Below are 144,179 nucleotides of genomic sequence, written 5' to 3' on the forward strand. Positions count from 1 at the left end.
AGATTACCCTCAAAAAAAAATGAACAAAAGGAGATTAAAGCAGAATAGGATAAGAGTAAGTATGCCCTTTTTTGTCCTATAGTAGGGAGACTCCTAATACCGGATGAGCGCTACCTATCTGGATAGTTCTATCTTATAAGGTAGTTTACTACGGCTTTCAGCTATTGTGATAGTTTAGCTCAGGATCTAATTTTTCTAAAAGCCACAGGTTCCCAAATTGCCCCTACTGTAAACAGTAGAGCCCCATTCTACCCCCATGATATTGTCGGGAAAATTCCACGGGTATCACGGTGAATAGAGCGAGTTTCAATTTGAGCAGAAGCCTTCACGGATACTAACAGGGTAAAACCCACGGGTACCGCTACATGACCCCCTCCTATTTTCCTAAAAGGGTAAGAAAGCCCGGGTTAGGACCAAAGTGTGTGAGGACAATGTGTGAGTGCTCGGTGTGTGAAGGGACACCTTTACCTCTTCCCAATTCAGGGGGATTTATTTTTCCATTTTTCCTTTTTCTTCCTCTTTTTTTTGAAATGAAGAGCACTGTAGGGAAATAGAACAGGCAAAATAAACAAAATAGTTAGTAGCAATAATTATTGACGTATAAAACATCGCCGAATGAGCCCATCTAACTATAATTTGATCTGACAAAATTAAATCTACTTTTGGACCACTAGACCGGGGTTAAGTCAGTCTTCTATCAGAAGCGTCCCCAGCAGAGTCGCCAAGCTGTCGCAAGGGATTTTGCGGTCGCCTGGACGACCACTCACCGAAGTGGGTAAGGAGTGAGGAGTCGCCACCTTAGTTTTGAGGGAAACTAAAGAAAACCATTTGGAGGAAAAATGAAACCACTTCAAGACAGAGATTCTAGGTTCGGGGTCCGTAAACGGGTGGGGAAGGTGTTAGGCACCCCACCTCGTCCCTTAATAAGGGTAAGTAGATTTAATTTTGGCGTTCTTTATAAATTGGTTAGGAGGGCTTGAATAGGAATGTTAGTCCTTTTAGTAAAAGGAATATTTGATCTTTCACTAAATTCGGATTACCCAGATACATAAGTAAATGAGACAACCTTAGTGAGTTGGTGTCGCGAATCATCTTGGTTTTGGGATTATTTTACGTACAGGTTAAGATTTGATGTGAGAATCGGATAAGAACTCTCCTCCGATCTCTTTTAAGTTATTTATTAAAATTTTGGAGGGAGATCGGATAAGAACCCTCCTCCGATCTCCTCTAGACGTTTATTAAAATTTTTGAGTTGAGACCGGATAAGAACTCTCCTCCGATCTCCTCTAGACGTTTATTAAAATTTTGAGTTGAGACCGGGTAAGAACTCTCCTCCGATCTCTTTTTAATGTTTATTAAAATTTTTGAGTTGAGACCGGATAAGAACTCTCCTCCGATCTCTTTTTAACGTTTATTAAAATTTTGAGGGGAGATCGGATAAGAACTCTCCTCCGATCTCTTCGAAATTTGATCGCAGCTGTATATCTTAAAAGCCTAAGTTTAAGGGTTCTGGTATTTAAAGGTGCCAAAGGTCGAAATAAGACTTCTTTTAACTCGTTGGCATTTTTAGACTAAATAAGGAGCGTCATGCGGGATTTTGCTGATCTCCCCTAAGGTCACTTTATCAGTATCCTATCTGTACCCTTTTACTTACCTGAGTTTTGATTTTTATTCCGCCTTATGGCATTATGCCGGATCGCCTTCTACGTCAGCCTAATGATTCAAACACAGTTACCTACATTTTGTCTAGCTGTTTCTGCGTAACTCGGGACTAGATGACTTACGTTCAGAAATAATAAAGATTAACGGAAGTGTGGGTTAACCAGCACGGGAGTAAACTAGAACATATTTTTGCCCTTTTTTTTAGCGTGACATAAACTTAAAGAAAACAACAGGCATAAGAAAGAGAACAAAGGAAATACGTGAAACGAGAGCTAGACTTAATAAAATGGCGATATTAACACTGACCTGTAGGGAGTCGAGTCTATTGAACTAACTACAGAATCGTAAAAAATAACGAGATTGCAGGTTGGCAGCCGGAGGACTGTGGTTTGCCTCGAAATGAAGTATTCTTTGTTAAAATGTAAACAGGCCAAAATAACCAAGCTTGAGTGGAGTCGAGCTTAGATAATATGAATGGAAATAGAGGATAACAGAGACAGAAAGTGGGAGTGCCACAGGATAATGAACGAACTGAAAATAAAAAGTTTCAGTATTCCAGAATCCCTTTTGCAAGAAAACACTTCAGAAAACTAGTTCCAAAAGTTTTTCTTTAAAACTCAAAATAGCAGAGTAACAAACTGAATTAAGTTTCAGAGTTATTCCACTATAGTCACTGCCTTTTGCCTATATTTTTTCGTCCTTTGAACAGTTTTTCATGCAGGTATTTATAGGAATCGGGTGCTCCCTATGAAGGGTCAGGATTCATTTTGAGGGAGATGGAGGGTCTGAATTTTGAAGGACATGATCGGATGTTCAGGAACTAAAGAGAATCAAAATGAATGGCTGAGATCTCTCTTCAGAATATTTGTCCTTTTCTTCTTGCGATCTAACGGTCCCAAATCTTCTTGTCCGGAACGATCTGAGGGCTAAGAGCGAAAGGCGATGGTATTGTCATCTTCTCTCTTGATCCAAGGGTTCCGGGTTTGTCCTTACAAGTGAGATCAACGGTGGAGATTGGGGTGTACAGGACTGTCATGACATACCACCGCACTGTCAGCATTGTGGGCGATTCTTAGGCGTGCGGTGGAGATCTCGTCTGCCACGCTTTAACTACCTCGGCTCTGATTCTGACGACGGTTATTGGGATTTGTCTTATTCTTTTTGCCTTCCAATCCCTCCTCTTTCTGATTTCTTTCACATGCTCTTTTCCGATCTTTCATGCTGGTCTCCTATCTTTCGATCTATTATTCCGATCTTTCCCTTCCTCAGGTCCGGTCTGGTCAAAGCATTAATTGCCCCTCGATTCCCGAAGCGTTAAGCCGTTTTACGCTCAAAGAATAAATGCTCATTTTCCCTATATATACCCCGTCGATGCAGAGACATTTCCTTCATCCGATTTTCCTCTCTTCCTTCTTACTTTCCTATTCTAATGCTCGTGGAAGTTCGCTACAATCGTGGCTTTGATCTTTTCCGATAGACTTCATTACTCACCGATTGAAAATTTACGATCCCGGTGATCGAATGACCTTAACTGACGATGGTGAGAGAACTGGATTTGACCGATCTGTATTGCGGACCTCGGTTGTACCGATCTCGAGTCGCTCAACTGAGTTCATTCGGCTTCTCATCACATTGGATGTTTCGACAGCGGTTTGTTCCTACATTGGGTGTTCCGACAGCGGATGAAGCATCCAGTCGGTAATATCCTTGGGATCAATTATAAACTGATCCTTAGATCAGCCTTTTGATATAATCAGATCTCTAGTGTATTCCGATCCTTAGAGATCGCCCAAATGATGTAATCCTTCAATGTAATCGGATCTCTAGGGATCGCCCAAATGACGTAGTTAGACCTTTATTGTAATCCGATCCCTAGAGATCGCCCTAATGATGTAATCCGATCTTTTGGAAATAAAAATCTTGTTTCTCCAATTATTATCTTATTGATTATTTTTCGATCTCAGATATATTTGTCCGATCTGGTTCCTAACAAAATGACTCTTAACTGATCCTTTATTCAAAATATTCAACTTATTATGCCGATCTCCAATTAACCGATCTCGGAATGTTCGAGAGACGTGTCAGAACAGCTGGCGAATCCCGTTAACCGATGCACTGCCTGGAACCTCGTGAGCATTAAATGCTCGGACTAGTATAAATAGGGGTGAAGGGTTAGCCAGTTGTTCTTTCATTCCATTTTCAGTCTCTTGCTCGCAACTCCGAAGTTCTCTCATTTTCTCAAGTTTCTTCCGACGCCGATCAGACTCCGGTAAGGGCTCTGATCTTCTTTTTAGTTTAAGTTCTTTATTTCTTTTGAAAATGAGCGGCGCCGAAGGTCAAAGAGCGGCAAGTCCTCCCTCGATTCAGTTCTCGTGGTCGTCTGACGAAGAAGAAGTGGTCGGGCCGAGCGCGCAAACAGAACCTCCTAGGGTCTCCGTTCCAGGTCGGGGGCGGGTCATACCATCAAGGCGTGCACCTCCTTCAGGGAGACTCTCCTATAGGCGAGCTACCGTCGGTTCTTGAGAATCCGATCTACAATCGTTTGGCGAGAGTACGATGTGCGTCACGATTCATATGAACTTATTCGATGTCACGGCTATCACCGAGCCGATTACTTTTTTGAGGAGAATGACAGAGTTATGGTGTACGAGGAACAGTTAAAGGCCGGTCTTCGGTTCCCTCTAGATGACTTCTACAAGGAGGTCCTAAAACTTCACCGAGTGTGCATTGCTCAAGTTCACCCTAACTCGTGGAGGATCTTAGTAGCCTTCCGAGGCCTGTGCCGAGCTAAGGGAATCAGACCTACGGCTAAGGTGTTCGCCGAACTGCACAGGCTAACTCGCCGAAAGAATGACGAACACTGGTTCTTTCAGGCGAAGCCTCATTGCGAGCTCTTTTCAGATCTGCCCTCGTCCCTTAAGAATTGGAAGAACCGTTTCTTCATTCTGAGGAGCAAAGATCCGAGCTGCTTTGAGGACTTCCACCGTAGCTGGTGGCACCAGGGGCCCTTGCTTCCGAAGCGCCTTACCCTAAACCAGGAGGATAGCTTAATAGTGATGGATCTGAAGAGTCAGGCTGCCACTCAAAAGTATTCTTGTTTGGATGCGGTGACTGCCGAGCTGCACCATTGGACTATTCAACTGCTCACCGGCCAAGACCGCGAACTTTTGCTCTCTAGCCTCGGCATTGGTATTTTCTATATCTCAGATCTCAGGACCTTAGCGATCTCACTGACCTTTTCTTTGTGCAGGTATGGCGGGCGGTGAGGGTTCTAGGAAGTGGAAGAAGGACAAAGAGATCTCCCAGAAAATAAAGGAGATGAAGCATTCGGAAATGCTTCGAACGCCTGGTCATGAACCTGGGGAAGTACAAGGGGACCTGCCTCAACCCTCGGGCCCGCCGACCGCAGAAGCTGTCCGATCTCCTCCTAGATCGGAAGAGCAGCCTCCACCTCCTCCGATTGTTTCTAGTGCGGAAGGGGTCCTTCCCAATCTTCGTGAGGGCCTCTTCTCGTGGCGCTGAGAATCGTCGATTCCACAAGAATAACCGGATGTTGGAGAACCCGGTTTTGCCAAAGTCTTGGGGTCTTCTATCTTCCTTCAGAGGATCGGGACAGCTATCCCGAACAGCCTTGATGATATCTTGACTCAATCCATGAGCCTGAACGTGGAGTGCCTGGTGAATCAGGCCATGGTTCGGGAAAAGGTTCAGCGTCTGGGTAAGGAGATCGGGAAGAAAAATCAGGAAGTGGCTTCCCTCCGATCCCAACTCTCATCCGCTCAAGATTATATATCTCAAGTTGAGGGGCGGGCGAAGTTTTATGAGGACAGGCTGGCCGAACTGAATCTTGTTCTGGCTGAAAGGAATCGGGTTCTCGGAGAAGTCCAGGCGCTACAGGCCAACGAAGCTGCTCAGGTCGCTCAACTCATCGAGGAGCTTAAGGAGAAAGACGAGGAGCTTAAGGAGAAAGATGAAGAGATGGTGACGGGAATAGCCGGAGCCTATGTGAATGCTCACAAGGACCTTTTGGTCGAACTCCAGAAGCGTTACCCAGAGGAGGACTTCTCTTGGATGGCCGACCTGGCTCCTGGGGGCGACGATGAGGACAGTGAGGAGGAAGCCGAGGGTGAGAGAGAGAGTGAGCAAAATGTAACTCGGGCTGGGGGTGATCCTCCAGCTGAATAACTTGTACAAAAAATGAAATGAAATGGAATGTCTCTTTTGTTCAATGAATGGATGTGATTGGAAAATCTCTGAATTGCCTAAGTATTTGATTGTATGAGCATAGTGAAATAAGAACTAAACGCAATTATTAATCTAAGTATAAGAGATCAAAAAGCACAATAAGCATGAGATCGGTGGGGAAGAAATGCTGAATGGGACTTGATTAAAACTGAAAATTTAACTCGAACACTTAATATCGGAATCCTCATTAAACCGAACCAAAACCTTAGCTCTTAAACTTTCGAAAGAGAGATCGGCAATAAAACTGGTAAGAAAAGATCTAGTGCCAGTTCATTTCGTTTATCAGGAATATACTTGACGGGTCCTGAGTTTCGACAATGGGTTTGAGAGATCGATGAGCGATAGACTGGTAAAGCTTTGACTGATGCTAGAACTTAACAATTTGATTTAATTCTTTGTGAGGAGAGATCGGAATTGTGACTGCCTATCGAAGAGGGATCGGAAATGTGATTAGCTGTCCAAAGGAGACTTAGTACCGGGGATCGGTTTCAAAGTTTTATTGATTTTGGGGATCGGCCAAAATATGGTGTCGACAGGGAAGTCAGGGCTTTATCTCGCTATTTGGTAAATCTACGTTAAGTATTTAATAAGATATAATTGTATTTCTTTTATCTATGATCGAATCAATACATTGGAATGTGAATTACCTTGGACTGAAGTCTGTTTAATTTGAGAGTTTCATTTTTAATTTTAGTTCTTAATTTCTGATTTTTTATTTCTGATTTCTGATTTCTTCTTTGAACTGTGAATTACCCCCCCCCCCCCCAAACCTTTGTTTTTACACAAGTGCACGAAATTTTAGTAATTCAGTCTCTAGAGTTTGACCTGGATTTACCACTTATTACAGAAAATATTTCACAATTGATAATTTCAGTTAATTTAATTTTTGGTAGAATCGACAACCATCATCTCTACACATGATAATCTCGTAGATATGATGACCAAGGCAAACCTAGTTAGCAAGTTTAGGCATTGCCTAGACTTGGTTGGTGTTTGTAATGCTAAGTAGTGCCTTCATGAGGGCATTTGGCAAGATAGAGTGTTGAGGTGATTTTGTTGATGATGAAGGAAATTCAAGCTAAGGGGAAGAATTATCATTTATATGGCTTAAATTTTAGATATGTTTTCATGGACCTGATTTGTGACCCAATTCAAAAGTTTCACGTTGTGACCCAATTAGAATATTTTGAGGTCAATGCCTCTCATGGTATGAACCCGTATAAATATTGTATTTTTTGCCATTTGCGATAGTATTATTAGAAATTCAGGAAACACACTAGGGGGTTAGGGTTTGAAAGTTCTAAGTGATTTATTTACTTTTTTTCATCATAGTATAACTTTTTCTCTCGTCTTACCTGTGGACGTAGACTTTACGGTAAAATCACGTCAATCTTGTGTCCATTCTTCTTCTCTTTCTATATTATGTGATTATGCGATTATGTGTGTGCACCTTAGATTTACATGCATGTTTTTAAAAAAAAAATGCTTTGAATGTCCATATTTCTTTTAGAAATTGTCTTTAGCATATAAACATGGAAATATTCAAATATGTGGAGGTGATAAATCTTTTATTCAATATGAACTCCTTAGTCTCAAAAATAAAATAAAGAGTATTATTTACTCATGGCATTAATGTAAAAATTAGCTATGGAATAAGATGAGGAAACATGGCATTTGGATTATTTTTGAAAAAAAATAAAATTAATTAGAAGTTATATGTTTGTTAAGCATACAACAATAATCATCAAAGATATCAGTTAAGCTCTCACCAATTATCACACTACAAAATAAAGTTTTAGTTTTAGTCATCAAAATTTTAATGCTAGATCAATTGTTACAACATTATTGTATTATTAATAATAGAAAGTTACCATTTCTATTTTAGAGGATATTCTAAGATTTATAATTCTAGAGTTTAATCAAACTATAAAAGGAACACATTTTTAATAAAAATATTCTCATAATATATATGTATTTCAAACTTCACGAATGTGTTGCATTTTTTACTTGTGTTGGTAGTTCATGGATGACTCATTAGTTCCCATTGAGAGATTGAGAGAGAATGATTATAGCAGGCAAGTAATATGAGCTCAGACTATGTTTAGTAAAACATAATTTAATAAAATATAATCAATTATATAATAGAATCAAAGTTATAATGAGTTGTAATGTAATGCAATATATTAAGCATTACATTACTTTGCTCTCTGTGTGTGTGTGTGTGTGTATCAAATTAGTAATATCATTTTAATATTAAACATTATATTATTAAATACTACTTTAATTTGAAATTATTAATATTTTTACAATTACCATTACTGTCTCCACCACCACCACCACTATTTGGTGGCAACAGTAGCTAAGAGGTGGCGATGGTGGCGGTGGCGACCATGTGGTTGTGGCAATGGCAATGGTGGTAATAGAGTGGTTTTGACCCCTAATTTTTGTTAATTTAAAAAACATATACATCAGAGGCAGTGAGAAGCTCAATGATGAAAGCTGCAAAAAGCCTTAAGGATGCTGAAAATGCTGAAAGAATGAAATATGATGCTTTATATAATTAAAATAAAAAAATATAAAAATTAAATAGGTTTATAGAGGAAAAATTAAAAAAAAATAGAGATTATAAAATAGGTTAGAAGGTCTTATAGGGTCTGTAAGCAAAGGCATGGACCTCCTGTGTTTCAGTTAGATCCAACCCAGTGCTGCACTAAACCAGAGCAAGCCTAAGGAGTGCCACTAGAGCAAGGCCCAATAAGCTATTTCTACAAGCCCATTGGCATCCCACAAAGAGAGAGAGAGAGAGAGAGAGAGAGAGAGTGAATCTAGTTTTCCTTTAGAAAAATTAGGCCAAAAAAAGGAAGAAAATGAGGGAGAATATTTAAATAATAAAATAAAAATAACAAAATAGGCAGCCAATCTCTAGGTTGGTCGAAAATCAAAGAGAAAACGGAAAGGCATCTCCTCTCTTCAACTAAATAGGAAGAAAGCTACAGCAAAATCAATAATCTTCCTAAATAAACCTAGGTCAAATCTTCCTATATAGTGATATGCCTTTATATACACATCTTATTCTCTTAAAAAAGGACCCATTCAGACTGCCCGTGATTCATTCAGACCTTGGGCATCCTCTTTCTCCTAAACCTAGCAGTCACACGCTACTCACTCCCCTTTCTTGCTTTCTCACACGCTTAGCCTCCCTTTTTCTCTTCTTCTACCTTTATTTAGTTTAGGTTATTTTCACAATGGTAAGATATGATTTAATCATTAGAACATTAATATAACATCTTTTTCATGCATGTGTAAGTAATCTTGAGTATCTTTTCATGTTTTGAATGAAATTATTACAAGGGCAAACCATAAACTTTATACATGTTCTTTAGGACATACTGCTACTTCCTTACTTATAAGTCATAGCTAGGCAATTTTTATGGTCCTAAACTTATTTTTCTAGATTTTACTTTCAAAACCGTGCAACTTTCACGTGTAACTCGTTTTAATTTGATTTGTAGAATTTAAGATATGATTTTTTAAATTTTTGTACCTGATTTTATGTGTTTCTACATGACCTTGAAATTTGAAAGGGCATAACTCAATGATGCTCTCACCTTTTTGAGTGATTCTTAAGCTTAAATTGGACTTTAGAATATCCTTTAGAGCTTTTATGTTTTGAGTTTTCTTTAATTCTATATAAATTTGAATGTAAACTCATTGTAAAAAGTTACATTAGAATTTGGCTACATGTAAACAACATTGATTTTGAAATTTGAATTTGATTTTTCTATTATTCTTTTTTGTTGTTTCTTTTTTCTAAGTTCTTTATTGATATCTTATGAAAATTACCATAAAATTTCATCCACTTCCATGAATTTCTTATATTTTTTATGCATTTTTTATTGATGTTGCCACATAATAGAAAAGGTGAATTTTTAATTTTAATTTTGTCAATTTGGTTTATTTTGTTATTTGATCTTTACTAACCAATTTTGCTTGTTTATTTTCTATTTTTGGGACCTTGAAAACACCTGTGGACCAAAGAAGGAGGTGGCTAGGGTTGCTACACAACCCTAATCGAATGGGATGATGAGCTAATAAACGAAGTTTCTTTGTTTCTTTTTTGTAATTTCCTTATTTGATTGCTTATTTACTTATTTGAATTTTTTAATTTTGGTAAGGTTTTGCAAATATGGTAAGTGGCTAATATGATAAGTTTTGTAATCATGGAAAGTGGACAAAAAAAGGCAAATACCCAAATAAGGAAGGTGATCTCTTCAAATGAGGTAAGCGTACCCAAAAAGGAAACCATAAGGAGCACTAAAAAGGGGACTTCAAGTCCCTTGAATGGGAAAATAGGCCAATGTGCCTTGTAATAAAATTAGATTTTTACTTTTAAAGTTTTAAACTTGTAACTCTTTTCTCTTCCATCCTTTCTTTAGTTTTAGGTTTATTTTAAAAGGTTTTGTAATCTTTTCTCCTCCCCCCTTTCCTTGTATGGTTTATTTACTTGCTCTCACTCGCTAAATAGGATGTAAATTACTTAGTAAACTAACTTAGGCAAAGATGGTAAAGTAAAATAAAGAATTGCATGATAGAAACATCGGAAGCATACTAAAGGGTTGTTTATATTCTTAATTATCTTCAATGTGTGCAAATTAATCTAAAGGCATGAAATAAATTAGAAACATCTTAATAGGGCAAGAAGATAAATATGGTAATAATCTCTACTATAGAAACCAAGAATAATATAAGGCTACTTATATGCAAATGTAATGGTTGTAATGTGTTTGAATGAATAAAGTGTACATGTTAAATTTAGAAAATGCATTTGAATAAACAAAAACTTTAATAAAGAAACACAAGTGGAGGCTAGCCCTTATTCTAAGGTAAGCCCAGTCAGAGAGGGTACATAACACCTTTTCTCTTTCATACCCACTATCCCAAACCTAGGCCATTGGGGTAAGAGAAAGATAATGGACCTTTGCAAGGGGTAAAATCGTCACCCATGTCTCTTCTGAAGTATTTGTCCTAGTTATCATCTGAGTGGCAACTGCAATCAATCCTCTAACTCTCGAGGCATTTATATCTAAACTCCATGGAAGTGTTATGGGCAGCTGGTCCTAAACCAACTATGGAGAAGAACCTCACCACCCACAAGTGGTGGTGGTGGTAGGGTAGGGGTGGTGGCTAACTGGTGGTGGGGTGGTAATAATGGTAGTGGCGAAAAGAGTGGTCAAGTTGTAGTGGTGGTTGTGGTGGTAGTGATGCTAGTAACAAAGTAATGGTGGTGGTAGTGGCAGTGGTAGTGGTGGTAATGGTGGTGGCAAGGTAATAGTGGAGGTGGCCGAGTGGTAGTGGTGTTAGTGGTGATGATGATGGTAATGGCGACAATAGTAGTGATAGAGGGGTGGGGGGGCAATGGTGGTGGTTGTGGTAGGGTGGGGGTGACAGTTGTTCTAGTGGTAGTGGCGATGGCTGAGTGGTGGCAATAAATAAAAAAAATAAAAACAAATAATCACGATTACAACCATTTTTTTATATGTATTGATGATTATGTTACTTAAAGTATAATTGATTGCTTTATATAATTGCCATTCCATTACATCAAATTTTTTTATGTTACCAAACAAAATAATCAAATATGCAATGTAATCACAATTACATTACATTTTTTATTACGTCGTACCAAACATGGCCCAATGTGTTTAATGTAATGAGATGTCTAGGTAAGGTAATCTTATGTCTCTGACATCCACAATGACATGTGACGATATGATAAAGTCCTAATGAGCTCCTACGAAGGGTTGGGCATGTTGAAATAAAGGAAAGGAATGATAGGGGGGGGCCTGTGGTGAAATGGCTACCTTATTTGAATTGTTTGTTCTATGAAAATTCATTTGAATGTTGCATTTTCATGTGCTAAAAGCTTTATTTATAAATTTATTTATTCTCCCTAGTAGTTTATTTACTCACCGAATTATACACTCACTCCCTTTCTCCTTTTTATCCCTTTCAAGGACAAAAGTAAATGATGCAGTCAACAGATTTTAGAATAAGTAAGCTTCAAGGTTCAACATGGCATTTTGTATATTTTATTATATTTCTTTTGTGGATCTTTCTTGAGATACATATAATTTTGGTTATTTTTTGTACTATGCTTTCTATTGTTAAGTTTTGTATTAATATAATATTTCTAGAGCTATGCCCACTTTATAAAATATTGCATTTTAAGTCAATGATTGTATTAATATACAGAAAGACACTGTTTACCTAGATTAAACTTACAGATAAAAGAATATGAATGTTTATGATGCCATGATTGTAATGGCCCATTCCAAGGCCGCTATTGGTGTTAGGGAATGGGTGGGCAAGGAGCCACCAAAACCCCTAGCAAGCCTAAACATTACTTGATCATTAGTGGGCCCATTTTCATCATAAAATACATTTTAACATATAAAAAAATTTATATATCATAAAACATTTGACTACAAGAACAATAAACCTTTATACGATTACTGCATAAAGGAGTTCTCTGAACTTTATACATTCTTTTTTGAGAAACATAATGAGGTAATAGGCCTCTGGAACTCATAGCCTGCATGTGCTAAACTGTATCTTCTACTCTTATCCCTAAGAAAGGAGATAGAGAAAAGGGTGAGCTTTGAAGCTCAGTGAGTAAAAACCCAGTTCAGAGGAAAACATGCATTAAGACATTTACATACATACATGCTTATGCAATGCAACTGCGATATGGGGTTTAGAGTACAAATAAGTCACATCAAGGTGATTCATGTCACAAGTGTTTCTCTAACCATATCATAAACATAATATAAATCTATTGTGCCTAGCCCATTAAAAGAGTTCTTCAGAACTTTCTCTTAATATATGTTAATGGATACTAGGGACAAGGAATTCATATCTTACTTGGAGGATGTTTCTGGTGCCCTAGTATCTGGATGTTAGAGATACAAAATTGCCTTACTCAAAATCCCCTTTCTTTCTTCCACATGTGAGCTCATAATGCATACATGCCATAACCTTTCCTTTACTTTTACTTTCCTTATGGGAACCAGTAGGTTATCCATGAATTACCAACACAACACAAGTAATTATTCAGCATCTTTGTGAACATGAATATACATTTATATAGATAATCCTAGAGATGCAAAATAGCTAATAAAATATATCATGATGCATGGATGCATATGTATGCATTAAGAAAAAATTTAATTAAAAGAGTTTTAGTAGGCTCTACTCACCTTGGGTTGTTAGACTTTATTACCTTATATACTATTATTGGCTTGCTTTATCTTCACGTCTATAAGGGATTTAGAGGTTCTTAGTTTAGGACATAATCATAGCTGATTATATTTGGAATTCTCAGTCAAGACATGTTTGGTTGCCAAAGTCTTAAACTTAGGTTAGAACAGAGCACTTAGTTCAAACTAAATTGAACAGCCAAAACTGAATTTATAAATATTACAAACCAAATCAAATTACGAGAAAAACCAAATTGAATCGAATTGAACCAATTCTATTCAGTTCAATTTGATTCATCGGTTATGGTTGAGTTGTTTTAAAGTATTTTTAACATTCAAATTACCTAGTATAGAACTAAAAATAGATATTTTATTTGAAGCAAAATCAAAATCCCAATTCTCAACTATTTTAGACATAAAAATCTAGAAGCAAAATCAACCATTTTATAAAGGGAAACAAAATCAACAATCAATTTAATCATCATCCACCAAACTAGAAGACAAATTGATACACCAATGATAAAACAAAATACCCAATCATAAAAAATCAAAACAAATAATTGATAAAAAAAAAGTTGAGAAAGAGAAGAATGTTACAAATCTTATAATACTCAGCACTAGAAGTGCTACGATGTTGGCTTGAGGTTGTGAACTGAAGATGGTCTGAGGCAGATACTGGTCACCGAAAGTGCATCGAAGAGCAAAAGCATATTGTCTAGGTGTCTAGTCGTCTGGTCCTCAAAAAACTAAAAGTGACTCATCAGTGGTCCAAAATGTGAGATACACACAAAAATAAAAAAGAGAAGAGAGAAAAAAATTAAAAAAAAAAAAAAAGAAAAGGAAGAGATAAGGAAGGCAACTAGTAAAGAGAAGGAAGGTTTCAGAAAGTTATGATTATATAATTAGCACTTAGTTTTGAGATTTAAGAAAAAGAAGAAAAAAGTAGCTAGGGTAAACTGAGAAGAAGAAGAAGAAGAAGATATATATGGACTATTTTGAATGGTTGAGATCATTACTTTAAATGAAATGGCCAAGATCAAAGGTTAAAAAAAATATAAATTGTAACCCGAATCAATTAAATCGAAAAATCTAAAAATAAAAACCAAATAAATTACAAATTAGGGCTATTTGGTTCAATTTATTCGATTCAAACTAAATAGTGCTCTCCCCTAATTAGGTGGCTGAAATTGGCCATGCATTGTTTACATGATTATTCAAATGAATTGATTGCTGAACATTGATGGTTCGGCCGTCGAACCTAAGCTTTCCCAAAATTCATTCATGGTGAAAAAAAAAAAAAAAAAAAACTAGGCTTTCAACCCTCTAATCCTAATATCAAATCCTAAATTCTCATACTAGGGCCAATACATCATTTTATACTTTTAAACAACCATAACATTCTCTATTTACCTTAAATCTCTTCATTTTAACTTGAACTTCATAATTTTACATTAAAACCCAAAACCCACTTCACATCAAACTAAACTAACTCTTTGATAATAATACTGCCCTAAAGCCTTTAAATAACTAAAAGGGAGAAGAAGGAGACTTACCTTTCTTTGCTAAGGTTTCCATTGGGAGGAGTTTCTCCTGCTTCTTCTTCATTTCACTTAAAAGAGGAAAGGAAATGGTACTCTTTACCCTTTAGAGAGCTTTTAGGTGATATTACTTCATAAAAAAGCTAGGGTGGAGAGTTTTAAGGCTAAGGTTACAGGAAATAGCAGGAAAAGGAAGAAAAGGGAGAGAAGTGGAGAAAATGAGGGAGAGGACTAGTGGAACACCCAACACTTTGATTTATATAGTTGTCTTAGACCAACTTTGGTAGTCGAGCTTAAGATTTGGCAGCCAAACTTGCTTTAACAAGCTTATTAACTTTAATCCCTCTTTTCTTGCTTTTTTCCAAACACTCTACCTCTTTTGAACTTTCTCTCCTTTAGGACTTCGTGGGACTTCCCTTTTCCAAACATGGATTTCAGTTACCCTCGGTGTGGGGTATTACAATGATGGCTCTAGTCCTATGTGATGTGTACATTTGAAAAGAGAAATGGAATCGGATTGTAAATTGGGAGTGTTTAATGAAATCAACTCTGATGGTGAACTATGACACCATGTGTGTGTGTGTGTGTGTGTGTGTATAAAAGAAAGAAGGCCAAGATTCAGGCTAGCTATAGTCTCAATGGCCTTATACCCACCTATTCCTTAGCACTAGTAATAGTCCCAGAATTGGGTCATTATAAAAACAGACAATTGAATTGGGATGAGCACTTAACTCATAAAGTGTGATATTGAATATATCGTATACATCTATAATTAGCCTTATATATAATGAAATCTTAGTAATTGAATGTGCACATACCACATCATAACATATATTTAAAAATTGCAAAAAGAACAATCTAGAAGCACTCACTCGAATCCATCACTAATATAGTATAAGAGCTAACCCTTATATGTCGCAAATCCAAATCTTGTCAACAAACCTTTACGGGTAAATTTTAAAAACCATCTTTAAACTTATATAGTTGTAATACTACAGTCATTCATTTTAAAAATATAACATAAAACCCCCTCAACTTTTAAATTTTGCATAGTAAAATTCCTCCAACCTCTAATCACCAGTTTTTCAGTTAGACATTAACCTAGATAGTTCTAGCGTAATGCTTAGTCATCATTTTTCTTTCCTCTCTCAAGCCATGTGTAAATTGAATTCTTCTACTCTCTATAGAGAAAATAATTTTTTATGTGCAGAGAGAATAATTTTACACTTTGCATAAGAAATGAAAGAAAAATGTTGACTAAGCGCCACGCTGGATCTAGGGGTGGCCACGGTCTGGTTTCGAACCGAAACCAAATCAAAATCGGTTCGGTCAAAATCGGACCGAAACCAGTCAAAATCGGAACCGACTTCGAACCGGACCGAAATCGTCCTTCTACGGTTTGGTTTAGGTTCATATTTTTTAGAAATCGTGAACCGGCAGTTCCGAACAGGATTGAACCGATGGTTTCGAACTGGATTGAGCCGATGGTTTCGAACCGGACCAAACCAGCGATTTAAATACAAAAAAAAATTCAATAAATACCTCACTCCACTCCTAATTCATATATATATATATATATATATATATATATATATATATATATATATATATATATATATATATATTATTAATTCTCTACACAATTATTCTCTACACTCTCTTTAATTCTTAATACTCTTTCAATTTCTCTCAAATTTTCTAAATAATTATTTTTTACACTCCTTTTAATTCTCAATACTTTCATAATTCCCCAACTTTATTATTTTATATGCTCACTGAAATTTTTAATACTATCTCAATTACTCTATTATTATTTTATATCTTCAATAAAATTTTCAATACCCTCTATTTTGATTTTTTTTTCTTTTATATTTTTTTAATTATCAATTATCATATAATTTTTTTAAAAATGGCAAGTAATACTCAACTCAACTAAGTTTTTATCCCAAAAATTTATTGAGGTCGCTATATGGATTCTCTTTCTCCACTCTAAATGATTTTGGGTTAAATCCTCAGAAATGTGTAATGCTTCTAGGTCATGTTGTACTATTCTCCTCCAAGTCAGTTTAGGTCTACCTATTCTTTTCTTTCTATCCTCTAACCCAATGTGCTCTACTTGTCTAACTGGAGCTTTCCTATGTCTACGCTTCACATGACCAAACCACCTCAATCTCCATTCTCTCAACTTATAACTGAAAATTTTGATTCCTCTAAATCCTAAAGGAATACATAGGTAAAATTAAGTTCATGCACCTTTTTCTAATTTTTTTTAAAAAAAAATTAATTTCATCTCTAGTTTTTTAATAAGTTCAAGTCTTCGCTTATTAAATTTTTCTTAAAAATAAGTTATTTTTATTTTTTTTCTTATTTATTTTGATTAAAAGATTTCTAAGAAAAATTAAAATATTTTTACAAATATAACTTTAATTATAAATCAATAAAATTTTCCTCTAATTTTTTCCTTTAAGTCACTCTTAAACCACCCCTAAACCACTTCCAAACTGTTCTCCAAACCGTCTTGAACTATCATTTTTCAAACCGTCCTTTAAACCGTTTTAAACCGGAGCTCAAACCGGAACCAGCGGTTCAGGAACCGTCTTCCAAACCGTCCCATGATGGTTTGGTTCAGGTTCATGATTTCATTGAACCTAAATCGGGGGTTCAGGAACCGTAACCGGTAGTTCCTGAACCATGGCCACCCCTAGCTAGATCTATTCACGTAAGCATCTAACTGGAAAATTAGTAATTGGAAGTTAGAGGGATTTTATTGTGCAAAATTTGAAAGTTAAGGGGGTTTTATGTTATATTTTAAAGTTGAAGGACTATAATATTACAACCATATAAGTTCAGGGATAGTTATTAAAATTTATCCAAACCTTTACTCATGTTGGACCTACCCTGCCCATATTTATGCATATATATATTAAGTGCTAATATACCTTAACTTAAGCCAATTCTATTCCACCTACACACCCACACACACACACACACACACACACAATGAAGTACCCTAAGGTTCTTAGAGTTTGTCATTATTTGTTATTTCATCCCTTAATTTTGACAATTACAATGAAAAGTCCTCATTCTATTCAACTTTCAACCAATTTTAAAAATTTTAGCCATTAAACCATTATGAAAAATACCAAATTATCCTTTTCAAATTCTCTTTTTCTCATTGTCCCTTTACCCTTTCCCTCCTGCCTACTTCAATTTATCTTCTCCATCTCTCTTTTCTATTATCTCTCTCTCTCTCACTCTCTCTCCATTTCTCTCTCCTTTGCTGTTGCTCTTTCCTTGCCCATATGTAAAAATCTGCCATGTAATAAATTTGCAAGAACTTTATATTTATCACCAAATTCCAAGTTATCCATTGCACAGGCATTAGGGAAGATGTGGATGAGCTTATTAGCAAAAGTTTCATCTTTTTCTACACCATAATCATTCAAACTACAACAGATGAAACATTGTTACATACAAAACCAAACTCAAGTGAAAAAAATCACCATATACATGCACAAGGGTGCATCAAAAATCAATATGATAGATTTGGAAATAAGGATCTTAATAATGTAAAAACAAGTGGTCAATAAATGTGAAGTAAAAATGTTAATATTCTATTGAATAGTATCAAAGCATTATTTTCAATCCTTATACGATGTATAACAAAGTGATTTAACAATTTAACTGCGATGAATTGAAACAAACTATCATATGCTTAGTCCATAAAAAATAAAAAAATCCATTAAAATGATTGATAAAAGATAAAGTCTTACCAAATCAAATTGCTCATTTAGAATATGACGAATCCATGGCTTCTCAATAACAAAATCATTTCCTACTTCTTTCTCTACACTACCTTTATTCACTTGCAATCTCTTGATTCCCAAAAGCCACATAATCATTAGAACCATAGGGTACTTCAAGATTAGTGTTCATCATAACTAATGGTGATATGTCAATGTACTTAAATTCGAGACCATTCACTAACTCCTTGATTAATTCAATTGCTTCAATTAAACTCCAACTACATAAAATTGCAAAAACTTCAAAAATCAAAAAGAAAATCCCAAATCACAATTATTTTATGCATTAAAAAAATGCATAAAAAATCTAACTCACAAATGTAGGAGAACTTAAACATATATAATAGTGAAAAAAAAGTCCAAAACCCCTGAAATTTCTATCAAAGATCAAAAAACCCCAAATCAGAACTTTTGAAATAAGCCCATAAGTATCCATTTAAGGCCAGATTTGTCTAGCTCCTAATAAACATGAGGCATTTATGTTGCTTACATGAAAAAAGAATTAAAAAATTGCTAACTATTACCTTTAACATTATAGTAATAAAAAAAACAAAGAATATTATTATATAAAAGGAATATTATTATATAAACTTATTTCTCCAGAAGAAGCTAACCTAAACTTTCAAGAGATCTTTGGTTTTTTTTTCTTAGCTACCCCTTATCCATACCACCTTCATCACCCAGTTGTTCATTTTCCTCTAAGATGTTCATTAACATGGATATTTGGTCTTATAGCGTAGCTTTCTCTCTCTCTACCTTGCACGTTTACTTCTTCTTCCAGAAGCTAGAGTTGCAAGTGTTCTAAACACTTTGTATCTCATTTAGCCTATTGAATTCTTTGTCCTACCAAAAAAAAAAAATCCATTTATTGTATATATATACTTTTAGAGTCCAAGTCCAATTGAAATTAGGAAGTATAATTAGTTTAGGAAGTTTAGTAGAATCTAAATTATAAAGTTTAATAATTAGAGTCCTAAAAGGACTAATTTTTAGTGGCATATATATATATATATGTAGTTGATTAGCTATTATATTGTATTATAGAGAGCTCAAGAAGTGGAGAGATATGTTGAATTTCATGAGTTTTGTTTGAGTAATTTTGAAGGTAAGAAAAATAATTAATGTGTGTAATTATTTTTTCTTGAGAATGAATTTGTTTGGCGGAGTAGGCTTATGCCGAACCACATTAAATTTTGTACTCTTTAATTTGTGTATGTGTGGTTTTCACAATAAGTTGCATCAGAGCCGTAGTTCAACATGACAAAGATGGCAAGCATAAAATTTGAGGTGGAGCCATTCAATGAAAAAAAATAATTTTAGTTTGTGGAAAAGTAGCATAAAGGATGTCCTTATGCAATAAGAATTAATCAAAGCATTAAACGAGAAGCAACAGGTGACCATGAAAGATGATGATTGGTAAGGGTTTCAATAAAGGGATGTGAGTATGATTAGACTGATTTTAGCCCCAGATATGAAGTACAATATCATAGAGGAGACTTCACCAGTTGTTTTGTGGAAGAAATTAGAGAGATTGTACATGTCAAAATCACTCACAAATCGCTTGTCGTTAAAGAAGGAGCTATATCAGCTCAGAATGGAGGAAGGTACCGATGTGAGGGATCTCCTTAATATTTTTAATAAATTAATTACCTAATTGGCTAGTTTCGGTGTGAAGGTTGATGAAAAAAATAAAACCCTCTTACTTTTAACTTCTCTCCTACTATCTTATAAATGCTTATTGACAGCCCTAACAGTTGGAAAGGAGACTTTGAAGGTGGAAGAGGTTACCAAAGTTATCTTAGATGATAAGAAGTTCAAGAAGATAGGTAATAGCAATAAAGGTTAAGCTTTTGTTGCTGGTTCTAGTCGTGGCAGAAGCAATCCATGTGAAAATAATTAGAGAATGAATAGTAAATCAAGCTCGAGACTAGGAGTAGACCTTAAAGATAGAAAATGCTACTACTGTCATGAGAAGGGTCACATTCAATGCCATTGTATGAAGATGAAGGAAGATCTTGCAGAGTTTAAACAATTCAAGAAGAGTCATAGAAAAGAAAAAGAAGGAATTGCTACAATTGCAATGGATGATGATATTGATGGTGAATGTTTGAAAATGGATGATGATAAGAAAAAGGCAAAAGATTCACTACAAGATGAGTAGTTAATGGGTTCTACTTGCCCATTCCATATTTGCTCAAAGAAGGAGTGGTTTGATATGATTGAAGAAAAGGAATGAGAGAAAGTGAAGTTAGCCAATGGGAACAAAACGGAGGTTGAAGGTGTTAAAAGAATGAAGATCAAACTTCATGGAGATCGTGTGAAATTGTTTGATGAACTGAGGCATGTTCCTAAATTCGAAAGAAACTTAATTTCTTTGGGTAAGCTAGATTATTTGGGTTATGGGTGTTCAATTTATAGTGTAGTCATAAGAGTTAGCTGAGGTGCTTTTTTGATCATGAAGGGTGAAAAAATTAGTGCAAAGAATCTGTACAAATTAGAAGGAAGCACATTGATTAGAAGAATGCAAATTGAGGTAAGAGACAATATCAATAATCAAGAGTGCAAGGAAGTACCTAAGAGAAAATTGACTTTTGTAAAAATTATAAAGACTAATTCCATTTGACTTGGAGATGGAGATTGTTAGAGTCCAAGTCCAATTGGAATTAGAAAAGTATAATTAGTTTAGGAAGTTTAGTAGAATTTAAATTATGAAGTTTAATAATTAGAGTCCTAAAAAAAACTAATTTTTAATGGCCTATTTGCATGTATAGTTGGTTGGCTATTATATTGTATTGTAGAGGGCTCACGAAGTGGAGAGGCATATTGAATTCCGTGAGTTTTGTTTGAATAATTTTGAGAGAGATAAAAATAATTAATGTGTGCAATTATTTTTTTTTAATAGTGAATTTATTTGATAGAGTAGGCTTACGCTGAACTACATTAAATTTTATGCTCTTTAATTTATGTGGGTGTAGTTTTCACAACATATACAATCTATAAGTGAGATAGGTTAGGCGTATAAAAGCAATACCTTTCTGTTCATTTGCTAAATAGGAATCCTCCTCAACCTTTCAACAACATCTACATTAACAAACTTCTTTTTTTTCTTTATTATTTTTCTATCTTTTCTTCATGAATTAATCTAAAGTTGTGTTGGTACAAGATGGCCAGCATAAGAACTCTACATGGTCATGGTGGTTATCATCAGCATGGCAGAGAATATCACAAGAAATTACTCTGTTATGGTAGGAAAAAACATAGCCAAAGATAAGAGGATTGTAAGGAAGCATTGACTCCCTGTTTCTTTTTTATTATAAAGAAATTATCACACTTTGTCTCTCTTTTATAAATAGAAAAGCTTACACCATTTGAACATTAAATGGATATGTGGGATGCACAAATGTTTTATCCATCATCGAACTTGCCAGCACATATCATATATCAAAGTAACAGCTACAAGATTCAGACCAAAAACAACAGTCCAACAGCTCAGGAGAATTGCATTACTCGACTACTTTGTATCATTTCGGTGTCAATCTACTGGTTAATCTACTATCTTCCCCTGTATTCAAAAACATGGGCATACGAAGTAGTCTTCCATTGCCGTGGTATTTTCAGGAAAGTAGTTCTAACATAAATAATATTCTACTTCATCCTGAAGATTTTGCATTCTACTGGAGGTTATCAGATTCTACATACAAAGTGATTGTACAAGAATGTGCACAGTGTCCACCATGAATATGCCGCCCCATTTGGATTGACATCTGAATATCAATATGCTCACCCTGCTGAGATACTGTTCCTTGGATTTGCTAATATTATTGGTCCTACCATCATTGGTCCCCTTTTGATGACTTTGTGGTTATGTATGGTGCTAAGAGTTTTGGAGTCAGTTGAAGCACACTGAGGTTACCATTCCCATGGAACCTTTCGAACTCATACCAATTTATTTCCATGATTATTGTACTAAATATGGAAACTACTAACCTACTTTTGTCCATATGGACTAGATATTTGGCACCGATAAAGGTTATAGAAAGTTGAAGGTGCTAAAGAGTATTGGAGTGGATTGTAGAGGCAAGTAAATTCAATGTTAGAGAAGATTTTGTTTATATATTAGCTTGACATCAGAAAAAATGCGTTATTGACATAGAAGCACCTTTGAAAAGTCGTTTTGTCCCTGCCTTTTCTTATGTGCAATCCGGCTTTTGTGTTTAATTGATGTTCATGTTACAGCGTGAGGTATTGTGGATTAGTGGAAAGATTTCTTTGGACATTCAGTGTCCTATAGTGGTCCATGCATGAATAAAGTTGTTGTCTTCAAAAGGAAAATACCAACTAAAAAAATGATAAAGATGCTCACAATTGTATCTCACTTCTACCGTTGATAGATATCAAGATCCATCCTTGCTTTTTCCTCGAAGCTTGGATCAACTCCAACTAGGACAATGTGATGGGTGTCGATTCCACTAAAAATTAAATTAACTGAAATTACCAGCTATAAAATATTTTCTGCAGCAAGTGGTAAATCCAGGTCGAACCCTAGAGATTGAATTATTAAATTTCGTGCACTTGTGTAATGGAAAAAGAAATAAAGGTTGGGGGGTATTAATTCACAATCCAAAGAAGAAATCGAAAATCCAAAATTAAGATCTGAAAATAAGAAACTCTCCAATTAAACAAACTTTAGTCCAAGGTAATTCGCATTCCAATGCATTGATTTGATCATAGACAAAAGAAATACAATTATATCTTATTGAATACTTAACGTAGATTTACCAAACAGTGAGGTAAACCCCTGACTTCCCTCTACTCATAAATTCAAGCCCAGCACTCTTATTGACTCTAATTATTAACTGAGTTGGTATTAAGCAATCCTCATCAAATTAATAACTTCTTTAAGAAAAGGAAGTAGTTAAGCTGAATAATAATTTATAAAGCATAAATCATTTAATCCACCTATTATTTCCTTAGATTATTATCGAAAACTTAGATCATAATCAATAAAATCTAATTGCTACTCATGTTCAATCTTACACAACAATTACGGATTATGAAGATGAACTAGCAATTGATCAAATCAAACAATTAACTAATAGGCCTTTTTAGCAAATCATTCAACAGATCAAAAACAATTAAATCAGAAAACAATAGATATTCAAAAAGACATAAATTAAATTAAGAACCTGATCTCACAAATCACACATAGGAACTTGAATACCTTGAACTGAATTAAAAACTTAGCCACTCATGTTCATGGCTTACAGAAAAATAAAGAAGAAATCTAAAAAGAGAATGGAGAATGAAAGCCTTCAAATGGAGAACAAAGGTCTGAATTGGGATGCTCTTAGCTGCTGCCCAAAGACGTATTTATACTAAAAAAACCTAATCCCAAAGATAGGAACCAAACCAAACTAGGAAAGGTTTTGAAATTCAAAATGCAGATTTTCAGCCTGCATTCACGTTTCTAGAATCAAGGCAAATTTTTAGCTACTTTCTTTCCGAATCTGCCTCTGCCCTCTTCAGGAAAGTTGTAGCCCTATTTCTTAGCTTTCCAATAGGTACTCATAGACCCAAATCTGAGGTCTACAGCCTAAGTTATGGCCCAAAAACAGGAACTAGTTCAGTTAGACGGTCCAACCCATTGTGATGGCTTCATTGCCATTTTTGACAATTAAAATGGCCTCATCTCTTATCCAACCCTTCATACAAGTTGTAGAGCTGGCTCTTAAGGTTCAATTGAGCTTAGCCTTGCTTCATTTGGACGTCTGAAACTCTAGATACAAAATAAATACTGAAACTAGTCGTGACCCATCGAGTCTGAGCTTTTGCAATAGATCCATAGCTCATTTTGTCAACCTTGGAGACTGATTTGGGCTTTGGTCCCTCTTTATCATTTCAAGTGCTCTATCTTAGCTTTTCAATGGATTAAACAGCAATCAATTTGGAGACCACAACTTTAGAAACACCTAAAAAATATAGCAAATGTCAAATGCTGAAAATTTCTCCATTTAACACAATTATTCCAACAACTATCTAAAAATGTGCATAAATGATAAATATATTTTAACTAGCTGAATTAAACATAAAAACATACTAGAAATACTAAATGTAATGGGAGTAAAATTAATAAATTATGCACTTATCAAATTTCCCCACACTTATTCCATGCTTGTCCTCAAGCGTGACTTAAACTCTTAATCCATTCCACTTAGAAGTTCCTTAACTTCACCCTATCACAACATTCTCTAACAAAAGATTAAAAATTTGAAAGAAGAGGCAAGTAAGGTAATAACCATCACAACAAATTCCATCAACACCCTACCAATATATTAACAATTTTCCAACACAAAACAAAAGGCTTGAAATCAATTAAGCTCACACAATTAAAGTTCTATAAAAATTTTAAGTCAATATACACCAAAAAACAAGGTTAATTTATCAAGGCACAATAATTATAGCTCTTTGTAAATCTTAGGGGAGATAGAAATGCCCTCCTTTTTTATTTTTTTCTTTTTTTTTTTTTTGAAATTGGTACTTCTCTCCTATCACAGTTACTTTTTTTTTATTTCAACTATCACCTTTAGAAAAGTATCTTGCTCATATCCCAGCTAGCTTTTGGCCTGAGAATCGACATGGGGTTCATGAAGACCCCTGGTTAGTTTGCTTAACTAAAATAGCGGAGCAATTTTTAAGTTCAACCTTTTATTTCCCCCAATTTATGCATCTACATATTATAAAGTGCCCTGATAGATTAAACAAAGTTCTGAAATATACATGATACTAGTTTAAAGCACACATAACTAATCATTTCACCATTAAATCAAGCCTAAAAAATTAATGCAGGAAAAAAATTGCTCTACGATATGGAGAAGAGGGAAAAATCCATCATTAAAGTTACTATTACCTTGCCTAAAATTTCAAAAATTCAATCTAAAATAGAAAAGTCATTTCAAAGACAAAGCACTTCTCTCCGAGAGTTAATAAAGAATCATGAATCAAGCTTATGAGAACAAATTTTATTTTATTTTTATTTTTATTTTTTATTTATTTTTTATTTTTATTTTTATTTTTATTTTTATTTTTAGCAATTAAAAAGATTGCAGTAACAAATTTCTCCTCTCCCACACTTAAAACTTACATTGTCCCTAATGTAAAGCCCAAATGTAAAAGAAAAGAAAAAGAAAAAAGAAAAAAAATGATAGAAAAAAAAAATCAACTAAGGGAAAGAAAACAAATCTGATTATGGCTAACAAGCCACCCATGGGTTGCCTCCCATGAAGCGCTTTTGTTTATCATCGTTAGCTCGACATGACAAAGCTCCTTAATTCACATAAATTGGGTTACTCAATTTGAGCTCCTCCACTGTGTGCCCCTGAAACCCTTCATAAAATGGCTTGAGTCTATGACCATTGACCTTGAATACCTTATTAGTTCCTAAACTTTGAATTTTAACTGCACCATAAGGAGACACATTAGTAACAACAAAGGATCCAATCCAACGAGAATGCAACTTACTAGGCATCAGCTTCAATCTGAAATTATACAATAAAACTTTTTATCCAACCACGAACTGCTTTCTTAGAATTAGTTTATCATGGAATGCCTTTGTCTTTTCTTTATAGATCTTAGAGTTCTCATAAGCCTCAAGTCGAATTTCCTCTAATTCCTGCAATTGTAATTTTTTTTCCACACCAGCAATATCCAAATCCAAATTACATTATTTAACAGCCCAATAAGCCTTATGTTCAAACTTAACAGGAAGGTGACACAACTTACCAAATACCAATCTGTAGGGGGACATACCTATGGGTGTCTTATAAGCAGTCCTGTAAGCCCACAAAGCATCATCAAGTCTAAGGTCCAATATTTTCTATTTGGCTTTACTGTTTTTTCCAAAATAGATTTGATCTCTCTATTAGACACCTCTGCTTGTCCACTTGTTTGAGGGTGATAAGCTGTAGATATTCTATGGAAAACACCATATCTCCTCAACAATGCCTCAACAGTTCTATTACAAAAATGTGTGCCCCGGTCACTGATTAAAGCTCTAGGAACTCCAAACCTGCTAAAAATGTTTGACTTGATAAACCTACAACAGCTTTAGAATCATCAGTCCTGGTGGCTTTGTCTTCCACCCATTTCGAAACATAATCAACAGCAAGTAATATATAACAAAGCCAAAAGAAGAAGGAAATGGACCCATAAAATCAATACCCCACACATCAAAAATCTCACAAACAAGTATTGGCTTCTGAATCATCTCATTTCTACGGGTTAAACTTCCTATTCCTTAACATTGTTCATAATTTTTGCAAATCAAATATGAATCACGAAATATAGTGGGCCAGTAAAAAACAACAATCTAATATTTTTCTACCTGTTCTCTTAGGTCCAAAATGACCTCCACATGCATAGGCATGACAAAAAGCAAAAATATATTGAATCTCATTATCAGGAACACATCTCCTAATAATTTGATCTGAACAAAATTTCCACAAATATGGGTCATCCCACACATAATACTTAGCCTCACTTTTCAATTTCTCTTTCATAGCTCTACTCAAATCAAAAGGCACAACCTTAGTAACTAAATAATTCACCAAATCAGTATACCAAGGGATCATACCTTGCAATTTAAATAACTGCTCATTAGGAAAAAGTTCCTGTAAAGGAAGTGGATCTTCTTGTGTCACTAACCTACTCAAATGATCTGCTACCAGGTTCTCAACTCCTTTTCTTATCCTTGATTTGAAGATCAAATTCTTGCAGCAGAAGGATCCATCTAATCAACCTTGGTTTTGCTTCCTTCTTTGCCAAGAGATACTTCAACGCTACATGATCAAAGAAGATAATTATTTTAGAACCAAGCAAATATGACCGAAATTTATCTAAAGCAAAAATTATAGCCAAAAACTCTTTTTCGGTCGTAGAATAATTGCGCTGAGCTGAATTGAGTGTTCTGGATGCATAATAAATCACATGAAAGAGCTTCCCAACATGCTGCCCCAAAACTGCTTCCACTGCATAATTAATTGCTTCACACATAATTTCAAACGGTATTGTGCAATCAGGAGCCTGGATGATTTTGGGTGATGTCAATGTAGATTATAATTTGTCAAAAGCCTCCTTGCACTCTTCACTGGACTCAAAAGAAACATCTTTTTGCAAGAGTCTAGACAAAAGCAATGCTATCTTAAAGAAATCCTTAATGAACCTGCGGTAGAAACCTGCATGACCAAGAAAAGAGCGTACTTCCCTCACAGTTGTGGGGTAGGGTAAGTTCACAATTAAATCAATTTTAGATTTATCCACCTCAATACCCCTATTAGATACAACATGACCCAAAACAATCCCCTGTTCCACCATAAAATGACACTTTTCAAAGTTCAAAACAAGATTTTTCTCAATGCATCTCTCAAGAATAGAAGTTAAATGATGTAAACATGCATCAAATGAATCACCATACACAGTAAATTCATCCATGAACACCTCAATGCAAATATCAATGTAATCTGAAAAAATGCTCATCATGCATCTCTGAAATGTGGCAGGTGCATTACAAAGCCCGAAAGGGCATCCTTCTAAAAGCAAAAGTTCCAAAAGGGTAGTAAAGGTAGTCTTCTCATGATCCTCTGGTGCAATCACAATTTGATTATATCCAGAGAAACCATCAAGAAAGCAGAAATAAGACTTACCTGTTAACCTCTCAAGCATTTGATCAATGAATGGCAGTGGGAAGTGGTCCTTCCTTGTTGCTGAATTCAGCTTGCGGTAGTCTAGGCACATTCGCCATCCATTCTGAATCCTTATTTGAACAAGTTCATTATCTTGATTTGCTACCATAGTGACTCCTCATTTTTTTGGCACTACTTAGACTGGACTTACCCATTTGCTGTCAGAAATTGGGTAAATAACTCCTGTATCCAGTAGCTTTAAAATCTCCTTCTTCACAACCTCCATCATCTGTGGGTTCAATCTCCTTTGAGCTTCTCTACTTGGTTTTGCCTCATCCTCCAGTAAAATCCTGTGCATGCACTCTGATGGACTTATACCTTTGATGTCAACTATCATGCACACTGATGGACTTATACCTTTGATGTCAGCTATTGTCCATCCAATTGCTTCCTTGTGTACTCTCAAAACCCTAATCAATCTGTCTTCTTGAATCTGTGTTAAATACTTGAGATGATAACTGGAAGTGTCTCATTGTTTCCCAAGTAAACATACTTCAAATGCTCAAGTAAAGGCTTGAGTTCAAGGACTGGTGCCTGCACAACAGAAGGTAATAATTTTGTGTGAGATACAGGTAAGTTGATCTTTGGTACTCCATACCTTTTTTGAACAGGAGGTAATGACTGCATTGCCATTACTGCCTCTTGAACCTCTACACTTAATGGTGGATTGGTACTGATTTCTTGAATTCCTTGACTAATCACCACTTCTAACTCATCCTCCATGCTTAACTCAAAGACATCCTGCACAATTGTATCAACAACATCAATAAAAAAGACAGAATCATCATCAGCAGGATAATTCATGGCATCAATGATATTAAATTTGACAGTCTCTCCATCAAACTCTATAGTTAAGGTACCATCATCCACATCAATTTTTATCTTGACAGTTTTTAGGAAAGGTCTTCCAAACAAAATCAAAGCTGACTTTGATGTGAGAACACTATCCTCCATATCCAGAATGTAAAAATCTGCAGAAAAAATCAATTCTCCAACTTATACCAACACATCCTCAACTACTCCCAATGGATAAGCATTAGAACGATCAACTAACTGAATAATGACACTGGTTTCTTTCAAAGGACCCAAATTTAAAGTTTGAAAAACTGAATTTGACATAACATTAATAGATGCTCCTAAATCTGCCATTGCACGTTCAAATTTAGAGTCACCTATTCTGCAGGGAATAGAAAATGAACCTGGATCCTTACACTTAGGGGGTAATTTTTGCTGAATTAATGCCGACACATTTTCCCCCACACTGATCTTCTCATTATTCCTCAACTTGCGCTTTGTAATGCATAGTTCCTTAAGGAATTTAGCATACATGGGAACTTGTTTGATTGCATCAAGTAAGGGTATATTCACCTCCACCTTTCTGAAAGTCTCCAAATTTTCTTTCTCTTGTTCTTCTTTCTTATTTTTAGCCAACCTACATGGGAATGGAGGAAGAACAGAATTATTAACCTTATTCAAGTTAGGTTCAGTATTTACCTCAACTTCAGGAACTTTAGACTCTTTTTCTCCTTGCTTCTTCTTTTTTATTGGCTCATGTGGAGTCTGATTATCAACTTCTTTCCCACTCAGCAACAGTATCGCACTTGCATTTTCTCTAGGATTCATGACTGTTTGTGATGGGAGCTTTCCAGAACCTTGAGCTTCAAGTTTATTCACAGATGAGGCCAACTGACCAATCTGCCTCTCTATGTTTTGAATGCTATTTCTGGTCTCCTGTTGAAACTGTTGTGTATTGTTAGCCAAAGCCTTAACAATTTCATCAAGTGATATACCTTGATTTGAGGGAGGCGGAGGTGGAGTTGGAGGTGGAGGCGGTTGATTCACTTGTGGTCTCTGCTGATGGTATCAATTTTGCACCGATTAATTCCCATAACTCATATTAGGATGATCTCGCCATCATGGATTATAAGTATTCGAATAGGGATCATACCTGTATTGTGGCTGTCCATAATGTCCTACTGCATTGGCATGTTGCATTGATTCATCCTCTTGTAACGCAGGAAACATATCAGTAGCATGACCCGAACCCGAACAAATTCCACATGCCTTAACAGGTTACATGTTCCCTACAGCCAACTGCCTCACCAAAGAAGTTAAATAAAAAATTTGTTTCTCAAGGTTAGATGTACTTACCTCATTAACCTTCATAGGTGTGTGATCCATTCTCATTCCAAACTATTGAGAATTTGCTGCCATGTTAGCAATTAGCCTCCTTGCCTCTTCTAGTGTCTTGTCAACCAAAGCTCCTCCATTAGCAGCATTTATCATACTGTGGTCCATTGGTAGAAGTCCCTCATAGAAATACTGAATCAAAAGTTGCTCACTTATTTGATGATGGGGACAGCTTGCATACAGCTTCTTAAATCTCTCCCAATACTCATACAAGCTCTCTCCATTGTACTGCCGAATGTCACAAATTTCTTTTCTTATGTTGGTAGTACGGGAAGCAGGAAAATACTTCTCCAAAAATATATGCTTCATCCCATTCCATGAGTTGACAGATCCAGAAGAAAGGTAATACAACCAATCCTTAGCTGAACCCTCCAGTGAGAAAGGGAAAGCTTGAAGCTTGATCTAATCCTCTGAAACTCCTTGAGGTTTCATGCTGGAACACACAACATGAAATTCCTTTAGATGCTTATGTGGATCCTCACCTGCAAGACCATGAAACTTAGGCAACAAATGGATTAGTCCATATTTTAATTCAAAAGCAATATTTAAAGCAGAGTATTGGATACACAAAGGCTGTTGGTTTAGATCAGGAGCAGCCAACTCTTTCAAAGTCCTAGCAGCAGCCATGGTCTCGTTTTCGAAACTTAACTCTGAATCCGAATCCGAACTTAGCTCCTTTGGAGATTGGACTCCTTCAAATGTACTTGAAATCTGCCTAGCTTGCTTAGCCAATTTTCTCAACCGTTTAGCTGTTTTTTCTACTTCTGGATCAAAGATCAACTCACCAGATTGAGAAATTCTTGTCATAAACAAAAAAAAATCAAAGTAAAAACAGAAAAATGCCTTAAAACACTAGAAAATAATCAAATTTGGCCTCAAGAGGGTGGGCCAAGGAATCCTATGGATTCGTTGGTCTTGATCAGAGCGTCGTTTCCTTCAAAATAGGTATGAGCCGCCCTCCAAATTCAACCAAAATCCTTAATGAACAGTAACACCGTAATTATTTTTTTTTTTTTTTGAAACCTGAAAATAGCAACACTTCACAAATAAAATTAATAACAAAATATCCTAACACCAAAAACACGAATTCCAATAAATTTCAGTTCCTGGCAACGGCGCCTGTGACACCCCTTACCCGTGTATAGTATACCCGAGTAAGTAATGCCACACGGTGTACTGGCACACTCTAATATACCTTACTTAATTTGTGTCATGCTTTTGAAGCTAATTTATGAAATATGATTTATTTAAGCCATTTATCGAAATTATTATTTATTTGGGGTTCCGAAAATTTTAAAGGAAATCCGGCGGAGTACCGGCTAAAAATGGAGAAAATAGTTCTTCGGAACCTGTGAAAAACACTTCCAAAATCATTTCCAAACAATCCCAACTCCATTTTATCAACAAAGTCTCAATATGATTTTCAACAACCTTTCCATTACTCAAACATTCGTTTCTCATGATACTCATATACAAGCAATAAATAAATACTCAAATTTTACATTCATAACCACAATTTTCATTATTTACATGAACATCAAAATACATTACATAAGTTCAATTACATATGAGAAAATAAAAATTAGTTACAAAATACCAAAATGAAACCTAGTGTCCTACCAATGCACTGAAGATGGTGAGGTGACACGGACACTATGCAGAGCTGCAGGACGGTCTCACCCAGTCTGCGGTCTACTGGGCTCTCGATCAGTATCTCCAGAAGCTACGCGTGGCAAAAGCAACGCGCTAAGGAATGCAATCTCAGTTGTATTCCTGGGAGGCTTCCATTCCATCACTGCTTCTATTTTCTTGGGATCCACCCTAATCCCATCAGCTGACACTATGTGTCCAAGGAATGCAATCTCATTCAGCCAAAAGTCACACTTGGACAACTTAGCATACAGCTTCTTTTCTCTCAGGGTTTGCAGAACAATCCTCAAATGCTCATCATGTTCTTCCCTGGTCTTGGAATACACCAAAATATCATCAATAAAGACCACTACGAACCGATCTAGGTATGGATGGAAGATACGGTTCATAAGGTCCATGAATGCCGCTGGTGCATTTGTCAGGCCAAAGGGCATCACTAGGAACTCATAATGTCCATATCGGGTCCTGAATGCAGTCTTGGGCACATCTACATTCTTTACCCTCAGCTGATGATACCCTGATCTAAGATCAATTTTGGAAAATACTCCTGCTCCCTTCAATTGATCAAACAGATCATCAATTCTAGGCAACGGATATTTGTTCTTCACAGTCACTTTATTCAACTGCCGGTAATCAATGCAAAGCCTCAAAGTCCCATCCTTCTTTTTCACAAACAGCACTGGAGCTCCCCATGGTGACACACTGGGGCGTATGAACCCCTTATCAAGCAACTCTTGCAACTGAGTTTTCAACTCCCTCAATTCAGTGGGTGCCATCCTATAAGGAGCAATGGAAATGGGTGTCAGACTGCAGTTGTCTCAATAGCAAATTTGACTTCCTTTCTCGTGGCAAACTGTGCAACTCTTCAGAAATACCTGGGAAGTCTCTCACTGTGGGTATGTCACTGTGTTTGGCTTAGCCTGCCTAGTATCCACCACATGTGCTAGGTAGGCTTCACAGCCTTTTCTCATCATTCTTCTTGCAACTGTGGCTGAGATGACATTGGACAAGAAATCTGTCCTTTCACCCACAACAGTGATCTCATTACCCTCAGGGGTTTTCAAAGTAATTCTCTTCAATTTGCAATCAACTATTGCCTGATGACGTGACAATCAATCCATTCCCAAAATCACGTCAAACTCATGGAAAGGCAACTCAATCAGGTCGGCCAAGAATTCATACCCCTGAATCCTTAACGGGCAACCCTTGTATACTTTGTTCACCACTACACTGTGACCCAATGGATTAGTGACTAGAATGTCTTGGTCACTCTCCCCTACTAGTATCCCCCTTTCTACGGGTAAGTTGATGCAAATGTAGGAATGAGTGGATCCTGGATCCACCAATGCATGCACAGGTGTAGTGTAGAGGGAGAACGCACTCGATGACGCCCGGCATCTTGCTCCTCCGAGCTCTCGTGGCATAATTTCGGCGGTGATCTGTTATCCGGCCTTCTCACGGCTCGATGCAGCCTCGAGATGGTCCCACAGCTTCGGATTTACCAGACCTTATACCCCTTGGTGGTGCAGAGCGGTGCATGCGCTTGTGTTGGAGCAGCTGTAGTAGTTCTGCGTGGACAGTTTCTCAACTGATGCTCTGTCGACCCACATCTCAAGCAGGCACCAGTTACTCTCCAACACTCCCCCTTGTGCCATTTAAGGCAGTGTGGACATGCAGAAGATGTTGGGGCTGGTCCCCTGAACCCCATCCCTGGAGAGCTGCCCACTGATGGTGTGGACTGACCTCTCCTAGGGGTGAACTGTGGCCTGGGCCCCTGAGACTGACCCTGACCCTGTGGCTGAGCTGAACTCTGTGCAGGAGGACCCTTGAACTTCTTCCCAAATGCAGGAGATGAGCTGGACTGACCCGGTCCCCTCTTCTGCTGTCTTTCCCTTCTGGTTTGCTCACTGATTCTTACTTTTTCCACCTTTATTGCAGCTTCCACTAACTTGGTAAATTCTGTGATTCCCAAGGCAGTGAGCTGGATCTTGATGTTGTCATTTAGTCCCTCTTCAAATCTCTTACATCTTTTAGCTTTATTAGGGACTATCTCCCTTCCGTAGCTGCTTAATCGAACAAATTCCTTCTCATATACGGCCACTGATAGCTGTCTCTGCCTCAGATTAATGAACTCTCTTCTTCTCTCTTCCAGGTATACACTACCCACATATTTCTTCTTGAATTCTGAGAGAAAGAAGTCCCAAGTTACTATTTCTGGCTGTACTTCACTGGACACAGTATCCCACCATTCATATGCATCATCTTGCAACAAAGATATGGCAGCTTCTAAATTTTGCTCTGGAGTACAGTGGAGTTGTTTTAAAACTCTGCCTGCCTGCTCAACCAATTTTCTACGCAATGAGTCATCTTCTCTCTTGCCATAGAAGTCCACAGCTCCAAACTTTCTTAGTCTTTCCAGGTGTGATTTCTGCTGTGGAGCTGGTGGTGGTGGTGGTGGTGGTGGTGCTGGCATTACCCCAGCCATTTGTCTAAAGAAGTCGGCCATTTGCTGAAACATGGCCTGTGGAGGTCAAGGTGCTCGCTTGAGTCAAGTGAGCGCATTCTCTCATGCCCCAGCCTCACCGCCGCAGTGGAGCATGACTCTCCACTTCCTCCTCAACGGCTCTCTGAGATGAAGGGTCCATATCCTATTCAAAATAAGAAAGATAAACAGATCTGCGTTAGTGTCACCTCGACTCTTACAAATGCAATGCATGGTATGGACTCAATCTCGGCCCGAACGCCTAAACCGTGCTCGATACCACTAAATGTGACACCCTTACACGTGTATAGAATACCCGAGTAAGTAATGCAACACTGTACTTCGCACACTCTAATATACCTTACTTAATTTGTGTCATGCTTTTGAAGCTAATTTATGAAATATGATTTATTTAAGCCATTTATCGAAATTATTATTTATTTGGGGTTCCGAAAATTTTATAGAAAATCCGGCGGAGTACCGGCTAAAAATGGAGAAAATAGTTCTTCGGAACCTGTGAAAAACACTTCCAAAATCATTTCCAAACAATCCCAACTCCATTTTATCAATAAAGTCTCAATATGATTTTCAACAACCTTTCCATTACTCAAACATTCGTTTCTCATGATACTCATATACAAGCAATAAATAAATACTCAAATTTTACATTCATAACCACAATTTTCATTATTTACATGAACATCAAAATACATTACATAAGTTCAATTACATATGAGAAAATAAAAATTAGTTACAAAATACCAAAATGAAACCTAGTGTCCTACCAATGCACTGAAGATGGTGAGGTGACACGGACACTATGCAGAGCTGCAGGACGGTCTCACCCAGTCTGCGGTCTACTGGGCTCTCGATCAGTATCTCCAGAAGCTACGCGTGGCAAAAGCAAAGCGCTAAGCAATAATGCTTAGTGGTGCGATAATAAAATAAAAGGAAATAGCAGAAAATAAATATGTATTGAATGTATCGATGTTTTACTGGTTTTGTACTTGTTATAATCATTTATTTCGTTAACTTTATCCACTTTCATTCTTTTGGTTGCCCAAGTAACCTATACTGGATGACTGGACTGGATAAACGGGTAAACTGGCACTGGGTATCTAGTACCTCGGGCCGTCACACCATCGGTCACATGTGCATCTCCGGCAGTGTAATGAGCGACTAACAAGTCAGAATAATATTAGGCACGAGGCCAAGTCTCAACACAATGTCAAAATGGCTAAAAGCCATAAAATCACAGAATGGCATAATGTCATGCGCAGTACTGCTAACTGAACCCTATTGGCATGCCAAACTATCCAAACCAATCTTGTTAGGTATACTAGGGCATTTGATACTTTTGAATTCTTCAATTTTTGAATTTCAAGTTTTGGTGTCACTATTCACTTCATTAGTCAACAAAAATGTTGACTTTTGGATAGAAAATAGGTACATTGGTTTTAACACTCCCAACATACCACATTTTGCATTCAAAACTTGTTGGCATTAATCACCAATACCATTTCTAAGCTTAAACTAAGGGAGCAGAATTTTTCAGTTTTCATACCTAAACTTTACTGTTCTATTAGTGACTATTACAGTGGGAATTTGAGAAAATGATAAACATGAAAGTTGTTCCTTATTTTGTCTAGTTAAATTTCCTTTTTTGAATCACTCCATTTGGAGTTTTGTAGCTCCAGTTATGGTCCAAAAACCACAGCTGGCCGGATTGAAAAATTGCAGAATTTATTATATTTACAGTGCAGTGAACAGTGACTGCTACTGCCTTGTTGGATATGTTTTGGTCATAATTTAGGGTAGGTTTCTTCATGAAATTTGTTTGTCTATATCTTAACTTGTTTCTGTAAAAATTTCAGGTCAATTGGGCCATTCTACAATGAGTTATGGCCAAATGAACAATTATGAACAATTACTGTTCATTTGGTCATTCTGCAGAATCTGGTTGCAGGGTATCCGGATTGGGGCCAGTTTTTGGTCCACTTGCTTTGGTCTTTTGGGAATGGTTTCTTCAGCAAAATTGTGCCATTATGTGTCTAGTTTCATGTCCAATTGGCCAAATACCAATTGGACTAACACAGCCCAAGTTATGGCAGTGCAAATGGACTGAATTTTCAGTCCCTATGCTGCTGTCCTAGGGCAGCCTGCAACCTCACTTTGCAACCTCATTTTTCAGTCCATTTGTTAGTCAAATTACCTAAAATGGTCACTAATTGACCATTAAAAGGTTCTTTAACAATTTCATAGGCCAAGTTCACATTTTACTCCAAAAACCCTAGTTCAAAGTCATGATTTCTACACTTTACCTTAGTTAGCTATTAATTCACCATTCTTATGTTTATAAACTTCAAACATGGTTTCTAATTCACTTTAAGCTCATCAAAAACACTTCCTCCTATTCCATAGCTAGGGCTGCCGAAATTCACAAGCTCAAACACATAGGTTTATGTTCATTTAAACCACAATTCTCACTAAGTTTCAAGTCCCAAACCATGAAAATAAAGAGTTTAATGGATATAAGTGCACTAACCTCAAGTGGCAGAATTTTCCAAGCCCTTAAACCTCACTTTCTTTCTCCTTCTTGGCTGCCAAAAGCTTTAGCAAGGTGCTAGGGCAAATTTTAGTGAAGGGTTTCTAGGGTTTTAGGGTGAATTGAAGAGGAAATTGAAGGTTTGGAGTGAACATCAATGGAGGGAGGAGTTGAGGAAGTTTCGGCTGGTTTTCTTGAAAGGGAGATGGCTGCTGCATTTTATCAATTTGGTCTTCTCTTATCTCTTTTAATAGTTAGTCAAATAATGGCTTAATTTTGATTGGTCATTGTTTTCTTAATGACATCACCATGATGTCATAAATACCTCTTTTCCTCATTTTCTTTTCTTTCCTCCACTACTCATTTTCAATTTAATTTCTAGTAATGTTTATTCATATTTTATGTTATATTAATTATTTACTCATCTGGACAAGTCGGCCAAAAATCACCTCGGAAGGCGAAATGACCAAAATGCCCTCCGTTTGGCTTAACGGGTCAAAATTGTCTGTACCGATTGAAAAATTTTTCTAGGTATTTTCTTGGCATTCTAATGCCATGGGAACCTCAATAACCCTTCTCTGGAGTCCCAAAAATTATTTTATAATTTTTCCCCCGGGTCTAAGGCTCCTCGTTGTGAGAACCGCAACTTCCCTCTGGTTACCCATCGCTAGGGCACCGGCTCGTTTAACTTGGTTGTATTTTATTTTTAAAATTTTTACTAAATTTTTCTTATTAATATTTGAGTTAATTTTGGTTCCTGACTTTAGTTTAAATATTTTTCCGAACGTTCTAGCTGTCCGGACCGACACCGGTCACCGGAACAGTAGAATGTACGGAGTTGGTACAGGGAGGGTGTTACAGCGCCAAAATTCTTGATAGGTGTCGATTCCACCAGAAATTAAATTAACTGAAATTACCAGCTATAAAATATTTTCTGCAGCAAGTGGTAAATCCAAGTTGAACCCTAGAGACTGAATTATTAAATTTCGTGCACTTGTGTAATGGAAAAAGAAACAAAGGTTAGGGGGGTGTTAATTCACAATCCAAAGAAGAAATCAAAAATTCAAAATTAAGATCTAAAAATAAGAAACTCTCCAATTAAACAAAATTCAGTTCAAGGTAATTCGCATTCCAATGCATTGATTTGATCATAGACAAAAGAAATACAATTATATCTTATTGAATACTTAACGTAGATTTACCAAACAGCGAGGTAAATCCCTGACTTCCCTATACTCATCAATTCGAGTCTAGCACTCTTATTGACTCTAATTATTAACTAAGTTAGTATTAAGCAATCCTCATCAAATTAATAACTTCTTTAAGAAAATAAAGTAGTTAAGTTGAGCAACAATTTATGAAGCATAAATCATTTAATCTACCCTATTATTTCTTTAGGTTATTATCGAAAACTTACATCATAATCAATAAAACCTAATTGCTACTCATGTTCATTCTTACACAACAATTACAGATTATGAAGATGAACTAGCAATTGATCAAATCAAACAATTAACTAATAGGCCTTTTTAGCAAATCATTCAACAGATAAAAAACAATTAAATCAAAAAATAATAGATATTCAAAAAGACATAAATTAAATTAAGAATCTGATCTCACAAATCACACATAGGAATTGAATCCCTTGAACTGAATTAAAAACTTAGCCACTCATGTTCATGGCTTACAGAAAAATAAAGAAAAATAAAGAAGAAATCTAAAAAGAGAATGGAGAATGAAAGCCTTCAAATGGAGAATGAAGGTCTGAATTGGGATGCTCTTAGCAACTGCCCAAAGACGTATTTATACTAAAAAAACCTAATCCCAAAGATAGGAACCAAACCAAACTAGGAAAGGTTTTGAAATTCATGATGCAGATTTTCAGCCTGCATTCACGTTTCTGGAATTAAGACAGATTTTCAGTGACTTTCTTTCCGAATTTGCCTCTACCCTCTTTAGAAAAGTTATAGCCCTATTTCTTAGCTTTCTAACAGGTACTCATGGACCCAAATCCGAGGTCTATAGCCTAAGTTATGGCCCAAAAACTGGGACTGGTTCAGTCAGACGGTCCAGCCCATTGTGACGACTTCATTACCGTTTTTGACAATTAAAATAGCATCATCTCTCATCCAGCCCTTCATACAAGTTGTAGAGGTGGCTCTTAAGGTTCAATTGGGCTTGGCCTTGCTTCATTTGGATATCTGAAACTCCAAATATAAAATAAATACTGAAACTGGTCGTGACCCATTGAGTACGGGCTTTTGCAATAGATCCATAGCTCATTTTGTCAACCTTGGAGACTGATTTGGGATTTGGTCCCTCTTTATCATTTGAAGTGCCCTATCTTAGCTTTTCAATGGATTAAACAGCAATTAATTTGGAGACCCACAACTTTAGAAACACCTGAAAAATACAGCAAATGTCAAATACTGAAAATTTCTCCATTTAACACAATTATTCCACAACTATCTAAAAATATGCCTAAATGATAAATATATTTTAACCAGTTGAATTAAACATAAAAACATACTAAAAACACTAAATATAATAGGAATAAAATTAATAAATTGTGCACTTATCACAATGTTACTTGAGAATTCTTCTTGAGCCTCATCACTTCCCATTTTCAAGAAATAGCTATGCCATCGAGGATCTACTGTTAGTTCAAGATGGAAGGCAGTTCATAGCAAATTCCCATGCTTTACAGGTACGACAACTTTTTTTTCAGGTACAACATTTTCCTCATTGATTTGAACAGCAAAACTTGAATACAAAAAATTGGTATATGAGACTGGATACTCAACCAGCACCTCAACTCCAAGTCCAACTTCAAGTACTACTGGAGCATGGATGAATACTCCAAAAAGTATTTCAGTCCCACCTTCCTTGGGTACAAGTTATGGAATCAAAAGCTCGGCCTCAAAGCTTTTGAATTTGACTGCCAAAGTAATTTCTATGTACAATCTAAGTATTATGAAATTAATATAATATTACACTCACTGTCTTAACCAAGGCATGTTAAACAAACGCCTCATATTTGTCAGACTTTGGATGGATCTGAGCTTAAATGGATAGTTTAGAATTTATTTGAGCCAAAAGTTCAATTTTGGCTCATTTCATTGGAAAGTTCAGGGCTCATTTGGACTTTTTTTTTTTCCTGTAACAGTATAGAGAAAGAGAAAGGGAAGGGGTGTTAGGTGCTATCATGAATGGGATCTTAGTTACAGGAGGCTATACGAAGAGAGTGGTGAAGTAAAGGAAGCAAAAGCATTGGCGAGGGTATGGGAGGTTCGGAGCTTAGATGAGTCGGGTTGGAGGACGAACTCACTCTGAGATTGAATAGTCCACAATAATATATTTTTAATACATTCACTTCTCACATATTTATACTGCTTACTTACAAAAGAAAACACTAGTAAAAAGGATGCCGATTTTGCCAATATTAAAATTAGGGTTTAAGGTTTGTCAACATGAAATTCGATTTTGCGATTGTGATCAGAACATCTTAAATTATAAGCGACACTAATCTTGCAATGAATACCTTCGTAATACCCAAGAGCCATTGGTTAGTTATAGAAATGAAGTCCATTTTCTTAAATACTCTTTTCTTGATTCGAAATCGGCCTAAAAAATCTAGACCATCTATGGGCTTTTACAATTGCTTGGTGATGAAAGCGCGCAGTATTTGGAGCCAAATGAAAGCTAAGATCAAAGAGAATCCAATGATAAACTCAGATTGCTGGTTGGATTAGTTGTTGATCAGAACCAAGCCAAAAAACACTATAGGCCAATTTTTCCTTCTCCTCGATATCCAGACCGATTTTAAAACAAGAAAATTAAATAAATTTCAATAAGTTATATATTTATGTGTATCGGACTACTGTTGAGCTATTTAAGCTTTTATGATTAAAATATTATCAATTTAAAAAAAAAAATTTACATTTAATGGAGACCAATGATATATTATCCCTTCTCATCACAAAAAATATGAATTATCTTATAATAATAAAATGAGAGACTCGAAAAAGACCAACCAGACAATCCTTGATTAACTTCAAAAATAAATTTTAATATTCTCTAATTATCATATTCAAGCTAAAACTATTACAAATCCTAACGCAAAGAATAAACCATAGTCTATGCAAACACAAGAAAGTTCAAAAGAGACAAAATTTAGAAGGCCAAAATACATGGCTATTCAACCTAATAATTCTAGATGCCACACTACAGCTAAGCTAAAAACAAACTCTCTGTCTCTTGATTCAAGAATGTACATGGTGCCTTATTGCAGACAAGTTGATTAATGAGCTAATGCGGAAAGGTATCAAACTAGTTCACCCGATGGTCCAAAAAACTTGCTGTCAATGGAGCCAAAACACGGGCTACCCTCGGTAGTGTTGGGTAAGTAAGTGTGCCAAGTATGAACCAGTTGAAGCTTAGGAGAGCAACTGCATCAGAAGCAGGTTTGTTCCTTATGGTAGAGAAAAACTGAACCACACTTTTCAATGACATGCCAACAACAGCAAAAAGAGCTACAACAAGGGGCATGCAGGGGTCTTCAGCTTCCCAGATAATGATTCCGACCAAAAGGGATAATACTGCACTGAATAGGGACTGTGAAAGTGCAACATCCCTTCTCTGGCCCACACCCTCATTCATGTCTAAGCTCCTTGAGATGATGCAGTGTGAAAATGAATGGATGGACCCTCTTGCTTTGCACTCATTTTTCCAGAAATTGAATAATTCTGCTTCCCTCTTGCCCTCACCTTCCCAGGCCTCTTTATGCATCATCAGGTCTTCAAATATGATTCCACTTCCTTTATCACATGATTGGCTCTTATCTGAAATGCCATGCTTTTCAGTATTGTCAATACCAATATTCTGTACATTGTCTGCGCTATCACTTCCTTTAATGCTCCAACGATCTTGACCCAGAATTTCTTTCAGCTGAAGATTTTCAACTTTCAGATCCTGCAACTATTGCAAGGCATAAAATCATTTCATTATCAAAGCACAGAACTAACACATGCATGGACTAACTTCTTCAAACTTCAACGTCAACTGCATGGAAAAATAAGGAGAAATTGATGGAAACTAATAGACATGAATCCAAAATCAAAAGCTTGGCTGAAGCAACTTCTTTTGGCATTACCTGTCTACGGTTATGCCCTATCTTAAATTTTTAGCATCACAGATAACAAAATGAAATGAAATATGGTAATATCAGAAGGATTCTTTGAACTGAACAAATAGGTATACCAATCTTCTATTATAGGAAGGAAAAGAAAAAAAAAAAAAAAGAAAGAAAAGGAAATATAATAAAAAAATAACATTGTACCTCCTCATAGGAGAAGATTGATTGTGGCTAGGGGTGACCGAATTAAATTATAAAAATCGAACCGTAAATTTTAGAAATCAAACCGAACTGAAATGGGTGAAAAACCGAATCGAACCGAACCGTTCTATTTCGGTTCGGTTCGGTTTAAACCGATCGGTTTGATTTTTTAATTTAGACTTGATTTTCAAGTTATTTGGTCTAATTTTAACTTTGGTTTGAACCTAATAACCATTAATCAATGAAATTAAACAATTAATATATATAAAATTAAATATAATTCATAAATTTTTCATAAAAATAAATCAATTCAAAAATCAATTTGGTTTGATTTAGTTTGATTTGACTATATAAATTACTATTCGGCTCGGTTCGGTTTAATCGATTTTTTTCTCTTCAAAACCGAACCGAACCGAAATAACCGAAATTTTTATAATGTAAAACCGAACCAAACCGATTTAATTTTAAAACCGAACCGATTGAACCGAATTGACTCGGTTCGGTTCGGTTTTTGAACCGAATTCTGCTCAGCCCTAATTGTGGCTCAAACCGGATCATGAGGGGTCCAATTTGCTTGTCTTATTCTTCTTTTAAACATCTTAGGAACAAAAAGTTTAATATGTAAATTTGCATGTTACTTTTCTAGGATGGATATGGTTTTAAATCAAGTATGCATCAGAGCCAATGCTTACTGCTGCCTTCAATTGTTGACATTCTACAGTATCATCAGAAAAATCAAAATTGTCAAGGATTTGCATTTTTATTTTTTATTTTTCTTGAGCAAACAAGACCAAATTAATTCCCATTTGCAGATTCAAGCTAAATCGTGTGTGAAATGATATAATTTATTCATATTAAGTTGTTGCAATTGTATCTCAATATAAGGGATCTCCATTGAAGTTGCATTCAACTACCTAATGAGCCGTTGCTGTCCAAATTCTAGAGCAAGAAATCCCTCAGACTTCTGGTTTGCACACATTTTTTTCTGCCAATCTCCTTTCCACTTCCTTCTTAAACCCTGGATGAATTTTGTATCAATTTCTCACAGCCCCCTCCCTCATTATTTTTGATGAATTTCATCTTCATCTCTCGGTTACATTACTATTGTTGCGCATTGGATATGTCATTTGAACACTGGATTGCAATTGACAGCTATAAGTCCTCACTTATGTCATCACTCTCGTCAATTTTGGTGCCAATTCTTCCACGTGGGGTTTCCAGAACTTTCAGGATATATTGTTCAACTATACATTGACTTGGGTTTGGTGCACTGGTACAACTTACTCTTGACTGATTAACTTACCTTAAGTAAGAGTGGCTTAATTCTGTTGCTGGTTAGCTGAGACATCAAACTCTTACAAAGGATATTGCAACCCAGGTAAGGGAGGAATTGGAGGATAGGAGGGGGAAAATTATTCTTCTATTTAGAAAGAAAGAGTAACAGAGGGGGTAAAAAAAGAGACTTGACAAGTAAGATGCTCAAGTCTTGTTCAATGGTCTGAATTTCTGATTTGATTGTGGTATTGGATATGTCAAAAGAGTTCCATCACAATTTACACAAAAATGTTCAACATCAAAGGTGCATTGCTTCACAACTGCAATGCATAGCTACCTCCCCAGGTTCATTCTTCCTAAGACTATGAGGCCAAAATCAGTCCAAAATTCAGCCAGAAATAAATATCTGAAGATGATCATAATCAGTTCAATGGAATTTGTTTCATTTAAAAAAAAAATCTATGATCTTTAAATTATGGAGAATCCGAAAGAAAGTATGGTTATTAATTTACTTGAAGGATTACCGACAACGGTAGAATTTAGCACAAGCCAACTACATCAATAATTGATTCCTCTCTCTCCTAGTGTAAAAAGGATGGGCATGCCTTAAATTCCACAAATTCATTCTTCAGTGCAACTTTTCAGGTGGAATAGAGGTATTTGTAGAGACTAAAGAAGAGAATGGAAAGACAGAAAATCATGCAGAGATTGGGACCAAATCAATGACAAAGATTGGGACCAAATCAATGACAGCCAAGACAAATCAGGATCCTCAGATATTAGTTTCCATATAGACACGTTCTCAAAAGGAAGCCAATAATTCTTCCTGACGGCATAATTTGCTCCCTACCATCTGTACTCAACTGTATATATATGAATACTGACGTACTCTTTAAAATACATAATAAGATGACACACAGAACTCTACCGTGGATGTCGGCTTGAATTGCTGAATCACATAAAATCCTGAGTGTTATTCTTCCCTTTCTCTTTTCTTCTATATGGTATCAGAGCGAGCAGCTCTAACGAGCATTAATCGATCCATATTCCTCCAGTTATCATTGCTGACAGCTCGTCCACTTGACATGACTCAAACATCAAAAAATCAACAGATAATTCGCCAACCACAGCAGGTGGTACTCCTACATTTGTCCTTAGCCATGGCTCGGTAATACAACCCAGTCACTTAGCTTCCTTCAATCTCTCATCCCAGCTTCCATTAAAGCTCACTGGTAGTATGAATTATGCAACATGGTCTGTACAAGTAATCACCTTGTTTTTGGGATATGAACTTCTGTCGTATATTGAAGAATCAGACTTTCGTTCGTCAAAGCTTCTTCCTGATCAGACGATCAATCCAGACTATAAACTCTGGGTTCGTCAGAATGGCTTGGTCCGCAATGCCATTATGGCCTCAGTTGATTAAACTATTGGTCCTCTTATTGCCCGTTGCAGGACAGCACAACATTCTTGGGAGGTTTTGCATACTACTTATGCGAACAAGTCTCAAGCTCGTATTTTCAACTTGCGAGACACACTGTCTAATCTTCGACGAGGAGATAAATCTATTACAAATTATATGAGGGAGATTAAAATGATAGCTGATGATCTCTCCTCCAGTGGTTCACCCGTGAATAATGAAGAACTTGTTATCAAGGTCTTAAGCAGCCTTGGTTCTGATTTCAAGGAGTTTTCGGCAGCTATACGCGTTAGGGATACACCTATCACTTTTGCAGAACTATATGACAAACTCCTTGCTCAGGAACTTTTTTTTGCAGCAAATTGAACCAAAGAAGGAGGTTCCTATCATAATAGCTCAATTTAATCAGTGAGGATCCAACAACTTTTGCTCACCCAACACTGGTAATCGCCAAACTCAACAGAAAATTAGTGTCTTTAGCATGTCAAATCAGCAACGCCAAGGACAATTTCAGCAGTGACATAGAGGAGGACAACAAGTTCAGTGCCAACTTTGTGACAGGTTTGGCCATCTGGCTAAGGTATGTCGATCTAAAGGACATGATTCGTAGGAAGCGAGAGCAAACTATGCTGCCCATCATGCCAACACTAATAACTCCTGGATTCTTGATTCGGGCACATCTCATCATATGACAGACGATCCCAATAACTTGGTATCCACATCAGATTTTTCAGGCAATGATGAAATTATTCTTGGAGATGGTAATGGTATACCTATCACTCATGTTGGTCACGCTACTCTTCCTTCTCACTTATCACCTACTTCTTTTACCTTAAAAAATGTCCTGTGCTTCCCAAATATGAGCCGTAATCTCATTTCAATAGCACAATTTTGTCATCAAAATAATACATCTGTTGAATTTTTTCCTTTGTACTATCTTGTGAAGGATTTAACCACGGGGGCACTTCTTCACCGGAGACAAAACAAGGGAGACCTCTATGAGTGGCCATATCCTGAAGCTGTTGTACATCCCTTCACCAACCAGCTTACATCACATTTTGCTGCTCCACTGAAGCCTACTTGTCATCTTTGGCATTCTCGCTTTGGTCATCCTCAATTAAAAATAACCAAAGCGTTAGTTTCCTCTTTTCAGTTGCCAGTTGTAATTGACAGCACCTTTACTTTTTGCAATTCATGCTTGTGTAATGAGAGCCACCGTTTACCTTTTGGTGCCACATCCATTACTAGTACAAGGCCTTTGGAATTAATTTACCATGCTCATCTTGCTTCATCATGCCTCTGTCCCTCTTAAATTTTGGTCTTTAGCTTGCCAAAACAGCGCATACCTCATTAATTGACTGCCCACAATAAGACTTCAAAATAATTTGAAACTTTGTTTCATCACAAACACAATCCTGATAAACTTAAAGTTTTTGGATGTCTCTGCTAGCCCTGGCTCCAACCTTACACTGCACACAAACTGCAAGCAAAATCTCATCCTTGTGTTTTCATGGGATACTCCTCCGCCACCAACTGCCATGTCTGTTATGACATTTCAAGCACTAACATTTTTATTTCTTGCCACGTTGTCTTTTTGAGGATTGCTTTCCCTTTGGAGAAAACTAATACCACGTGTTTCTTCTACCTCTTTGACTTCTTGGTTCACCCCCTCCAAACCTACATCACCATCAGCTCCTGAATCAGCATCTCTACCTAACTTTATCATTGCTCCCATATCACTGGCAACTCATAGTGGTCATTCTTACTTGCCACCAACAGAAGTCCTTCCTTGCCCTCCTCAAGTACGTTCTTCAACTACTTCAGTCACTTCTTCTGCTAATGATGTCTCACCCTTGTTGTCTAACAATATAGCACCACCATCCCCTATTAGACCCATAGTTCAGTCATCCTCTTTGACTACATCTTCTCCTGAAGACTCTAATAAAACCGAGTCCACATTACCCTGCACTCCCCCACCTCCTCGCATTATCACCAGATCATAAAATAATATCTACAAACCCAAACAAATCTTTGATTGCCTAGCTCTCAAATCCACATCTCAGATACCTTTAGCCCCTGCTACTTATCGTCAACCTGCCAAGTATCTTGAGGTGCCAAGCCATGCATGAAGAGTATGATGCTTTGTGCAGAAACGCTACATGGGACTTAGTTCCACCTTTCCCTGCTCAAAACGTGATCTCATGTAAATGGGTGTACAAGGTAAAACATAAGCCTGACGGGACAATTGAGCGTTACAAAGCCCCATCAGTAGCAAAAGGTTATTTACAGCAGTCCAGTCATCAAACACACGACAATCAGGCTCATTCTCTCTTTGGCTGTGACATATAAATGGCCATTGTGCCAATTGGATGTAATTAACGCTTTCTTGCAGGGAACTCTTACTAAGTTTACATGCACCAACCGAAGGGGTTTAAAGACGAACACAAGCCTCATTATGTTTGTAAATTGAAGAAATCCATCTATGATCTTGATAAGCTCCCCGAGCTTGGTACAATGAGCTTCGTCAGTTCTTGCTCTCTTGCGGGTTTCAATGAGCATACTCAGACAATTCTCTTTTCATCTCTTGTTCAACTAATAAAGTTATATTTGTCTTGGTTTATGTAGATGACATCGTGGTGACTTGCAACTCTATTACTTCCATCAATTTCGTCATTAAACGGCTGTCCCAACGGTTCTCAGTAAACGATTTAGGCATGCTCCATTATTTTCTGGGAGTCAAAGTCACACCTATCTCCAATGGTTTAATGCTTACACAACACAAATTTATTTTCAATCTCCTGGAACAATTCTCTATGCTAGGTGCCAAAGGGGTCTCCACACCCATGTCTCTTACTGAGTCTTTATCTCTCAATGATGGTGTGCCTCACACAAACATCAAAGAGTACCAACAGATAGGAGCACTTCAGTATCTTCAGTTGACCAGACTAGATCTTTCTTTCACCATTAATAAGCTAGCTCAATTTATGCATCGCCCATCCATCAATCATTTCAAGCTGCAAAGGGGTATTACGGTATCACAAAGACACAATCACTCACGGTCTGCTGATCATTCCAAATCATGATCATTCCCTACGGGTTTATTCCAATGCTGACTGGGTAGGAAATTTGGATGACAAAACATCTACATCCGCCTACCTTGTTTTTCATGGTAAAAATGCTATAAGCTAGTCTTCCAAAAAAACAGAGAACCGTCACACGTTCATCCACAGAAGTGGAGTATAGGGCAATTTCTACAACTGTGGCCGAGGTCAATTGGATAGTGAATTTACTTCATGAGTTACAACCTCCATTAAAGAAGCCTCCAGTAGTTTATTGTGACAATATTAGCGCAACTTGTCTCTGCAAGAATCCTGTGTTTCACAGTCGAATGAAGCATGTGGCTATTGATTTTCATTTTGTCCATGACCAAGTTGAAAAGAAGCAAATTGTTGTTCAATACGTGCACTTTGGTGATTAGTTGGCAGATGCTCTTACAAAGGTGCTACCAAAGCGACAATTCTTATTTTGTGTTTCCAAGATCAGTGTTAGGCTAGTACCACCGATCTTGCGGGGGCATAAAGAAGAGAATGGAAAGACAGGAAATCACGCAGAGATTGGGACCAAATCAATGATAGAGATTGGGACCAAATCAATGACAGCCAAGACAAATCAGGATCGTCAAAGATTAGTTTCCATACAAACACATTCTCAAAAGGAAGCCAATAATTCTTCCTAACCACAAGGCATAATTTGCTCCTTACCATCTATGCTCAACTGTATATATGAATACTAATGTACTCTTTAAAATACATAATAAGAAGACACAGAACTCCACCGTGGACGTAGGCTTGAATTGCCAAACCACGTAGAATCCTGAGTGTTATTCTTCCCTTTCTCTTTTCTTCTATAGAGACTAGATCATAGTCACACAGATTGAAATTAACACAATGAGTTAGGATGGACAAGATTAACTACAAAGACGATGGCATTTGGACAAATTTTATGGCCAGCCAACCAAGATTTCTAAAATTGTATAGACAAAATTGATCAAAAGACAATGGCATTTCAGTACTACAATTGTGGATAGAAAGCAGATAATAGCAGGCATTATCTTAAGAAGCAAAACATAACTAAAGTCCAGACTATAGCATAGGTGAAAGGTGTTGATGACTAACCTCTTAAGAATCACATTGTTGAACTCATTGAATTCTCAAGATTCATAGAAGATGAATAATGGGGCCTTGCACATGTGATCTCCATTATTCTTCCTGACATTTATCTAGCTGTTCCATCACTCCTAAGTCAATTTCTCTCTCGAAATTCAACTTTGAACTGTTCAGATTTCAGTAAGAGAGGGAGAATGATCAAGTGTACCTGCCTCCCTATAGGGGAGCTTGAACTCTAATTGCAACCCAATCCTTTCATGTGGTAAGGACCCATCCACAAGATGTTGTGGGCATCTTAGGAAAAAGAGTTTAAGTAATTTTTTAATTTTATATTCCAAAAGGCTATTTTAACAACATTATAAATCTTTTCTCTATATAAAGATGTAGGCATAACCATTTTTTATTATTAAGGTTATTCGGGGTCAAGAACCTAAGGTAGCGATCACAGTAATATTAACATGCGAATCATAAATGTTTATAAACAAAACTATCCACCATAAGGTTATTATGCATCTAAGTTGAAATTATTGTTCATTACCAGCTTGTGAACTTGTAGTAAAAAAATGCAATTAGGATTATAATATCGTAATCTCACAGGAAACTTCATCACTAAATAATATATTGCGAAATTTTTGCAATGTTCAAGTTTCTGTTCTTTAGGTATCTGTTTAGGAATAAACAGCATATCACATTCTCATTAACAATTAAATAATAATCAGTCTATTGGTTGATTCAAGCTAATTGAAATTGAATGTTGAAATAACATTCAAAAAGAAACAATTGTACCCTATTTTCTGCCTTGGTTTAACAACTGAAGCAATTGTACAGACAAATTATTATGTACATATGCAAAGAAAAAAAAATGCACAAATTTACTTTACAATCATTGTAAATGCCAACCATCAATATGCGACATAAATATGCAATCGTAATAATTTTCTACCATCTAAGGGATTTAGCAAGCTAATATGCACACTTTTATCTTTTTTTTTTTTCTTGCTATATCTTTGCTTTTCTAAATTGTCTCATACAAATTTATGTGAAAAGGAGGGTGGAGCCACTCTAAAAGAATTGTACATGGCTCTGCAACCGATCAAGCAATTTTCTACATAAAACTTCATTTTAGAACTTAATTTTTATATGATCTTTCGTAATGAAGAAGCTAATTCCCCTTGATTCAATGAAATCAAACTCTAGTTTTACCACTTCATAAGTTTTTCTTATCGATCAAAGTTAATAATAATAATAATAATAATAATAATAATAATAATAATAATCTTTTAAATGGGTAATATTATGAATAAAATTTTAACCTGAAAAGCAAAAGAAAACATTTTTAGCAGAAATCTCTACCAATATTACTTCAGAAATCATGGGAATATAAATATAATTGTTCTTCTCTGTTCAGACAAGGCTTGGGAAGACAAAATCATTACCTCACGCTCTAGCAATTCAATTCTGGAAATAACGGCACAGTTTTCCTCTTCAACTTCTGCTAGCATTGATTCCAAAATTCTACATTCTTTACTAGCTGTGCGGAGTTGGTGTTGAAGTTCTTTCCTATCCCACACCAGGCTATCCAACTCAATCCGCATCTCATGCAAATGCTCTTGTAGCTAAAAATCATAGCAACAAACCCACTAAAAGAACAGTTGATAAAAAGCAAAACTTACCTTAAAATAATATAAATCTAAGGCTACACCCTAAGCCAGTTAACAAAGCAAACTTCATAATTCTCAAAAGTCTAGGTCCTACAAAATTATAGAGCATCGCAAGTACCCTTGGAAAAACTACTACATACACTATTCATATATGAAATCATGAAGCAGCAGCAATAATAATAATAATAATAATAATAAAATATCATGAAACTTCCACTCTTAGCTACTTGTCAACTTCAAATTTTGAGAGGAGCAGTGGCACTGAAGCCAAACAAGCTAAATATTTTTAAGTTCTTCCAAAAGATGCATTTTTATTGCATATAAACATTCTGATGCAATGATCAGAGGATAATGCTCAATAGGCCAATCTTGAACTGAACATATGCGTACAATGTTATCTTAATAATTCCATGGTTATCTACTGTCAGAGAGAGAGAGAGAGAGAGAGAGAGAAGAATTAAGCACTAACCAGCCGTTCCCTCTGCAAGGCCGTCAAAACTTGCTCAGGAAGAGAAATAAGAGCAATCATCCATATCATAGCCTTGCGGAACATATTCAGATGGAAACTGATAGACGATACCAGCAACTCCACCCAAGTGTGAATCACAATGAACATGGTTTTCAGAGCAAATATAAATACCCATTTGCAGATAGAGAAAGGTTTAGCGAGCCAGATCATAAGGATAGCCATTAGCTGAGCAAAGAAAGCTATTGGATCTACCGTTGTTACTCATCAACTCTTCCACATAAAAAACATAGCAGAATCCACAGAAGAGGACCCAGAGAGAGAGAAAGAGAGGAGGTGGCAACTGGCAACATGAGTGTTGCCATGGCTGACACCTGGAGTGAAGAATTCAACATGGATATTACTATAAAGATTTGGATAACACCCGCGAATTTTTTGCAAAGCTTGAGAAATTTGGATAATATCATAAAATATTGTTTTAAATCATTTATATCAATAATTAAAAATATAAATAACTCTAATTATTATTATTAATTAAAATAATATCTTATTATATTAATTTTAAAATATTACATATGTTTTTATTCTGAAAAGTATCATTTTTATTAATTTAATTTAATTTTCATAAAATAATTATTTAAAAAAAGTATCACTACTCAGTGATATTTTCAAAAGCATGTAGTCATATATTTATAAAAATACCACTCTCGCTGATATTTTTAGAAATACATAATCATATATTTTAAAAACGCTATTTTTTATAGCATTTTTTAAAGCACGTGAAATAAAAAATAAAATTATTTAAAAGTATGTAATTATTATTTTTTATTGTGTTTTTTTTTATTTTCATTCAATCATTGTTTTTTTATTTTTATTCAATTATTTTCTTTTTAAAAGTATACAATAAATATATATTTTCAAATTATTTGAATAAAATGATTTTTACAATTTTAGAATTACTTAAAACTAAAATCAAATAAAAAAATAAAACGACTCTACTTAATGGGCAAATTGGAAATTTTCTTTTATTTTTAATGCGTTCTTTTTTTAAGGTTAAACTCCAATATAATCTTTGAAGTTTAATAAAATTAATAATTTAATTCCTATATTTTAAAAATAAATAAATTAATTTATCACTTTTTATTTTATTAATAAATTGATTTATTTACTCAATTTCTATCTAATTAACCATTAATTATAATAAAAATCACCAAAAGGCTCCTAATTCTATTTTCAATATAAAACAATTAAGTTTTTGATATTTTATAGTAATATCTTGATCTAAACTTCATATTCAATTAGCTGACAAATTTTATATTTAAATAATATATATATATATATATATATATATATATCATTAGAGGAAAAATATTGAATAAAAAAACACAAATAAAAAAAATAATTGTACACTTTTAAATAATTCTATTTTTTATTTCATGTGCTTTTGAAAAAGCTACTAGAATGATGCTTTTCAAAAAAATATAGCTATATGTTTCTGAAAATGCAATTGGAAGTGGTCTTTTCAAAAGTATATAACTAAATGCTTCGAAAATATCATTAAGAGTGATGTTTTTAAAAGTATATAACTACATACATCTGAAAATGACGTTAGGAGTGGCATTTTCAAAAGAATATAACTGTATTTTCTAATAAAAAATTATTGATTTGATATGTTGAGAAAACTCTTTTCTCAGCAATATTTTTTGAACAAACATTATTTTTTGTAAATAGTTTCAAATCCACGTTAGACTTGTAAATAGTTATTATTTTTTATATTTTTTTAATAATTAATCCTTTGATTTGGGTTGTCTTTAATTTACGGGCACTAATGTTGAGGTTGAAGATGGTCGTTCTTCCTTGATGGTTTTTTAGGGTGATGCATATAGCTTATCGTCGTCCTGTGAGAAGTTCTTTTTTTTTTTTTTTTTTTGAAAATGCCATTTTGCATTAAAAAGCCCGCAAGGACCAACATTACAATATGGGTTTTAAACACTATAGAGAAAAAGGAGACCCACACTGAGATAGCAACCAGCCCAAATACAATAAATCAAACCAAGAATCCATACCCATAACAGGATAACCCAGCCCCACCTAGAAACTCTAAGAGAACAAGGAAAACAAGGTTGCCGACCACTGCCACAATTGTTATCACTAACATCAATGAGCAGATTGTGTTTGCAAAAGCCAACATCACAAGGAGCAATAAATCTTTTATCTGCTCACGTCACCTTATCAAAACAACATACCTATCTTCCTCAACAGGGACTTGAAGCTCTGCTAAACAACAATGAGAGGGCACCGCGACAGAGCTCTGGCATACAAGCCAAAAGGATTGCCTTCCCAGCCGTGGTGTAGAAGCAAATCTCAGAGATACAAGACAGCCAACGCAAATGAACCCTCTCACCATGCACAGCAACCCATCAAGGCTAAAAAGATGGTAAAGACTCTTCAACAGGAGCAAACTCGTCCTCTAGGAGACCATCTACCATCATCTTCTTGTCCATCACAAACCAATTGAACCCAACACTCCAAGTTTCAAATGATGCCTTCTCATTGAAGAACAAACCTGCATGCAAAGACCCACAAACACCAACAACAAAACCCATTTACAAACTAACTCAATTAGGGGAGGGCTTTCCCACAACATTAAGCTAGAAACTAAAACCAAAAGCTTACGAAGGAAAACAAGAAGAGATGGACAAAGCTAGGGGAACCCTTGAGAAATGACAAACTATATATTTCTGAATTTTAAAGAAAAAGAAAATGCACGCCTCTTGTCCTGTGAGAAGTTTATGGTAGCTAGTGAAGCAGTGTTATTAAATTTAGCTTTGGGAAGGAACTATACTGATTTTATATATATATATATATACTGATTTTATATATATATATATATATATATATATATTGTAACAACTCAATTTTTCTAATAAATATTTTTATTATTTTTTTATTGAGCTAATAATTTATTTATATTTTATTCATGAATTTAAATTAATATTTTTACAATGGGTAATTTTTGTTAAATGGGTATTATTTTTATATGTATTATTATTTTTATCATTATCATTATTATTATATTTATTTTTATCATTATTATTTATTTATATGACTAGTTTTAAACATCCATATTAAATGTTTAATAAAATATTATTTTATATTATTAGCAATTGATTTAGTGGTCATTAATTTCATTATTATTATTACTATTATTATTATTATTATTATTAACATTGTTATTATTATCAATTTAAATGTATTAAAGAAAGATTAGGGACCTATGTGAACAAACAGAAAAAGTTTAGGGATTTTAATAAAATTAAAAATTAAAAAAAAAAGAGCAGAGTTTAAAAAAAAAATTTGCAAACAGCCCCCTCCCGTCTCTCTCTCTCTTCCTCCTGTCTCTCTCCCTCTCCCTCTTCGTTCACTGTGTCTCCGGTCGACCTAGTGGAGGGCGACGGTCTGCAAAGGTCCGGCGAGCTTCCAGCGATCCCCAGCGGCACCGGCAACCCCTATGGACAGCGAACAGCAACGAAAGGAGGCCTCAACGTGCCCAGCAGCCACGTCCTTTTAGGCACGATTCCGGCCATTTTCGGTGGCATTCCTGCCAGTGGAGGGTGGCGCTCGCCTCTTGGGACCACGGGCTTCCCATCCCCACCAATGCTGCTCCATTCTATGGAGGTTTCCGGCGAGTTTCAAAGAGAGAGAAAATTGGACAATGGGCTTTCCGGCAAGTTTTCAATCGATCCGACAATCGGATCAGAAATCCGAGGCCACCGATGGACAGGACAATGAAATCTTCGAGATAGGACCGGTCCTGCTCCGATCAGACACCGTTTAAAAAAGACAATAATCGGACGGTCCAAATCGCTTAGTGAGATTTTTGAACTTTTTCGATTTCCAAAATTTAAAAATAATTTTATGATAATTATTAATAAAATTTGGACTTAATTTAGGTGCAATCAGATCGAGGATAGGTCATCAGCGCCGGGACCACATTTTTAGCCAGATCCGGCTGTCTGGCGGCCCGTCTCAGAACGTGGTCGATATTATAGTCAATCCTAGCATTCTCAGATGTTCCGGACTCGTTTCAGGTGTCAGATTTGGCATAGGTAAATCCGAACTCCAAGTTGCTTATTTTCAGCTAATACCAATTTAGAATAAAAATTCATAAAATATTCGTGGGTGATTATAAAATTATAATTCTTTTTGTAATAGTCTTATAACCCTATTAAGGACCGCGAGGCAGCATTTTCGAATTTTTAGAGCTCATTTGGGTAGTTTTTACAAAAGGGTTAGTTATAGGGACTAAATTATAATTTTTCAAATTGTGGTTGTTGACTGTTTGGATGGGTCCAGGAGGGGCCATATGATATAATTGAGCTGCGATTGTGTGATTTGTGAATATATAAGTATATTTTGAACTCTTTTGTAGGTTGCGTAGGTCTTAGGTATAAGGGGGACTCTACCGGATTTTCAGCACAACTTAGGGTGTCTTTGGTTTTTTTAAATTTGTATTGAGTCAACTATATTAAATACTTGTAATGAAATTGTCAAGTGAGCTAGGACAGCCTTCTTCATCCGCCCAGCCGCAACAGTGACCTCGGTTCAAGTATGTGAGTAAAATATTAATTTTAATTATAATTTTAATATTATTATACGTTCAGGTATGCGCATGCATCACTTATAAATATGTATCTATGTAGTTAAACACTAGGCACATTTTATATTACATTCTTAATTGATGAAGTGCCATGGATATTGTTTATGGTAATTTGGAGCAATGTGCGTGCATGTGGTGTGTGGTATTGGATATGAATAGGACAGGTAGACGCGGCTTTAGAGACACTCACTGGGACCCGATGTTAGTAGTATGCCCTAGAGCATATCATTTAGTAAGTATCTTATACATATTTTATTAATAAAAGGCATTTTCACTTTTCCATTTATACAATATATTTATGTGTAATAGAAAAGGTCCATTGATATTTTGTTTGAAATTCTATTCTTAAGTTGTTAAGAATATGAGTGACAGTATTTCTAGCACAAAGTATCATAAATTGGTTTACAATCGAGGGTACTTCACAATAAGGACATGACTTATTGTGACACCCCTTACCCGACTACAGTGTAGCCGAGCAAGTTATGCCACTCAGTGTGCCGAGCACTCTATTTTATCTTAATTCATTTTTATTCTTCCTTTTGAATATAACTTGTGAAATATAATTTATTTAAGTTATTTATCGAAATTATAATTTATTTGAGGTTCCGAGAATTTTATAGAAAATCCGGCAGAGTACCGGCTAAAAATAGAGAAAACAGTTCTTCGGAACCTGTGAAAAACACTTCCTATTATCATATTCAATCATCTCATCACTCTCAAACTTCAATATCAAAATCTCAACATTTTTCACCATTCATTTCTCAATCATTTATCTCATGTGATAATCATGTACAAGTCACAGTTATGTATTCACTTTTCCTTTCACAAACACAATTTTGCATTATTTACATGAAAATCAAAATACATTACATAAGTTTCATTTACACAAAGGAAAATAAAAATCAATTACAAAATACCAAAATGAAGCCTAGTGTCCTACCAATGCACTGTAGACGGTGAGGTGACACGGATACTATGCAGAACTGTGAACTGCCTTACCGAATCTGTGGTCTACTAGGCCCTCTGTCCAAATCTTCAGTACCTACGCGTTGCAAAAGCGACGCGCTAAGCATAAAGCTTAGTGGTGCCAATAATACAAGAAAATATAATATGCAAATAAAAATAATAATTTCCTTGCTATTGTGTTCATAAGAAATGAATAATTACTAACTTATTGTTTAGTCGAGGGCTAATCATGTTTTATGATATTAACTTCTTCATGCATTTCGTTAATTATTTTCTTCATGATCTTGAGCTTCTTTGTATTTTTGTAATAATTCCTGATACTTAATTTTCGTGTTTTCTTTAATAATCAGTTCAATCACAGTTATACTTTTCCATGCCCAAGTAACCTATCTTTGGAAGATCGATCGATAACGGGTCGTTGGCACCGACACCGCGGTGCCTCGGGCGTCATACCATGGGACGCAGCGCCAACCATGTATGCGATCGATATGGCTAAAAAGCCATGATATCACATAATCGGGCATAAAAGCCATGCATACGGGCATAAAAGCCATGAATACGGGCATAAAGCCATGAATAAAGGCATAAAGCCTTTCGCAGTACTGCTAAAACAATACCCTATTGGCATGCCAAACTATCCAAACCAATCTTGTTAGGTATACTAGGGCACATAATATCATTAAATGTTCATAAGTTTTATTATTTCATTTTATGTTCCAATTATCGTTCATAGTATTTTAATTTTATTTATAGTAAAAGCATAAATCTTCAAATCTCATTTTTATATAATTTATGCATTCATCATACCATTCACGTTAATTGCAATTTACATCAATCGATTTTCATGTACCATTTGTACATCGAAATATTTCCATTTCTCTCATGATGAGAGCAATTAATCCCATTCACACATCCATGTGATTCATCTAATCGTTACAATATTTATATGAATTAGTATTCACATTATTACCTCTCATGTACCAATTTTTGTACAAGGTATTATAATCCTATTTGAAACAAAGACGTAAATCCTAATGATAACTTTATCTCATTTATACTCTAAACAATCCATTTGTGTTAATTACATTTTATATTTCAAGTTGTATTACTTATGTAATATGTGTCATTTTGTTTACTATTCACCTTACTAGTCAACCAAAATGTTAACCTTTTTATACTTAATGGATATATTAATTCTAATTACACCAAGATCCCACATTTTGAGTTTTACATTTACTAGTATTAATTGCCAATTGCAATTTAAAGTCTCCTAGATGCATTTCTAATTTCAAATTTTGAATTTCAAGTTTTGGTGTCACTATTCACCCCATTGGTCAACAAAAATGTTGACTTTTGCATAGACAATAGGTACATTGGTTTTAACACTCCCGATGTACCACATTTTGCATTTAAAACTTGTTGGAATCAATTACCAAATCCATTTCCAAGCTTATTTCAAGTTTTCATGTCACTATTCACTTCATTAGTCAACTAAAATGTTGACTTTTGCATAGAAAATATGTACATTGATTTTGGCACTTCAAACATACTACATTTTTCATTTAAAACTTGTTGGTTTTGGTCACTTTCTCAAAGCTTAGGTCATTTTGGCAAAATTGCCAATTTTTGGTTTTGGTGCTCCGAAGTTGCACTGTTTCATTGGTCGATTTACTGTTGGAATTTGACAAAACTTCCTTCATAGAAAATGTTCCTTATTTTGTCTAGTTGAATTTCTTTTTTTGAATCACTCCATTTGGAGTTTTGTAGCTCAAGTTATGGCCAAAATAAATTTACTGTTCACGTATACTGTTCCTGCTGAAATTTTGGGTTTTGGCAGATTTTGGTCCAACTTTGGTCAGTAATTTGACTAAGTTAAGTTCATAATTTGGTCTAACTTTCTTCATATGAAATGTTCTACCATGTCTTAGGTTTCCATCGGTTCAAGAATCGCCTAAATCTGAGTTTTCTAGAGAGAGTTATAGCCATCCAAACATTACTGCTCAAATGAAAATTCTGGAAATCTCAGTACAGTAAACTTCACTTTGCTCAATGATTTGATTAGGTTCTGGTCATAATTTGGGGTAGGTTTCTTCATGAAAGTTGTTTGTCTATGTCTTAACTTATTGCTGTAAAAATTTTAGATCAATTTGACCATTCTACAGTGAGTTATGGCCAAATGAACAATTACTGTTCATTTGGTCATTCTGCAGGGGCTGTTTACAGGGTATCCGGATTGGGGCCAATTTTTGGTCCTCTTGCTTTGGTCTTTTGGGCATGGTTTCTTCAGCAAAAATGTGCCATTATAAGCCTAGTTTCATGTCCAATTGGCCAAACACCAATTGAACCTACACAGCCAAAGTTATGGCAGTCCAATTGGACTGAAATCTCAGCCACCATGCTGCTGTCTTTAGGCAGCCTACCATTCCACTTTGCCATGCCATTTTTCAGTCCAATTTATGGTCAACATACCTCAAATGGTCACTAAGTGACCATTAGAATGTTCTTTAACCATTTCATAAGCCAAGTCAAATTTTCATTCCTAACCCCTAGCTAAATTTCAAAGTTTTTCACAATTTCCCTAATTTACTCTTTCATTCTCTCTATATATATATGTATACACTTTAAACCTAAGCTCTAGTTCACTCTAAGTCCATCAAACACTCCATTTCTATTCCTTCAATAGGGCTGCCGAAATTCAAAGAGTACATGTACATAAATTTCATTCATTTAATTCACAATTCCTTACTTATTTTAAGTCCTTAATATGGAATAAAAGAAGTATAAGTATAAATAGGCACTAACCTTTTTGAAACCAACCTTGAGCTTGTTATTCTTCAAGATTTCCCCTAGAATCATAATAATCATAATCAATTATAACTTCACTTTCCTAAATTAAATATCCAATAAAAATTCAACAGCATTTCCCCTTAAATTGGACTAAACTCCTATCATAAATCTTAAATCCACAACCACCCATTAATACCCAATCTGGCAGCTTGTGCATTCAAATTTATATATAATGATCTAACCGTTAGATAAATCCCAAATTTTAACCATATATTCAAGACATCCCTATACAATATCAGTAAAAATTTTAGTATCAAATAATCTCTATATCATGAGATATCAAAACATTCATTCAACCCTTCAAAATCTAAATTGTTGCAGAAATCAGTCTTACTCAGACAGCTCATGCAAAACAATTTATATCTCATAAACCACAAGTCTAAAATTCACCAAATTTTAACCCAGCAGCCTCAACATCCCAAATATCATTTGTACCAAATTTCATAATTTTATAAGCATCCTAACTTTTATTTTTCTCAAATTTCAGTAGCCAAAATTCAGAATTCAACCTATAGACAGCCTGTGTTCAACAATATATTTCTCCAAATCCAACCGTTGAACAATCACCAAATTTTAACCATAACTTCCACACATAAATACCTCAAACATATCCAAAAATCAGCCATAGATGTTGAGCCAAACTCACCTGGACGGAAGAGAAACATGCTGCCTTGCTGAACCCCTTTTTCTGCTACTATTCATCTCCTTCTCCTTCTTCCTTTCTTTCTTTCTTTTCCTTTTCTCTCTCTTTCTCTCTTATTCCAGCCCGTATGAAGAAGGAAACTGCTGGATTCCTTTGTTTTTTTTATCTCATTTTAAGTCATTTTTATCTCTTTTTATTGGTTTGTCAAATGGTGATTGGAGGGGGCTTTTAAATGACATCATCATATGTCATAATTAAGCATTTTCCTTCATTTTCTTTTCTTCTTTTCTCTACTCATTTTCAATTCAATTTTTAGCAATATTTATTCATATTTTAGATCATTATAATTATTTACTTAACTGGACAAGTCGGCCAAAAATCACCTCTGAAGGCGAAATGACCAAAATGCCCTTCGTTTGGCTTAACGGGTCAAAATTGTCTGTACCGATTGAAAAATTTTCCTAATTATTTTCTTGGCATTCTAATGCCATAGGAACCTCAATGACCCTTCTCTGGAGTCCTAAAAATTATTTTATGAATTTTTCCCCGGGTCTAGGGCTCCTCGTTGCGAGAACCGCAACTTACCTCTGGTTACCCATCGCTTGGGCACCGGCTCATTTGACTTGGTTGTATTTTATTTCTAAAATTTTTACTAAATTTTTCTTATTGATATTTGAGTTAATTTTGGTTCTTGACTTTAGTTTAAATATTTTTCCGGACGTTCTAGGTCATCGGGATGACCTCAAATCAAGACGATGGTATGCGGAGACTTGGTTGTATTTTATTTCTAAAATTTTTACTAAATTTTTCTTATTAATATTTGAGTTAATTTTGGTTCTTGACTTTAGTTTAAATATTTTTCCAGACGTTCTAGCTGTCCAGACCGACACCGGTCACCGGAAAAGTAGACTGTACGGAGTTGCTACCAGGAGGGTGTTACACTTATCCAGAAAGATTGTAATCACATTTGTTCCCAAGTTATTTATATGAGATGTAAATAAGATGGAATGGTGAGTCTCATGCCATATAACAAACATGATAGGCACTTATGCATGATGATTAGGCCGAACCAGTGACATTTTTTACAAGCACATGGAGTTTACTCTTGTCAATGCATTGTCATAAATTATATCAGTGCATATAATCTTTAGACCTGAAATTGCACAGTTATCTTGTATATAGGTGGTTTGAGTTTGATACTGCTTTCATACTTGTATTGTGTATGGGTATATGGGCATGTGTTAGCTCCTACTAGTTATATATGGAGATAGGGGTTGATCAAGATGGAATCTGTTACTCTAAGTAAATAGAGATAAAATCATGTGTTCATTTAATTGTTCTTCATGTTTCAAGTTCCTGGCTAGGATAGATAGATTTAATCAGAAAAGAGTTTCTGATGAGAAAATCTTTTTAATCAATAACTAGAATTAAAAGAGAACATAATATTCATAGCAAATGAGGTTTGACATAAACCATGACTCCAACTTGAATTGGGATTTTGTAACAGAGAGATTCTAGTGCATGGTAATATATAATTATAGGTTCATTTAAGGTAAACCTTATTACTGATTGGGTGGTTGTGGCATGCTATTCTAGGTGTTAACCATAGTCTATAAGCTGCCTAAAATGATTTAGAGAAATCATTTATGGTAAGAAAGAGTTTTGATGATATTAAGAGTTGATATCATATCTCATTGCCAATTAGTGATGAGCCTAGTGAGTCACACACATACACAAGTAATCACCAAGTTAAATATGATTTAATTAATTAGTTACAGAGTTTAATTGATTAATTAAATAGGTTTGGTTTGCAATAAGATTGCAAAGTCCCTAACATGACTTGAAACCAAATCTAGGTTATTGGATGTATAGTATAAGTTAAATTTATATTTAAAGTGTTTAAATAAAAATTTAATTATGAGAAATTAATTAATAGAGGTTAATTAATTAATTAATTTATATTTGATATAGATTGATTAGAAGAAGAGAAATAATTATTTTGGGTTGAAAACTCAAAATTAAGACACAAGGGTAATTTGGTCATTTCACAGGGTGATATGTGGCACCATGAAATGGTGACATATGACACTACACATAAGCTTGCCATTTGTCTTTCAATCATGTAAGATGATCAAAATAAAGATTAATTCTAGTTTTGACACTTGGCATAATACAATTGGGTCAATTAAAATTCTGAGCCAATCAGAAGATGACATGTGGCAAGGGTTTTAAGTGGTGACCTAGCTATATAAGGGAAAGGATGAAAGAACAAAATAAGCAATCTAATTTTCTCAAAGAGGTGCCGCCACCCTTGTTTTCTTCTTCCTCTATTTTTCTTCATCTCTCATCAATGCAAAGAGAATTGCCAACATTCTCTTGAATTAAAATTGCTAGAAATCGTTTCTAGTGTCCAATATACATCTGCAACCTTTCTAAAAGGCAAAACCTCAATTTCTAATTGATTGGAAAGGCTTGAAAAGCTGTTCAAGGGGATGTCATTGGTGATCTTGGTGTGGACAAGCTAGAGGGACAATATCTGGTGTCCTAGGTGCTTTCCAAAGGTACCAAACACATCAACAGTGCATCAAAAGGTTAGTGCACATGTTCTTGTATTAATCTAGGGTCTTAATGAATTGATCTATTAATTCTAAAATCTTAAATGGCAAATGTAGATCCAAAAACATATTAAAAGTGTTTTAATATACTGTTGAATATTGAAATCAATTAGGTAAATAATGAATCTTGCATGATGCATAAGACCCTAGAAGAAAATTGTTGAATTCAAAGTTCTAAACTAATAATTTTCATCCTTTAGTTCCTACACCCGGTCCTTTATGAATAAGTCGGGATAGGCACGACTCGAGATGATCTCACTGGCCCCCACATTTATTTTATTAAGCGAAAGTTCGGCTTGAGAGAACTCGCTGGCAGAGGTTGGATTAAGAGAGCTGTATAGGGGATCAGCTCCCATATATGTATTGTTTGAACATTATTGGGTGTGTGAGTGCTCCAAATTGCCTTTTTGCTATTTATGATGTGATTTGTGTATGAAAACTATGAAGGTGTTGCAATTCACTCTTTAGGATACATTAGTTTTAGATAGCTATAGAAATTGTATTTAAAATCGGTATTTTACTCTCTGAGTCGAATGCTCACTCCTGTTCACTTATTTTTTTCCAGGACACAGGAGGTCCTTTATTGAGTTCTAACCTGCCTCTCTTCTTCGCAAGTTGTTTAGTAATGTCTGTTATGTTTTATATAATTTTATTAAATTATAGAACTCCGCATGTTTTAGAAGTATTTTATTTAATTTGGGTCTGTAATATAATGCCATGTTGGATCTGTAAATCTATTAAATATATGTATGATTAGATTGGATGAGAGAGTTGAGCTCGCATTTGATTTTATGACATGATGAATATGTGGAGGGTGAGTTGAGCTTCCCAAATTATTATATATTGTGCTTACAGGTCGAGTGAGTAAAAAACTCCCGGTTTGATGATCTATGTTATGGTCGAATTTTGTCTGATTGATTTCTTGAAATTGGGCTCAATATGGGCCATAGGATTAGGTTAAGGAATAATTAGGCTTACTATGGGCCTTAGAGACTTTAAGTTGGCCTAGGTCCAAGTGCCGGTCCAGCCCATATGTTGGGTAGTGATATATATATATAATTATAAAAATAAATTAATAAATATTATTTAATTAAATTTTAATTATTTCAAATTAAAATTTTGACATTTATTAAATTACACTTACATAAATGTTAATAGTTTTAACTCATATAAAAATTGTTTGTTTAATATAATATATATAAAAAAAAACTTTATAAATGTGTAATTATCTTTTTAATATTTACAAAATATTAAGTATATATTAAAAAATAAATATATTATTTTATAAAATTTATTATATTATTATAAAATAAGACACACATTATTTAAAACAAACACATACACACACACACATATATATATATATATATATTGAAATAATAAACATAAAATTAGCTCAATTTTTTTATTTGAAAACTTTTTACAAGGTTTCAAATTTATTTACCCTACCAACACTTAAAATTTTTTTTATTCGTATTGACTAATCGAATCTCCAGCGCTAATTGAGTTACACTAATTTATTGATTCGACCATCAAATTAATTAATTCATGTCAGATTTTTTTTAACTAATTTAATTATAAACTCAAACTGATATAGAGTAAATTCCTTAATCTGATTGACCTATTTAGTCTGAATTTAATAAACTATGCCCCTTACATTGCCAGAATCTAGATGGTTATGATCAAGATGGTCTTGGTGCCAAAATCAAGGTTTGTGATTTTCTATTTTTCATGTTTATTGTTTCTGGATTTGTGAGTTTTAACCTTGGAATTGTGGTTGGTTAATTTTCTATTTGTGGATTAAGGATTTGTGTTGTTTTTGTTTGTGGATTTTGACATTTGTTGGTTTCGTGCAATGAAAATGAAAGGATAGTATAAAGAAAAAGAAAATATGTAATGTATGGTTACCCTCTCTTTATAAACATAGATCTCACATTTCTATAAATAAGGAAAAAATGTTTTATTGTATTTAAAGGAATATTATTTTTTAGTGCTCTTAGTGTATCAAATAATCAACCTATGTTTAGAAATAAAGAAAACTGTAATAAAAAGAATTGCAAGAGAGTCATATGATTATGTGTATTTTTTTAATTTATAAATATTAATTATTATTAAGCATATGAAAATATTAATTATAACTATAATATTTTGAAAACGTAAATAATATTTTGTACATAAAATTTCACAATACATTTATAATATAGATATATAAAATAATCAATATAAAGCGGAAATCATCATATGTGAAATTTAACTACAAATGCAAATAATGTAATATAATTTATCATTCAATATAATAAAAATCAAAAATATTTAATCATTAACTAATTATTATTATTACTCATTTCACAATATTCAAACTTTTATAATTAAAATAATATCTAAAAGATACAAAAATATCTTTGCAAATATTATTATCTTCATATTAAAAAATAAATTAAAATAAATTATTAATAATGTACACCCGCGCAATGCAAGAGCGTTATATTAATATTATTTTTTAAATTTAAAAATATAATAATTAATTGATCCAATAAAAAGAATTGTAAAAAAAATAAATAAAAATATTAAATAAAGAGAGAGTTACATTCTCTCTATTATATAATATATCTAGTCGTATTTCTGCATTATGCGAGAATTAATATAAAAATTAGTTGAATTCTCGCACAAGTGTGGATGATTATTGCAATTATATTTAAAAATTGGATAATTATATCTTAGTAAGGAAATGATTTTTTTTTTATACATATATATTATTAAAGTTAAACTGCAAGCGAAATTAGATATAAAAAATATTTGATACTCAATAATAAGTAAATCGATATGTCAGTGCGATTGAAATTTATACTCAGTTTTAAAGATATCGTAATTCTGCTTTATAGAAATTAAAGTATGTCAAAAAACGTTTTAAAAATTTAAAATATCATAAAATTTGAGTGTAAAATAGTATATTTAGTTAACTTAATTTCATAATTATTGATAATTTATAAAGAAATTTAAAATGGTAAAACATATCTATTTTTTGCAATTTTTTTTTATGAATTTCAGCTGTTATTACCTCTCTCAATATTTCAAAGTAGCTTCACATGTACTTGCAGTGATTTGGAAGATTACTGAGAGGCGGTGGGAGTGACTCATTAAGGCGTTTATGGTTGTCCACCGCAACACAAATATCATCTTCAATTCCCAATATATGTTTTCTGTCAAATGGCAATGCAAAAATGTAACACCTATACCTATCACCTAATCATAATATTAGAATAATATCTAAATAATATATATGCTCTTAGAATAAATAATCATCCGTGATGATCAAAGTTTTTATGTTTAATAATACTACTTGTTAGTGGCGCTCGATTTCAGTTCAGTTCAGAATTTATTTAAGAATTAAAATCAAATTAAAATTTCAGTATGATTTTAATTCGATTCATTGTTTCAGTTTTGGTTCGTTACGGTGTTCGGTTCTTCGGTTTCGGTTTGGTTTTCGATTTGTAAAATAATTTTATGTAATTATTTTCTTAAAAAATCATATTTGAATTAACATTTAAATTTTAAATTTAATTATTAATACAAATAGATCATATAATATGTCTTTTAGTTAGGCCTAAATTATATAATTTTTAACTATAAAGTACATATAAAATTTAGGATAAAATAAATATAATATAATAATATAAATATATCATATAATATATATTTTAATTATTATTATTCATATAATATTTAACTATAAGATATAAATATAATTAAGAATTAATATATATATATATATATAAAATAATATATTTATCATTAAGAACTATATGATAATTTAATATATTTATAACTAAAATTATTCAGAAAATATAAAAAATAAAATATAATATTAGGTTGTATTTAATTCATAATTATATATATATAATTATATTGAAAGTATATAATATATCTAAAAAAATATAAAAAAATATATGTATAAATTCGATTCTCAATTTGATTTTGGTACGATTCAATTTTTAGTAAAAAAATTAGAACCAACCAAAATATCAAAATAAATTTGATTCGATATAGCTTTTCGGTTCGATTCTGTTATAAAAAACCGTGCACAACTCTACTTCTCGTAACCCTGTTTTTTTGTTCTTAATAAAACCTTAACAAGATGTTCAATTTTTTGTTCCCCTTTTTCTTTCAAATAAAAAAAATTATTAAATATTTTTCATGAATATGCCAATGCAATATGAAGGTCCATGTCTCCTTGCCTTCTTTTTTATTTATTTACATTTTTAACTAATAAGTGCCATTTTATGAAGAGAAGGACTAATTATTAAATTAAAAACTCAAAATAGAAAAAACTATATAATTTTGTGTCATGTAATTCAACATTTTATCATTTAAAGGATAAAAAAAAAATTCAATTTCCATCAAAATAGTATCATAGACTATTCTTATTTAAAGTGGTTAATAGTTTAATGGCAAAATTAATTCATTCCCAGTTAATTTTAAAAATAATTTTAAAAATAATGTAAAAAAAAAAAAATGGAGGATTCATATGTACTTGAATTGAATTGTCTTCCTTGAGTCTCATTGTACTCCAACCCACGGTAGAAACGCTGATAGTGTTCCTTTCCACAGGATCAATTATATTAATTTTTTTTTTTTAATCATTCTTGGGGTCAAATTTCTCTACTCCCTTAGCAATAGTAAAGAAATTAAACCCATGCAAATGAATTGGATGGCTCTCCAGTCCTATTATTTTATTGCCGTATAATAAAATGTCTGGACTATAGAACTGTAAAATTGAAAAATGAGCTCCTTTATGATAACACGAATAAGATGTCCTACTTATATATATATATATATATATATATATATTCAACTATCTTAAAATATCAAAAGAAATAAGAGATTTTGTTTCATATACACCATCTATCATTAAAATGAAAGAAATTAAATAAAAACAATGAGATTATATATGGGATGTAGGTGTAGAATACTCGAATACATATGAGAATTAACTTAGCTATTATAAAATTAAATATTTATATTTAAATTTGTATATTTATTATATATTTTTTAATTAATTTTATATAAATATTAATAATATTTAATTTAATAATTATTAAATTTATTTCTATATTAGACCGAATTTATATTAAATGTAACTTTATATTTATCTACTAAATTAAATATATGTCTCCTCTAATTTTTAAATGGTAGACCACTAAAGTCTTACTTAAAGCAATACATAAGCAATAAAACTTTAAAAAATTTTTAAAAGCTCAAAATTATGTAAAAAAAAAATATGAAAAATTATATTGTTTGAAGTAATTAAAAATTTAACTAAATATATTTACTATTTTGTTTTTATTTATAAAAATTGATTATTTTAATGAGAAATATTTTAAATTTTTTATTAGTAATCATTTTTATTTCTTTTTTCTAATTTTTGGTAAGGTTAAAAATTCAATTGAAATCTTACAATTTTTTTGAGGGAATTTATAGCGGGAGACATAATTCTTTGCATTATTTTTACCATCGGGGATCCAAATCCTCGTTTCCCTTATCATTTTGCTGCATCACCTCCCCAAGAACGTCGAGTAAGGCTCTCTTCCATGACTATTTTGTTTGCACATAAGAAATTTCATCACATTCACGCTCAATAGCATTTGTCATTAACCAAAATTTAAAAATTTTCATATGGGTTTCTGTGATTGCCATTGAATAGCAGTTTTGATTTATTTCTTTGCAGATTTGCATCCAAAAATGGGTTTGCCAAGATTTATTCGGCCTAACGGAGTGGATGAGCAGCTAAGCCCTAATCTTTATGTAGCCAATTGCGGACCATCCGTTGGACTTTCATATGAGATAATTAAATCAGTTTTTAGCAAATTTGGACAAGTGAAAGGAGTGTATGCTGCTGATGAGAGTGGTGCTCGTGTTATTGTTTCTTATGTTGATGTGGGTTCTGCCCAAGCTGCCTTGAAAGCTTTAGATGGACATTCTTGCCCTGATCTGGGAGGACGCTCTTTGCACATTCGTTTTTCTGTTCTTCAACCAACTTCTGAGGTATTCACTGTTTTTATAATTTTTCTAAGCTAAGCTTTGTTGGGTTTTCATCTTCTTTGTCATTGCAATGATCAATATAAAGAACCATGTTCTAATCAAGTTCACAGTTGCTGTTATGTAATTGAATGTAATGAATTGTAATCGAACAAGATTTCAATAGAAAACCGAGCTAAAAATTCATTAAATTACATTACTTTCAGTTATGGTGTACCAAACATTTTTTCTGAATAAAAGTCTCAAATCATATTTATGTTTTCATATTTTGTGCTGGCTCCGAACTTGCATTTTTCTATTTTAATTTTGCTTTGGTAGTTTGTTTAGTTTATTCCATCTAGATCATCAAGCATGCCTTTGTTAATTAAGAAATGTTAAGTCTTTTTGTATCCTTTTTTTTTTTTTTTTTTTACCATCTTTGTTGTTTTCAATGTAATCCTTGTGATGATAGTCCATTCATTCAATTCTGTGTAGAGGTAGTGTAAGAAGAATGACCTATTGTCTCTTCCTTGGCCCTCTTTCCTCATCACATCTTGTTTATGTGTTTATTGAGTTTGAATGTGTTATTGTTTTGATTCTTAATGCTAGAAAATGCCTCACTTAAATGTGTAAATGTGCTTGTCATTGATAGTATTCTGATAATTATACATTGCAATCAGGGAAAATCTTGCAATTATGGCTTTAACTCTTTTTCCTTCTCTGCTTTTCTTTTTTCCTTTTGTGGATAGCTGTCTCCTAATTGTCACCTAAGTGCCCTACAGTAACATGAGCAATAAATATGCTAATAATACGACTGATATGTTAACCGTTTGTGATACATGCATTGCATTTGCTAGTCAACCTATTTGGTTGTTGCCTGTTAATAGCTTGCACTTGTACTAGGGTCAGGTGAATGATTCCATCCCAGTGTCGCTGGTGGCTTCAGAACTAAGCATCCCTGGCCTTTACTTGTGGCATGACTTTATTAATGCTAAAGAAGAACAGGTTAGAGTCTCCATGTTCTGTAGAGATATCTTTCAGTATTTATAGTTATCACATATGCTGCAGTTAACAGTTTGCTATTTTGTTATATTGAGCTTCTCAAATAAATTCTTTTTCTTTCTTCAGGAATTGCTTACAGCTGTTGATGATAGGCCTTGGAACAACCTTTCCAAAAGAAGGGTTCAGCATTATGGATATGAATTTTGTTATGAGGTAATTATACTGCAGAACAAGCTCCTGCCACTTTTTAATAAGTTTGGGATGAATCTACCACCAATGTTACTTCCATATTTTTTTGTGGATACAACACATGAACGTATTTCTTAACTAGAAATATAAAACATTGTGCTTGTTTCAAAAACACAACATGTTTCATTACTTGAAAATTTTCTGTGGTGTAAGTAGAAATGACTACTGGAGCTGGAAGTATAACTGTCTTGTCAGTTGTAAACTCTAAGGGAAGTGCTCCTGTACTCATAGTACTTTAGTTCTTTTGGCATATCCTAGACTTCGTGCTCCTAGGAGTCTGACCTTTTCCATTCAAACACTTTTTGTCCTTACTATCAGTAATCTCTCAATGAAACTTTATAATGTTACTTGCACTAAAAACTAACTCATGCAACTTACAGTCTCACACACAAATCAGAATAAAAAAAAATGCAACAAGACAAGGAATTTTACATGGTTTGGCAATATGCTGACATCCACAGAAAACCACTTGTGAATTTTTCACTATGAAAGAAAATGTTACAAAAGAGTATATACGTACCTGAAGAGTTTTCCATTTACAAAAAGGTGTAGTAGGAGAAACACAAAATTGCATAAAATATCCTTATAAGTAGAACCAACATTGGCTGACCGAAGTGTGTCGTATTGGAAGGGTTTCTTCCCTCACAAACCCAACTATTTAATTATGGTTGAGAATAAACTCAAAATGGAGTTTTAAAACCCTTATTCCCAAAACTCCCTTTTTCCTTGGAGCTTTTAGTGTAGAGTTTCTTCTCTAAAAATGTGCCATTTATCTCTACTGCTTGAATTCTAACATCAGTTGTCTTTTGTTCTCTGAGGTTGTGTCACTATAAGGCTTAGTTTTATATTCTGGCTGCCTGCAATGCTTTGGAGTTTTGAAAGATTGAAGAAATATAATATGCAGGCTGTGCTTGTGTCTCAAATTTTTGGCATTATTTAACAATAGAAGGAACGTTGGGTGATAAAAGTTTGTTAGTGGTTCAAAACTGTTATTTATGTTTTCTTAGCTTCTATGTTCTTTTTTTTTTTTATTTTTAATTTGGAATTTGCATTGTTGGCAAGAACTATAAGTTGCATGTGAAACTCAAGGACTTTGGGACTGTATATGTTTTGGGAAGCATCCTAAAGTGAGCTATTGTACTTTATAGATAATAAAAGTACTGCTTGGCAACAAAATAGAAGATTGCTCTGCTATAAAATGAACAATATGTTTTTACTTGGCATTGACATGTTGGCCCTCTTGTGTATTTGATACTCTTTGTCAGTAATGAATTTGATCATCACCCATGCTATGATTGAAAATGTATTTGCAACTCTGTTCTGTGATTTCTTTGATGCAGTTGGGTTCTGATCATGCATATTGTGTTAGTATATGGCGTCTTTGGCATCTCATTGACATAATTCTGTTTTATATCCTTTAGCAATAGTAGAGACAACTGATTGGTTCTAGATAATAGATATTTTTTGGTTATTATAAGAATCTACAAAGCTTATTAATTTTCTCTATTTCTCGTATAGACAAGGAATGTCAATACGAAAGAACAGTTGGGTGAGCTTCCATCATTTGTTTCTTCCATTCTTGAAAGGATTTCATCGTTGCCAGACCTAGGAGATTCTGCAAGTTTAGTCTTGGACCAACTTACTGTATGTAGTAATCTCTTCCTGTCTTTCATGTACTTTTGTAGTGTTTATCTGTAATTCAACTCTCCTGGCATTGTCATGCTATTCCTCCTGTGATGAAATAGGGGAGGCTACATAAATAAATACTATATGTGGAACTAAACTTTGAGTGGTGAAAATATGATGGTTGTTTATGTTTTGCATTTAAGGCTGAAATTCATGATTATATTGCAGGTTAATGAGTACCCTCGAGGGGTGGGCCTGTCCCCACACATTGACACCCATTCAGCATTTGAGGGTTTAATTTTTAGCCTTTCATTAGCAGGGCCTTGCATAATGGAGTTCCGGAGATATTTAGATGGTTCATGGCTTCCTAAAACTGCATCAAGTAATGATATGAAAGTTAAAAATCTTGAAAATGGCTCAAATTTAATAAGGAGGGCTATCCACCTTCCTCCTCGTTCTATGCTTCTATTATCTGGGGAAGCACGTTATGCTTGGCATCATTACATCCCACACCATAAGGTATATTTTGTTGTTCATTGGCTTTCTGTTGGTTCCATATGATGCTATTTTCTTTTATGAGTTTCAAGCCTTTCCATTTAGAATCAAATAGTGAATAATTCTTTTAAGTACAAATGATAAGCATCTGTTGAAGAAAAATATCGTTCACATGATGAGAGAGAAGTTGGTTTAATGTTTAGAATGTTGAGTGGAAAACTAATTGATTGAAATTATGCTTAGAATTTGGCAGGATTCACTAGAATTCAGAGAATAAATGTAGAACTTATTTATTAGTGAAATTTGCAAAGAGGTTAGAACTAGTAGCCTAACATTGGTAGGCTTGAGGTCTCACCCCTTTGACGGAAGCCTCAAAACTTTTAGGGTGAGGTTGAAGCACACAATTCTGTTGTAGACTCACATTAACTTCCTCTTCTTTCATAAGAATATCCGGATCAGGGGTTTATTATAAGAGAAACTGGTCCTCCAAAAGTCAAGCCAAAAGGTTGAGGCATGCTGGAGAAATTTTTAGGTCCATGGAGTTTAACTGAAGTAGGATCCTTAAACCAACCAGAAACATTTTAAAACTTGCTAAAATTCAAAGAAAGATCAAATTGCATTTGATTTGTCTGGATGTCTAATATGACATATCAAAGATGTGGTTTTCCTGATCTACCAATAATCCTCGGTTAAAGAAAATATGAAAGTCCTTACTAGGGAACCTTGACTTGGTGAAGCGCAACTAGGAATCTTGGTTTTAAATCATTGTTCTTTCTTAGAAACATGCAATGAGCAATTAAAAAGAAAAGATCAAACAAAACAAAAAAGAGAGAAAGATAACTACCTTGAGAAATTTTTGTTTCTTCTCAAATTTTTAGGAAGAATGGGAAGTGCTATTCTTAAGATCAGCGAGATCTACCAGATTGGTGGGAAAAACATCATCCTCAATTTTTATATGGCTGGCCAGGCCATATCATAAGCATCCATATCTTGAGAAATGACTGTGTTTTATGCTGGCTGTCAATCTACCGCAACCCTCCTCTTTTTTCCGGGCTTGGAACCGGCTTTGTTTTGCTAAGCTTATATGGGTGGAGTTTTTAATTGATCATAAGGCCATGAGCAATTAAAATTAGTTGAACAAGAAATAAAATGACAAATGATATCTGGACTATTGCCAATAAATAAACTCGGAGGGATCTTTGTTAATATTAAGAAATTTTTATTTCTTTCCCCTTTAATTGATTGGTCATACTTCTCATCCTCATATATGAATGTTTGTTAATGCATGTTACAGATTGACATGGTAAATGACAATGTGATTAGAAGGGGCTCAAGAAGAGTATCTTTTACATTTCGTAAGGTGTGTAGACTTGATTTCCTGGTTTTTTCCATCTTGCCTTTGTTGAGTTTTAATATATGAGTTTTTGGGTCTTTTTTGTTGGATACGCGAGGCATTGACATGTTTTGTGATCGCATATTCCAAATCTAGTACTTGTCTTTTACATTTTATTTAGATTTCTGTTGTATGATCATAACCGCTGTACTTAAATTCACTGTTTTGGACCACTCAAAATGTTACAATAGATTATGTATATAATAAGTTATAGATCCTGCATCACATGTTCTCTTTTTTCTGGTTTATTTATCTGGGTCATTTTACTTTTGAAGCCTTCATTAATATAATTGATAACAAAAGGCCTAAATACAGCAAAAATCTTAAGCATTTTTTCTGATTCTATCGGGGAGTTCAAATTTTATCAATTCAGCATTTAAACTTTTCAAAATTTGCAATTCTATCTTCAGGCGTAATTCCAGTGAATCTCATGCTTAGAATACTGGCTTGGCAGGTTAGGTCTTAATTTCATTTTCCACGTCAGATAAAATAAAATAAAACAAAATAAAGAATGAAAAAAAAGTTGACATGGAAAATGAAATTGGAACCTTGTCTGTCACTTCAACATTCCAGGCACCAGATTCACTGAAATCAAGATAGAATTGCAAAAATTAAAAAGTTTAAATGCCGAATTCATAAAATTAAAACTCTCTGATAGAATCGCAAAAAAGCTTAAATTCAAGATTTTTTGTGGTATTTAGGCCATAAAAATATCCATCCATTATGCACTGCATTCATCCAAATGGTGATGAGGTTGAATGGCTAGAATAAATGAAAAAGGTTTTATCCAAAATTCCTTGCATCCATGTGTGTGAGCAGGATCACATAACAGTAATAGGATCACAAATGACTTTTGAAACACCAAAAATAATTGTATTGGCATAGATGATATAGTTCAAAGCTGGCATGTGAGATCAAGTGATCTTCGAAATTGAGGTAACTATTGCTTATGTTTATATTGTCTTAAATGACTCTTTAGATCCATTTCTTGAATGAGAGAAGGTTGTTTCTGGCCTTCTGCTAAACTCAGCTCTTCCTCTTTGTATTTATATTTTTATTTTTCGTAATGGATTGGCTAGTGAACTATTTTTCTACTACTTACTGATGTTTTTGCTTAATTCTAATTGCTGGTTACAACAAATTTTCATATACGTTTCTATATAGAAATGGGATGGAAACATTAATTAAAACAGAGTGGGATGTTTAAAAATGTTTCCGTAATTTGTAACTCTCTGATATAGTTCATGAATACTCAAATACTGAGGTGTCTGAATCAGTGCTTTGAATTAATCTAAGTTGTTAATTCATGTGAAGAATCATTCTGATTTTCACCTTGCAGGTACGAAAGGGTCCTTGCCAATGTGAATTTCCCCAGTATTGTGATTCTCAAAGATAATAGAAAATTCTTACGGTGCTGTCTGAGGATTCATTTGAAAGCCCTGCATTCTGATTATGACAATGACTAGGGTGACTGTCTGTAAGAGAACACAATCATGAGATGGACAGTCTCATGGTCTGCAAATAGATGAGGTGATTCTTCTTGGAAGGAACGGTTAGTTCGAGAACAGAGATGAACGGCTTCCAGGATCACAAATCGATTGGGTATTTTTTTTTTTTTTTATTTGAAGTAAAAGAGGACAAAGGTGATCCATCTTGCTAACAGAGCGGGTCCCATTTTGAGATTGAGGTTGGGAAGCCTGAAAAAGCACTTTTTAAAAAAATATCATTTTAATTAACATATTTAAAGAGATTTTTTTAGGAACAATGTCAAACAGGCTAATTGCCAGAAGTGTGATGTGAAGATGGGTGAGGATGATGTTGTTGAGCAATTTTTGAAGTTGTATCTGCAAATAACATGGCTGAGTTTGCAGCAGTTTATCATTTCACATTGAACCATTTTATGGCCAAATTTTACCATAGTTGTAACCTATGTATAAATGACATTAATTGCTAACAAAAAGCCGTATATGTTGTCCTAAAATTTTAATGTATTCATCATTATTTGATACTAGGTAGATCTATTCACTAGCATTTTTTATTATTTTGTATTAGTAACAAGAAGTTTCATTGCCCGCGAGTATAATTTTTTAATTAAATTTATTATATTATTAATATATAAAATTATATGTACATTAGGGGTGAATAGATTTTAGTTTAAACTAAAAAATTGAATCGAATTAATTTGATTCAATGAGTTTGGTTCGGTTTTATATTATAAAGATTTCGATTATTTCGGTTTGATTCAATTTTGAAGAGAAAAAAATCGGTTAAATCGAATTGAACTGAATAGTAATTTTATATACTGAAATCGAACTAAATTGAACTGAATCGATTTTTGAATTAATTTATTTTTATGAGAAATTTATGAATTATATTTAATTATATATATATATATATATATATATATATAAATTGTTTAATTTCATTAATTAATGGTTATTAGGTTCAAATCAAAGTCAAAATTAAATCAAATAATTTGAAAATCAAGTTTAAATTAAAAAATAATAAAAAATCAAAACCAATCGGCTTGAACGGAACTGAACATAAATAGAGTGATTCTGTTTGATTTGATTTTTCATCCATTTCAGTTCGATTTGATTTTTAAAATATATAATTCGATTTTTATAATTTAATTCGGTTCGATTCGAACCAAATACTCAACCCTAATGTACATATATTAAAAAAAATTATTGTTTATAATTTCTTATAAAAATAGTGAATTTATTAAATTTGTGACTCAAAATCATAATAGATTTGAAGACTTTTTCCCAATTTGAATGAGAAATATTTTTTATATAAAAAATTTTACTCTGTATAAAAAAAAAAAAGAAGACCCAATCGATTTGTGATCCTGGAAGCCGTTCATCTCTGTTCTCGAACAAACCGTTCCTTCCAAGAAGAATCACCTCATCTATTTGCAGACCATGAGACTGTCCATCTCATGATTGTGTTCTCTTACAGACAGGATCACAAAAATTTTACTCAATAAGATTGAGGTATATTTTTTATATAGAGTAAAATTTTTATTTTAGTGTTATTCTTAAATCGAGTGAAATTCCTAATTAGATTAGGACTGAGAAAATTAATAATATAAATAGAAAAATGTTGAAAAGGTTATTTCATAGAATAGAACTGTTGCCCATTGTAGAGAAACACTTTGTCAATTGCAGAGGATTTAGCTTTGCCTATTGATAAGGGGCTCTCGCCTATTGCAGTTCAATGGAGGGAGAGAGATTTCGACCTAAAGTGAAAAATGATATAGTCTAAGGGGAAATGGCTATTGTCCATTATAATTAAAGACACCATTTTGTAGTGATGTAATTAAATTAGTAAACATATTGAGTTATATCTAAAGAAGATTGAGAAGACTAACTAATGCATTTATTATGAGTAATTATGTAAGGGTTCTCATAGATGTAATTGGATTAATGTGTAATATAACTTTGAACTTATAACGAATGATTTATCATCGATGATACTAGAAGATGATATGCCCATGAATATAATTCTATATGAATAGGGTAAACTACATTAAATATTTACTTTATTTTTTTATAACTTACATATTTTCATGGTACACAACAAAATTATTTTCATCTCTCACATATGAATATTCATAAATAATTGATTGGAAAAATTATAATGTCACGATTTTATAAATTAATAGCCTAATAAAAGTTTTATAGTAATGTTGTTGAAATAGTAACTCAAAAGTTGAGTTTGGATATACAAGTAAGGACACTTGTATGATGCTATATTTTCTTGATATGTGAGATTAATTCTGTAATATTTTAATTTACATTATTTTTTTTAATGTCAATAGTATATATTATTTTTATTTTATTTTGAATTAAGAGATTGTATTTTCTGAATTTATATTGCTGAAGTGTTTATTTATGAGAAAAATATAAAAATATCTTTTACATTCAATTGAAAATAAAATTTAATTAAATTTTTTTTTATTTTTTTATAAAAAATTGGGAGAGTGGATATTTTAACCTTACAAGAGAGTAATATGCTTTTAATAATTGAATCAAAAATTTAATTAGATTTTATTTATATAAAAATATTTAAATGATACTAAATTTTTATTGAATAAGTTTTAATAATAAGGTATTTTAATAATTTGAAATAAAAATTGATGAGATTTATCTAGATTATATGAAAGATGTTCTTAAAATCGTATGATTTCAAAATTAATTCTAATTAGAGTCAAATAAATTAAAGAAAAATTAAAATAAAAAATTTAAAATTAAAATCAATGTTAAATTATTTTCATATATTAAACCATATTAGATAAATTATTGTTATGGTTCAATAATTTAATATTAAAAAAAATATAAAAGTTAAAAAAATGATATAGCAATAGTATTGTAGTCAACTGTTAAGTTTATAATAAAATTAAAATGATTGAATAGCTTTTCTAATATTCTATTTGGATAAATTATCGGGGAGGAAAGAAAATAAAAAAAGAAAAATTTTTTTTATTTTTTATCGCTTATTTTTTTTTGAATAAGTAAAAAATAAAGAATGAAAAATAAAAAATAAGTTATTTTGATTCTTTAATTTTTTATTTTCTCTCAAATTAAAAAAAAATAACTAAAGAAAAATGCGATAAATTTTACTCTCCCTCTTTATTTCCCTTTTTCTATCCAAATAAGAAAAAAATTATCTTTTTAACCCTATTTTTCTCTTATTATTTTTTTTTCTCTCGGTTTTTCACCGATCAAAGCGGCTTAAATTTTGAAATAAAAAGAAAGTATCGCATTGTTAGAGAAAAACAGTATGGCAGCACTGCTATAGGAACGATGTCAGCTCTTTCCGTTTTAGTATATATAACCCTTTCAATTCAATGATGATAAAGACTTTACATGGTCGAACTGAATCAAAAGATTCAAAACTGGATTGAAATGAAATGAAGGAATATAATTAAAAATAAAAATGAATAAGATTAAAATATTTTTAATTAAAAAATATTAAATTAAAATTTAATATATCTTATGTAAGATTTTTTTTTTGGGTAAAATAGTTAATTATAAAAATATTATTAATTTAATAAAAAATTATAATTTTCTCTAATAAAAAAACATATATAATATTTTTAATAATATGAAAAAATATTAATTATAGATACCACCAAATAATACATTGTACCACCAAATAATACATTGTAACTTAAAAAAAAAAGTTAATTCATGCAAAAAAAAAAAAAAACACATTAAATATTATATGTATTTTTTTTACATGAAGAAATTTTACCTTTTCCATTAGGTTAATAAATTTTTAGTAATTAAGTATTTTATAAAAAAATATTAATTTATAAAAATTTTATAAGATGAATTATAAATTTTTTATTAAATTATTTTATTTTTAGTAATAAAGTAATATTATTTTATAATAAAATGAAATAATGATAAAATATACCGCATACTTTTAAAATAATTTGTAAATAGAATTCAACAGTCGAAGGATTTTTTAAAATTGAGATTGTTAAAATTAATTGTGATTTTCAATAAATTTTTGTTATATATATTTTTTTAAATTTCAAGGAATTCAAAAATAAATAAGAAAAAAAAAAAGACAAAAATGTGTAAAATGTTGAAACATTCAAACATTTGACCCTCCATCACTTCTTTTACGGGCAGTGGAGCTAGTAATTTTTGACACGACTCGATTACACGACACGACTCGACACGTGATTAAACGGGTTTGGGTTTAGCATAAACAAGTCGTGCTAAAAATAAGAGTTTAATCAGATTGACCTGTTTATTCCGATAAGATACGCAATAATCCGTTTATTTAATCAGGTTAACAGGTTAATCTGTTTTATTTAATCTATTTAAATCTATTATGACCCTTTTATTTATAATTAAAATATAATTTTACTTAATATTTTATAATTTATATTTTTTTATTACTTTTATGAAACATTTGATATTAAAAGAAAATTTAAATTCTTGATTAATATCATTTACATTAAACAAATTACATAGCGAACAAAAGGAAAAAATTTAGACTCAAACATTAAAATTGATTTCATTATATATATAAAAAATATCATATACAAAATTAAAGTATAGTGCAGTCGGTTATTAATTATATGAGTATTAGATAGACACAGGTTCAAATTCTATCCTCCCACTTGCAATCATTTCAAATTTTTTAAGTAAACAAGTAATATGGGTCATTAAACGGGTTTATGAGTCATGTCGTATAATCTATTTAGATGACTTATTTGATAAATAGGTCATTAAACGAGTTATACGGGTCATGTCTTGTGACCTGCTTAGGTGACCTATTTATTAAACAGGTTACACAAATCGTATTGTGTGACCTGTTTAATAAATGAGTCGTATTTGGGTTGAGAGTTTATGATACAATTAATAATCGTGTTATGTTTGGGTCAAGTATAATCGTATCGTGTCAAACTGAGACACGATCCGTTTAGACACGACACGACATAAATTGTCACCTTTAATACGCAGCTTAATATAATGGGTATAAACAAAAAAAAAAAATCAAAACAAAAATCTGTCAAATAAATAAAAAGTGGGTTCCCAAATCAGTATTCATGGGAACGTGCAAAGAGAGGTTCTCACCGGTCTATCGACTTTATAAATTAAATACTTAACAATCTATGGAGTGTGGTGTCCTTTCACCACTATATCATATTTACTTGAAATTATTTTTTAATATATAAATATATAATTAGTCATGGTAAAATTAAAGTAATTATTTTATAAAACTCTATTTAAGCAATGCTTGCTAGAGTGACTAAACTATAGCCAATCAATTTGACATAAGACTGATAGGGATGGCAAAGGGTGACATTGGCCAAAATATTAACAAAGTGAAGTTAATAAGAATTAGGATATAGTGATTAATGGGTACTCTTACCCCTAGATATGCAACAAAGCATTAAAAAAAAAAAAAAAGGAACTACTCCGTAATTTATATTACTATCTTCATTCTGGTGCATAAATAGATACAACTTCTCAAGATATTAGATCACTAGATATATGCCTTGCAAAGATTAAAGCAGCAATGAACAATACCTAGGAATGAATAACTAAAACAAATAATACAAAATGCACAAGGTGATTTTAAGGTTTCCCCCTCTCTTCAATCGTGATTATCATTAAATGCTGCATCTGGAAATCACCATAAAACACCAGTCCTTGCCTAGCATTGTCTAAGTCAGGTTGTTCATTAATACTCTTTTTCTCACTGACACTTGAGATGAAAAGCTTTTAGAGTAAACCATTGTCATTTCATCTAACTCTGGACAAGAAAATACAAATATAGAAAAGGTGGTGTGAGATTGTTGTTGAGACACAGAAAGAAGAGCAGATTGTCGATACAGTTAGGCACCCTAGAATTAGCAATCCTTTTGCGCATGATCCTTTTTAAATCAACTTATTTGAATTTATCGGATCAAATACTATTTATTTGATAATAAAATATTGGTTTCTCTATTTTTAATATTATTTATTAATTTTAATTAATTAAAAAAAAGAATATCAAGAACTACATGAACATCTCAGACAATAAGCAGTTTGATCAACCATGAATATCAACCTAGTTTGATTTGAACATCAATATCAACCACAACTTAGATTTCAACTCATGAACATCAACCCATATTGATTGAACATCAAGAACTCCAATATCAACAGCAACCCAGATTTCAATCCATATTTAAACCATTTTGAGATGCAAATGCATCATAATTAAACCTAAATTGATTTAAAGCTAGAATAGCAAACCTAGATATTTGATGTCTTGTGGACATCCTTATAGGATGCAATGCTATATTTTTTCAACACCACTACGCTGTCATTTTTCATCGACACTAGAGCCTGAGCCCTTATCGTTTTTCACACTCTTGTGTTGAAAATTTAACTAAACACAATTTATTTTTAGAGTGCTTTACTTTGGTGAATTCCTTGTAATAAAACCATGCACCACGAAAACGTACAGTAAAAGATCTTACCTCTGCAATTTGATCCACTTCGAAAGGAAGGTTATGCTCATCATGATGTTCCATCAAGATATGTAGCTCTTTCTAAATCAAGGTATTCATCATTTGTGGGGATTTGTGGGGTTGATGGTGATCGAGATAATCCTATTTAGTTAAGAAATCCGTTATAGCAGCTATATAGCTATTGTATAGCTGTGTATTCCTATTTAGAATAGGACTTCTTTCCTAAACAGATGTATGTATTCTTGTATATAAGCATTGTCCATCAGTAATATTATTTACGGCTTTCATTGATCACATGGTATCAGAGCTCAAAAAGGGTTTCAAAACCTTCTTTCCCCTTCCTCCAGTGTTATCATTGTAATCACCATAATAGATCAGCAAGATATTGTTCCCATAACTGCTACATTGGCCCCTATCATTCATACTCCTGTTATTCCCATGACTAGTACACCACCAGCCCCTGTTATTCCTACTTCTGCTATTCCTGCTCTGCATCGGTAACCCATAAAACTCAATTCATCAAATTTTCTGCTGTGGAAAATGTAGATCCTTCCCATTCTGCATGGATCATGTCTGAACAGCCATGTTGATGGCTCTGAATCACCACCATCACAATTTCCATCTAACAACAGTCCCAATCCTGCCTAGAAAACCTGGGTACAAGGTGATCAGATTTTCCTTAGTTGGATTATAGCCCCAATCAATGGAAGTGTCTTGCCACAAATTGTTGGTGCAAAAATCGCTCTCGCCGCTTGGACTAAGCTTCATACTGCTTATTCTTCTGGACCTCGATCTCAGATTTCTCAATTAAAATCTCAACTTCATAGCCTGCATCGTAATGATGATGTTATTTCCTTATTTGTTCAAAAAGCCAAAACTTTAGCCAATTAGTTGGCAGCCCTACAAAATCTGATAAAGGAAGATGATCTTGTAGAGTGTCTCTTGGATGGCTTGGGACCAACTTATCATCCCTTTGTGCATGCTTTGGAAGCGTGTCTTGAATTTGTCTCTTTCGATGACTTGTATAGGCTTCTCTTGACTGAAGAATGCCAACTCAAATGTGAAGAAAGTCATACTGTTATGGCTCTTTCTGCATAATACTCACAGTTTTCTATCCCTACGCATGGTCGTGGTCATGGGCGTAATGGCCGTGGTAGAGGCCGAAGTTCACTTGCTCCCTCTTGTCAATCACAGAATTATGGTTTGCATACCATGGGTAATTCTATGAACTCTTATTCGACTAATAACTTCCTAGTTGTTTCAGGTGGCAATTCAAACATTGTATGCTACAATTTCCATGGTAAATGTTTCAAGGGTATGTCCCTCTCCACAGTCAAACTCAGGGAGCCTTGATATCAATCGTCCTTTAGCTAATCTCGCTAGCACCTCTGCTCATACTAAAAAATTGTGGCTTGTAGACTTTGGAACTGCGCATCACTTATCTTATGATCTTGAAAATCTGACCTCCCATTCAGAATATTAAGGACCCAAAGAGGTCACCATAGGTAATGGGTCTTCACTTCCTATCTCTAAAATTGGTCGATCTTCCATTATTCTTGATGATAAGTGTTTTAATCTTTCTAATATTTTACATATTCTTAGTGCTATGAAGAACTTGTTATCGGTCAGTTCATTTACTGCTTCTAATCATGTATCTATTGAATTTTTCCCACTTATTTTTTCATCAAGGATCTGGACACAAAGGAGGTGCTCTACTAAGGCCAGAGTGACAATAGCCTCTACTCCATTCCTTTTTATAAGCTGCCAAAAATCCAAGCAAATATTGCCCTTTTGTCTACATGGCATGAGCATCTAGGCCATGCATCTATGTCAACTGTTAGGCAAATCTTTCCTTCAAGTAGTCGTAGTTTGAATAAAATGAGTCTCTGTGATACTTGTTCAGTTTGGAAGATTCATAAACTCCATTTTAATAACTCTCATTTCGTTGCTGAAGGTCCTTTAGATCTCGTTTGTTCAGATTTATGGGGTCCATCCCCTTTTAAATCTTTTGATGTTCGATATTATATTATGTTCTTTGATCATTTTAATAAATACTCGTGGATATGTTTTGTTAAAAAGAAATCCGATGTGTTAGATGTATTTTTTAAATTTCATGGTTTAGTTGAAAAATTCTTTGGCAGGTCAATTAAGCAATTTCGAGCAGATTGGGGTGGGGAGTTTCAAGCTTTAACTACCTATTTGTGTGATCATGGGATCACTCAGCGGATCTCTTGTCCCCATACCTTAGAGAAAAACGAATGTGCGGAGCAAAAACACCATCACATCATTGAAACTAGATGAGCTCTCCTTCATCATTCTCGTGTTCCACATCATTTCTGGAGTAGTGCTTTCGAAACAGTGGTTTTTATTATTAATCACTTACCTACTCACACAATTAGTAACCTTACTGCTTACTGTAAATTATTTAATGATCATCTTGACTATAATTTTTTGTGTACCTTTGGTTGTAAATGTTACCCTTGGCTTCGGCACAAAGCTAACCATAAACTTGATCCTCGTTCTATTCCTTGTGTTTTTCTAGGGTATAGCAAAGTTCATAAAGGGTACAAATGCTATGATTTAGCAATTGGCAAATTTCATATCTCATGCCATGTTTTGTTCGATGAACATGTTTTCCCTTTCATGGATTCAAGTGATGCATCTTCTAACTCTACTCAATCCATGCATTCAACCTCTGTTCCACTTATAATAACAAATGCTCCTCTTTTCTAGCATCCCACAAATGTCACCATTAATTCTATAACCTCTTCTAACTTGCCTTCTCTAGCATTGACCTTTTCCACATGCTCACCAAACTGTCCTATACTTGAGTTTGACAAAGGGACTGATATACCTATCAATTCTACTCCATCTACTTTGGCACTTTCATCTTCACAATTATTTGTTGATGTGCAGTCCTTTGAACCTTTGCCAAAGGTTAAAATGTCTTTTACTAATGCTACTTCTACTGCGCCACCACCTCAAAAAACACTTAGTGTGGTGACACCTTCTCAAACTGGGAACCTAAAACCCAAGGTTTATTTGGCTGCTACTTATGAACCTGCTAATCCTACATGCTTTGCTCAAGATAATAAGAGTCCCCATTAGCGGAGAGCAATGTCGGAGGAGTACAATACGCTTCTTGTAAATGGGACTTGGGAACTGGTACCTTCATCACATGCCAAGAATGTCATTGGCTGCAAATGGTTCTTTAAAATGAAAAGGAGACCAAATGAGGATATAGAATGCTGTAAAGTTTGATTAGTAGCAAAGGGATTCCACCAGCATCCTGGTGTTGATTATGGAAATACCTATAGTCTTGTCATCAAACCTGCGATGGTGCGATTGCTATTATCAATTGTGGTATCTAATAATTGGCCCATCCAATAGTTACATGTGTCCAATGCTTTTCTGCATCAATGAGGAAGTCTTCATAGTGCAACCTCCTGGTTTTGTGAACCCACAATTACCAAATCATGTTTGCAGTTTGTACAAGTCCCTTTATGATTTGAAACAAGCCCCTAGAAAATGGAATGAGTGTCTCACTGACTTTCTTCGAAGTTATGGGTTTCAAGGATCCAAAACTGATACTTCACTGTATTATCTTACTACGTCCACTGATCATGTATTTTGTCTTATATATGTACATGACATCTTGGTATTGGGCCCTAATTCGGTTTTGATACATGCTCTAATCGCAAAAATGCAGCGACGATTTGCTATCAACACCTTGTTCACTTGAATTATTTTCTGGGTGTTGAGGCTCATTGGCGACAGAATCGTCTTCTCCTTAATCAGGCCCATTATGCACAAGAATTACTAGCCAAAGCTAAAATGTCATCATGCAACAGCATCTCAACCCCAATGCATTCAACTGATAAGTTGAGTGCTCGGTGTGGTTCTTCGTTTTCTGATCCTACACTTTATCAGAGTATAGTGGGTGGACTTTCAATATTTATTTTTCACTAGACCTGATTTGGCATTTGCAGTTAATTGGGTTTCTCAGTTTATGCATGACCCTGGTGAAGAGCAATGGATAGCTATGAAGCGTATACTTTAGTATTTGCAGTAGAATATAAATCATGGGCTTTTTATTTTTAAGACGTCTCCTTTGCATTAACATGGTTATTCTGACGCTGACTGGGCAGGATCCTTTGATCACAAATCCACAACTAGGTTTGCTATTTATCTTGGCCATAATCTAATCTCATGGTCTTCACGAAAGCAACGATCTGGGTCTCGGTCATCTACGGAAGCCGAGTATAGGGCTCTTGCTGCTGCCACATCAGGGCTTACTTATTTAGAAAATCTTCTAGCTGAAATTTAATATCCACTTTCCATGACCCTATTTTATGGTGTGATAATTTAAGTGCGACCTATCTTAGAGTAAACCCAATTTTTCACTCTCGTACAAAACATCTTGAGATCGATTTTCATTTTGTTCGAGAACATGCTAAAGACAAGTCCTTGCAGGTTCAGTATATCAACTCTTATGATCAGATAGTTGACATATTAACAAAGCCTTTGCCACGAGTTTGATTTGATGAACTCTGCTCCCAGTTGACTGTGTTTGCTAGCCTAGTTTAACAAGCCTTCGCCACGAGTTTGATTTGACGAACTCTGTTCCGAGTTGACTGTGTTTGCTACCCCAGTTCAACTTAAGGGGGGATTATAGAGATAATCCTATTTAGTTAAGAAATTTGTTATAGCAACTATATAGCTATTGTATAGCTGTGTATTCCTATTTAGAATAGGACTTCATTTCTAAACAAATATATGTATTCTTGTATATAAACATCGTCTATCAATAATATTATTTACGGCTTTCATTTATCATTGATGGGTTATTTGAAGAAGAAGAAGAATGAGGTTCAAGATTTGGCTCATTTGCGTTTGGTGATTTGTGGGGTTGTTGGGATATGTTTTAATTATTTTGTATTTTAATTGAAAATATTATTTGCCAAAAAAGATGAAATTGGATTTATTTGAACTTTGATGTAAAATTTAGGGGCATATTTGAACTTTTTTCCAATAAAAAATTATCAACAAATTTAATGGGAAAGCATAAAAATAATTTAAGTGATACATACCTTGTCTATGTAAGTATCCAATGAAAGAAGGTCATTGATTGTTTTTATAGTTGCATTCTTTTCAACTTTAAGATACATAAGTGTTCTCCATTGGGTTGGGTTGTTTTATTTTTATTTTTTGTGACATTTTCTAAAAGGTTACAATAAGAAAATGTGAAATTTAATTGCTTGAAGTCAAATGAGTTGTTGCATTTTAACACACCTCATTATGAAGTCGATACCTTCTAGAATTTAAGGATTGACATGGATTTTAGTCATGAATGAACTGTTCACGTTTATAGCATATGCAAATGAGCAAAAGTTACATGAGGTAAAAAAAATGAAATACAATGTTATTCCCATCAATATATTAAAAAAGATTATTATTAATACCTCTAAAAAATTTAACTAGCATTCCAATAAACGCCACAATAGCTGGACCATTTTCTTCTTCTCTCAAAATTTCAGCTTCAAGGAATTAAACTGTAATTTTTTCCCATAATATGATGTTTAACTCCTCAAGTCTACATTTATGATTCACATGTTAATGATAATGCCTGTTAATTTAGTGAAAATGACATTTTTATTAATGATTTTGTTCTGTATTTTGATGTCTCTTTTTCTTTTAATTCTAGTATCCGTCTGAATAGTCTTGATATGTCTTATAGAGATAATTTGACTAAGTACATCTACAAAAAGAGGAAAATTTATTATATTTATAATATATTAAGAATCTTATTATCAAAATTTTATTTTATTTTATTTCTACCTATAAGAAATGTATCAATGCCACATAGCAAACTGATGTCATTGAATTCCATAAAAGAGAAGCGATCAAATGGAATAATTTCATCAATAGAATCTAGTTTCTTTATGAATAAATTGCTAGGCAATTTGATTCAATAGGGATGATGGCTTAATTCATAATTTACTTACGCAAAAAATACAATGAATCTAGATATATAATAAATTTCTCCTTCCAATAATAACAATAGGAAAATGTCAACATCTTGTTTTTTAATAAATCTTTGCATTGTGTCTCCCTATAAAAATATTAAAAATTACACAATATGCATGCGCAATTGAAAAAAATATTGATTATGTACCTTTTCATCTATTATTGAACAATCAAAATTAAATAGCTCATTTGGGTTGTATGGGCTATAAAAGTCCCATGTGCATGCGATCCTCACTTTAATTATAATATTTTGGTTGTTTTGATTGATCTCAGACAAAAATGCAAATGACATCGTTCTATTAATAGAAAAAATAAGACAGAAAAAATACTAAAAAAGGTTCAGAATAAAATATAAAATATACAAGAAAAAAAACTTAAAATTTCATAGGTCCAGTTAATTCTTTAAAAATTTCATTATATATTACATTTTAACTATAAGACATTTGATCAAAATTTGTTTGGTTATTATTTTTTGTTATGACTATTTTTATTCCTTTTTTCTAAGTAACTCTAGACAATACAATATATAATTGCCCATGACAAAATAGCATTACCAACTTGTTTTAGAGTTTGACCTTGGCTTTTATTAATAGTCATGCATTAACAAATTTTAATTGGAAATTGCCTCCTCTTCAATATAAAAGTTTTTTTTTTTTTCAGTTATTGACAAAATAATTCTAGGAATATAAACTTTTTTTCTTATAAAAAAAAACCTATAATTATTTTAGCATCAATTACTCGTTCTCTTAAATATGTTAGTATTAATTTAGTACTATTACAAAGATCTAAGGCAGGGTTTAAATTTCTTAGTAACATTGTAGGAGCATTTATTTTTAGATTCAGTTCATGCTGTGGAAAATTAAATTCTAAAGTGTTCCGAAATTCAACTGGGTATAAAACTTCAAGATATCAGCATTATTGGAGTTTTTACAAATTGAATCAAAACTAAAATATGTTTCATGATCACTTTGTGACACCCTTTACCCATCTATAGTGTAGCCGAGCAAGGCATGTCACACTCAGTGCTGGAGCGCCTTAACTTATCTTATTATATTTCCTATTATTCACATTATATTTTATTAATTTGGGGTTAATTTATTAATAGAAGAAACTGACGGAGTTTCCCCTAATTTATTAATATTTTGACAAGTTCCCACTTAGTTGAAAAGCAATTTTCTAAATATTCTCATTCTCATATTTTCATTCAAATCATCAATTAAATCTCACTTATATGAATACATATGAAATTCCAAATCATTTCCATACATACACAATTCAAATATGAAATTTCAAACTTTATTAATTTACATCATGTGCACATTTAATGTACATATTTATATAATTTACATTACATGTCCAAAATTTAATTACAAAGTTTCAAAAATAAAATACAAGACTAATGAAGTTTACCAAAATGTGCACTACTGGATGAGGTGACACCGTGGGCCAATGCAGATTAAGACTCTAATTTACAGTCTAAGGCCTACTGAGCTCTCGCTCCTAGTCTCCAGTACCTACGCATGACAAAAAGCGACGCACTAAGTATAGAGCTTAGTGGTGCCAATATAGTATAAAAATAAACTAAATAATTAAATGTAAGAAATTATGCTATTATTTCATGCAGACTGAATTTTTTTTTTTGTAATTATTCGTAATATTCTTAATTTAGTGATTTTTATGTTCATTATTTGGTTATAAATTTTTAAGACTTATTTTAGTTGCCCAAGTAATCTATACCAATTGATTGGACTGGATAAATGGGTAAACTAGCACTGGATACTAAGTACCTCGGGCCGTCACACCATCGATCACATAGTGTCTGCCAGGTGTGCAACAGAACAGCTAACAAGCCATAATAACAATCAGGCATAAAGTCGAGTATGTCAAGAGTATCAAAATGGCGAAAAGCCATAATATCACAAAATGACACTAAAAGCCATAAATCACGAAATGGCATGAAGCCATAGGCAGCACTGCAATCGGAACCCTATTAGCATGCCAACCTATCCAAACCAATCATATTAGGCATACTAGGGCATATTAATAAAGTTAGGTTTTGGTTTTTTGCATTTGATGTTATTGTGGTTACTATTCACATTACTATTCATGCAAAATATTGACTTTTTCAATAATAATAGGTATACAAATTTTAAACATATTATCATACCACATTTTGGGCCACAAATTTGTTGACATTGGTTGCCAATTGCAATTTAAAGCTTATTAGAAGTAATTCCAAAATTTCAGATTTCATTACATATGTTTTCTATTCCATTGGACCATTCTACAGTGAGAATTTGGCTAAACTTTTTTTTATCAAAGTTGTTCCTTAATGTCTCTACTTTAATTCTCTTTTTGAATCACTCCATTTAGAGTTTTGTAGCTCAAATTATGGCATTTTTACCATAACTAGCCGGATTGGCCAATGTCCAGAATTTTTGAGCACATTTTGGTTCTGACAGTTTTGATAAGCTAACTTTGGTTAGCAATTTGAATAGGTTATGGTCAGAATTTGGGTTTCTGTTCTGCATGAAAATTGTTCTACTATGTCTAAGCTTTCCATGGGTTTGAATATAAGAAAACAATTATACAAGTGGTAAGACAATGTATTATGGATAGGCATAAATGTCATTTTGTAGCTTGTTCGACCACTATCCCCTATGGTTCTTTAACTATAAGGGCTCAAGCATCTAGATAATTTAGAAGAAAATAACAAATGATTATGCCATACATAAAAAAAAAAACTTTAAGGTATGGGTATACTTTTTTGATATTGATTTATATATTTCTATAAATTTTGAATTTGAAAATAGTTTAATTCTAGTTTTCCTATCATTTAATGGTCGAACCAAAATAAATCAAAATTTTTATTATTATTATAGATAATCAAAGAATTATTAATGGCTATCATGTCAATTACTAAGGAAGAACAAACAATTAGTGTTAAAGGAAAATATATTATATGAATATTGATCTAATATAAAACCCAAATCAATATAAGCTCAACTTATATAAAAGATTTGACTAAAGCCGAAAATTGACAATAAGATTTATGATGATTTTATAAGTTAAACACTTTGGGAATAAAATGAATACTCAGGTAAATAGTTTTTTTAAAGGTATTCCCCAATGACTGTGACATACAATACCTCTGGTGTGACATACAATACCTTTGGTGTGACATATAATACCTCTGGTATGTCATCTCTCAAAGATGGAAGATTCTGGATGTTTGAATTCCTTCCAAACTCAATTGACGTAGTCGGAGGTTTGGTTTTATTAGAATCACAAATCTTATGTTTGAACATGTTATCATTGATTTCTAACAACTTTTAGATAGGTTCTTACAAGCTAAGAGCCTCTAAGTCTCACCATACTCTTCATCATGATTCCTTTAACAACCATAGATGGCATGAAATAGAAGAGGTAAAGCAACACATCATTTTTCACAATATAGACCACGACCTATAGGTGGGTATGGTCCGAGGTCAATGCACTTTGGTAGGAACCATTATAGAAATTTTGGACGTATAAGACAACAAGCCTTTGCCAGTTCTCATAAGAATTTTGGAGGTTGAAATCAGTGCCATGATGTTTAAGAGTACAGAGGTTTTAAAAAGTTTAGTCATTTCTATTGTAGAAAATGATAAAGGTAAGGTTCACGAAAATGTTAAGGTGGTGGAAAGTAATCCATGCCATTTTGACCTCTTTCTAAGACTATGAAAAGCTAACTATAGTTTGAGTGGTGCATTCACTCCTTACTCAAAAAATATGGAGTGACTCAAATAGAGTGTGATGATTATTTTAAAGCTTCCTTCTTATGCAATTTCAATTTAAAACATCTTTGAAATAGAAGGGTCTTCAATATTTGTTAAACACCCATGGGAAACAGTCCTACTTTTCTTATTTTCCACAACACTGAAGAAACAGATAACTTCATTAGCAATAAAATTGGGTAGCTATATCAATGTTCACTACAATCCAGCCTTGGAAGGTAGACTTCACCCTTTAATCGGTTCGTATGGTTGCGATTGCTTTGGTGTCCCCTTGAGTTTATGGAATCTAGAATTTTTTTTTTGTTAAGTGCCTTTTGTGGCAATTTCATTTCTTTGGACAATTGCATATCCAAGCGAACGAGGTTTGATGCCATAAGAATTTTATTTCCTACTTCTAATGTAGATTTTATACACAAAATTATCTTTGTTGGTGTAGGTGATTCGAAGTCCCACATTACAATGCTTGAGGATGCCTGCAATGAAGCGCTCTTAACTGCTATGTCATGTCTTCCTCCTTCTTCCCTTAGCCCTTCTTCATTGCACCATAATTCTATTAGTTATTCTGAGCATGCAGGTTCTGAGCATGCTGACAAGAAGCCCCAATAATGATTGAAGGCACAACAAGGACAGAATTGGTGAGTATCGAGGGTGGCTTCTAGAGTAAGAAAACTTCATGTAGGAAACCTCGTTATCTGCATGCTTCTTGAGTGAATAAGATTCTCCTAAAGACCCCTAGGCCTTGGTCATTGTCTCGAGGAGTATGGGAGATGATATTAGAACCCCTATTAGCTAAAACTCATAGAGAGTAAACCCTATTTTGGTAGCCCTTATCTCATGAATTGGTGCCATTCCCTAATGAACCTTATCTTAATAGCCTTGTTGCCATTCCCTTTGCACCTTCCCTTGAGCCCACTGTGCTATCTCTTTTGACAGCCCATAATTTGTCCCTTCTCAATTTACAAGGATTATTAAAGTCAATAATTTGCTCAACTACAAAAAGAAGAAATGCAAACTCCTTTTTGACCTAATTGACATCTCCCCAAAAATCTCTAGGGGAGGTAAGAGGAAGAAAACCCTAAAAGGTAGGTGTATGGAACCTATTATTAAGCCCAACACTTGCATGAATTTGCATCATCAAAGTTATTACTTTGATCTCAGAGCAGCACCATTCAATTTGGATCCTTTAGAAGACTTACATCCTTTCAATGCCGAAGAAGAAGCCAATAGGATGTTGGCTATTAGTAAGGAGCTAGGTTTGTCCTTCTCAATTCCTAATGAAAAGGTGGTTTAAGTATATCCTAAACAAATTCAGAAGGAGTTAGTAGCTTTTAAAGGCCTTAATTGAGTCGTTTAGAGGCTCTTTTTAATTCATCTCGAAGTCTTGTTTCAGTTTTTTATTGCTTTGGATTGTGCAACTTTCAAACCCCCTTTTAATATTCTATGTTTCTTCTTTCTTTATTTGATTGATTGTTGTTCAGGAGTGGTCTTCTCTTGGTTTTTTTAGGTTCTGTTTTAGTTTTCTCAAATTTTTTCTTTTTGATTAGAAAGGTGTGTTTTGCATTTTGATTTTGATATGGCATAAGTTTCTAAGTTTCTGGCAATCCTTTTCGGTTTTATTCTTCTTCTTTTGTCCTTATTCTGTTTTCCTTTTTTATTAATAATATTTTTTTTTCTTTACTTATAGAAAAAAAGAAAACTACAAGGGTTTTGATTCCCTGACCATAAAAAGATGTATAGACAATTTAATTTACATAATTAAATTCAAGCTCAATTTTATTTTTTTCCTCCTACATCAAATAGTTGTATTTTTTTTATTTGTAAGTTTAATATATATATATATATATATATATATATATATATATATATATATATATACTTATATGTGATTTAATGTATTTTTCTATTTAATGTAATTAAATAATGTAAACAATATGTGTAGAAAAATAATTTAAATATTATATTTAATAAAATTCATTGTTTTTACAATTTTTACAAGATTTTTTTTTTCAATCTTTATTAAAGTCCATTTTTATTTATAATTTTAAAAAAATAAATTTTAGTCAGTTCCGACCGAAACAAAAACTGATCTTATCTAAATTGAGCTTAGCACCGGACCAATTAGAAATTTAGAATAGAAATCATTAAGAACCGGACCATCTCAATCCGGTTTCAATTCCTCTTTTTAAATTTGAGTCACCAATTTCGACCCGAAACCGGTAATCAGTGTCTGGCAAGGTCTATGCCCCCTTGAATTCCAGTATTCCACCGCACAGTAGACAAGAATCCTGAGGCAGAGGATGTCTTGTATGAATGAAAAATGATGTGGCAATTGCAAAGCACCAGGTCATCTCTCATCTGATTCTGTGCAAGTGGTGATGCAGTAAAAACACTCACCCAAAAATCAAGCCTGAAATTGGGCAAGAACCCATGTTCCTTCTTCTGCTTGCCCTTTCTCTGAAATCACACTCACTCACTTCCTTGCAAAAACAGAAACTTTCCTAAAATCTCTCTCTCTTCAAGTTACTTTGTCCCATTCTCCCATCTAATCCCTTCCCCATTTTCCCACCTAAATTGCCCTTTACTCCACTTTCACATTGCATTTTCCACTCTCCATATAGATCTGCCCATTCAAACCCACCTTAATTTCATTGTATATTTTTCAAATCCAATAGTTTGGTATAAATATATATCCAGTTTTCAGATCTGGAGATAATCGGTTAATGGGTCCTTTTGGGATGTTGTAATGATGTAATTAAAGAGGCATTTTCATAGCAAAGCTTGGAGGGAAGATGGGATCCAGTGGGAGCAAGGCCTACAGTGGTGGTGCATCGTCATCGTCAAGTGGAAGTGGCGGTGGTGGTTGGAACGGACGGAAGGGGAAATGTAAAGGCAGTAGGGTTTTCCAGTCTTCTTGTCTTGGAGCGCCTTCTGGTTCTCGTGATACTAACAATGATGATGATAATGTCAGTCACTTTATTATTCCTTTGTCTTCAAATTTCCCGTCTTTGGATTTATATGCAATGTGGGTTTTGGTTCTTGTCCAGTGATTAGTTGCTTTCAATAATTTCCACATTCTTGTATGAACTATCTGCCATTGTGTTTAGTTTTACGGAGTGAAATTAACCACCCTATTCATCATTTCTATTATCATAAATTAGCTTAGCTATTATGGTTCTAATTGCTGTTAGCAATTACATTGATAATTCTTGCATACAATTTCCAGGGGATTTGGTCAAATAACTTTAAGCTTCATGAAAAAATTATCAACAAGATAACATTCTACAGTTGTTAGGCATGCTCCTTCTATGAAGCCTTTGGAGCCCAAGGATTTTTTTTTTGTAACTTTTAATAGTCGATTGGTTGGATTTTTTTTTAATGCCTTTGTGGTAAGATTTTAACTTCTGAATGGTCCTGCCAATGTCAATGCAATAAACACAGTTACATAAAATTAACGTCTAAAAGGTGAATATCACAATATGATTGGCTTTTTGCTCTACTCTTGAATTGAAGCTGTCCTTTAACCCTCCATAACTGCTACTAGGTTTTGTGCTACTCTTAGAAATTGTTAATGAAGCAGGGAGTGACTCAGAGGAGACCAACGAAGAGGAACAACAAATAATGAGCTTTTTACTTACTGATTCTAGGAATAGTTTGGACAACAGAATTCGCAGTGAGTTTTGAGTTTGTGGTGAACCATGCATAGTAGTACTTTTTCTTTGCACTCATATGTGTATATGATGAATGCTGAACAAGTTTTAGGAATTATTTACTTGGTAGTGTTGATGTTTTACTATGAATTCTTTTGATTGGTTGAATTCTGCTTTTACTACTTACAAGTTGAAAAAAGTACTTGCCTGTTTTATACACAATTTAATAGATCTGTGCCTCACATCCCTTGGTGCATTGCAGCTTTGCTTAAACATGTGGTTTCTCTACTAATGTCTCACTATATGAAAATAATATCATAATCCCTTTCGTTTAAATTTTATAGAAATTCACTATTGGTAGTCAATTTAGAATTTTGGTTTTTAACTTTGAATATATGACAATTTTGGACTGATCTGGATCCGTCCACAATGAAATTTCAGTCCAAAATCCAAAAGGAAAAATTGTGTCCCTAAGGGACACCCAAGTGATCAATGCTTGGATTGGAGTTCGTAGGTTCAAAGCACTGGGTAACTGCCTATTGTGCAGCTTAACCACTGGAACAGAGAAAAGAAAGGACAAAATTGTAACAATTAATTGTGCACTTGGATGAATGCTGTTTTAGTTGGACCATCAAATAGTTTTCTTTTTTGGCAGGTTATCCTGCTAGTAATATTTTTATGAGTGGTGTAAGATTTTGATATGCTAGAATCTTAAGGACTAAAATATTATTGACCATGCTTCAGGTTTGTGATCATGTGAGCAAAGAAGATGGAGGCAATGCTTCGTCTACTAGCCAGACTGAAATAGAGTCAGATCAGGTCAAAATTGAATGTTTTAGAAAGGTCAAAGTCGAACAATCTGATGAAACTTGTGTATCTTCTAATGTTGAGCTTGATGAGTGGAATCAAGCAAGTATCACTAATACTACCTCCAGGATGGGTAACAACTCTGCCCGAGCTGCTTCTACTCCATCCTTGACATCTCAAAGTAGCTTTCTTTCTCGCTTTAGTTTTGTTCCTGGTAATGTCAGTTTTAGACTAAGCAGAGCAACCAGTGTAGGATCATCCAGGCCTTACCATATCCCTTCTACAAGCCTCCAAATGCTCAATGATGAAGAAGAGATTCACCTTCGGCCAAGATCTGCCAATGGCATCATGGAGGGAAATGAAACTTGTCAAAGTAGCAACTTGCTGCCTACCTCTTTGATCAATAGAACTCATACACAACAGGGTGAAGACTCTTCTTCAAATTTGGGATCTCACTATCGAGCATCTGGTTTGAACAATAATCAAGGCAATCAGACAAATTCTTCTGTTCATGATCAAAGCAGAGATTGTGGTGGCACCAGAGTGGGGATTGATGGAACCTCACATTCTCCGAGAATTTTTAGTGATTCGGATAGTTTTGAGACTAGAATTTCTGATAGGCGGATTGGAGCACAAGAACCCGTTGAACGTAATGTTCGTTTTAGTCGCACCCTTAGTGTGGGAAGACTTCGTGACAGAGTTCTTCGTCGATCATCACTATCTGATGTTACGTTTTGCCCTTTGCAACAAGAGAGACAAGTGAGAGATGCCATTCAGGTTAGTGGGAGACAAGCTTCAGGTGGTGAAATGAGGGTATCAGAATCTGAAGGTGATACTTTAAGCTCTCCAACTTCATCTGGTTATCCTCCTTCTGGCACCTCTAACTCCTTGTTCAGTGTTCACGATCATGATCTGGAACCTGCAAGATCAAGAGATGCCAGGTATCATGACCTACTGGAACATAGGTCAAATTTCCTTGAGCGAAGGAGAAGAATACGATCTCAGGTTTGTAAGCCCCTGTAATCACTGGAAGTCTTTATAAGGCATGTTTTCTAGGAGATAACACATAGTATATTTGGCTTGGAAAATTTTTATAACAAAAACTGTGTAAGGCCAGTGTTGTTTGATGTGGAATACATGTAATATGTAGATGCCTACCATTTGGGAGTATCTGGGATGTAAGTTTTGGCCTAGATTTTTTCCACTGGGTTATCTAGATTTGATATGTTTTGCCTTCCTGTTTCCTGAACTCTTTTTAAGCTATTAAGCGAAAAAAAGAAAGGAACTCTTTTGGACTAAATCCCATCCCATCCCTATACCTCCCTCATGTGTTTAAGGGTTGACATATGGATTATTGACCAACATATAAATGGTGTAGGTTCGTGCTCTTCAGCGGTTGGGAAGCCGTTTCGAGAACCTGTCTGGACATGAGAGATCTTGTATATTATCCGGCCATCATAGAATGGGTCGTTGTGCATGTCGTTTAACTAATAGGGATCCCAATTTAAATGATGACACAAGTGCTAGAGCTAGCATATCAAGAATTGTCATGTTAGCTGAAGCTTTGTTTGAGGTAATATGCTATTACCTTCAGTGAAAGTCATCCTTTTGTATATTTTTTATGTCAAGTAAATCTCTATAAGTTGAATATTTTGTACTTATTTTAATTAGGTTCTGGATGAAATTCACCAGCAATCTGTGGTGCTATCCTCTCGCCCATCAATGTCGTCACTTGGATCTGTACCTGCACCTACTGAAGTAGTGGAATCTTTGCCAGTCAAATTATACACGAAGTTGCAAAAGCAACAGCATGAGGAGGCAGCTCAGTAAGCTTTCATTTCGTACATCAAAATTTCTGTTTATCATATCTCAGATGGAACCACTTCAATTTTATTTGAATGATTGATGAAAGATAACTTTGAAAAATTATTTTGATCTATATTTTGCTTTGAATGTCTTCCTATGATGTTAGGAGGATTGCTAATTACGTATTTTATTAGCACAACTTGTATGATGTAAGCTAGTCACAATTCAGTTGGCTACTTAATAAGAAAGTGAACTGTGACTAAACTAAAGCATGTTCAGAGAAGCCTGGCTTCTTTGGTTCCATCAATTATCTTGAGTTCTTTGTCATCCATTGCTGCTGTAGGGATGTGTCTGCAATCTAGCTAGTCTTGAACTTTATATAGTCTTTTTCTTCTTTCATGTTGATTAATTTTTTTGTTTGCCTTACTCAACTCAACTAGATATTAGTCCTTACTTCCTTAATGTTATCTTGGTCCCAAATTACTTGAGTGAATGTATATTTTTAGTTGTTGAAAATTGTGAAATACTGCCTTACCAAATGAGAAAATTGGAATATCTGTGTTTATGTATGTTTCTTTGTTGATGGTAAACGCTTGTTGTTTTGTTATGCCGTTTTGGAGGTGGCATGATTTTCTTGTTGGAGTGTATCTCTAGAATCTTCAAGAATCATCATTTGTCATTATAAGTACTATGTGATGAGATTTTTGTATTTGGCATCATCATGGTGTAGTGTGTGTGTTTGTTTGTTTCCTCATTTTTCTTTTCTTTTTTTTTTCCTTTTCTTTTTGTTTTTTAATAAGCCAGAAGAGAAATGATAAATGTTTTCAAGCTATGGCAAATTTTCCAATTTTAGCTCAAGGCCAATATGTCTAAATTTCTTTATTGGTCATTTTTAGTTTAACGTGAGCCTGGACGCAAAGGTAAGGTTGCTCCTTTGTGATCGAGATCAAAAGATCATGGGTTGGAGTGTTCAAAACCAGAACAATCATAAAAGTCTTTTAGGATGCTCCATTGATTTTCTTAATTATCAGAACTGCAAAGATTGCTTACTATCCCATAAATTTTCAGTTTGTGAACCATGAAACCAGAGCAACTCTTAACTTTGGAAAACTGCTGTTGTTAATCGCTGTGGCTTAGTTTTACCCATGTTCACGAAAATTCAAAATAAAAAATTTTTTGTATGCTAAGTAATGAAGTCCTATTCTTTAAAAAAAAAAAAAGGTAACAAAGTCCTATTAATCACTCACATACTAATACATACATGTGTTGTGCTCAAACTCAAGCAGCATAGCTTTCTTGTATCTTCTGCTTTTGATTTTGTATTGCTACTTCAATTCAGACCTGATAAAAATCTTAAGTTTCCATGCCAAAAAAGCATAAAATATCTTTGGAACTTAAGAAAAATTTGAATTCGCATGAGTACCCAGGCTGGAACAGGCTGTTGTTCAACAATTTTGCTTCTGATTCTATCTCCAAAATAAATCCTTTGCACACCTACCGACCACATCAATGTTCTATCATGTATTAAATCTCAAAGGACATTTTTGCAGTAGCATTGTCACTCCATATGGCAACCTGGAGGCAGCTACATCTAATTTTGCTTGTGATATCCTGCATGTAGACACAAGGTGTTTATGCATTGAATATACTATCATCTACAAATAAATACTTAAAAACCTCATTTCGTTTGTGGCGTTATATTTTTTTCTGTTTTCTAAGTGGATTTAAATAGTGTAATGTTTTATGTTACTATTAATGATGTTCAATATTAGATTCTGTTGTCACTGGAAGCATTTTTCTTCCCTATGCATACTTATGTGTACTGTACATAATCTTATCTAGTTATTCTCAATATATTCTTATTCAAATCAATGTAGTTCAAATTGAATGCCTTAATATTTATTTTTATTCTTAAGCGGCTTATTTACTTATTTTATGATAACAGATGCTATATATGCCTTGTGGAGTATGAGGAAGGGGACAGCATGCGGATACTGCCTTGCCATCATGAATTTCATAGAACATGTATAGACAAATGGCTCAAGGAGATCCACAGGTATGAGTGTATTTGTAATTGCTTCAATTTTCTAAATTGGATCCTGAATTTATAACTAAAAATAGTTTTTCCCCATAATAAGCAATTGAATTATAAACTATATAAATACTCATCTATCCGTGTGTTTTGCGTGCTTAATTTAATCATTGGAACTCCCTCAAATTTTGTTTGTGGGGGTAGGGCAGAGTGGGGGATCAATTCCAGTGTTATTAAACGTGTGACGTAGGCATGCCTCAAGCTCAAGACTCACAAGGCTCTAACTCTAACGTCTCTACAAGAAAAAGGCTGGCAATCTTTAGTAGGTGCTTGCCTTATGTGCCTAGGCATGCACCTTGTTCTAGCTCAATCTCTAGAAAGGCACGCCTTATTTATTTCCACCTCTTGCCAGCACTTCCTTCGGCAAAAGACACGACCACTAGACTCGGAATTTGTTGAGCTACTGGAATCTGGGTTGATGCACCAGTAAGCCATCAAAATTAGGGTTGCTGATGATGAGAAGTCATTGGAATCTTGTCAAACCACCACACACAAGATCGCAGACCGCCTATATTTCCATTTTCAACACCCATACTTCTTTAATCTCTCTCCTCACACACTGTTTTCAATTTTTCTCATTGTCTCTTTCATCTATAATGCTTGTTGGAATCCTCTGTTTATAGTTTATATGAAATTATTATCCTGTTTTGTTTTTAACACCACTAACAATACTATGTGGGCCTTTTATATCGAGATTTTCTGAGATTGCTTCTTTGTTGTTTTTTTTTTTCAAAGAAGACATCAACATGCTATTTGAGTCGTCTATTTCTTGATTATTTGCCCTCTATTTCTAAAAAATGAAAGACTAACATGTTATTTAGGTCATAAGTTTCTAGGTTATCTAAAATTGTTACCCCCCACCACCACCACCAACACCCCCCCCCCCCCCCCCAACCCCCCCCCCCCCCCCCCCCCCAAAACTCTTTTTTTTTTCCAATAACACTGACAGTGCTATTTGGGTTTGTTTGTGGATACCAAAAGTCTGGAGTTTGTTTTTGAATGTCCAAAATTTGGGTTTATTTTATTTTCTAGCAAGTTCTTATAGTGTTCTTTGCTTTGTTGTTGTTCTTTTAGTATTCTCTTAAAGAGGAAAAAGTATTGTTAATGGTGAAGTTTATTTTTGTTTTATGTATTTTTCTAAGCTTATTAATGCTTTTTATATTGGTTATTTTGATATGTTTGGTTAAACATATCTATGATTATTGGTTTTTTTCTTTTTTTCTTGAAATTATGATTATTGGATTTTAATTTTTATTAAATTTTATATTTTTGAGCCTGACCTCATTCAGCCTCGTGCCTTGTCGCCTTGCACTGTGGTTAATTCAATAAAACACTAACATTTAGAACATTACAATTGAAACCCTATTTTTATTTGTGTTTTGATACCGGGAACCTGTTAGCTATCATGGTTACACACACTGTAACTGTTTATTTGTTAGAAAAATAAAAACATTAAAAATTGTATCTATGGGTTTTTTTTTATATAAAAAAAGTTGCACATTTGGAATTTAAATAAATAAATAAATACATGAAACTCTTTATTTTTCTAATCCTCAGTCTCCAAATCATAATGCCAACAAGTATAAAAGTCCACCATTGACTTGATGTAGAATTAGTCCTTTATTTGGTGAAATAATCTTTAAGCAAACCATGTATCTGACAAGTCACTATCAAGTATCAACACTAATGTTGAATTGTTGATGTAAGGTTACAATATTCTAACCAATTGATTGCTTATCATACATATCTTCTTACCATTTTGATGAGAAGAATGATGTGGAGATCATATCATAACTTGTGTTATTATTGTGTTTATATGGGTGTTGTGCCACAGCTGTGGCTAGTATCAATAGTGTCATTTCACTTGAAGTGCTGATAACACTATGAAATGCAATTGCAAATGCACTGCATCTGTGGTGAACCATCATTTTCATTGGTTTATTTGGACAGTAAATTTTGTAAGGCCATCAATTTGATTTGAAACACTGCTTTAGTTTTTGAGGTAACAACTCTTTTTGGAAACCAAAAGTCACTGGTTATACCACCATGCCAAAGAACCCTGAAATCACCAAGAACAAAACCAAAGCAAAATTCTTTAAATTAAGGCTTTTATCTAAATGGTAGTCAAGTAATCAAGTTGCTTCTGTCAGGAAACTGAGTATGTTGATGAATGGTATGCACTGCAATTGAGATCGAAGATTTTTTATTGCTGAATTCTTTAATCAGGAGAGAGATGGTGAATTAGAGAAAATAAATTTGGTGAAGCAGAGAACATGAATTTAACTTCTTCTTCTTAACTATCATATTATGCCCCTTTTTAAAAAAAAAAAATAAAGATGCAGTTTATTATTATTTTTTTCTTGAAATGATTTCTCTAACCAATCAATTGCAGCCCATCCTTTTATTTTTTGGTGATATCAACAGCAGTGAACACTTTCCTTAGATTGAAAAACGCTTTTGAAACTATAGATGTACAAGTTTGTATGTGCTTGTATATTTGACATTCCCATTTTGGTGCTGAATAATAATTGCTGAAACTAATTAAAGGTTGAACAAAAAAGAGCAAAATGCCTAGCAGAGTTACTAGAAGCAAATTTCTGTGGATTGGACAAGAGTGCTTATCAAAATTGTATATTATGGAGCGTACCAAAGAATCGTGAGAAGGAAGGAACCTTGCCTTATATTCTTTGCTAAGATTTAATCTATGAATCATTTAAATTCCTGTGAACAGAACTTGTGACTACTGTTTAATAGACAGCCATCTGGGATTGATATCCTCTGCCTAATTCATTTTAGACATTTATTACTTTGTTCACAAAATCAATGACGCCTAAGTTTTATGAATATGTTAAGTTTGCATCACCTAATATGAGCAAGTCTCTTCATAATTTCTCTGTTTACGTTTATGGTTTTATTTTCTGACAAGTTTTAAATGTCATGCAATTCATGTCTTTCACAATAGTTGCAAGTAAATGTTCTTTTTGCCAGATGATTTTACTTCAATTGTGTTAATTTAATAGTTGTGTTTTGATATAAAAGCATTTTGTTATCTTGGTTGTGGCTTCAGGGTATGTCCACTTTGTCGTGGGGATGTTTGCAGATCTGATTCATTGCAATCTGCCAGTTGATCAGCTACAGACTCCTGCAGATGTCAAGTTTTTGAATCCTTTTATGCCGGGACATTGGTTGTTGCCTTTCCAATGTATTCATGCTAAGGGATCAGCACCTTGATGACATTTTAGGTTAGGACCATAACTTGGGAGTTCTGTGGGTCTTTATCTAATTATTTATTTCTCAATGGGGTGAAGGTGGATTTTGGTGGCTGGATGGAATCTGTTATCCTTTTTTTTCCTTCACTTGTTAGAGAATGTTTAAATGGTGACTTGAGCCAAAAGGTCCTCTCATCTTTAATTATGAGCATCTTCATTTTCTTGTAATCTTGCAGTTTTCATAATTAAAACACGGATGTTAAAGTAAAGAGTATTGTACTAGTTAGTTGATGAGGTTTGGCGAAATACACAGGTTGGACCTTATATTTTTATAACCTTATGATTGCATTCCGGAAAATTGATACCGTTGAGAATTTGGTCTTTCCATTTAAAATTAGCTATTTTTAACTTTTAGACAAAACTATCTCATAGGCCCAACCCAACCCCCTAAAGTTCACTGAGGACAGAAATTAATTGATGATGATGAAATTAACATAGGATCTATCATGATTAATTATCATATTAATGGTCATAATACATATAATGGTTGTATTTTGAAAATATGCAATTGGAGTTATTATTATTATTATTTTTTAGCGTTTGAAGGGAGAAATTATATTTTTTCTTATTATAATAATCTATCTACATATATTGCTCATTAAAATATGAGGCTTTACGTTAAGTCGAGTGTAATTGTACTAAAAAAAACTCTAAATAATGTAAAGGAAATACTTTTCTTTTCCATTTATTTTCCTGGTACAATTAAGATCCAACAAAGGGTAATTTTAGTATTTAATTTTAAATTAGATTTGACCTTTATTTATTTATTTATTTATTTTTTCTTTAGACTAAGTGGAAATTGGACGAAGTTTGGACGGAAGGACAGGTTGTTAACAGAATCAAAGTTCAAGAATGCAATCATAAGATTTTAAAAATATAGAAAATAATCTTGATATTTCATAAATTTTGAGAATTAAATAGTAAAATATTCTAAAGCAAATAGGAAGCTTCTTGTCCTAAACTGCGAAACGTATAAATTATAAAAAAAATAAAGTAAATAAATAAAATAATAATATTTACGTGATTTACTTTCTTAATATAGGGATACGGTCATAAGTTATGTCATCTATTTGTAATACCCTTATATGCATAGCCTGGTATATTTCACTGTTCCAATGATCGGTGTCGGTCTGGATAATTAAGGATATTAAAATCACATTTAAGACACCTAGATAAGCCCTGAACGTAAATAATTGGTAATTGCCAGATAATTAACTATAAGTAAGAAAAACAGAACATAAAAAGTTAAATGAGCCGGGAGTCACAGCGATGGATGAATAATTACTTGTGTTCTTGGTGTAAGTAACTTAGAAATTAACTTAAAAATCAAAAGAAAACAATTGTTGGGGGACCAAAGGGAATTTCGGCCAGCTTATGTTAGGGTTTGAAATGAATAATTTTGATGCAATTGATTGGTTGTTTTGGTTGAATGAAGTATGTAGACATTGAATATGCACTTGGATTTCATTAGATATTAAATTTATGTAATTAGGGTTCTTGGCATCTTGGAAAATAGGGAAAAATTTGTGGAATTAGTCAATTGATGCCATTGACCTTACTTGAGTTGAGAAATGGTCAATTGTGACCATTTGTGGTGTGTGTGAATTGTTAGAACCAAGTTACAATTCAGATTGGTTAGTGATCAGATTCTGGCAGATTGACCTAGGTCCCTTTCAGGAACCAAAACTAAAAATTTACCAACCCAATTAGTATAAGGCTAATTGGGAATGAAACTAGACACATAATGGACCATTTTTCGTTTAGAAAGCATGCCCAGAAAATAACCATAGGCTAGTGAACAATTAGGTCAAGCTCGGGTGTAGTGCACTGTCACTGTACCAAAATGACCAAATGAATTTGGCTATAACTGGAGCTATATAGGTCCAAATGGCCTGATTTTTGTGGCATTGGAAAGGTATGACATAGCACTACAACTTTCATGAAGAACACTAACTCAAATTCTGGCCATAACCCAGTCATTTTGCCACCCAAATTTGGTGATTCAAAACTGTCAGAACCAAATTAGGTGCCCAGAAATTCCCGCCAGCCATGTTTAAATGGCCATAACTTCGGCTACAAAACTCCAAATGGAGTGATTCAAAAAGAGAATTAAAGTTACAACAATAAGGAATAAGTTTATGAAGAACACTTTGCCAAATTCTAACAGTAACATGACCAATGGAATAATACAAAACAGGACACCAAATCTGAAAATTTTGAAATTGTGCCTAGAAAACCTAAAAATCTAAGAAGCAACTAAAACCAACAAAATTGGTAACCAAAATGTGGTATGTGGGTGAAATTGAAATTTCCATACCCATTAAGCATACGAAAGTCAACAATTTGACTTAAATAGTATCGTGAATAGTAACCCCAAAATACAAATTTGCAAAGAACATTAATTTAAGCATATTAGGGCTAGACATAAGTAATTGTGAATTTATTTAATGGATTTATGATAAATGTGATACTGAAATACTATAAAATTGTGTGTTTCAATTGAAAAAAATACCGAAAAAGAACTCGAGACATCGAGTCAAGGCCAAGAGGCGACTCGCACGAGGTTTGTGCACAACATAAAATGTTCTTTAAATTTCTTTTGCAAAGTGCATGAAATGAATTGTGATTTATTTATATTGCAAAATAATGATTGAAATGTATATTATGCTATTGACCTAAAATGTTGAAAAATTAATTGCATATGTTTTAATTGTTAGTAAATATTTGGTAAATTATTGAGATAGTTTTGAAACCACAGTGTCATGACCATATATTTGAATGCCTCACTAGCATGACTAGTGGGAGGAATTAGTTTTAAATTTTGATTCCCTCTCTGGCTGAAGTGTTGAGGTGTGTGCTAGTAGAGGAAGAAATTGAATGAGTACCCATAGATTGAGCTAGCTAGCCTTGAGATTCCTCATAAGCCTCTGGCTATTGAGATGAACATTGTTCTGATGGCATGATATAACTGTGTGTTTTTATGAAATCTGTTTTGAGGCTTCCGAAATGAGACTGTTTGACTAAAATTGTAAATTGTGTTTTGTATTTGTTTTTCATTTTCAGTACAATATTTGAATAAATGTGATTTGATTTATGCATAAATTGTATTTTAGTATGTTGTGTACCACTGAGTCATAGTACTCAGCGATGGCTGTTTATTGTTGTCACAAGTAGGGAGCCTAGTAGAGCAGCTGAGTGAGCTGCTAAGGAGTATTGGGCTACACCATTGAGATTTTGTAGGGTATAATTTTATACCCTGATTGTGTATATTTCTTTTGATGTATGTAACTGTATATACATGTGTAAATTGGCTTGAGCAGATTGTACAGATTTTGTAATAATATTATTTTGGACTTCTTGATGTAACTTTTGGACTAATGAATGTAAATGAATTTTTCTTTAATGCAATATGTATGAATTTAATTATTACTAATTTTGGAAATAATTAAATTGACATTTTGAGTTATGAAATATTGATTTGAATTATGGAGTTGGGAGAAATTGTGTTGAGTTGAATTTGGTGGTTGCTTTTGGTTGAAGTGTTATATTGGAAGTGTCTTCAACAGGTAAAATTTTTCGGTTTTCTCAAATACAGCCGGCACTTTGCCGAAATTTTCCTAAAATTTGCGGAAAAATGAAAATAGACAAAAATTTTACATGACTTTTAAACCTTAATTAACTATTTTAAATTCCTACCAAAAATGCTCACCACTTCCAAAAAGTAAGAAAATGGTTTTAAAATCCCTTGTAGTATATTTAATGGGTTATCTGTAGGTGAAGTGCGGTAATTCATTAGGTATACTACGGCATCATGTTATACCTTACAGAGGGGTAAGGTGTGACATGTTTTAGTGGTATTAGAGCGAATTTTTGAAGTATGTTTTTACTTGTGAATTTATGTCTTTACTTTGATAAGTACAACTGCTCAATATCCTTATTTGTTACATACAGTGCATTATATTATAAATATGAACTAACTGAGGGAAATCTCCTTATGTTATTTGTTTAGGAGATATCCTAACCCCCAATTTGAAATGGAAGAAGGGGATCACTCAGTTGAGCAGTCGGTAGAGGCTGAGGCCCAAGAGGAAGCCCCAGCTCTGCAAAATGTTAGTGGTTCAGTGGCGCCAGTGCGACACCCTTTATCCATCTACAGCGTAGCCAAGCAAGATATGCTACCCAGTGTGCCGGAACACCGTATCTTATTTCATAAAAAGTTATCCTTCTTAATTTATTTATTATTCACCAAGTGCAAAATTTTACCAATTATATCCATTATTTACAACTTTGATTTATTTGAATTTTCCATAAATTTCTATTGAAAATTCGGCAGAGTGCCGGCTGTAAATTGGAAAAACAGTTCCTCTGAACCTGTTAAAAACACTTCCAATATGGTTTTCAAATCCATAACTCCAATATACATGCATATCAACTCAATCTCCAATTCTCATCACAATTTTCAAAATTTTTGTTCACATCACAATTTAAATTAATTTCATGAATAACTCCTCAACATTTTATTTTTCAACAAAATATACTAATAATTACAATAACATGAAATTTCATATATTTACATTATCATATGATTTCATGAGTTTGTAATTACAATCAAAACTAGTACAAAATGCAAAGTACAAAATACAACCCAAAATCCTAATGTCCTACAAAGTGCACTGCAGATATGAGGTGACTCTGGACTCTGTGCAGATCTGGCTAATCACCCGGTCTAGGGTCTGCTGGACTCCCCAGCTATGTCTTCAGTACCTACGCGTGGAAAAAGCGACGCGCTAAGCAATTCTGCTTAGTGGTGCCAATGTAAAATAAAATAGCTAAAATAAAATAAATATGTAGAATGTATACTGACATTTTATGTAGTCTAAGTTCCTGGCAATTATTATAGTATTATTTGATTAAAATTTAATAAGATTTATTTAGATTGCCCAAGTAACCTACACTAGTCGACTGGACTAGATAAACGGGAAAACTGGCACTGGGTATCAAGTACCTCGGGCCATCACACCATCGGTCACATTGTGTCTCCCGGTGTACAATAGAACAGCTAATAAAGCTGTAGTAAACATTGGGCATAGGGCCAAGCATCACACTGATATCAGAATGGCTAAAAGCCATAAAATCACAAAATGGCATAATGCCATGTGCAGTACTACTAACTGAACCCTATTGGCATGTCAACCTATCCAAACCAATCATTATAGGCATACTAAGGCTTTTAACACAATTAATGATTCAATTATTTATTTTTATAATGTAGAGGTCACTATTCAATTGACTAATTTCACTCAAAGATTGACTTTTTAATTTATAATAAGTTTGTTGAACCTAAGTTCACAAAGATACCACATTTTGGTTTACAAAAGTGTTGGCATTAGTTGCCAAACAATACTTAAAACCAATGAAGAATAATTCTAAAATTTCAGTTTTGAGTACTAGAGTTCACTGTTCCATTAGACTATTCTACAGTGAGAATTTGATCAAATGTTCTTCATCAAAATTGTTCCTTATTGTGTCTAGTTACATTTATTTTTTTGAATCACTCCATTTGGAGTTTTGTAACTCAAGTTATGGCCTAAACACCATAACTGGCCAGATTGCAATTTTTCCAGAATTTCTGAGTAGAATCAATTCTAAAATTTTTGTACACTGACTGCAGGTTAGTTTTTTGGATATGTTATGGTCAAAATTTGGGTTTATTTTCTTCATGAAAGTTGTTGGGCTATGTCTCAGCTTTCTACTGGTAAAATTTCAGGTCAATTGAACTTTTCTACACTGAGTTATGACCATTTGAACAAACACTGTTTATTTGGTCATTTTCCAGGAACAGCATGTTGGTCACTCAGATTAGGGTAGTTTTTAGGTCAACTAGGTTTGGTTTTCTGGGCAGGGTTTCTTCATCAAAGTTGTGACATTATGTGTCTAGTTTTATGTCCAATTGGCTTTGCAAAAATTGAATCTACACAACTCCAGTTATAGCTGCCCAAACCTACTGGACTCACACCTAGTCCTGCAAGTCAACAAGAGCAGCATGCCTAACCTCAATTCCATTGTCCTAAATCACTTCAATTCCTCCTCACATATAGTCAAATGGTCACTAATTAACTATTACAATGTTCATATACTATTACATGAGCAAACCCTAATTTTGTTCAAGTCTCCAAGTTTTCAAGTTCCATTCATACATTACATTTGCACTTAATTGTTCAATCACTCAACTCATGTCAAGGGCAGCTCACATACACTTTGTTTCAAGGAAATTCATCAAACCCTAACCATCCCTAAGCTGCCGAAATTATAGGGATGAATACTCATAAATTTTATTCTGTTTTTCTTACAATTTACACTTATCTCATGGCCTTAAACATGAATTGAATAAGAGAGGGAAGAGATTGGACACTAACCTTTAATGGAGTCAATCCCAAGCTTGTAAAAGCTCTTCTTTGTTACTTCTTTTTGCTCCCAAAAGCTTCACTAAGAGGAAATATTAAGGTTTTATGTTGACAACTTAGGGTTTGGTTGAAGAAAAACCAAGGAAATGAAGCTTTGGAAAGCTTGGCAATGGATGAGAGGGAAGAGGACTAGTTTCGACCAAGGAGGAAGATAAGGATTGTCACACCCTACCCCTTTGTAAGGCATAATATGATCCCATAGTATACCTAATGAATTACCAAACTTCGTTTACTGATAATCCATTAAATACACTACAAGGGATTTTAAACCTTTTCTTACTTCTTTTTTTTTTTTTTTCAGTGGTGAGCACTATTGACAAGTTTTAAAAATTTTCCTTTACTGAAGTGAAACCAAATAATGAATTTAAAGTATTAATAATTTCTGTAAAAATTTTGGCAGAGTGCCATCTGTATTTTGAATAAAACAGTTCTTCAAAAACCTGTAAAAAGCACTTCCAATATATTTCTACAATCCCAAACTCCAATAAATTTGTTCAACACAATAAATTCCTCAACATTTGTCAACAAAATTCAACAATCAATTTTCCAGTGTTTCCAAAAGATGAGATAGAAAAAATATGTCACAATATTTTTACAAGCCAAAATAATTTACAATTTTAGTTTACAACTGCTCAAGACCAAGTACAATATATACATATAGTTCACATACATTACAACAAAAACTACAAAATATGGTACACTCGATATACCCGGTGAAATCTCAAAATGTAGCACAAGTAGCCTACTCTGCTGCTCTGTCCGTCTGTCTACCTGCGACAGCAATGAAAAAGCTATCGCTGAGTAAAATTTACTCAGTGGTGCACAATAATAATTTAAAATACGGTATATAAAACTTTTATTGGTAATTTACAATTCAAATAATTCACAATTTCATGTCACAATTTTCAAAGCTCATATAACACAAATTTGATCAAATAATTGAATAACACAGTGTTGCCAATCAATAACACAACTTAGGTCATGACATAAAATATTCTGAACATACCGTGTTATACACCACGACAAGACATACTCACTCCACTAATCGAAATCAATGAGGGAGGTGGCTAGCTAGCTAATGAACACCCATACTTACCTCAGACTGACAAGTCAAAGAGGGAGGAATATAGTGTACCTATTAGAGCACTTGCAGGCGTTACGTATCGCCATCCCTACAAGCTCCTAAGTACACGTATGAGAGTTCCTAGGAATCGTAGGAGTTACGTATCGCCGTCCCTACTTTGCTCCGATACCACTAAACACAATTTATCTCAAAATTTCCATTTGTAAAGTAGGCAACACAATAATTTCCAAATAAAATTTACAAAGCCAAAACAATAAAAAATTATTCATAATTCATTTCTCCAAATAAAGTTTCTAGTAAAAGCAGTAAATATAAAAAGTATTGTGCACAGACCTCGGATGAGTCGCCTCTTGGCCTTGACTCAATGTTTTCTTCCCCTTCCCTGAGTCTTTCCTAACTGAAACACATAATTTAAAGTGTTTCAGTACTCATTTAAACTGTTTTTAACAATAAGGCTTAATAATTAATTTATTTAATTCTATTATTTTCCTTAGTCAACATATAATGTTGACCCTCGATGCACTCTAGGTGAATTAGGTTTAATGTTACCAATATGTCACATTTTGCATTTCAATATACTACCAATATAGTGCAACTTACCATTTTTACAAGTTGGCATTCATTGCCAAATTATTTCAAGCATTATTGTATGTAAATGTCAAGTTCTCAATTTTTGTGTGCTAGATTTGTCTAGCTTAAAGTCCTATTTCTCTTGGTTTTTAGCTTCTGATCAAAGAAGTAAAATTGTAGATCTATGTCTTATTGCACGCGGGGCAAAATTTCAGGTCATTCTGAGTTGTATAGACCAAGATATGGTCAATTTACTAAAGCTAGACAAATTGCACTAAAATGGCAACTTTAGGTCATTTTTAGGTCATTTCTGGTTCTGGCAGTTTTTATACCCGAACTTGTGCAAGCTATTTGACTTGCTTATGGTCATTTATGGATTTTGGTGTCTTCATAAGAGTTATAGATCTATGTCTAATCTATTCATGGTAAAAATTTCAGGTCATTTAGACCTGTTTTGAGTGAGTTATGGCCAAAACAATAACTGCTGCCCAAATGGTCAATTTTCAGGTTTTCAAGTCACTAATCCGGATTTGGTCATTTGTCAAGTCACTTTCTGGATAGAATTTAGGTAGGCTTTCTTCATGAAAGTTGGCATATTTTGTGCCTAGTTTCACCTCCAATTGGCCTCATACCAATTGGAGCCACACACTTAGGGTTATAGGTCCATTTGCACACTACCCTCTACATGCTTTTCAATCACCAAACCAAACACATGTTTACTAATTACATTTTCACTTCCCATTCCATTCTGCATTTGGCACTAACCAAAACCATTCAATTCTCTACATTATAGGTCAACTTGGGCAGAATATAACCACTTCAAATACACCAAATGCAGTCACCATTCACAAAGTCCAATCCCAACAATGTATACACATAAATACTTCTAATTATCACACAAACTTCCATCATCAAATTACATACCTATCACTACTATTCCACACACATATATGCTGCCAAATTTTTGTACAATATTTCAACAACATTTCATGAATTTGAACCTTACCAATTTGCATTTTGAGGCTGCCCAAAAATTACACATACACATCAACTTCCATTTTCACTTTTCAAGCTTAATATTCAAACTTCACACATGGAATTCAACTTTAATACAATTAAACATTTAAATCAACATCCCAAACTACCATTTACATACAAAAATAAGCTGTACATGGTGAGGTTCCATGGCTGCCGAAATGGCTCAACTCTAATAATTCATCAAACCTCAAACTTCTTCCATAATTCAACAACCCACAACCTTAGTTATACTTTTTATGATATTTTCAAAGTTTAATATCATTTATTTTTAATGGACATTTAGGTCAAAAGACAACTCGGGGTGTCAAATGACCACAATGCCCCTATTCGGGTTGCATTCCCGATTTTTTGGTAACACCGAGTTTTATCGTTTTCTCGATTTCTCGTTTTTTTTTGTACTAATTAATTAATTTTTCTTTGATATTTCTAATGACATTTATACTTCAATAAGTCTTTAATTATCTCTCGAAACTAAATTCCGAGGGTTCCCTGCAGTCCTGGGGTTGGCTATTGCCTGCGCCGTACATTCTCCGTGCGGTCACCCATTGCTACGGTGCTGGCTCGTTTAACTTGATTACATTTCATTGCTATTATTTTTCCTTTTTTTTTTCTTGTATTTTCCTTTCTTGTATTTCATTATTTTATGTCTCCTCACTAACATCTAAGTGTAGTTCTAGGCATCCTAGCTGTCCGGACAGACACTGGTCATCGGAACAGTAGAATGCACTACAGAACATAGGGGTGTTACAAGGATGGCTGATGGCTTTCCTTCAAACTTTGACTTCTTCTTTTCCTTTTTGATATATTATAATGATTTTATTACATTTTGATTGGCCAAAGGTTTTTAATGACCTCATGTTTACCTCATAAATCAATTTATCTTTATTTCTTTTCTTCTCTTTACTACTCACTTTAAATTTCATTTTTAGCAATGTTTATTCATATACTTAATTGGACAAGTTGGTCAAAAATCATTTCTGAAGACAAAATGACTAAAATGCCCTCCGTTTGGCTTAATGAGCTAAAATTTTGTGTACAGATTGATTAAATTTTCCTTGTGTTTCCTTAGCATTTTATTGTCATTGAAACCCCAATAATCCTTCCTTGAGGTCCCAAAAATTATTTCATGAAGTTTTCCCCGGGTCTAGGGTTACTAACGGCCTTCGCCGCTACTTCCCGTTAGGGTCACTCATCACTGGGGCTACGGCTTATTTAACCTTAGTGCATTTCATTTCTAAAAATTTTCCTTAATTTTCTTATCATTATTCGATTTATTTATAACTCCTCACTCTAGTCTAACTATAATTTCAGATATTCTAGTTGCCCGGACCGACATTGGTCACTGGAACAGTAGAACGTATGGACTAGCTAAAGTGAGATGTTACAGCCAGCCCCACAAATGCCACAGTTTCCAGCACAGTTTGCCCAGCAAATGGCTACAATGTTTCAACAGATGGTCAAGTTATGCCTTCGGCTCCCTTTGGACTCTGTGGTGCAACCTCGGGCTTGATCGAATAGTATGATAAATTATTGAAATATGGGGCTACAGAATTCAAGGGTACAGTAGACCCTCTAGAGGCAGAGTAGTGGCTGGAGAGAATGGACCGAGTGTTCAAGAAACTGCACTGCCCAGATGAACTGAAATTTGAATATTCTGTGTCATTACTTTAAGGGGATGCGTATGATTAGTGGAAGACCATCCCCCACAGCTTAGCAGAACCACCAGTATTGACCTGGGACGATTTCATTAGAAAATTCAGACAGAAATATGTCCCAGATGCATATGTGGACCAAAAATTGCAAGAATTTTTAAGTTTGAAACAAGGCAACAGATCAGTGGCAGAGTATGAGAGGGAGTTCTACCGCTTATGCCAATTTGCATGGAGGCTCCTATCTACCAGTAGAGAAAGGTGCAAGAGGTTTGAAATCAGCCTGAAGCCTAGTTTAAGAGTACAAGTGGTCGGTTTTAAATACAGTAACTTCTTTGAACTAATGTCCCAAGCACTGGAAGTAGAAAGAATTGAATTAGAAGCGACACCAGCGAAAGAGAAATCAGAGAAGACTGAGAAATCAGAGAAAGATAAAGGGGGAAAGATAGTAGAGCAAGGTTTCAGTGGTACATCTGGAAAAAGGAAAAACTTCGGGGGACCGAGCACAGGTAGAAGGTTCAGAAGGGGCAGATTCTCCGGACAGAGATCTCCTAGGTCTGGTCAGCAGTCGACCAGGGGTTCATATCCTCCCCGCCCCTGTGAGACATATGGCAAGACTCATGGGGGAGAATGCTATTGGGCTACAGGAGCCTGCTTTAACTGTGGAAGCACGGGCCATCTCGCTAAGGACTATAATAGTGCCCATAGAATTGGGCCAGCTCCCACCACTATTGAGGGATCCATTCAGAGTTCTGCTACTAGAGGTTCACAACTGGTTAGCAGAGGAAGAGGCAAAGGTAGAGGCAATGCTTCTGGTAGTCAGGGTACCGTTAACCAATCAGCACAAGGGAGTGCTTCGGCCAGAGTTTACACTATGAGACAACGGGATGAGGTTGAGACTTCCGATATTGTAGCCGATACTTTCTCTATCTCTGATCAGAATGTCTTTGTCTTGTTTGATCCAGGCTCTACACACTCATATGTTAGTGTTAGCATAGTCAGTTCTCTTGCTGTCCCATGCGTTAAAATGGGTTTTGAAGTGCTAACAACTAGTCCGTTATGACAAAAAGTCCGGGTCAACAGAATCTATAGAGATTGTCCTTTGGTGATCCAAGGACACACTTTTCTATCAAATTTGATTGAAATGCCCTTCAGAGATTATGACATCATCTTGGGCATGGATTGGTTAGCTAGGCATCATGCAATGATTGACTGTAGACTGAAGACAGTCACTTTTGGTCTCCCTCTGTACGGTGATGTGGTAATACATGGGGAGAGGCAGTTACTGCCATCAAACATCATTTCGGCTGCACTAGCTAGAAGGATGATCAGAAAGGGGTGTGAAGCATACTTGGCACATGTGATGGACACCTATGTGGGGAGTCTAGTATTGAGAGACATCCCTACTGTATGTGACTTTCCGGATGTGTTTCCTGATGAGATGCCAGGATTACCTCCAGAAAAAGAGGTGCAGTTTGAAATTGATGTTATGCCTAGTGTGGACCCAATCTCTATAACACCATATAGAATGGCACCAGCAGAATTGAAAGAATTGAAAGTGCAGTTGCAAGAGCTGCTTGATAAGGGTTTTATCCGCCCTAGTGTGTCACCTTGGGGAGCGTCAGTGTTGTTTGTTAAGAAGAAAGATGGCACTCTCTGCTTATGCATTGACTACCGCCAATTGAATAAGGTGACAATAAAGAATAGATACCCATTGCCCCGCGTTGATGACTTGTTTGATCAGTTGACGGGTGCAGCTGTGTTCTCCAAAATTGACCTGAGATCGGGTTATTATCAGTTGAAAGTACAAGAGCAGAGTATCCCAAAAACTGCTTTTAGAACCCGATATGGCCATTATGAGTTCTTGGTCATGCCATTCGGGTTAACAAATGCTCCAGCTGCTTTTATGGATCTGATGAACACTATCTTCAGACCATACCTTGACCAGTTTGTGGTGGTATTCATAGATGATATATTGGTTTACTCGAGGAGTGCAGAGGAGCATGATAGACATCTGTGGATTGTACTGCAGACTTTGAGGGAGAAACAACTATAAGTAAATTGTCAAAGTGTGAATTTTGGTTGAAAGAAATTTCCTTTTTGGGGCACATAGTGTCTGCAGAAGGCATTAAGGTAGATCCCAACAAGATAGAAGCTGTCCTTAATTGGAAGCTACCCAGGAATGTCACAGAAATTCGCAGTTTTTTGAGTTTAGCTGGATATTACCGCCGATTTGTGAAGGGGTTCTCTATGTTAGCTTCTCCACTGACCAAGCTGCTTAGGAAAGATGTGAAATTTTAGTGGACGGATAAATGTCAACAGAGCTTTGATGAGTTAAAGAGGTGTTTGACTGAAGCTCCAGTCCTAACTTTACCCACACCGGGTAAAGAATACACCGGGTAAAAAATACATAGTTTATAGTGATACTTCTCACAATGGGTTAGGCTGTATACTGATGCAAGACCAAAATGTCATTGCATATGCATCATGCCAGCTGAAACCGCATGAGAGGAACTATCCGACACATGACATGGAGCATGCAGCTATTGTATTTGCTCTTAAGATCTGGAGACACTACTTATATGGGGAAGAGTGTTACATTTACACAGATAATAAGAGTTTAAAGTATTTGGGCACTCAGAAAGAGTTGAATTTGAGACAGAGAATATGGTTAGAGTTGATAAAAGACTATGATTGTCTGATAGACTATCAGCCAGGAAAAGCTAATGTTGTGGCTGGCGCCTTAAGTCGCAAGACTATGGCAAGTCTACGAGTTTCTCCTTTGTCTAAGATACATGAGTTGAGAGCATTGCATGTCAGCTTAGAGATTATGATGAGGGGCAGACAACAATTGCATGGCATGTATAGTCAGTATTGATTGATCAGATCAGAATGGCTATACAGAATGATGAGAAATATTAGAAACTATTAGAAGAAGTCTGGCAGTACAAGAAACCTGAGTTTTCAATGAGAGATGATGGTCTATTGCTACACCAGGGCAGAATGTGCATTCCTAATGACGTTGACTTGAGACAGATTATTATGAAGGAAGCACATGAATCTCCTTTTGCTATGCACCCTAGTGGTACTAAAATGTACAGAGGACTGAAAGAACATTACTAGTGGATGGGTATGAAAAGAGATGTAGCAGAATTTGTTTCTAAATGCCTAACTTGTCAGCAAGTGAAGGTAGAACATCAAGTACCAACTGGTTTGTTACATCCACTACCAGTACCGGAATGGAAATGGAAGAGATTAACGATGGATTTTGTGATGGGACTTCCGAGGACACAGAAGAGCCATGATACAGTATGGGTCATTGTTGACAGACTGACCAGGTCTGCTCATTTTCTGACAGTACGAATAGACTATAGCCTAGCAAGATTGGCCAAATTGTATATAGATGAGATTGTGAGACTGCATGGAGTGCCAGTATCCATCGTATCTGACAGAGATCCTAGGTTCACTTCTAGATTCTGGGGTAGTCTTCAGAGAGCCCTAGGAACTAGATTGAACTTCAGTACGACATTTCACCCACAGAAAGATGGCCAGTCTGAGATGGTAATTCAGATTTTAGAGAACATGCTACGGGCTTGTGTGATTGAGTTTGAGGGCAGTTGGGACACACACTTGCCTTTGATTGAGTTTGCTTATAACAACAGCTATCATTTAAGCATTGGAATGCCTCCATATGAAACTGTATATAGTAGAAAATGTAGAACCCCGTTGTGTTGGGATGACGTGGGTGAAAGAAAGATGATTGGGCCAGAAATTATTTAGCATACTGAAGAGAAAATCAGATTAATCAGAGACCGACTCAAGGCTGCATCAGATCATCAGAAGTCCTATATTGATCTGAAGAGGCGAGATATTGAGTATGCAGTGAGTGACAAAGTATTCCTCAAGGTTTTCCCTTGGAAGAAAATTATGAAATTCGACAGAAAGGGGAAACTGAGTCCTCGTTTCATCGGGCCATATGAGGTTCTGGAGAGAGTGGGTCCTTTGGCATACCGTTTGCCACTACCTCCAGAGTTGGAGAAGATACATAACGTTTTCCATGTGTCTATGTTGAGGAGGTACAAATCTGACCCATCTCATGTGTTACCAGTGGAAGAAATTGAAGTAAATCCAGACCTCACATATGAAGAAGAACCCATAGAGATTCTGGCTTATGAGGTGAAGCGGTGAGAACAAGCGGAATCTGTGGTGAAAGTCTTTGTGGAACCATCATTCGGGCCAATAAGCTACTTGGGAACGAGAGGAGGATATGAGGAGACAACACCCACAGCTGTTCAAAGACTGATGCTAGGTAAAAATTTCGAGACGAAATTTATTTTAAGGGGGGGGGGGGGGGAGAATTGTAACACCCTTATATGCATAGCCTAGTATATTTCACTATTCCGGTGACCGGTGTCGGTCTGGATAATTAAGGAGATTAGAATCACATCTAAGACACTTAGATAAGCCCTGAACGTAAATAATTAGTAATTGCCAGATACTTAACTACAAGTAAGAAAAACAGAACATAAAAAGTTAAATGAGCCAAGAGTCACAGCGATGGGTGACCTTCCCGAGAAGTGACTGCGAAGGCCATCATAACTCGAATTTTGAACCAAAAAATGTGACGTCGAGATCCTTAGGACTATTGTGGACACAGTGGAAAAGAGAAAATCACAGAAAAGAATTGTTAAGCAAGTCAAATAATTAGGTCAGAGATCCGGAAGAAATATCGAATAATGTGCAAACTGTATTAAACCGGCGAGGGGCGATCTGGTCAATTCACCCTAGAGCTGATTTCTGACCTAACTGTCCAATAAAATCGGAGAAAAGAAAATTTCGAAATAGGGAATTAAATTAAAGAAATAAGGAAAAATAATTGAAAAAGAAAAAGAAACAAAACTTTATTTATATCATGCTTATCTCACAAATATGACATCATAAATGGATTTTCTTATTTCCCATCAATTTTGACCTAGTCAATTAAGTAAAAATACAACTAAAATACATAAAATTAAAACAAAAAAAAATTCACTCTTCTCTCCCACAAGTTTCGATAGCCTCACCCTCTCTCTCTCCTCCATTGCTAAAACCACCATTAAAGGTTGGCAAAGCTTGAGTTCACCCAACTAAACCCTAAAATTCCCCAAATTTAAACCACAAAAGCTTGTTATTTTCACTTGAGGAGCCATTAGAAGAAGGAAAGAAAAGAAGAAAAGGAAGTAAGTGAAGAATTGAACATCAAAGAAAGGTTAGTAGTTTGAATTGAAAAATTTTAGTTTATTACTTGTGTTCTTGGTGTAAGTAACTTATAAATTAACTTAAAAATCAAAAGAAAATAATTGTTGGTGGACCAAAGGGAATTTCGGCCAGCTTATGTTAGGGTTTGAAATGAATAATTTTGATGCAATTGATTGGTTGTTTTGGTTGAATGAAGTATGTAGACATTGAATATGCACTTGGATTTCATTAGATATTAAATTTATGTAATTAGGGTTCTTAGCATCTTAGAAAATTGGGAAAATTTTGTGGAATTGGTCAATTGATGCCATTGACCTTACTTAAGTTGAGAAATGGTCAATTGTGACAATTTGTGGTGTGTGTGAATTGCTAGAACCAAGTTAAAATTCGGATTGGTTAGTGATCAGATTCTGGCAGCTTGACCTAGGTCTCTTTCAGGGACCAAAATAAAAATTTACCAACTCAATTGGTGTGAGGCCAATTGAGAATGAAACTAGACACATAATGGACCATTTTTCATTTAGGAAGCATGCCCAGAAAATAACCATAGCCTATTGAACAATTAGGTCAAACTCGGGTGTAGTGCACTGCCACTGTACTAAAATGACCAAATGAACAATATGGCCATAACTGAAGCTATATAGGTCCAAATGGCTTGATTTTTGTGGCATTGGAAAGGTATGACATAGCACTACAACTTTTATGAAGAATACTAACCCAAATTCTGCCCATAACCCAGTCATTTTGCCACCCAAAGTTAGTGATTCAAAACTGCCAGAACCAAATTAGGTGCCCAGAAATTCTAGGTAGACCAATCCGGCCAGCCATGTTCAAATGGCCATAACTTGAGCTACAAAACTCCAAATGGAGTGATTCAAAAACAAAATTAAAGTTAAGACAATAAGGAACATGTTTTATGAAGAACACTTTGCCAAATTCTAACAGCAACATGACCAATGAAACAATACAAAACAGGATACCAAATCTGAAAATTTTGAAATTGTGCCTAGGAAACCTAAAATTCTAAGGAGCAATTAAAACTAACAAAATTGGTAACCAAAATGTGGTATGTGGGTGAAATTAAAATTCCCATACCTATTAAGCATAAGAAAGTCAACAATTTGACTTAAATAGTATCGTGAATAGTAACCCCGAAATACAAATTTGCAAAGAACGTTAATTTAAGCATATTAGGGCTAGACATAAATAATTGTGAATTTATTTAATGGATTTATGATAAATTGTGATACTGAAACACTATAAAATTGTGTGTTTCAGTTAAAAAGAATACCGAAAAAGAACCCAAGACATCGAGTCAAGGCCAAGAGGCGACTCGCACGAGGTTTGTGCACAACATAAAATGTTCTTTAAAGTTCTTTTGCAAAGTGCATGAAATGAATTGTGATTTTTTTATATTGCAAAATGATGATTGAAAAGTAGATTATGCTACTGACCTAAAATGTTGAAAAATTAATTGCATATGTTTTTATTGTCAGTAAATGTTTGGTAAATTATTGAGATAGTTTTGAAACCACAGTGTCATGACCATATATTTGAATGTTTCACTAGCATGACTAGTAGGAGGAATTAGTTTTGAATTTTGATTCCCTCTCTGGCTGAAGTGTTGAGCTGTGTGCCAGTAGAGGAAGAAATTGAATGGGTACCCATAGATTGAGCTAGTTAGCCTTGAGATTCCTCATAAGCCTCTGGCTATTGAGATGAACATTGTTCTGATGACATGATATAACTGTGTGTTTTTATGAAATCTATTTTGAGACTTCCGAAATGAGACTGTTTGACTAAAATTGTAAATTGTGTTCTGTATCTGTTTTTCATTTTCAGTACAATATTTGAATAAATGTGATTTGATTTGTGCATAAATTGTATTTTAGTATATTGTACACCACTAAGTCATAGTACTCAGCGATAACTGTTTATTGCTGCCGCAGGTAGGGAGTCTAGTAGAGCAGCTGAGTGAGCTGCTAAGGAGTATTGGGCTACGCCATCGAGATTTTGTCTGGTATAATTTTATACCCTGATTGTATATTTATTTTGATATATGTAACTGTATGTACATTTGTAAATTGATCTTGAGCAGATTGTACAAATTTTGTAATAATATTATTTTGGACTTCTTGATGTAACTTTTAGACTGATGAATGTAAATAAATTTTTCTTTAAGGCAATGTGTATGAATTTAATTATTACTAATTTTGGAAATAATTGAATTGACATTTTGAGTTGTGAAATATTGATTTGAATTATGGAGTTGGGAGAAATTGTGTTAGAGTTGAATTTGGTGGTTGATTTTGGTTGAAATGTTATATTGGAAGTGTTTTTAACAGGTAAAATTTTTCGGTTTTCTCAAATATAGCGGACACTTTGCCAAAATTTTCCTAAAATTTGCAGAAAAATGGAAATGGACAGAAATTTTACATGACTTTTAAACCTTAATTAAATGTTTTAAGGTCCTACCAAAAACGCCCACCACTTCCAAAAAGTAAGAAATTAGTTTTAAAATATCTTATGGTATATTTAATGGATTATCGGTAGGCGAAGTATAATAATTCATTAGGTATACTACGGGATCATGTTATGCCTTACAGAGGGGTAAGGTGTGACACTATTATTATCAATAATAAATTCATCATTCTAGTTATATTCAAGAACACCCTCATTATATAATTATTTACAGTGAATATATTAGTTAATCCTTTTTATTCTCATTTAGATATAACTTAATATATTTACTACTTTAACTATATTATTCAGTTACAAGGGCAAAATCCTCTCACCAATCTTCAATAATTCATTTTTCTTGAATTTTATGCCTTTTATCCATCTAAGCCAAAAGCTCTCTCCCTCCCTCGACGAGATTGTAATAAGCAAGAGCTACCCCTCTCAATGAACAAGAGTTATAACCTCTTCACAATACTTCTATTTATTGTGTTAACTCTTTCAATTATAATTTAATTAAGAATCTACTTAATTTAAAAATAACAGTAAAATAAGAGTTTTATTTTATATAAGAAATATTTCTCCATTCTATTTAGAAATATTTCTTCTACTTAAATTAAGAAAATATGTCTTCCAAATCCACTAAAATTTTGAATCTCAACTATAACACAACTATTTGCATTTCAACTGTGGTAAATACTCTACAGTCAAGTAGAAATTATAAAATTTACAACCCTGGAAATATTGGTATTTTAGAAACATTCTGCAAAAATAAATATTTACTTATAAATAAGTGTAAAATAAGAAAAATGAACACATTTATTTTACTTATCAATAATTCATTCAATAGATTTTAAAAAAGCTGGAAATCAGGACACTTGTTTTCATCTTGGCAAGCAATCACTCGATGAACTTAAATTCTACATTGCACCCCACCCCACTTGAATTTTAGAATTATACAAAGTGGGTTTATAGAGTGAAGTTGAACCTTGATGGAAATATGTTCAAGGCAAGGTTGGTGGTTAAAACTTAAAAGATATGCTCAGCTACTTGGGATTCGCTATGATAACACATTTGCTCCAGTGGCTAGACATGGTACTATGAGATTGCTGAAGGGAACTAAAGGAATTCAAGATTGGTGAAGATGGTGTTCCAAGGTATGGGAAGAGAATCTGCGTGCTAAAAATGGATTGAATAAGGCTCACCTATCAACTTACATTGTGCGTCCTGATTTTATCAACACGTATAATAACCTAAAAGAGGCGTACTAGCGGAAGGGGATGAAGAGAGATGTAATGGAATTTTTGTCCAATGCTTAGCTTGTTTGCAAACACCAAAGACCGACTGCATTATTATGATGGAGAAGCTTCCATTGATAGGATCAAGACTGGCCTTCAAGGGCAAAAGAGCTATGCAGAGTTAGGAAATACTATATCGATATGTATTTTGATCTTAAAATTTTTAGAAATATTATGGATAAATTATTTTGAATTCCTTCATTCCCCTTCTTGCACATCTTCCTTCATCTCTTTAGGTTCCTTCTCCTTGCCATCTTTCTTTTAGCATTAACCTCACCACTCCATGCACTAATAGAACTCCAGATTCTCCCAAGAACAGTCATACTCCACTACCCAACAACTCATGCAACTCTCTCACTTATAACTTCTACATTAGCCTTATCAAGTTGATACTAAATACTATAATTATAATCCTCTAATAATTCTACCCCTGCGTTCAGATTGAATTAATAGTCAAGTTTAGGTCAAAAAATACCACCTCTACTGTAGCCTCGCTACCAGGGCTGACGGAGGACTCTCCAACATAATCTAGATCCCAAAATATCAGAGAATTGTTGAAAACAAATAATTGCCAATTCCCAAATTTTGAAAAAATGTAGAAATTGAAGAACTTGGTATGCGAAAACAGAATGAATGATTTAAGTAGGATAGGAACAATAATGTAATAACTTCAATAAATAAACATCTAAAGCAAACTATTCTTATATAATAGAAAATCATATCTGCAATGGAAACTTTAACATAGCAAATTAGGTAGATTGTACTATTGTCTAAAGTTAAAGATTTCTTCGCCCAAGCTGCAATGCAAACTGATCAACAGCCACCACAGCATGAGATGCTGCACCAATTGAGCCATCATACCTGTCAATGCAAGTGAATTCAATCTTTCCAGCATGTCAAATCCTTTAGCCTCTATTAGGAAGAAAGAGGGAAATGGAGGGAGAGGGGAAATGGGGAGAAAATGAAGGGAAATTGAGATTTGGGGCCTACATAATAAGAAACAATTTTATGGTTCCTTATCCCATTTTCTCTTCTCTCCATTTTCCCATCTCTCCCAAACAGAGACTTAGATCCTTAAACAATACAAATGCTTCAATCGGTATAACAACCCATAGCTGAACATGTATACAATGCAAAAATGAACACGTTAACACAAGTATGGTAAAAGGCTTACAATGCAACCAAGAGGAATGCTGCTGTCTGCATGACAATAGCACCTTCACCAGTTGGTTTTGATGTATTTACACACCTTGCAGAGAACCAATTCTGATGAATTGAAGTAACCACATCTGCCACCCAATTTAGCCATTGTAAGACAGTAATCACATAATGGACAAAAAAAATGTAAAAATTATGTTGTAGGAGCCACAATTACTAGGAAATGTTATGTGCACAAAGTGCAAGGCATGGATTAAAATGGACATTAAGAAATTCAATTTACATATTTTATGACTCTAGCAACCTGCAATGAGTTGCACAACATAATACACAATCCAACTTAGAGTGACATCGCTAATATCCCCTAATATTGTTTGTTTGACAAAAACAAAGAGATCAAAAGATCAACTATTGGGCTTAATATTTGGCTAGACAACATGGAAAAGGTAAATTAACTTCACAAATAAATAAATACGCAGTATAATTTAGCTATATATCACTAAAACCAGAATCAAATAAGTTCATAGCCAAAAACAAAATCTAACCTCAACCATCCAGAAAAACATGATTAAAGAGCACAGAGACAAATAGCCCCAATTTTAGATCTGTTAGAGTAGTGTAGCCACAGTAAGAGATAAGCCACAACTGTGGCTCTTGTAAATCACATAACCAACATCCTTCTCTTGTCTAGCCTGCACTAGTCAATGTTCCTTGATCAAAGCACAGATCTTTCCAACTACAACTTCACAAATAATATTTCTCTCAACATTGGTCTCCATTCTTTAAACTAGTTCCCCATTAAGAAAATCTTCCACATGAATAAAACCAAGAAGTAGGTTATAAACATTAACTTGAATAAAAGAATAACACATTTTTCTAATAAAGAAAGACTAATACACTTTTAAGTTAAAACAATGTTCTCAATCGAGAAAAACTTGTTTGCAAAAATAAGCAGCTTTTGAATTAGAATAAACTCCGCTTGTTGTCAATATTAACACATTTACCCTACATTCATTTTGGCTGGAGCAATTATAACACTTCAACTAGCTAAATGAAATTTTGCTTCTCATATTATTGTATTTAATTTAATATGACTATCAAACATTAGATAAAAAGTTGCAGAAGAACTTACATTGATTTGGCCCAATAATAAAGCTCTCAGTTTGGAGTTTGTTGTGTTTGATGAAATCAATGAATTGACTCAGTTCAATAGGATTGACTTTTATCCCTTCTTGTTCTGCACTAAAAGCACCCAAATCAAACCTCTCCAGCACTTCTAATAGAAGTTTTTTAACACTGCCCATCTAAGATATGTTTCTTGCAACACATGTAAGATGACTTTTGTCTCTCCAACATTAGAAAACCATGGATTTCAGAAATGGCCATCAATAGAAATCAGTTTTAAAGAGGTGAAGTGGAATACATAACATTTAAAGTTTACTTTTCTTCAGTTCCATAATTAATTTAAATTTTACATAGTATTCAGCATGTTTCCCACAATAGCATTTTGCTTTTCTTCTTTTTTTTTTTCTGCCTTATATTTTACAACAGAAACCATTTATTGCACCTTAAAGGAAACTTTATTTTTCTTTTTTTTTTTTCTCTTTTAATATCCCAATATCTTACATTTTCACTCTAAATGTGTGAAGAGTATAATAGCACTTCTAATTTTTCTTTTTCCCCACATTTTTTTCTCTCCCTTTAGTTATATCATTCTCCTCCCTTTCTTTCCCTACCCACTTTTTACCCAAACAAGCTGTAAAATTAATGTTAGATTTAAAAGAAAAGGAAGAAGATCGAAAACAAAAAGCATTGGCTGTCATGATTTTTTATTCAGAGTGAATAAACAGAAAGCCAGAAAACAAACAAAAGGGAAAGAATATACAAGTTTCAGACGGCAAATAAAATATAGAAAGAAGAGCACGATTTTCACTTACATGGTAGACAATAACCGTGATGGTCCAGAGGGGTCATAGTTAATAAGCAAAGCTGCCTTCAATGGTTTGCCTAATAAGTTGCAATAAACAAAATCTGTAAATGTATGAGTTATACATATAGCAATTGAAAAGGGTATGTTACCAGAGGAACCAATGCTGTGGGAAGCCCACTTCTCCCAAGTTTTGTGTGCAAAACCCCAATCCATTCCACCAAAAATCCTAATCAACCATTGCAAAAATTTCAAATTTAGACATAAACAAAACACATTCTCTTTGCTTTGGTCACTACAAGAGAGGGGAAATGACAGAAAAGAAAATCACAAGTCAAGTATAATATAAATACATTGTCAAAGATTTTGAGTATCCATAATCAGATTCTATCCATAGTCAGCTTCCCAAATAACATGCTTGTACCACAATCCCAATCATGAAGTAGCCCTTTCCAAATGTAAACTTGAATTACTTCTCATAGATTTGAATCAAATGAAGTTTATTAAGTTCAAGATTACACATAACAATTTTTAAAAAATAAACTTTATCCTTGCACTTTAAACCACATAATTAGATTCATTACACTCAAAATTAGCTGAATTACCTAAGGAACAGTGAAGCAGTTGCTCAAGTCTTGTATTTTGATTCCGAAATGTGAATTAGCTTCTAAAGAAAACCAGAAAATTGCAGGAAAACACTTGGAAATAAAGCAATTAAGACCAAGATCAAAGACGACCGAGCAGAGATGGTATTTCGATTGGATGAAGGCTATGGAACGTGCCGGAAAAATGATTGCTGCGGTGGCTGTGACTGTGGTTATTATTATATTATTATTTTGGTGGCGTAGAAACGCAATGTGAGAGCAGATCTCGGTTGCAGACAATTATAGTGCTTGATCCGACGGTTGGTGTTCAAAACCCTAAACTGGGCGGCTGCGATTTATCTTATTTGCATCGTTTCAATTTTAGTTTCAACAAGCGAGATTTGAGCAATTGAACTAGTTTACGATAGAGATTAATGGAATATATATATATATATATATATATATATATATATATATATATATATATATATATATATGGTTGAAAACTGGTTTGAAAAAATTGATAAGATCTTCTATTCTACCGTTTATTCTATGGGGCTCGAATTTTAATAATATTGATTTGAGTAGTGTATGATTGAATTTGTAAATTTTTAATTAATTATAAAAATATTTATAATTTTTATATTTTTTATTTTAAATAAAATAAAATTTAAATATTTTATAAAATTATTAAATTTTTAAAATATAAATTATTAATAAAAAATAATTTTTATGTAAATTATTAATTAAATATATAAAATTAAATGAGTTCAGACATTTTCAAATAATAATAATTAGATTCGGATAAAGTGATTTTCGTAAATATTTCATTATTATCACTACTATTTTAAAATTAATTCTAACGAGTTTTGCCGCATCAAAAATCTCAAATTTACCTTTTTTATAGTTGTATCCTAATTTTTGTCAAATAAATATATATTAAATTTTAAACTTCACTAAAATTGAATTTCACCATTATTTACCTTATTAAATATTAATAAAAGTGACTCATAGCAATTCTAATCCCTCAATTCTATAATAATTAAACCTAATTTCTAATAAAAGAAAAAAAAAATCATTTCTAGCAAAACCACATTATTTTTCACTAAGAACATAAAAGTTTATCTTCTACCTTCCAACTCCTCACTAACTAACTTCATCAATCTCCCATGTCCCAAGAAATCATTTGACACTAATCTCCTAGACTCACTCATTCCACCATCACCGATCAATAATCAATGTGCTTATTCTTTCCTTACCACATCAAATCATACAATATTTCTCTTAATCATCTTGTATCACTTTGATAAATCATTATCTCTTCCAGGCCCAATTTTATCTTCATAAAAATTCAATCCCACTTTTTATAAATATATTTTCTCAATAACTTAATCAGACTCACCTTAACAATTTAAAATATAACATATTAATTCTTCGATTCTAATTTATTTTATTATAAATTGAGTTTAATTAATTTTAATTTAGATTTAATTAATTTTAATTTGGGGGATAGAAATTTAGAAATACTAACTTGGAACTTCTATTGGCAATTAATGGATGGTAGAATTCAATTGCCGTGAATTTCAACGTTTAGGATATATCTGTTAAAAATGACATTTTTCTTATTGTTAAATATGCTGACGTAGCAAAACTTGTTATAATTAATAGTGAAATAGACTCTAGGATACAATTATAATAAAGTTAATGGTTATGTTCAGGTCAGAATTTAAGATTTTTATGGACATTTGTCCTATTAATTAAAAATAATAAAGAATATTTAAAATTAAATATTATAAATTTTAATAATAAAAATATTAAAATAATAAAATAATTTTTTTAAAATATTTTTTTCAGCAATTTTTTAAAATCACTTTTTAACTTTTAAATCACAATATCAAATAGATCATAAGTGTTTTTATATCTTTTATAATTAAAATATATAAAATTTAACTTTAAATTAATTTATCTTAATCTTTTTAATATAATTCCAACCTAAATACTAAATATAACCTTAACTGTTCACAATGCAGTGTTTATAGTTTATTAATAGTATGTGTGATGATGGATAAAAATTTTTCCCAAATAAATGTTTGTGACATTATTATTTTTTTACTATTTTTTTATTGAAATTCAAACTTAAGAATATAAAATTATTAAATAATTATTTTTTTGAATTAATTTTTATTATGGTTTTTATATAATTTGCATCAGTAAATTTTAAGATAATATTGTTGATTAATTTTTAATTATATATATATTTATATTAAATTTCGGTTATTTGAGTGTCCATTTAAAAAAAATGATTGTTTATTTAATTCTGAAATTGATGATATCTTTATATATTATTTAAATTTTTTAAAAAGTATTTAAATGATTGTTTTTTTATATAAACATTATATAAATTCAATAATAAAAGCTCAATAATTAAAAAAATATTTCAAAACAAAGTAAATTAATGAAGAGTAATATTAATATGATAATTTCTTATATTGAATAAGATACTTCTATATATTAAAATTAACAATCTCTTTATCTATGATTTTAATTTTATATTAAAATATTTAAATGATAGTTTTTACATAAATATTAAATAATTTTAATAATAAAATTTAATAACTGATGCATGCATTTCATATAGGGAATTTAGATTTGATTTGCATTTATTTTGCCCTTCATTTGATTGATTTTAGTTACTTTCACCTTTTATTTTGTTTATTTTTCATATTTTGTATTTTTAGGCTTAATTTATCTATTTCTTGATTTTTAGGTTGATATGTGCTTTCAATCCCTTCTTGAAGCCTTTGGGAAAGAATGATGATAATTTGAAGGCTTGAAGGTGCAAGTAATCAAATTGAAAATAAGTGCAATTATTCTTTTGGAAGCTACCCATTTCATAGTTTTTCCTACAAGTTGTGTATTTCCTCCTGAAACAATTAGAAGAATTCAAAAAATGTAGAAAGCTCATTTCATAGTTCATCCCACAACTTGTGGGATGTTGGATATTCATGTTAAAGTTGCATAGTAGAAACCACAACCCAATCCATAACTTGTGGAATCCGAGCTATATGTTATTAAAAGATGTGGGTCCCCTATTTTACTCCCACACGTGAATGAGGTCACCCAAACTCATTAGGGCTTCTCTCCAAAGGGTGTTTAAGCATGTTTGTAACACCCCTAACCCAGTTACAGTCTAACCAAGCGAGGCATATCACACTCGGTGTTGGAACACCTTATCTTATCTTACTTTATACCTTTAATAATTTAATCTCGTTATATTTTAATATCAATTATTTTTCTACGGAGAAACTAGTGGAGTTTCCCCTATTTTATTATCGTTTGATGTGATTCACTATTCACCTGTTTGAAATTCAACAATATTTTCAAAATAAAATATTATCCATGCTAATCATAATTATCTCATCAATCATTCTTGTAATTTTCTCATATTTCAAATCTCATCCATATATTTCAATTTCATAATCATTTCCATACATTTCCATTCAGACTCAATTCATATGTAAAAATGTTCAAATTACATAAACTTACATGATTTATAAACTAATTATACAAGTTCATAATTTGCATAATGTACAAAATACATAAAATAACCTATATGGGCCCTAACTACATGCATTGCTGAGGAGGTGACAACCTTGAATACTTCAGACACTTCTGCAGATCAGAACTCCAACATCTCTGTTTAATATTCGCTGGGTTTTACCTTCAGTACCTACGCGAGGGAAGCAAATCCATCGTGCTAAGCATTTCTGCTTAGTGGTGCAATAATATAACAAAGAAATAATATACAAAATACAGATGGAAATAAAACAAGGTTCAGATAATTTAGATCTAATTATGCTTCAATAAGATTTCTAAAATTTAATATCCCCCCCCTCCCCCTTTTTTTTTTTCTAATTTAGTCATTTTTGGAGGTGCTTAGTTCATAAGGTTACAATAAGAATATACAATATACTAATATTCTAATAGCATTATTCTTAACTTAATATTATTATGAAAGGAACATTTGTAATATTTATTTAAATTATATTTCTATTATTAATCTTTTTGTATCATTTAATCTAATACTTTCTAGGTTATCTTAAATTATTTCATAATAATTAAAGTTCCCAATGCATTCAATAATAGATAACTTTTTTTTTTATCATCAGTCCAGTTCAATTCAATTTTTTTCTAGCATTTTATTAATCGTTTTCTTTGATGATTTTGAGCCTCATTTTATTGTAATCATTCTTGTTCTTTATCTTGATATTTAATTTCCTTACTTCCTTTAATAATCAATTCAATTACATTTATACTTTTCCATGCCCAAGTAACCTATATAAATTGATCGGACTGGATAAACGGGTAAACTAGCACTGGGTACCAGGTACCTCGAGCCGTCACACTATCGATCACAATGTGTCTCCCGGTGTGCAGACAGAATGGCTAATATGCCATAAAAGCAATAAGGCATAAAGCCAAGTATAACATCATAATTAGTATAGCCATAGGATATCATATCACAGAATGGCATGAAGCCATACGCAGTATTGCTATCAGAACCCTATTGGCATGCCAACCTATCCAAATCAATCACACTAGGCCTACTAGGGCATATTACAAAGTTATTTCTTGAATATTTGTACTTAACATATAAGGTTACTATTCATTTAGTCATTTAAGTCAAAATATTGACTTTCTCATATATAGTAGTTACATGAGTTTTAATCACATAGATTTATCACATTTTGGTTCCCAAAAGTGTTGACATTAGTTGCCAATCATTGCTTCTAACCAGTGGAGAATAAATCAGAAATTTCAATTTTGGGTGCTAGAGTTCACTATTCCATTAGGCCATTCTACAGTGAGAATTTGGCCAAACGTTCTTCATAAAAGTTGTTTCTTATTGTGTCTAGTTACATTTCACTTTTTGAATCACTCCATTTGGAGTTTTATAGCTCAAGTTATGGTCAAATAACCATAACTGGTTCATTTCTTAATTTTGTCTCTTTAATTAGGCAGATTTTTGGCATTACCTTTTTCTAATTTAATTGGACATATTGTAGTTACTTTTAGGCTTAGCAATCTTCATATAATTTATTGCCCTATGTCTTATGGTCACTCAAAAATTTTAATTACAATTTTCCAACTTTTGTAGAATTAATTATACCAATTTAATTGGCCTAGACTCCAGTATCCTGTGTCTTCAGGGTCCAGGTTCAGGTCAGTAAATTTGACCTCCATTTTAGGGTTCTTATGTTCATAATTTGAGGAAAATATCTAAAATAAAGTTGGAGCCCTATTTCTTAGGGTTCTAGATCAGTATGGCTCAATCTAATTAGAGTTTCCTAGCGGGAGATGTGCTATAAACACAATTCTGGGGTCAATTGTGATTTGGTCAAACTCCAAGTTTTAATGTATTAACTTCTTCTAACCATTTGACCTAGTTCCTTTGGATTCTGGGTTTTGGTCAAAAAACCAATATTGTAGACCTATGTATTATAAAACTTTTTCGATTGGTTTCATTGTATTTAAATTTTTATAGGCCAATTTATGGCCATTTTGCCAAAACTGGTCGGGTAGTCTATGTCCAGAAAATTCTAGGCAGAATGGTTCAGGTCAGTTTGATGTCCTAATTTGAGTCAACAATTTCATTAGGTTAGAGGCATTTCTGGGCTTGGTATAAAATTCAGTCAACAATGAAAGTTGTAGTACTATGTCTAAGCTTTCCAATGGTATAAAATTCAGGTCATTTGGACCTGTTTAAAGAGAGTTATGGCCAAATGAACATGTACTGTTTTGTTCATTTGGTCATTTTTCTGGGTTCAGTGTTTGGATATCTGGATTAGACTAGCGAATTGGTCAACTTATGGATAGAATTTGGGCAGGGTTTCTCCATAAAAAATGGGGCATTTTGAGTCTAGTTTCACCTCCAATTAGCCTCATACTAATTGGAGTCACACAACTTTAGTTATAGGTCAAACAAGACCCTGGACTCATAGGTCCAGAATTCCTACACATGAAACATCACTCCCAATATTCCATCCTCCTTACTCCCAACTATAATTTATCACTCATAACACTTCAAATGATCAACAAACAGTTTCAACAAGATCAATCTCAAGCCATATCACCAAGGTAACAAAATTAACTCAAACCCTAACTCAAGGTCTCAATTTATGCACACCACATGTAAATCAACATGTTAATCACATTTACTCATTAATCAACACTTATAACCACAAGTATAACTTTCATGTCATCAAAATGCTATCACTTCTTATGGCTACTGAAAATTTAATTCTACACAAAGTTATCATTTTCTTTTTATTTGAAGTAATTTCAACTCTTCTTAAGTCTAAATCAAACTTTAAACAAAAGAGATAATGATATTAGGCACTAACCTTTGTGTGCAGAATTTTCCCTTAGCTAACTTCAATTTTCCTTCACTTTCTAACTCTTTCTTGGCTGCCAACCACTCTAGGAGGATCCAAGAATTATTTTTAGTGTTGGGACTTATGAAAAAGATGGAAAGAATTTAAGGTTAAGAAGCTTGGGTAAGCAAAAATGGAAGAAGAGAGCATGAGGAGGGTTTCCGGCCAAGGCTAATCCAAATGGAAGAAGATGACACAAATTAGTTTTAATTTGTTTCTTTTATATCTCTTAAGTGTGTTGTCTAAGTATGATTAGTGGAGACCTAACTAATGACATCATGTGATGTCATATTTCCCATTTAATTCATTTTCTTTTTCTTTTCTTTTCTACTCATTTTTAATTCAATTTTTAACAATATTTATTCACATTTTATATCATAATAATTATTTACTTAACTGGACAAGTTGGCCAAAAATTATCTCTGAAGATGAAATGACCAAAATGCCCTCTGTTTGGCTTATTGAGCCAAAATCGTCTGTATCGATCAAAAAATTTTTCTAAGCCTTTTCTTGGCATTCTAATGCCATCGAAATTTCAATGACTCTTCTCTGGAGTCTCAAAAATTATTTTATGAATTTTCTTCCTGGTTTAGGGCTTTTAGCTGCGAAAACCACAACTTTCCACTGGGTTACCCATCGCTAGGGCATCGGCTCATTTAACTTGGTTGTATTTTATTTCTAAAATTTTTCCTAAATTTTTCTTACACTTATTTGGTTTCTTTATGACTCCTCACTCTAGTTTAAATATTTTTCCAGACGTTTTAGCTGTCCGGACTAACACCGGTCACCGGAACAGTAGAATGTACGGAATTGCTACAGTGAGGGTGTTATAATTCTTCCCCTCTAACAAAAATTTCATCCTGGAAATTTACCCGGTGTAAATAGTCGATGAGCTGCTACTTCCTTATTTCGTCACCTTACTAGAGAAAACAGATCTGCATTTGTGTCACCTTGACTCATATGAATACAATGCATGTTATGCACACTATACCTTTCCATCTATCTATGCTTAGGAATGTCTAAACCATGCTCTGATACCAATAAATGTAACACCCCTAACCCAACTATAATATAGCCGAGCGAGGCATGTCACAATTGGTGCCGGAGCACCCTATCTTATCTTACTTTATTCCTTTAATAATTTAATCTCGTTATATTTTAATATCAATTATTTTTCTACGGAGAAACCATCGGAGTTTCTCATATTTTATTATCGTTTGACGTGATTCACTATTTACCTGTTTGAAATTCAACAATATTTTCAAAATAAAATATTATCCATGCTAATCATAATTATCTTATCAATCATTCTTGTAATTTTCTCATATTTCAAATCTCATCCATATATTTCAATTTTCTAATTATTTCCATACATTTCCATTCAGACTCAATTCATATGTAAAAATGTTCAAATTACATAAACTTACATGATTTATAAACTAATTACACAAGTTCATAATTTACAGAATGTACAAAATACATAAAATAACTTATATGGGCCCTAACTATATGTATTGCTGAGGAGGTGACAACCTTGAATACTTCAGACACTTCTGCAGATCAGAACTCCAAAATCTCTATTTAATACTCGCTGGGCTTTACCTTCAGTACCTGCGCGAGGGAAACAAATCCATCGCGCTAAGCATTTCTGCTTAGTAGTGCAATAATATAACAAAGAAATAATATACAAAATACAGATGGAAATAAAACAAGGTTTAGATAATTTAGATCTAATTATGTTTCAATAAGGTTTCTAAAATTTAATATTCCCCTTTTTTTTTCCCTAATTTAGTCATCTTTGGAGGTGCTTAGTTCATAAGGTTATAGTAAAAATATACAATATACTAATATTCTAATAGCATTATTCTTAACTTAATATTATTATGAAAGGTACATTTGTAACATTTATTTAAACTATATTTCTATTATTAATCTTTTTGTATCATTTAATTCAATACCTTATAGGTTATCTTAAATTATTTCATAATAATTAAAGTTCCCAGTGCATTCAATAATAGATAAATTTTTTTTTTTATCATCAGTCCAGTTCATTTCAATTTTTTTCCAGCATTTTATTAATCGTTTTCTTTGATGATTTTGAGCCTCATTTTATTGTAATCATTCTTGTTCTTTATCTTGATATTTAATTTCCTTACTTCCTTTAATAATTAATTCAATTATATTTATACTTTTCCATGCCCAAGTAACCTATACAAATTGACCGGACTGGATAAACGAGTAAACTAGCACTGGGTACCAGGTACCTTGAGCCGTCACTCCATCGATCACAATGTGTCTCTCGGTGTGCATACAGAATGGCTAATAAACCATAAAAGCAATAAGGCATAAAGCCAAGTATAACATCATAATCAGTATAGACATAGGCTATCATATCACAGAATGGCATGAAGCCATACGCAGTACTGCTATCAGAACCCTATTGGTATGCCAACCTATCCAAACCAATCACACTAGGCCTACTAGGGCATATTACAAAGTTATTTCTTGAATATTTGTGCTTAACATGTAAGGTTACTATTCATTTGGTCATTTAAGTCAAAATATTGACTTTCTTATATGTAATAGTTACATGAGTTTTAATCACATAGATTTACCACATTTTGGTTCTGTAAAGTGTTGGCATTAGTTGCCAATCATTGCTTCTAACCAATGGAGAATAAATTAGAAATTTCAGTTTTGAGTGCTAGAGTTCACTATTCCATTAGCCTATTCTACAGTGAGAATTTGGCTAAATGTTCTTCATAAAAGTTGTTCCTTATTGTGTCTAGTTACATTTCACTTTTTGAATCACTCCGTTTGGAGTTTTGTAGCTCAAGTTACGGTCAAATAACCATAACTGGTTCATTTCCTAATTCTGTCTCTTTAATTAGGTAGATTTTTGGCATTACCTTTTTCCAATTTAATTGGACATGTTGTAGTTACTTTTAGGCTTAGCGTTCTTCATATAATTTGTTGCCCTATGTCTTATGGTCACTCAAAAATTTTAATTACAATTTTCCAACTTTTGTAGAATTAATTATACTAATTTAATTGGCCTAGATTCCAGTACCTTGTGTCTTCAGGGTCCAGGTTCAGGTCAGTAAATTTGACCTCCATTTTAGGGTTCTTATGTTCATAATTTGAGGACAATGTCTAAAACAAAGTTTGAGCCCTATTTCTTAGGGTTCTAGATCAGTATGGCTCAACCTCATTAGAGTTTTCTAGCGGGAGATATGCTATAAATACTATTCTGGGGTCAATATTGATTTGGTCAAACTCCAAGTTTTAATGTAGTAACTTCTTCTAACCATTTGACCTAGTTCCTTTGGGTTCTGGGTTTTGGTAAAAAATCCAATATTATAGACATATGTCTTATAAAACTTTTTCCATTGATTTCATTACATTTAAATTTTTGTAGACCAATTTATGGTCTTTTTACCAAAACTGGTCGGGTAGTCTAGGTCCAGAAAATTCTAGGCAGAATGGTTCAGGTCAGTTTGGTGTCCTAATTTGAGTCAACAATTTCATTAGGTTAGAGGCATTTCTGGGCTTAGTATAAAATTCAGTCAACAATGAAAGTTGTAGTACTATGTCTAAGCTTTCCAATGGTATAAAATTCAGGTCATTTGGACCTGTCTAAAGAGAGTTATGGCCAAATGAACATGTTGGTCATTTTTCTGTATTCAATGTTTAGATATCCGGATTGGACCAGCAAATTGGTCAACTTATGGATAAAATTTGGGCAAGGTTTCTCCATGAAAAATGGGGCATTTTGAGTCTAGTTTCACCTCTAATTGGCCTCATACCAATTGGAGTCACACAACTTTAGTTATAGGTCAAACAAGACCCTGGACTCATAGGTCCAGAATTCCTGCACATGAAACATCACTCCAAATATTCCATCCTCCTTACTCCCAACTACAATTTATCACTCATAACACTTCAAATGATCAACAAACAGTCTCAACAAGATCAATCTCAAGCCATATCACCAAGGTAACAAAATTAACTCAAACCCTAACTCAAGGTCTCAATTTATGCACACCACATGTAAATCAACATGTTAATCACATTTACTTATTAATCAACACTTATAACCACAAGTATAACTTTCATGTCATCAAGATGCTATCACTTATTATGGCTACTGAAAATTTAATTCTACACAAAGTTGTCATTTTCTTTTTATTTCAAGTAATTTCAACTCTTCTTAAGTCTAAATCAAACTTTAAACAAAAGAGATAATGATATTAGGCACTAACCTTTGTGTGCAGAATTTTCCCTTAGCTAACTTCAATTTTTCCTTCACTTTCTAACTCTTTCTTGGCTGCCAACCACTTTAGGAGGATCCAAGAATTATTTTTAGTGTTGGGACTTATGAAAAAGATGGAAAGAATTTAAGGTTAAGAAGCTTGGGTAAGTAAACATGGAAGAAGAGAGCATGAGGAGGGTTTCCAGCCAAGGCTAATCCAAATGGAAGAAGATGACACAAATTCGTTTTAATTTGTTTCTTTTATATCTCTCTTAAGTGTGTTGTCTAAGTATGATTGATGGAGACCTAACTAATGATATCATGTGATATCATATTTCCCATTTAATTCATTTTCTTTTTCTTTTCTTTTCTATTTATTTTCAATTCAATTTTTAACAATATTTATTCACATTTTATTTCATAATAATTATTTACTTAACTGGATAAGTCAGCCAAAAATCATCTCTGAAGACGAAATGACCAAAATGCCCTCCGTTTGACTTATTGAGCCAAAATCGTCTGTACCGATCGAAAAATTTTTCTAAGCCTTTTTTTGGCATTCTAATGCCATTGCAACCTCAATGACTCTTCTTTGGAGTCTTAAAAATTATTTTATGAATTTTCTCCCTGGTTTAGGGCTTCTAGCTGTGAAAATCGCAACTTCCCACTAGGTTACCCATCGCTAGGGCACCGACTCATTTAACTTGATTGTATTTTATTTCTAAAATTTTTCCTAAATTTTTCTTACACTTATTTAGTTTCTTTATGACTCTTCACTATAGCTGAAATATTTTTCCAGACGTTCTAGCTGTCCGGACCGACACCGGTTACTGGAATAGTAGAATGTACAGAATTGCTGCAGTGAGAGTGTTACAATATTATTCTTGCCATTTTTTGGGGGTGGCAATAAAAGAAAGAAAAGAAGGGGAAGAAATAAGGCATACCTAGGATTCTTTTGACAGAGATCACGTTTTTGGAAGCGTCAAGTATAGAAAATCATATTCCTCATCATTCTAAGCCCTTATTTACACTTTTCCTTTTAATTTTTTCAGTTCTTAGTCTTTATTATTTGATTTTTTTCCATCTTTTTCTTACTTTTGGTTGTATTTAGCACCACGTGTAAGTAGTAAATTTAGATTTCAGAGTTGGGTTTGTAAATATTTAAATCAATATATGGATTTAAGTTAATCTTTATGTTATTTTTATGGGTATCATTGCCTTGATTTGATTTCTTGTGAACTTAATGCATGTTTAGTGTAGAGCTCCACTTAATATTTATTTTTAATCACTAATTGATAAATTGAGAAGTGAAAATTAGTGGTGGGTAACTCAAGAATTCAGACTTTTACCTTTAAACCTAGAGAAGGCTAGAGTTTTAAGGGGAATTTTAAGATTAATCATTGTTTTTAATGGGTTTTAGATAGATTGATTACCACGAGAGTAGGAATAGTCTAATTGAAACACTCTTTAATTAGCTTAAAAAAGTAATTAAGGGAATTAAGGATAATCTCTCTCTTAGCCAATTTTACCCATTAATATAACCGTCATTAGGAAATCCTAATTGATTCATTTAAGAAAACCCAACTCTGGAATCAATTTTATCTTAATAGTAATTTGAATATTAGATTCTTGTCATTTAATTAATTTTGCATTTTAATTAATTGATTTTCCATTTTTTTAATTTAGGACTTAAATTTGGTACTTTCACTTCATTGATTTGATTTGTTCTTCATATCTCAAATTTCAATTATCAAAAGTCTAAATTATCTTAGTTGATCAATATTTAAATTTTCATCCTGATCCTCATGGGAACATTATTTTCTGTACTACTATACAATTCGTGCACTTTCAGATTTTACACAATAAGTTTTTTTGCACCATTGCCTAGGATCGGTACTTAAAGTTAAAAATTGATTACTTAGTTAGTTTAGATATTTCTTTTTATGTTTTCAGCATTTTTACTTGACTTTGCATTCCTTTCTCATTTTAAGGTGAACTTAAGTTTTATGAGAAGATTGAAGAGTGCAACTGAAACCAATTTGTTGATTAGTTTTAAAATTGAAAAATTGTGAAAAGAGAACAAGAAAGAATCTAAGAGAAGAAAATAAGCTCTAAAAGAAGAACAATAAAGGCAGAAGCAATAACAATAAATTAAAAAAAAATATAGAAAATCAAAACAGGGAAAGAAACAATAGGGATGATAAAAATAATGGTGAAGAAAGGAAAAACATTGTTGCAAAATAGGATCCCAAAAGGAGATTTATGATGGACTATACCTTCCCATGGTTTGTAGACATAAGGAATAATAAATCTACAATTGCTGCCAACCAAATTGAATTAAAGACTGGATTGGTCGCAATGGTGCAAAATTCTCAGTTTGGGGGAAGACCTTCAGAAAATCCTCACCAACATTTGAAGAAGTTTTTTATGATATGTAACACTCAGAGGCAACTAGGAATTAGTGATGATATAATCAGGTTAACTCTCTTTCCATTTTCTCTCAGAGATGAAGCTTTAGAATGGTATGATTCTCTTACACCAGCCACTATCACAACTTGGGAGCAATTGTCACAAGCTTTCCTTTCTCAATTTTTTCCACCTGGTAAAATGACTCACTTGAGGAATCAGATGGTTGCATTTCATCCAAGAGAGGATGAAACTCTTTATGAGTCTTGGATGAGGTTCCAAGAATTAGAGAGAGAATGCCCATATCATGAGACACCTAAGCGGACGATAGTAGAGAAATTTTATACTGGGGTTACAAAATCTATTAGGAGTGCAATTGATTCTCAATCTGGAGGGGGTTTTATAAGGATGACAGATGATGAGTGTTATGACTTCATCAAAAAGCTTGCTTACAACTCTCATTTGTGGGGAAATCCAAGGGGGGTTTAACCAAAGAAGGCTATGATCTATGAGTTGGATGCTATGACTATGATGAATGCAAAGATTGAGAACTTAACCAAAATGATAAGTGATATGAGCATGAAAAGGAATGCTTCTTCTTTAGCAAATCCTCAACAGGCAGCTTATGTTAATAGTACAGGAGGCTATGAGCTTGAATACTTACCTTATGGAGATGAATATATAAGAGAGCATGTTACTTATGTAGGTGGATATCCGCAAAAGCAAATGGGGAATCCATATTCAAACACTTGTACACCAGCATGGAAGAACCACCCAAACTTTACATGGTCCAACCAAGGCAACCAAGTTTAGAATCCAAGCTATCCTCCTCCACAACGTATGCAAAATCAAAAGCAACAATAACATTTTCAGCAAGCTAGACCCTTTCAGCAGGGATTTCAACCAAGGAACTTTAATCCTCTTCCACCTCCACCTCCCCAAGAGCAAATGTCAAATTTGCAAGCAATAATGGAGCAATTCTTAATAGGGCAAGCCAAGTGGTAGTGCAAATATGAAGAAAAATATGAGATAACTAAATGCAAGAATGGATTAATTACAGTCTCATAATCAGATGCTTGAAAGTCAGATCGCTCAATAAGTAAGTACTTCAAGTACTAAGCTAATGGGAAAACTACCAAGCATGTCTGAGAACCTAAGGGAGCATTGTAAGGCTATTCATTTGAGAAGTGGGAGAGTGAGAAAAGAGAAAATGAGCAAGTTAAGGAAAAGAATGAGATTGAGAAAGAAAATGAGGTAAAAGATAAAAAGGAAGAGAGGGATAATGAGGGAAAAAAAAAGAGTGAGAAAAGAGTTGAAAAAGAATAAGAATATGTGGCACCAAAAGCTTATATACCACCACTTCCATTTCCACAAAGATTCCAAAAGGCAAAGCTAGACAAGCAATTTTAAAAGTTCTTAGAAGTCTTGAAGACCTTATATGTGAACATTCCTTTCACAGATGCTTTAGTTCAAATGCCAACTTATGCTAAATTCTTGAAGGAAATTTTATAAAGAAAAAGTAGACTTGAAGATTATGAGATTGTAGCGTTGACAGAAGAATGTAGTGCCATCATTTAAAATAAATTGCCACCAAAGCTTAAGAATCTAGGGAGTTTCTCTATCCCTTGTTCGATTGGCAATACTTCTATAGACAAGGCTCTATGTGATCTAAGAGCTAGTGTTATCCTCATGCCTTTGTTTATTTGTAAGAAGTTGAAGATAGGAGAAATGAAGCCTATTACTATTTCATTAGGGTTAGCTGACAGGTCCATTAAATATCCAATAGGGATACTATAACGGCCCAGCCCACTAGCTAGTATTGTCCGCTTTGGCCTATACCATATTAGGCCTTATAGATTTGTCCCTTGGGCTTTTACACTCAAAAATAAGCTAACCAGTATTCCAAGACCATCCAATTTAAGTCTAGGATCTCTCCCGTGCTTTGCTGATGTGGGATTTGGCTAAGGGATCTTTCTCCCCCCTTTTTGGGACTCAGTATCCTCGCTGAGGTTTGCCCCACCATCGCTCAAGAGGCCACGTGGAGTGCTCTGATACCAATTGTAATGGCTCGACCCATTGGCAAGTATTTTCCGCTTTGGCCCGGTCCATACTAGGCCTCACAGATTTATTTTTATATATTTTAGATATATTACATAATTTCAATAAAATTATATATATTATATACAATTAAGATTGTTATATATAATTTAATTTGTTATTAATTATAAGTGCATATATGTAACCTAATATTAACTTTTATTATTTTTAATTATAATTATATTAAATCACTTTATAGTCATCAATTATCTTATTAAATGAACTTTTAATCATGTAGCATACTTTCTTGTTAAAAATTAAATAATTTAAAAATATTTACAAGATAATAAAATATATTTATTAAGATATATGTTATAAGGTAACTTAATTTATGTATGTCTTGTTTCATAAAATTGAATTATGATAATCAAAATATCAATGGTGCGATCCAAATAAAATATTTTATGAGGTATGTGGTAATAGTGGAGAGCATGAGCCAAAATAATATTTAAGAGTCAATGTTAATAATTAAATTCACTAAGTTTAATATTACATTAGCTATCTTATTTTTAATTTAAAAAAGTTTTAATTATAATCTACAAAATTTTTAAAAATATCTACGATATTAAAATTAAATTTATTTTTAATTATTAGTATTATGAATCAAAATTTAAATTAGTAAAAATGATACATTATCCAACAAAATTTTAACTTTAAAAAGTTGAATGAAAATATAATAAAGAAATTCTCTAAAGACAAAAGTTGTATAGTTTTGTGCTCTTGGCTTAGGTTACATTAATCCTAACTCATATTATACTTGTAGATTTGCTACTATTTTATAATTTAGATAGAAATATTATATAACTTATTATTTGTGGGATCAATCTTTTACCATCATATCAAAAGTTTAAATTTTAAGCAGAGGTGTAACTCTAACCCCTTATAGCGTAGCAGCCCAAGCATCATGGGTTGAAAGAATCTGAACAAAATACTGGCTCACTGAGCTATCCCCACTTAGTGTCAATAATCCACCCCCAGCACTTGCCAGGGATTCGAACCCATGACCTATGCTCTGATACCAATCGTAGGATCGAGCGCTTGCCACCATGCTAAAAGTTTAAGCTTTTAATAGAGGTATAACTCTAACCCCTTATAACATAACAATCTAAGCGCCGTGAGTTGAAGGAATCTGAGTAGAATGCAGACCCACTGAGCTATCCCCACTCAGTGCCAACATTATGGATATTTGGTGTCATCTTGTATTTTTATGTGAGAATCATTAGTTTAATTTTAGTATTTCTCTTGAGTAAGTTATTATATTTATGTTACTTTATTGAGTTATTATGTTTGTATTACTTTATTAATATTTTATTTTGATATTGGTATTATTATTTAATATTAGCACTATTATTTTTATTGATATTTTGATGTTTACAATATATAATTGTTTTTGTTCTTTTAAAAGGAATACAATAATACTACAATTTTAAGTGTAAGAACCAAGAACTAAACCAAAAGCAAAATTGAAACAAGAACTGAATCAGAATTGAAAGCACTTAGAACCAACTATAATTGAAACTAAAATTTGGTTCCTCTTTTAATTCAAAAAAAATGAAAGAACCAAAGTTCGATTCTGATTCTTACAAAGAACTGAAGTTTGGTCTGATTCTTATTAAGAACCGAATTGAAACCGAAAGTGTGTTTGATGTGATTATGTCAAAGGGGATGCAAGATGGAGTATCGGTGCAATCAAGAATTGCAGTCATAAAAAGAGAAGTCCGTTAGTGTTTCTATGATGTGCTGCATAGTTTTAGTCAAATTTGAACTTGCTATTTTTGGATTGCATGTATGTAGCACCCCTATATTCGATGGTGCATTCTACTGTTCCGGTGACCGGTGTTTGTTCGGACAGCTAGAATGCCTGGAATTATACTTAAATGTTAGTGAGGAGGCATGAAATAATGAAATGCAATAGAGGAAAATACAAGAAAAACAAAAGAAAAATAACAGCAATGAAATGTGATTAAGTTAAATGAGCCAAAAACCGTAACGATGGGTGACTGCACCGGGAAGTTGCGGCGATGACCGTTGACTAGCCTTAGATTACGGGGAACCTTGGGAAATATTTTTAAGACTTAAATAAACAGTTATTGAAGTATAATTGACTTATAAAATGTCAAAGAAAAATTAATAAATTAGTACAAAGAAAAATGAAAAATCGAGAAACCGACAA

General features: G+C 33.7%; 4 protein-coding genes, 1 non-coding gene and 1 pseudogene across 11 annotated transcripts; 4 read left to right on the plus strand and 2 right to left on the minus strand.

The window, feature by feature from the left end:
- The first annotated feature begins 21,883 nt into the window (after window positions 1-21,883).
- Window positions 21,884-22,589, plus strand: LOC110644324 (methylsterol monooxygenase 2-2-like; annotated as a pseudogene).
- A 7,996-nt stretch (window positions 22,590-30,585) lies between these two features.
- LOC131176109 (small nucleolar RNA R71) lies at window positions 30,586-30,692 on the plus strand. The gene has a single exon (XR_009146237.1). It is a non-coding gene; the product is annotated as a small nucleolar RNA R71 (small nucleolar RNA).
- A 10,441-nt stretch (window positions 30,693-41,133) lies between these two features.
- LOC110640696 (uncharacterized) lies at window positions 41,134-51,816 on the minus strand. Of its 3 annotated transcripts, none has more exons than XM_021792138.2 (3): window positions 51,435-51,815; window positions 50,741-50,920; window positions 41,134-42,079 (listed from the first exon to the last, which is right to left on the minus strand). In XM_021792138.2, exons 1-3 carry the CDS (start codon window positions 51,654-51,656, stop codon window positions 41,438-41,440), a joined length of 1,044 nt encoding a protein of 347 aa, XP_021647830.2. In that variant the 5' UTR covers window positions 51,657-51,815; the 3' UTR covers window positions 41,134-41,437. The 3 variants fall into 3 exon arrangements, with proteins under 3 accessions (XP_021647830.2, XP_021647819.2, XP_021647837.2); XM_021792127.2 differs by having other exon boundaries at window positions 41,134-42,085; window positions 51,435-51,814; XM_021792145.2 differs by lacking the exon at window positions 50,741-50,920 and having other exon boundaries at window positions 41,134-42,085; window positions 51,435-51,816.
- A 16,765-nt stretch (window positions 51,817-68,581) lies between these two features.
- Window positions 68,582-75,902, plus strand: LOC110640684 (alkylated DNA repair protein ALKBH8 homolog). 3 transcript variants are annotated; one of them, XM_021792099.2, is made up of 8 exons: window positions 68,582-68,735; window positions 68,888-69,204; window positions 70,081-70,182; window positions 70,306-70,392; window positions 71,947-72,072; window positions 72,283-72,573; window positions 73,844-73,909; window positions 75,282-75,902. In XM_021792099.2, the coding sequence occupies exons 2-8, from the start codon at window positions 68,902-68,904 to the stop codon at window positions 75,336-75,338; spliced, it is 1,032 nt and encodes a 343-aa protein (XP_021647791.2). In that variant the 5' UTR covers window positions 68,582-68,735; window positions 68,888-68,901; the 3' UTR covers window positions 75,339-75,902. The 3 variants fall into 3 exon arrangements, with proteins under 3 accessions (XP_021647791.2, XP_021647797.2, XP_021647806.2); XM_021792105.2 differs by having other exon boundaries at window positions 70,087-70,182; XM_021792114.2 differs by lacking the exon at window positions 71,947-72,072.
- Window positions 75,903-93,988: 18,086 nt separating this feature from the next.
- LOC110640675 (uncharacterized) lies at window positions 93,989-103,518 on the plus strand. 2 transcript variants are annotated; one of them, XM_021792079.2, is made up of 6 exons: window positions 93,989-94,692; window positions 96,121-97,188; window positions 97,562-97,756; window positions 97,855-98,009; window positions 99,935-100,045; window positions 103,149-103,518. In XM_021792079.2, the coding sequence occupies exons 1-6, from the start codon at window positions 94,519-94,521 to the stop codon at window positions 103,207-103,209; spliced, it is 1,764 nt and encodes a 587-aa protein (XP_021647771.2). In that variant the 5' UTR covers window positions 93,989-94,518; the 3' UTR covers window positions 103,210-103,518. The 2 variants fall into 2 exon arrangements, with proteins under 2 accessions (XP_021647771.2, XP_021647780.2); XM_021792088.2 differs by having other exon boundaries at window positions 93,995-94,692; window positions 97,876-98,009.
- A 20,247-nt stretch (window positions 103,519-123,765) lies between these two features.
- Window positions 123,766-127,143, minus strand: LOC110640651 (uncharacterized). 2 transcript variants are annotated; one of them, XM_021792053.2, is made up of 6 exons: window positions 126,839-127,139; window positions 126,386-126,462; window positions 126,244-126,313; window positions 125,439-125,548; window positions 124,323-124,437; window positions 123,766-124,009 (listed from the first exon to the last, which is right to left on the minus strand). In XM_021792053.2, exons 2-6 carry the CDS (start codon window positions 126,447-126,449, stop codon window positions 123,925-123,927), a joined length of 444 nt encoding a protein of 147 aa, XP_021647745.2. In that variant the 5' UTR covers window positions 126,450-126,462; window positions 126,839-127,139; the 3' UTR covers window positions 123,766-123,924. The 2 variants fall into 2 exon arrangements, with proteins under 2 accessions (XP_021647745.2, XP_021647727.2); XM_021792035.2 differs by having other exon boundaries at window positions 126,244-126,462; window positions 126,839-127,143.
- Window positions 127,144-144,179: the final 17,036 nt, after the last annotated feature.

Source organism: Hevea brasiliensis, chromosome 18 (genome assembly GCF_030052815.1).
Source record: "Hevea brasiliensis isolate MT/VB/25A 57/8 chromosome 18, ASM3005281v1, whole genome shotgun sequence".
NCBI lineage: Eukaryota > Viridiplantae > Streptophyta > Magnoliopsida > Malpighiales > Euphorbiaceae > Hevea > Hevea brasiliensis.

Excerpts from the sequence above, each read along its gene's own strand:
- LOC110640651 (XM_021792035.2), bottom strand. The coding sequence starts at position 126,449 with ATGGATTGGGGTTTTGCACACAAAACTTGGGAGAAGTGGGCTTCCCAC. Across the intron at positions 124,438-125,438 it reads TATTATTGGGCCAAATCAAT|ATGTGGTTACTTCAATTCAT; the intron begins GTAAGTTCTTCT and ends ATTGGGTGGCAG. Across the intron at positions 124,010-124,322 it reads GCATTCCTCTTGGTTGCATT|GTATGATGGCTCAATTGGTG; the intron begins GTAAGCCTTTTA and ends TTGCATTGACAG.
- LOC110640684 (XM_021792099.2), top strand. The coding sequence starts at position 68,902 with ATGGGTTTGCCAAGATTTATTCGGCCTAACGGAGTGGATGAGCAGCTA. Across the intron at positions 70,393-71,946 it reads GATATGAATTTTGTTATGAG|ACAAGGAATGTCAATACGAA; the intron begins GTAATTATACTG and ends TTTCTCGTATAG. Across the intron at positions 72,574-73,843 it reads ATTACATCCCACACCATAAG|ATTGACATGGTAAATGACAA; the intron begins GTATATTTTGTT and ends TGCATGTTACAG.
- LOC110640675 (XM_021792079.2), top strand. The coding sequence starts at position 94,519 with ATGGGATCCAGTGGGAGCAAGGCCTACAGTGGTGGTGCATCGTCATCG. Across the intron at positions 94,693-96,120 it reads CTAACAATGATGATGATAAT|GTTTGTGATCATGTGAGCAA; the intron begins GTCAGTCACTTT and ends ACCATGCTTCAG. Across the intron at positions 97,189-97,561 it reads GGAGAAGAATACGATCTCAG|GTTCGTGCTCTTCAGCGGTT; the intron begins GTTTGTAAGCCC and ends TAAATGGTGTAG.
- LOC110640696 (XM_021792127.2), bottom strand. The coding sequence starts at position 51,656 with ATGGCTATCCTTATGATCTGGCTCGCTAAACCTTTCTCTATCTGCAAA. Across the intron at positions 50,921-51,434 it reads CCTTGCAGAGGGAACGGCTG|CTACAAGAGCATTTGCATGA; the intron begins GTTAGTGCTTAA and ends TATGATTTTTAG. Across the intron at positions 42,086-50,740 it reads TTGAATTGCTAGAGCGTGAG|TTGCAGGATCTGAAAGTTGA; the intron begins GTAATGATTTTG and ends GCCTTGCAATAG.